We start from the raw sequence: 144179 nt of genomic DNA, 5'->3' as shown, positions 1-144179 counted from the left end.
ACACGTTCACAGATCGCCTCAACATCCAAACTACTGTCTCCTTTTCCATAACAAGGCAATCCATCTCCCGCAATGTCACCCACATCGAGGATTACAACTGCAACCCGTGTGCAGTCCCTTCTCACTGAATTCGAGTCTTTCCCTCTACCACATCTCCTCCGGATCCAATCATGTACACCTCAATGGTGTATACATCGACCAAAGCTTTGTCTCAACCTAGCACAAGTCCCAAAAGACTCAGTTCGTCCTGAAGCCTCCCACCGCCAATATTTTCTATTCCCGGAGAGTTCCAGAGCTGAGAAATAGCCTATACTGGTGGGTCGACTGTCTGTGGTCACGTTACCTTCGCTTATGCTCACGGTGGACTTACAGAATAGCACACCTTGCTGGATGGCTGCGGTGTTTTCGGTGCAGAGTCGGTGGCTCCTGAAACTCAACCCTTCCAAGACCCAGGCCATCATCGTAGGTCGTACCATTCGCTCCTTCCGGCTCCCGGATTTCTCCCTTACTGTCTGCGCCCGTCCTGTCTGCCTTACCCCCACCCTCACCTACCTTGGCCTCACCATTGACCGTCAACTCACTTGGATCCCTCATCTCCGCTCCATCCAATCCAAAGCCCACAACTGCCTCCAACTCCTCAAACTCCTCTCTGGGCAGACATGGGGGTTGCACCCCTCACCATCCTCCACACCTACAAATCCTTAATCCATCCCATCCTATGTTATGCCAGTCCTGCCTGGATATCTGCCCCCCCTCCAAATTCTATAAGTCCCTCCAGATCCTTGAGCGTCATGCACTCCGCCTCGTCTTCTGTATTCGCCTCCCGTCCGCCACGCGGATCCTCTATGATCTCATTCCTTTCTCCCATCTGCTCCTATTCCTCAAACATATCCAAATTCTCTACACCTCCCACCATCTTGAAACCCTTCCGCCTAGTTGCTCCTCTCCTCTCTGATCCCCACCCCCTGCCACGTCTTCACCGTTGTGTCCCCCCTACCCTCCATCTCTACACCCTACATCTCCTTTCCCAATGTGGCTTCCATCAACTCCCCCTCCCAGATGATGCCCCCTCTCCCTCCATTTATCCCTCATATCAACTCTGATCCTCACTCCCCCTCCTTTCCTCTGTCCTTTTCCCAGGCTCCCTCTCCCCCCCTTCCATCCTCTTTCTTCCACACCTCCCCTGTCTTTGCCCCCTTCTCTCCCCCGAGTCCTTTTACATTTCCCTCCTCTGCCTCCTCTCACTCCATCTCGCATCTGCCCTTCTCCCTGTTTACTAGTCCTCTCCCTCCCTGGTTCCCCCCCTTTTCGTTTTTTCCTCTTCTCCCTCCTTGTTTTTCCCCCTACTCCAGGTCCCCCCCTCCCCCCCAGCCTTCGATTGGGAGTGCCAGCTTTGTGCCGCCTTTTTGGTGCAGTGTTTTACAGTGTGTTTTTCCAGTGCATGCTCCGTGTTGTGTCTTTTGGGAAGAGTAGCGAACAGCCATCATACTGTCGCTGGGTGTGATTTTTTTTTTATCACTTGCGAACAGAAACCAGACTGTCGCCATGTTTTTTAATTGTGTGTCTACTATGTTACTTGTCTGATTCTACATCTACATCTACATCTACACTGATACTCCGCAAGCCACCCAACGGTGTGTGGCGGAGGGCACTTTACGTGCCACTGTCATTACCTCCCTTTCCTGTTCCAGTCGCGTATGGTTCGCGGGAAGAACGACTGTCTGAAAGCCTCCGTGCGCGCTCTAATCTCTCTAATTTTACATTCGTGATCTCCTCGGGAAGTATAAGTAGGGGGAAGCAATATATTCGATACCTCATCCAGAAACGCACCCTCTCGAAACCTGGCGAGCAAGCTACACCGCGATGCAGAGCGCCTCTCTTGCAGAGTCTGCCACTTGAGTTTATTAAACATCTCCGTAACGCTATCACGGTTACCAAATAACCCAGTGACGAAACGCGCCGCTCTTCTTTGGATCTTCTCTATCTCCTCCGTCAACCCGACCTGGTACGGATCCCACACTGATGAGCAATACTCAAGTATAGGTCGAACGAGTGTTTTGTAAGCCACCTCCTTTGTTGATGGACTACATTTTCTAAGCACTCTCCCAATGAATCTCAACCTGGTACCCGCCTTACCAACAATTAATTTTATATGATCATTCCACTTCAAATCGTTCCGTACGCATACTCCCAGATATTTTACAGAAGTAACTGCTACCAGTGTTTGTTCCGCTATCATATAATCATACAATAAAGGATCCTTCTTTCTATGTATTCGCAATACATTACATTTGTCTATGTTAAGGGTCAGTTGCCACTCCCTGCACCAAGTGCCTATCCGCTGCAGATCTTCCTGTATTTCGCTACAATTTTCTAATGCAGCAACTTCTCTGTATACTACAGCATCATCCGCGAAAAGCCGCATGGAACTTCCGACACTATCTACTAAGTCATTTATATATATTGTGAAAAGCAATGGTCCCATAACACTCCCCTGTGGCACGCCAGAGGTTACTTTAACGTCTGTAGACGTCTCTCCATTGATAACAACATGCTGTGTTCTGTTTGCTAAAAACTCTTCAATCCAGCCACACAGCTGGTCTGATATTCCGTAGGCTCTTACTTTGTTTATCAGGCGGCAGTGCGGAACTGTATCGAACGCCTTCCGGAAGTCAAGAAAAATAGCATCTACCTGGGAGCCTGTATCTAATATTTTCTGGGTCTCATGAACAAATAAAGCGAGTTGGGTCTCACACGATCGCTGTTTCCGGAATCCATGTTGATTCCTACATAGTAGATTCTGGGTTTCCAGAAATGACATGATACGCGAGCAAAAAACATGTTCTAAAATTCTAGAAGAGATCGACGTAAGAGATATAGGTCTATAGTTTTGCGCATCTGCTCAACTACCCTTCTTGAAGACTGGGACTATCTGTGCTCTTTTCCAATCATTTGGAACCCTCCGTTCCTCTAGAGACTTGCGGTATACGGCTGTTAGAAGGGGGGCAAGTTCTTTCGCGTACTCTGTGTAGAATCGAATTGGTATCCCGTCAGGTCCAGTGGACTTTCCTCTATTGAGTGATTCCAGTTGCTTTTCTATTCCTTGGACACTTATTTCGATGTCAGCCATTTTTTCGTTTGTGCGAGGATTTAGAGAAGGAACTGCAGTGCGGTCTTCCTCTGTGAAACAGCTTTGGAAAAAGGTGTTTAGTATTTCAGCTTTACGCGTGTCATCCTCTGTTTCAATGCCATCATCATCCCGTAGTGTCTGGATATGCTGTTTCGAGCCACTTACAGATTTAACGTAAGACCAGAACTTCCTAGGATTTTCTGTCAAGTCGGTACATAGAATTTGACTTTCGAATTCAATGAACGCTTCACGCATAGCCCTCCTTACGCTAACTTTGACATCGCTTAGCTTCTGTTTGTCTGAGAGGTTTTGGCTGCGTTTAAACTTGGAGTGGAGCTCTCTTTGCTTTCGCAGTAGTTTCCTAACTTTGTTGTTGTACCACGGTGGGTTTTTCCCGTCCCTCACAGTTTTACTCGGAACGTACCTGTCTAAAACGCATTTTACGATTGCCTTGAACTTTTTCCATAAACACTCAACATTGTCAGTGTCGGAACAGAAATTCTCGTTTTGATCTGTTAGGTAGTCTGAAATCTGCCTTCTATTACTCTTGCTAAACAGATAAACCTTCCTCCCTTTTTTTTTATATTCCTATTAACTTCCATATTCAGGGATGCTGCAACGGCCTTATGATCACTGATTCCCTGTTCTGTACATACAGAGTCGAAAAGTTCGGGTCTGTTTGTTATCAGTAGGTCCAATATGTTATCTCCACGAGTCGGTTCTCTGTTTAATTGCTCGAGGTAATTTTCGGATAGTGCACTCAGTATAATGTCACTCGATGCTCTGTCCCTACCACCCGTCCTAAACATCTGAGTGTCCCAGTCTATATCTGGTAAATTGAAATCTCCACCTAAGACTATAACATGCTGAGAAAATTTATGTGAAATGTATTCCAAATTTTCTCTCAGGTGTTCCGCCACTAATGCTGCTGAGTCGGGAGGTCGGTAAAAGGAGCCAATTATTAACCTAGTTCGGTTGTTTAGTGTAACCTCCACCCATAATAATTCACAGGAACTATCCACTTCTACTTCACTACAGGATAAACTACTACTAACAGCGATGAACACTCCACCACCGGTTGCATGCAATCTATCCTTTCTAAACACCGTCTGTACCTTTGTAAAAATTTCGGTAGAATTTATCTCTGGCTTAAGCCAGCTTTCTGTACCTATAACGATTTCAGCTTCGGTGCTTTCTATCAGCGCTTGAAGTTCCGGTACTTTACCAACGCAGCTTCGACAGTTGACAATTACAATACCGATTGCTGCTTGGTCCCCGCATGTCCTGACTTTGCCCCGCACCCGTTGAGGCTGTTGCCCTTTCTGTACTTGCCCAAGGCCATCTAACCTAAAAAACCGCCCAGCCCACGCCACACAACCCCTGCTACCCGTGTAGCCGCTTGTTGCGTGTAGTGGACTCCTGACCTATCCAGCGGAACCCGAAACCCCACCACCCTATGGCGCAAGTCGAGGAATCTGCAGCCCACACGGTCGCAGAACCGTCTCAGCCTCTGATTCAGACCCTCCACTCGGCTCTGTACCAAAGGTCCGCAGTCAGTCCTGTCGACGATGCTGCAGATGGTGAGCTCTGCTTTCATCCCGCTATCGAGACTGGCAGTCTTCACCAAATCAGATAGCCGCCGGAAGCCAGAGAGGATTTCCTCCGATCCATAGCGACACACATCATTGGTGCCGACATGAGCGACCACCTGCAGATGGGTGCACCCTGTACCCTTCATGGCATCCGGAAGGACCCTTTCCACATCTGGAATGACTCCCCCCGGTATGCACACGGAGTGCACATTGGTTTTCTTCCCCTCTCTTGCTGCCATTTCCCTAAGGGGCCCCATTACGCGCCTGACGTTGGAGCTCCCAACTACCAGTAAGCCCACCCTCTGCGACTGCCCGGATCTTGCAAACTGAGGGGCAACCTCTGGAACAGGACAAGCAGCCATGTCAGGCCGAAGATCAGTATCAGCCTGAGACAGAGCCTGAAACCGGTTCGTCAGACAAACTGGAGAGGCTTTCCGTTCAGCCCTCCGGAATGTCTTTCGCCCCCTGCCACACCTTGAAACGACCTCCCACTCTACCACAGGTGAGGGATCAGCCTCAATGCGGGCAGTATCCCGGGCAACCACAGTCGTAGTCCGATCAGGGGATGCGTGGGACGAGCTGGCCGTCCCCGACAAACCCCCATCCCGACCCCCACAGTGATGCCCATTGGCAACAGCCTCAAGCTGTGTGACCGAAGCCAACACTGCCTGAAGCTGGGAGCGAAGGGATGCCAACTCAGCCTGCATCCGAACACAACAGTTGCAGTCCCTATCCATGCTAAAAACTGTTTTGCAAAGAACGTCTGAACTAATCTACAGAGAGCGCAAACAAATCGACGAAATTTAAACGGTTATTAAAATACAAGATTGCCTAGTAAATGCAGTAATGCTGCTACTTGCGCACTGCTGACACTGCTCGGCGGCGGAAGGAGACTAAGCGAAATTACATTATTCAGGTACTAAAACACGATGCTACACTCTCAAATACTATAATACGCCCGAAATTTATGAATTAAACAATGCAAGAACCAAAAACACGCAAAGAAATTAAGAATTAAACTATGTAACAAACGAGTGAGCTAGGAGTATACGACTTGCTGCTGCAGCTGCTTATCCAACGGCGGCAGGGAGCACACTGACTGCGACCAACCGACACTGGCCGTTCAAGACAAAACAGTAGACAAACGACTACGCGAATTTACACTATTCAGGTACTAAAACGCGATGCTACAACTCTCAAATACTATAATACGCCCGAAATTTATGAATTAAACAATGCAAGAACCAAAAGCACGCAAAGAAATTAAGAATTAAACTATGTAACAAACGAGTGAGCTAGGAGTATACGACTTGCTGCTCAGCTGCTTATCCAACGGCGGCAGGGAGCACACTGACTGCGACCAACCGACACTGGCCGTTCAAAACAAAACAGTAGACAAACGACTACGCGAATTTACACTATTCAGGTACTAAAACGCGATGCTACAACTCTCAATTACTATAATACGCCCGAAAATTTATGAATTAAACAATGCAAGAACCAAAAGCACGCAAAGAAATTAAGAATTAAACTATGTAACAAACGAGTGAGCTAGGAGTATACGACTTGCTGCTGCAGCTGCTTATCCAACGGCGGCAGGGAGCACACTGTGTATTTTATCAACACTGCCATCCCCTTTTGTTTTCTGTCTTAACTCTCCGCATTCTTACACCATTTTCCACTTTAAATCACCATTTTATCGCCTGTTTTTCTTGTTTCTTTCTTCTTCCTTTTTTTTAAAAAAAGTCTGTAGGCTGTAGAGCAGCGTTGTAAGCTGCTGCCAGCCCGCCCCCTTCGGGGGGAAATGAAAATCAATAAAGAAAAACAAAAAAAAAAACTGGACCGGCACTCTTGCGACTCACTCTGAAGATCGCTGGATGGTATACAGCCGAAATATTAGAAGAAGAAGGAGATTTCTTGCGGCTGCACACCCGGAACTTAATGGAACAGTCTTTGGGCCGCCAAAACCCGAAGATTCACATTTATCAGCCTATCAATCGACCATCTGGCTGCTTATGAATTTGGCCATTAAATGGAAAAAATTGTAACTTTAGGTTAGCTGAAGAGTTCCAGAAATCTCTGCATAAGTAAGTTTCTTAGGTTTCATGAGGCTCTTGTAGGAAACTGTTACGGCTTCTAGGACACGTATGGTTGAGTAAACCTACAACCTGTTGTCATGAGGAAAGTTTCCAACCGATTTCTCATACACAGACAGCAGTTGACCGGCGTTGCCTGGTGAAACGTTGTCGTGATGTCTCGTGCAAGGAGGAGAAATGAGTACCATCACGTTTCCGACTGTGATAGAGGTCGGATTGTAGCCTATCGCGATTGATGTTAATTGTATCGCGACATTGGTGCTCGCGTTGGTCGAGATCCAATAACTGTTAGCAAAATATGGAATCAGTGGGTTCAGGAGGGTAATACGGAACGCCGTGCTGGATCTCAACGGTCTCGTATTACTAGCAGTCTGGCTGACAGGCATCTTATCTGCATGGCTGTAACGGATCGTGCAGCCACGTCTCGATCCTTGAGTCAACAGATGGGGACGTTTGCAAGACAACAACCATATGCACGAACAGTTCGACGACGTTTGCAGCAGCATGGACTATCAGCTCGGATATCATGGCTGCGGTTACCCTTGACGCTGCATCACAGACAGGAGCGCCTGCGATGGTGTACTCAACGACGAACGTGGGTGCACGAAAGGCAAAACGTAATTTTTTTAGGTAAACGCATATTCTGTTTGCAGCATCATGATGGTCGCATCCGTGTTTGGCGACATCGCGGTGAACGCACATTGGAAGCGTGTATACGTCATCGCTATACTGGCGTATCACCCGGCGTGATGGTATGGGTTGCCATTGGTTACACGTCTCGGTCACCTCTTGTTCGCATTGACGGAACGTTGAACAGTGGACGTTACTTTTCAGATATGTTACGATCCGTGGCTCTACCCTTCATTCGATCCCTGCGAAACCCTACATTTCAACAGGGTAATGCACGACCGCATGTTGCAGGTCCTGTACGGTGCTTTCTGGATACAGAAAATGTTCGACTGCTGCCCAGGCCAGCACATTCTCCAGATCTCTCACTAACTGGGAACGTCTGGTCAATTGGGACCGAGCAGCTGGCTCGTCACAATACGCCAGTCACTACTCTTGATGAACTGTGGTATCGTGTTGAAGCTGCATGGGCAGCTGTACCTGTACACCCTATCGAAGCTCTGTTTGATTTAATACCCAGGCGTTTCAAGGCCATTATTACGGCCGGAGGTGGTTGTTATGGGTACTGATTTCTCAGGATCTATGCACCGAAGTTGCATGAGAATGTGATCACATGTAAGTTCTAATATAATATATTTGTCCAATGGATTTATCCTCTGCATTTCATCTTGGTGTAGCCACCTTGATGGCCAGTAGTGTAACACTGATGAAGAAGTAGAGATACGAAAAAATTCCATAAATACAGCAAGATTCCAGCTGAACATCTAAAAGCCAAAGAAACTCTTTCCATATGCTCAGTTTTTGTCACTAGACATTGCAAGCCTTTACTCAAACATGTATGTACAGGAAGCTACAGCAACAGTCCAAATAAACCTAATGAAACATAAGGAACTTGCATACACAGATTGTTTCGAACTCAGAGCTGTTCTAAGCTATGCAACAGAGGACACCCATTTGTAAAAGTAGAGAAAAATGTCCTTCTACTCCAACGACTAAATAAAGTTCATGAAACGAATCTGTTAGAAGAACTGGAGACCTATTCATATTACAGCAAATATAAAGATATAATATCAAATGAAAAACTTGAATGCGATTCATTGGATTTCGTCAGATGCGTAAACAGGGTTCTTTATTGAAAATAGTGACACATAGTAATAGGTACCACTGTAAATATTTATTACCAAATAATATCACCGTGTGTACGAAAGTGTGTAATATTCTGTGGACGATTTACAGCCTTCTCTCTGTTGAGAACACTTAAAAACGTATTTGTAAATATTTGTTTATGTTCGTCTGCTATTTTCAATGGGTACTCTGCAGAGACCAATTGTGAGTAAAACTCTGCACAAGTGACACAAGAAATCTGTCAAGTTAAACTTCCTGCAAATTTCGCTACTAAATCTATATCAAGATCAGTTACCAGTTAAGAATTTCACTGATTTCATCTACAGTGAAGACAACAGGACAATGCACCGCCTGACACATTGAAAACACGAAGATTAAATGTCATGGCGCACAGAAAACGCACTTGAAAATGGTAATCGTGTCCCGAATCGCGTTGTGCAGAACACAAATAAAAGAAACTCTTGACCGGTAGCAGAAGTTATCTATAAAGAAGCTCTCTCTGTTTGGTTAATGTAACATAGTTTCATCAGTAGAACTGGACCAATTTAAATGCAGTATGCGATAAACCTCTTTCTTTTCGTTTTCTTCTGGGGGTGGTGGAGGGGGTGTCAGAGACAAATTTTTTTTTTTTTTTTTTTTTTTTTTTTTTTGTCATCAGTCTACTGACTTGTTTGATGCGGTTCGCCACGAATTCCTTTCCTGTACTAACCTCTTCATCTCAGAGTACCACTTGCAACCTACGTCCTCATTTATTTGCTTGACGTATTCCAATCTCTGTCTTCCTCTACAGTTTTTGCCCTCTACAGCTCCCTCTAGTACCATGGAAGTCATTCCCTCATGTCTTAGCAGATGTCCTATCATCCTGTCACTTCTCCTTATCAGTGTTTTCCACATATTCCTTTCCTCTCCGATTCTGCGTGGAACCTTCTCATTCCTTACCTTATCAGTGCACCTAATTTTCAACATTCGTCTATAGCGCCACATCTCAAGTGCTTCGATTCTCTTCTGTTCCGGTATTCCCACAGTCCATGTTTCACTACCATACAATGCTGTACTCCAGACGTACATCCTCAGAAATTTCTTCCTCAAATGAAGGCCGGTATATGATATTAGTAGACTTCTCTTGGCCACATATGCCTTTTTTGCCATAGCGAGTCTGCTTTTGATGTCCTCCTTGCTCCGTCCATCATTGGTTATTTTACTGCCTAGGTAGCAGAATTCCTTAACTTCATTGACTTTGTGACCATCAATCCTGATGTTAAGTTTTTTGCTCTTCTCATTTCTACTACTTCTCATTACCTTCGTCTTTGTCCGATTTACTCTCAAACCATACTGTGTACTCATTACACTGTTCATTCCGTTCAGCAGATCATATAATTCTTCTTCACTTTCACTCAGGATAGCAATGTCATCAGCGAATCGTATCATTGATATCCTTTCACCATGTATTTGAATTCCACTCCTGAACCTTTCCTTTATTTCCATCATTGCTTCCTCGATGTACAAATTGAAGAGTAGGGGCGAAAGGCTGCAGCCTTGTCTTACACCCTTCTTAATACGAGCATTTCGTTCTTGATCGTCCACTCTTATTATTCCCTCTTGGTTGTTGTACATATTGTATATGACCCGTCTCTCCCTATAGCTTACCCCTACTTTTTTCAGAATCTCGAACAGCTTGCACCATTTTATTTCTCGAACGCTTTTTCCAGGTCGACAAGTCCTATGAATGTGTCTTGATTTTTCTTTAGCCTTGCTTCCATTATTCCATTATTGCTCGTCCCTTTACTTTTCCTAAAGCCAAACTGATCGTCACCTAGCGCATTCTCAATTTTCTTTTCCATTCTTCTGTATATTATTCTTGTAAGCAGCTTCGATGCATGAGCTGTTAAGCTGATTGTGCGATAATTCTCGCACCTGTCATCTCTTGCCGTCTTCGGGATTGTGTGGCTGAAGCTTTTCCGAAAGTCAGATGGTATGTCGTCAGACTCATATATTCTACACACCAACGTGAATAGTCGTTTTGTTGCTACTTCCCCCAATGATTTTAGAAATTCTGATGGAATGTTATCTATCCCTTCTGCCTTATTTGACCGTAAGTCCTCCAAAGCTCTTTTAAATTCCGATTCTAATACTGGATCCCCTATCTCTTCTAAATCGACTCCTGTTTCTTCTTCTATCACATCAGACAAATCTTCACCCTCATAGAGGCTTTCAATGTATTCTTTCCACCTATCTGCTCTCTCCTCTGCCTTTAACAGTGGAATTCCCGTTGCACTCTTAATGTTACCACCGTCACTTTTAATGTCACCAAAGGTTGTTTTGACTTTCCTGTATGCTGAGTCTGTCCTTCCGACGTTCATAACTTTTTCAATGTCTTCACATTTTTCCTGCAGCCATTTCGTCTTAGCTTCCCTGCACTTCCTATTTATTTCATTCCTCAGCGACTTGTATATCTGTATTCCTGATTTTCCCGGAACATGTTTGTACTTCCTCCTTTCATCAATCAACTGAAGTATTTCATCTGTTACCCATGGTTTCTTCGCAGCTACCTTCTTTGTATCTATGTTTTCCTTCCGGTATGGCCCTTTTTAGAGATGTCCATTCCTCTTCAACTGTACTGCCTACTGCGCTATTCCTTATTGCTGTATCTATAGCGTTAGAGAACTTCAAACGTATCTCGTCATTCCTTAGTATTTCCGTATCCCACTTCTTTGCGTATTGATTCTTCCTGACTAATGTCTTGAACTTCAGCCTCCTCTTCATCACTACTATATTGTGATCTGAGTCTATATCTGCTCATGGGTACGCCTTACAATCCAGTATCTGATTTCGGAATCTCTGTCTGACCATGATGTAATCTAATTGAAATCTTCCCGTATCTCCCGGCCTTTTCCCAGTATACCTCCTCCTCTTGTGATTCTTGAACAGGGTATTAGCTATTACTAGCTGAAACTTGTTACAGAACTCAATTAGTCTTTCTCCTCTTTCACTCCTTGTCCCAAGCACATATTCTCCTATAACCTTTTCTTCTACTCCTTCCCCTACAACTGCATTCCAGTCGCCCATGACTATTAGATTTTCGTCCCCCTTTACATACTGCATTACCCTTTCAATATCCTCATACACTTTCTCTATGTGTTCTTCTTCAGCTTGCGACGTCGGCATGTATACCTGAACTATCGTTGTCGATGTTGGTCTGCTGTCGCCTCCGATTAGAACAACCCGGTCACTGAACTGTTCACAGTAACACACCCTCTGCCCTACCTTCCTATTCATAACGAATCCTACACCTGTTATACCAGTTTCTGCTGCTGTTAGTATTACCCGATACTCATCTGACCAGAAATCCTTGTCTTCTTTCCACTTTACTTCTCTGACCCCTACTATATCTAGATTGAGCCTTTGCATTTCCCTTTTCAGATTTTCTAGTTTCCCTACCACGTTCAAGCTTCTGACATTCCACGCCCCGACTCGTAGAACGTTATCCTTTCGTTGATTATTCAATCTTTTTCTCATGGTAACCTCCCCCTTGGCAGTGCCCTCCCGGAGATCCGAATGGGGGCCTATTCCGGAATCTTTTGCCAATGGAGAGATCATCATGACACTTCTTCAATTACAGGCCTGTCCTGTGGATACACGTTACGTGTCTTTAATGCAGTGGTTTCCATTGCCTTCTGCATCCTCATGTCGTTGATCATTGCTGATTCTTCCACCTTTGAGGGCAATTTCCTACCCCTAGGACAAGAGAGTGCCCTGAACCTCTATCCGCTCCTCCGCCCTCTTTGAGAAGGCCGTTGGCAGAATGAGGCTGACTTCTTATGCCGGAAGTCTTTGGCCGCCAATGCTGATTATTTATCAAAATTTAGGCAGTGGCGGAGATCGAACCCAGGACCGACGACGATTTTGATTATGAATCAAAGACGCTACCCCTAGACCACGGGTACGTACCCATAGAAAGTTATGTCTAAATTTTGTTGGAAATCACTAAGTGCTCTCATTCTAAAACACTGTATGAATATATCTAGGTAATTTGAGCCACCTGAGTTACACTGTGTCATGTCATACACATACTTCCTAACTACAATACTTCACTTATTGTGCTATAGTTATGGCATGGGTTATACCCCGTATTGAGTAGATAATCGAAACACTTTAAAATTTAGATAGGCAATCTGCAACGGAAATTGATCCGTGAGTGACCTTTTCAGCCGTTAGTACTGTAGAAGGCGCTAACAAATGGAAGCTACGCACATGGAAGAAAAGTAAGTAAACTGTTAATTATTTCAAAAGTAATTGCCATAACTGTTACAACATTTATCAGTGTGACAAAGCGGTTAATGTCTTCATGGCAAAATGGTTGCGGTTGCCGACGGAACCATTATTGTACCCATGCGTGCAGCTCATAGTCCAAAGCAAATAGACAGCCACGAGTGTCTTTTTGGTGGCTTCAAAAACATGGAAATCGTATTGAGAGGGTTCGGGGGAGAGTGGGGGATGTGTAGGGGCTACACAGCTAACTTCGGTAGCGTAGTCGAAACATGTGGGCCCGGTAACATTTTTCCATGAAGTCACTGACTGTCTTGTCTCACCGTGGGGTAAATGTGTCAACAGTTACGGCCATTATCTTTGAAATAATATACAATTTACTTACTTTTGTTTTACTTGTCTCGTTTTCATTTTACTGCCCTTCTACTATATATCTCATTGTACATGCCCATTCTCCCATTTTTCGCTCTTCTCTGGGACGAGTTGCTTCCTGGTAGCAATTGCCTTGCTTACATAACACATTTTATGTTACTGGAATTAGACCAATTAGAAGTCTTGGTTCGAGGCAAAAGTGTGCTTCCGTACGCGACGGTGCCCAAGGGAAGTGCGTGAGACAACCATTTAATTACAATTTTACCAGAAGCATGGTAAGCACGAGTTTAAATATACAGGTATACTAATCTTAATTAATGAGATATTTGATGATAGTGGTATGGCAGGTAAATCTTTATTTAATGCATGACGAGCATTTAGTGACTCGGTTGTCCACCGTAAACGTGACGGAAAACATTTATTGTGGTTTCTGAAATTAATTAGCCGTTGTAATAGAATAAAGCTGTAACGAAGTACAAAGAAAAGAGGAATCTTACTATTCAAGCTAACCTGGCAAGTACTTTTAAACAGTTTAGCACCATCCTCATGATTTAATCTCCAGTCTTTGATTGAAAATCTATCTCAAAACTCATTTGACTATGCCTAATTAGCATGTACAACCGTCTAAGCAATGTTGATCGAATTAGTCCTGCATTCTCAGAGCAGGTTAGCAAATCGCACCGTCACAAGAAGCTCTATTCGATCTGTCAGCTTGTCTCGAAGGCTAAATTCAAGCTCAGATAGAAGGTGCGTTGTCACTTCACAGCGTAAATATCTAACTTACTCACCCATATTCACATTTTGTAATGGTTCCTGTCATAAAGGTGAAATGGACTAATACATAGACTCTATGAGAAAAAACTCTCTGCAGTGGCGGGTAGCTACACTGTAGCCACACACAATCACACTATGACAAGTACACTAATTTGGTTCGAGGAGTGAAACGTTGATGAGACTGCAGCCTATTAAACGTCCCTGCTTCTCTTTCACCGCATAATTTCTGACGATATGCTGCTTTGGTGGCGCAAATTTAGGTTCGTCTGCCTCCGGCGACATGATTTGCTTTCGGTCAGTACTCAACACAATCTCCCCGAAAGAAGTGGTTGCTATCCCTGATTCTTTCCCCACATGTGACATCAGATATGTCTGATTTCATGACAAACATAATGAAAATGTAAACGTACGATTCTGCAGCCATTGTCCATTCAATAAAATTTTTCTGGGCTTGTGAGCGCATTGTCAATATATGTAAAACTACCTGCGTTTCGGTCCTTGATGCAATCTACCATGGTGGCCGTTGTGGCCCGTGCGGTTCTAGGAGCTTCAGTCCGGAACTGCGCAACTGCTACGGTCGCAGGTTCGAATACTGCCTAAGGCATGGATGTGTGTGATGTCCTTAGGTAGGTTAGGTTTAAATAGTTCTAAGTCTAGGGGACTGATGAGCTCAGATGTTGTCCCATGCTGCTCAGAGCCTTTTGAACCATTAAAATTTTTGTAAGCCACCTTCTTCAGGGTGCTTTCGTTTACTCAAACAAAAACACCCTGAAGAAGGTCGCTTGCAACAGGGACCGAAACGTCGGCAGTTCTATATATATTGACAATGCGGTTACTGTAAGTAGGCTGTTAGGCTGTTTAGGTTTTTTTATTGGTAACGCCACCTCTGTATGAAAATCACTGGCTGTGCTGTGTGCAGTCTGTGGCTGCTTTGCATTGTTGTAATACTCGCCATTGTAGTGTTAGGCAGCTGAATGTGAACAGCGCGTAGCGTTGCGCAGTTGGAGGTGAGCCGCCAGCAGTGGTGGATATGGGGAGAGAGATGGCGGAGTTTTGTAATTTGTCATGAACTGCTATATTTATATATGATGATATCAAGGTAAATACATTGTTTGTTCTCTATTAATATCTTTCATTTGCTAACTATCCCTATCAGTAGTTAGTGCCTTCCAAAGTTTGAATCTTTTATTTAGCTGGCAGTAGTGGCGCTCGCTGTATTGCAGTAGCTTGAGCAGCGAAGATTTTTGTGAGGTAAGTGATTTGTGAAAGGTATAGTTTAATGTTAGTCAGGGCCATTCTTTTGTAGGGAATTTTGAAAGTCAGATTGCGTTGCGCTAACAAAATATTGTGTGTCAGTTTAAGCACAGCCATATATAAATTGTTCAAAGAGATCTTTTATTTAGCTGGCAGTAGTGGCGCTCGCTGTATTGCAGTAGCTTGAGCAGCGAAGATTTTTGTGAGGTAAGTGATTTGTGAAAGGTATAGTTTAATGTTAGTCAGGGCCATTCTTTTGTAGGGAATTTTGAAGGTCAGATTGCGTTGCGCTAACAAAATATTGTGTGTCAGTTTAAGCACAGTCATATATAAATTGTTCAAAGGGGACGTTTCATATGTCGACCCTTAGCCTAGGATACCTCACTGGAATCTTCTGATTTTTCTTGTAGTTTGTGTAATTAGTGTAGATGTTGTTTATTGCTAGCGCGTAATTGTAGAGAGAATCTCCTTTGTAGTTGTAGCCTTTCATTGTTGTACAGTAAAACAGTTGTGTCATGCATGTAGATTTGCACCAAGTATTTCGCAGCTGCGCTGGCAATTAAGTAGGCATTATTTCCATTGCTATGTTATTTTATTTTGCTCTTCAAATTGTGCTTTTCTGTGTAATCGTGTGAAATATTGTGACAATTATGGCGTGTGAAAAACGTAATACTAGGCTCCAAAGTAAACTGAGAAATGACAGTGAAGACGAAGGCAGTGTGTTAGCGCCGCAGAGTCATGAATTAACTAATGTTCAAAGTAGTAATTTGATAATTGCGCATAGGGAAATGGAGCGGGCAGCAAACAATGGTGTAGACAGTGAAACAGGTAGTGAACAGGGAAGCGTTATCGATCGATTGGTCGGCAACAGCTCGCCTCAGGAATCGGGAATGACAGAATACAATATCGCAAATACTGTAGATTCAGGTATTGGGTCATCACCGTTTTCTCATATAAGTGAAGACACATTTTCTGCTTGTCAAAATGTGAATGTTGCCGGTGCAAATGCACTGCCGAAAAGCGTAGAGAAACAGATTCCAGACACTAATACATTATTATTGCAATTAATGCAACAAATGGAACAAAATCAGAGACAAATGGGACAAAATCTTAAAAAGTTAGACAAAGTGGAACAAAATCTTAAAAAGTTAGACACAATGGAACAACACCAGAGACAAACACAGCAACAGTTAGACGCAATGGAACAAAATCTTCACACCACGCTTGAACAAACATGTGAAGATTTAACTACTGAGTTACATAACATTGAATCGAAACGTCAAAAAGTCTGTAATGACGTAAAAACACAAATTTGAGAGCATTTTCAACCTATTTTTTCGCGGCATGAAAATGCATTGCAGAATCACGAAGCAGCCATAAAAGAACTGCAAGCCATTGTTCATGAAAATCATGAGACCTTGTGGGCTAAAATTGACTCAGTTGCATCTACCGATTCGGTTACGCAACTTGCAATAACTCAGGGAAACTTAAAGGACACAGTAGATTCGATTTCAACACAAATGGACACTCTGAAACTTGGTTCAGAAAAACACACTGAGGAAATGTGTTCACTATCGGAGAAAGTAGCCGAACTTTCGGATCAGGTCACTAACTTATCTACAAAGGTAGATGATGATCTGAATGACACTAGACCTGTAGCCTTCACTGACACTGAAGAGTGTGAACAAATTAGGAAATTCAAACAAAATCAGAATCAGATTAATACGCAACACCAAAGAGAAATCCGGGAAGTACAAGATCAGCTGACACAGTTAATACAAGAATTACGTATTTCAGAGGATACTCGCGCCCCAGTACGGGAAGAGGGACACAGAAATACGGAACAGCCACAAAATAATAACACAGGGCATTTCGGAAGTTATGAAAGAAATTGGCAATGTGCACCGAATTTTGAGATTGAACAGCCGACACGACGTAACAATGACCGATATGCGACTCGCCAACATGATGATTTTGACTATAAGCTGTTCATTACTACACGTAAATTCAAAACATTTAAGAATTCCTGCAACGACATTCATCCACAAGCATGGCTCCATCAATTCTCGCATTGTTTTCCTCCCAACCGGTCATTAGAACACAGATTAGAATTTATGTGTGGCTACTTGGAGAATGAACCAGCTGTAAGAATGCGATCGGTAATTTACGATTGCCACAGTGAAGGAGAGTTTTACCATGCCTTCCTCTCAGCATATTGGTCTCAAGCCACACAAGACCGAGTAAAACATGGTATCATAATGATGAAACATTTCGAACAATCTGAATTCTCCAGTCTTGTGAAATATTTTGTAGACATGTTGCACAAGAATCAGTACCTGTCAAACCCATTCAGCCCCTCAGAACTCATCCGCATTTGCTTAATCAAATTACCTGAACATTTACGACATATTATTTTGGCAGGACGTTGCAAAGACGACATTGAAGCTTTTCAGGGACTGTTACAAGAACTGGAAAGTGACACTGACAATCGCGGAACGCAGGAGCACAACAATTACAGATCACATCTGTCGCAAGTCCGCGATGAAAGAAATAATAACTGGACGCGACAAGGCTATTCTCACAACACAAATCGTGACCGAAACAGACACCACCCGTATTACAACCGTTGACAGAGTAGTAATAATTACAGGGAAAGATCACCTCTCTGTGGTAGTGACTATCACAGAGACAATCAGAGAAACAGGCAATATGGGAACCAAAATAATTATTATCAAGGGACACACAATAACTTCAGATGCAACGGTCCAGCGCGCAGTTACGATTCAGGGAGAAATTCTGCACCACTTAACCGACAAGAAAGAAACTATAGGAACTACCGACATGACGACAGACGATATATTCGTAACGACAGACCTGAATTGCATCAGAACTGGCGGGATTCAAACAGGGCAGGGCCTTCTCGTCAGAGTGAATTTGTAGAAGTTAGGTCTTCTAATCCCAATAACGGCGCGCGCCAACAAAGAGACAGACAATGACTCGCACAGCAGGCAGCCGCGTGCGCCCGCTGGCTCCGAGAAAAATAACATAAGACGCTAGCCTGGAGAAAATTTTAGCATTCTTTACCGATGTACACAACATGATAATTGCTTTGAAGTTGAAACTCTGTGCACTAGGAAGAGTAAAGGTTTACACCACATTTCACATGTAAAACCGTTTATTGAAAGATAATCTGCTTTTTAACTTAGTCTTTGTCATAAAATTTTTCGCTTCACATTACTAATATGCTTTGTCAGATTTAGAATCTGTTAACATGTAACAATGTTTGAAGTGAAATATCCAGTCAAGAACCAAGAGAACTTATTTAAACAGTAATGACGAATGCACTGTTATAGTGAACAGACGTCACAGTGTTATTGTGTGTGTACATTCTTGCTTGTTTGTTGCACGATTACGTACGGACTATAAGGCTCACATACTTAGAACATTTACCAGTACTGCTAATGAGGTTTTAATGCAACATTTTGGTTTATTTGAAAATACATTCTGAATTTAAAGTGCTTTCTGAGAGATACCAGATGACACAGAGGTTAGTTTATGTGACAGCTACACGATTTTTATCACGACGCTACTAATGAGTGACAATTTACAATGTTGCTTTTGCGGTGTATCTGTTTTATATCTGCACAGTTTTCTGAATTCTTCTGGAAAGAAAAACATGTTTTAGTAGTAACTTTTGTGGTATAGCAACAATGAGACAGCCTTTTTCGTGGCACAACATTACGTTACTGTACAGTACTTTCTTCATCACACCAATAAGCATAATAACTACGACATCTATACGTAAAGCATTTCACTTTTGTTTATCATGTGGTAAGTACATTGACTTCTGCAGAACTTAGCTTTCGGAGGACGATAACTACGACACTTCCACAGAGATTATGTTGCGACAAGATGCACAGTGTAGCGCTACAGTACACGCATTTGAGTGATTAATCTTATACTTAAAACACTTATTTTTAAAGATTTTTTTAATTACAAAGAAAGTTTTCCGTGATACATTTCATTCCATTGCGGTAATTTGTAACACCTGGGAGTATAATTACATTTATCCTCAGGGGGGTACACGCTTACTTTGTGTACCATGTGTGTGGCAACCACAAGGAACCCTAGCTAATATGGTATTTGCTTATACAACTTTACACATCGTTACCATATTTCTCTAACACACAAATTAGACAGCTATCTGATCATGTAACTGAGAGATAAACTTTTTTTATTACATCAGTGACAGATGTTTACGCAATTACACAGTTGGATAACTTCACACTTATGAAATTGTATTTTGTCTGTACTTTGTGAAATGCTCATATTTTTTCGGAACCATTGTGATACTATGATAGCTTTGAATGATATATTTGGTAAGGGAGCATGATTTTAAAGTACGTTTGAGGTAGATGACACTATTGAAATGAGCAGAGAAGTTTTTTAGGTTTTGAAATTATTGCAGAAAGCTACGACGTTTTGGAGATTTGACTGAAGTGTTATGATGTTATTATTACGACGACGATGTGTACTATGCTGTTGAGATACGTTTATGATCAATAAGATGATGCTACCGTATATGAGGAATAAGAAGTATGTTGGAAACCAAGAATCGTACTTTAAGAGTTATGAAATGTGCGTAAACTCGTGACTATATCACAATGCTGACGAATATTTTATTTGGACACTTATATTTATAGGATTTTCTTTCTACAGAATTGCAACGCTAATTCTTGACCTGTGAAATATTTTTATGTGAGACTGTCACTGTAGCGGAAACTGCTGTCGTAAACATTTCCGTAAGAAAGTTAAGTGACCACCTGCACGTAATGCGTCGCGGGCACCCACCTGGGCGACAGCCGCCCGAAAAAAAGCCATTAGCCTTACAGCGGCACAGGTAAAAAAAAAAAAAACAAATGGGGGGGCCATTATACTCGCAATTGACATTTCCTTGTCGAAAGCATACTGTGGGGCTCGTAATTTATGATATTTACTGAAATGCTTATAAACTGATGGGAAATATTCTTACATCTGCAAACCTGATTATGACAAGTGTCTTTCTACGAGAGTTGAGAGCTACTGACTTACGAAATGCCACATGACTATTGAATGATATTTTTATGCTTTGGTTTGCGTAATTGCTTATTTCATTTGACATCTGTTTTCCAGCTGTGTTGCAGCATTGGTTTCATAAAATAAAATTAAATGCATTTGCTAATGTGAACACTTTCTGTCAACAGATCTATTAAATAATTATTTTATGATCCACATTCTTTAAAAAAGGAGCACTTGGAAAGGAAAGAACAATAAGAAGGAACTAGTAACAGTAACACATAATTTTCTTTTCAAGTACATGGTAATATTTTTTTTACAATAAGTTGTTGTGGTGCACCACTTTAATTACTTAGACATTAAGATGTGATTATACATTTGCCTTATCTGCATTGTTATCTTTAGTGTACTATTTTTTCTGCTTGAGCTATGTCATGTTTCGATATAAGCTGCTGTTTGCCAGGCATAGTGCTACTGAACTTTAATTTGTGTTACTCTGCTAAGCCAGATTAATTTTTTTTTTTTTTGCTGCACAGTGCCCTATATTAGTTGTAATATTGCAATTGCTTTGGCATTTGTATTTTTGTCATTGATGTTTGTGTTAATTGTTTTGTGCTGCTGCATTGCCTCGTCCCTTAGTTTAGCATCTGAGCTCAGTAGATTTAAGTTAGATTAAGAGGGGGTAGACTATAGAAGAGAATGAGTTGCGATGAATTGGAAGAAATGCATTGAAAAGTTATACAAAAAAAGGTACAGAAAACAGGTTTAGGTAGGATTTTCTTGGAAATAAATGTTGAGGTAAGAAATGTGTGAACATATAAATACAGAAAGCATGCTTAGATAGAATTTTTTTGGTGGAAACAAAGGATGAAATAAGAGGTAAAGATATATGAAGTTTTGGGTTGGACTGCAGTACCAAATGTTACACTGAAAACAAACCCTGTCCTTTCCTATTGGTGTTATCCCACTATGTGTTTGTGTACCCTTGTGTATTTGTTTTCTTCCTGTCTCTGTGTAGTTTCATAGAATTTTTTTCTTCTTCTAATACTATGTTACATTCACTATGATGAGGAATACTGTTATCCTCGAATACAATTGGCATTAATAATGTGTTATTTACTTTGTAAAGATGTTTAGGCATTACTTATTCTGTTTTGTGTTAATGCTCATGTGTGAAGTTGATGTTTCGAAAGTTACTCTGATCTTTTATGTATGTACTTATGTCATAATTCCTGTAACACTGATGTATATGTTATTTCGATTCTTTTGTAAAGCCCATATTACTACAAATGTTATCTGTATTATTATGTTTTTAATGATGTATTTTGTACCTTTGTAATTGTATTCTTATGTTATAAATTTGTAATTGTCACCAGTTCATGATATTATTAACTTGTAAGTTACATTTCACTGCACACGTTTCTGTTGGTCATAGTATATGGACAATATGTGAGAAGTAGGGACTGTTAGTGTTTGCACGTGTGTTAATAATTCAGCAAGGGACTGGATAACAGCATTGCTGGTTCTAAGGACAATTCCAAAAACTTTGTGAGTGCACAAGTGGTGGTTTATGGACTTGCTATATTCTCCGCAAAACTCTTTGATGGTGAATGTGCACCTGCACAATCGCAACAGATGGCTGCTGGCCATCTCTACAAGGACTACAGTGGGTCTGCATCTTTGATGACCCACCATTACCATTATCTCTACAAGGACTACAGTGGGTCTGCACCTCTGGTGGTCCACCAATACCGTAATCTCTACCAGGACTACAGTGGGTCTGATCTGTGATGACCTACCTACCAATATTCTTCCAAACTTCGAATTACTCTGCTGTGGGTTTGCTCTGTTGTGGCCCATTACCTGTATGCATGTCAAGAGTCAGCACTGTCTTTCCGTTGGAAGGACAACACTACTTCTTCAAGACTGCATGGAAATCCACTACTTCTGTGTGCAATTTCATTTACTAATGAGACTTTGTGAAAAAAAACCTGTAATTACTGTTATGATGAATGATCAGGACTATCTTTATGGGCTGTGAGAAAATTTTAGCTTTTGACCAACATTGTATCAATAAGTGTGTGCATTTGATTTCTTTGTTATTGTAATTATCAAAAATTTTATCAAATCATTATTGGCCACTACCCAAAAAAAAAATTTGTAAAATTTTTTGTGGGGAGCATGGGGGCTATGTAAGTAGGCTGTTAGGCTGTTTAGGTTTTTTTATTGATAACGCCACCTCTGTATGAAAATCACTGGCTGTGCTGTGTGCAGTCTGTGGCTGCTTTGCATTGTTGTAATACTCGCCATTGTAGTGTTAGGCAGCTGAATATGAACAGCGCGTAGCGTTGCGCAGTTGGAGGTGAGCCGCCAGCAGTGGTGGATGTGGGGAGAGAGATGGCGGAGTTTTGTAATTTGTCATGAACTGCTATATTTATATATGATGATATCAAGGTAAATACATTGTTTGTTCTCTATTAATATCTTTCATTTGCTAACTATCCCTATCAGTAGTTAGTGCCTTCCATAGTTTGAATCTTTTATTTAGCTGGCAGTAGTGGCGCTCGCTGTATTGCAGTAGCTTGAGCAGCGAAGATTTTTGTGAGGTAAGTGATTTGTGAAAGGTATAGTTTAATGTTAGTCAGGGCCATTCTTTTGTAGGGAATTTTGAAGGTCAGATTGCGTTGCGCTAACAAAATATTGTGTGTCAGTTTAAGCACAGTCATATATAAATTGTTCAAAGGGGACGTTTCATTACAAACACAGAAAAATTTTATTTAATGTAATAAAAATACTTTTGGTATCACTAGCTGTGACAAACGATTATACCCACTGGCATCAAGTGTTATGAGAATAGTAGTATGTATATTTACTGTCCAGAGAGTAGGTTGGCTGCCATACTGTCACGTGTCTCCTCCCATTTCTGGGAGACAGACCATCTCCATTGAAACTGCGTATTATGTTTATTTTCGTTGCAAGTGTATCCATTCACCAACATTCTATAATGTTCGAGGAAATCATTATAGCCGTTACACATGATACAGTTCCGATCCACTCCAGCGTAGCCGCAGCTTGCTCGTCCGTTTTCCATTTCGCCTTCTGGAGTGTCACAAACATGGCTACCCTGCCACCCTTTTGAATTCTTCTCTTTCGGTATCTTCAAAATAGGATACACATCAAGTCATATGTCTCATATTTTCTTCGGATCACATAATTAATCGAATATTTCCCATTGTATATTTTATTAAGTATTAAACCATAATTTACCTTTACCTTAAATCACGTTTATGGTTGATCTTATATTCGGTAATGAGCAACTGAGGTAAGTTAAATACCATCACCACATCACATAGGGCTGACAGCATGATGGCGAGGCGACCATCGAATAAACACACAACACAGCAATGTTATTCGAAAATTCAACTGCTTCCCTCAGACGCAAAGCACTAGAGAACGGTCTCGTAAGCAGTGCAGTTTAACAGATTGTGGCACACATTTAATATCAAATTCATATGCTAATTAATTTAACTGGTCAATTAAATCACCCTCCTCCCTCCCTTAACCAATAGTTTTGCTAATTCATTTATAACTCCCTGGGGAGACCTATTGTTAAGCTGTCTTAATTATGACCCCCTGGGGATAATCTGACCTACTGAGAATCCCCTATCTCTCTCCTTCCTCCTCCCCCACCCGCTGGCAAAGGAAAATATCTCAATTCTTAGCCACTACTCCCCATCCTGAGAACAGCCGCGCACCTAACCTCACCTCCTCCAGTTAACCATTCTGAAAGGAAGAAGACTCAGTTTGTGCTAGAGGATATCATGATACGATATTCAAATAAATCTCAATAATATAGTGTTGAATTCAGTCTACAAACGCTTTATTCAGTCCGTTGCCGGAAAGACAGTCATCACTTGGGCAGAGCTCAAGTCTGCACCCTCCACCCACACTTCCCACGATGTAATAACTGTAAGCACCAAGGAACGGAATCATGTTCGGTACGTTAGCTACAGTTTTCGGTACTTAATACCGTGGACTGGACTGAAAGGCAGCATCCGTTGATATTCGTTAGCCAGGAAACCACTTCCGTTCTCTCTCAACTGGCTATTTCCTATTGTAACAAATATGTGTCAGCCCTGTAGACCAATGTGCTACACCTACCCACCCGAGGGACCCGTGGCCTGTGAGTTGATCATCAGGTGGTGGCATTCCTCTGATCAAGAAATTCCAGACTCGTTCCCTGTCTCTTTCTCTCTCACGTGGTTACTTCCTGTTTGTGTCAACACATGCATGAACCAATGTGTCCAAACAAAAAGACACGAGTTTCATCTTTCCTCAGAATACTGGGTTCCTGCTGGCTAATGCTGTGCAATCGCAATATCAAAAATAATGGGATATACTCCATTTGCACTATTCTACCAAATTAATTGTTACCAATTTACTCGAATCAACCAGATTATATTAAACGCTCACCACCAGATTATGATGATTCTTCTTCGTAATAATGTATATTTTTAGTGTTGGAGAATCATACGCAATCACTTCTGTCGCTGCTCAACCAGCGTACTGGTTACTTCACTATTCAGCTACTCACAAGGGGAGGCCGCCAATCGTGAAATTCATATTCGATTCATACTGCGCACAATTAAAGCTCATGGCCAGAGGTGTAATGTGGTAAGGCACCAAGATGCACTTCTCAGCCGTTGTCAAGAAAATCGACAGTTAAAAAAACCGTTGCGGTGAAATATTCTCTACTATTAATAATTTTCTACAGCGTCGTGGCGCAGCGGTAAGCGCTCGGGTTCGTGATCCGAAGGTTGCCGGATCGAATCTCGCGCTATGCAACCTTCTTTTTTTTTTAGTATCTGCTTTTTGTAATTCAAATGTACACACACACACACACACACACACACACACACACACACACACACACATATATATATATATATATATATATATATATATATATATATATATATATATATAATTCCCGGCAATCAGTTGCAACAATTATGCGTATAATACGTTGTTGAAAGTCGTTTGTCGTGGAAAAACTGGCGACTTCGAACATCATTATGTTTTCCGCAAACAAAGTTGTATTTCACAAATGTTAATAATTATCTTCATAAAGTTTACCACGTATAATTAACGGAAGACGTAGAAACGATATTCCGAAACGAATACGTATAGTGTAAGTTAAACGTTGGAATTAGAATAGAGACCCCACGAACACAAATTTGCTGTGGGAGGTATGAAATATAAACTCCGTTACTCGCTCGTTACACTTGAAGCCGAAACGAGCCGCCGCATAACAGATTAGTTGCCTGCTAACTTCGATAGAAGGTAGATGCGGTCCCTAGCGCAACTTATAACATCGTCGAAAATCAGTGCGTACGTGAGAGCTTTGGTACACCCTGTTAAACAAACGGATAACTGGAGGCGGTACAATTGGAGAGCGATCCGGGCCCTTCGCATGAAAGTGATGTGATCGAAGAAGATTGTATACACAGTGAAATGGCGAAACAACAATTGAACGATGCGTTGGTGTATTTTGAAAGCCTCCTTCGTAACAGTAACCGCATCGCAGCAGAACCGTCATCATCAATCAACGAAGAAGCCATGGTAATTGGGGAAGAAATGTTCCAGAATACGCTGCAAATGCTCGCCGAAAAAAACCCTCGTTCATGATGAGGAACTGATAGACATTAATGAAATCGACGATAGTAATGCCTACGAAGACGTTGAAACGAGTCCCATTGCCAACGAATCATCAGACGAATACGAGACGGACGAGAAGAAACAAAAGGGTACGACTATATTTCTCTGGATTACAAAATTAGTGCTGTCAATCTGGCCAAAGAACATCCAGGCTGGAGTCTCAAAACTCTACAAAAAATGGGGTGCTCTCTTTTGTCAAATATGGGCTATTTGTCCAGGTGGGAAGAGCAAATGAAACGTGGCGGTAGCACATTTGATAAATATTGTACCATCGATTCACGGGTACATGATCGCTTCGTAGAATCTTTACAAAACTTCCAACAAGTTACTACCAGAAACCTGCAGCAGTGGGCCTTGGACGCTGCAAGTCAATTCCCAGATTTCAACCTCAAACCTTCAAAAAGATGGTCACCGAAGCATGGGATTCGGCAACGGGAAATAACAAAATTTGTTTCCTGGAAAGAGACGGCTACCCAAGACGAAATTTTGGCCGCAGCGGACACATTTCGCATCCAGATGTGAACGTTGATAACTAACTTCGACAAAGATTTCACAATTAATACTGATCAAACAGGTACGTAAAGAGCTGTTCACAAATGTCATATGACATGATGATAGAATATGATAATCTGATATATGGTAGACAACACAGATTTCGCATACTTCTTATATAAACGGTAATTTTATATTTTGTTTGTCAGGGTGCCAGTGCCAGTCCACGTTCAACAGAACTCTCGCCGAAAAAGGGTAGGAGGCTGTCCTGGTAACCCAACACGATACGCACAAGGTGGCGCATTCGTATACGGCACAATATTCAATCACGATGTGAGTCCACAGGTACGTTTGGACCCAGAGTACAGAAGACAGTCGACGAGTACGCCAAGAAGTATACCAACGTTGCTATTACATCGTCCAAATCCGGTGAACTAACAACGGGTTTGTTCATGGACTTCTTGCGTGATGCTTTGCAACAATACGTACAAAAGAAAGAATTTCTCCTTCTGGTCGACTCTTGGGGTGGGCAAACGAAGCCGGCGTTATACGATGAGATGTTCCAGGACGATAAGAAGTTACCATCGTGCACTATAAAAGTTATTCCTCCAAAGTGCTGTCCACTCGTCCAACCGCGTGACGTGTATCTTTACCAGCAGGTAAAAAATTTGATCTAACGCCTTCAAAATTGTGCTTTTTTAATCGAGCGAGACCATGACATCAACTCCAGAGACGATTGTATAAAAATCCAATCCACCGTCCACCACTAATTGTCTTCTCCGGTTTTTGCCGATAAGATACGATACGCGTGGTATGCAACAAACCTGACGAACAACAGAACAATTTTTCTGCATGTCAATCAGGTGTGGTTCCTAACAGATAATTTGAAAAACATTTGTTCCTGTAAAAACGCATCGTTTATCAGATGTGCCCGATGTCGTGCTGTTTTCTGCTTTCCATGTTTCTATGATAACTGTCACTCTGGTTCTTGCGATACTCCAGCTACTTCTGGTCACTAATTGTTAATTATGTGCGAGTGTATACCGAACTTTTCAATAAATTGTATCCACTAGAATATTATTTGTGATATTGTGTTTTATTTCAAGTATTATTTTTCCACGACAACAAACTTATTATTATATGCATAATTGTTGCAACAGTTTGCCGGGAACTGTGTGTGTGTATACATTTGAATTACAAAAAACAAATAATAAATAAAAGTTGCATGGCGCGAGATTCGATTCGGCGACCTTCGGACTACGAACCCGAGCGCTTACCGCTGCGCCACGACACTGTAGAAAGTTATTAATCGTAGAGAGTATTTCACGGCAACGGTTTCTTTTACCTGTCGATTTTCTCGACAACGGCTGAGAAGTTCATCTTGGTGCTTTGCCACATTACACCTCTGGCCATGAGCTTTTATTATGCGCAGTATGAATCGAATCTGAATTTCACAATTGGCGGCCTCCCCTTGTCCGAGGTCGCCGCCACCGTAATATGTCTAACGCCTGTGGGCCAGAGCTGACAGGTTCAAATGTTCAAATGTGTTTGACTTCCTAAGGGACCAAAGTGCTATAGTCATCGGTCCCTAGACTTACACACTTACACACTGCTAAGAACAACACACACACGCACCCATGCCGGAGGGAGGACCCGAACCTAAGTCGGGAGGGGCCACGTAGACCGTGACATGGCGCCTCCGGCCGCACGGCCACTCCGCTCGGCGGCTGAAGGGTCGGAGCATTCCGTGCAGGTAAACAGTCATCACATGCTACGCCACAGCTTTCAGTCAAACAAGATCTCCGTGACGACCCCTGCTGCTGGCTGCAGGTGTAACTTGGATGTACACATCTAGGCCCCAACATAATCTCTCCAGTTTAGAAAATCCACTTCATACAATCCAAGATAGGGATGCCGTTCTCCATACACGTAGAATTTCTCATGCAGAATGTAGATTCCTCCCTTTTATACAAGTTATTTTAAAAGACAGAGGAAATGGGTCCATACACGCGTTTTCGCATCGTTGAAGTATAGCTACTTTTGTCAAAATCGTTAACAGCAGTATGGCATAGGCCATATTACCGCTAAGTATTCTCTCATCAGTTAAAAAAAATCAGCTCATTTCAGTCCAATATTTGTTATGTCCTGCATCACAGGACACAAATATTATATACTAATATTTGCCTCTTGCCGGAGTGCTAAGAGCATATTCTACCTCTGTCACAGGATGCCTCCTCACATTCAGACTCTCTTAAAGCACCCAAATGATCTGTCACCTACAAGATCTCTTAAGGTAGTAGCACAGAGAATCTATAAATATCACGTTAATACTAAGTTTGACTTTATAAATGGGGTATTATAGCTGATTTTATTTGGAAGTCCATCCCTTCCTGTGTAGGTGGGATATGAAAATCTCGTTAAAATATTTCGCCACAACGAATAAACGCCTTATTACCGCTCTAACTCGAGAATCATGTCTGTGGTACTCTCGCCCTTGCTTTCACCCACCTGTCGGCATGACATTGATATTAAACTGATTAGCTTATTGATGAAATTGATCGTGGGAGACCCTTTGTATGGTGAATAACTTTTTTCGCGCAGTCGGGTTACACTCGCTCAGTAACCTTTATACAAGCTTCGGTGATGGAACTAATATTACTGAGACCATACGATGTATTGGGGCAACAGGCCGCCCACTCTCCTCACCACCCCCAGCGACGAGCACTCCACCGCCACCCACGCCACCACTGGTCCGCATGGGAACTGCAGCCACAGCCGCCACTGCCAAATGCGTATGAGACTGCAACAATCTGCTTCCCACGGAATAGAACCCTGCAAAAGCATTCTCGTTGGATCCCGCCAAATTAGTAGGAGAATGCTTCACTAACTCATATGGGAATCCCTGGAGGAAACGCGATGTTATTTTCGGAGAACACTGTTGAGAAACGACATGTAAAGTTGACCGCAGAAGCTTTTTACTGCCGTGCACATACGTTTCACGTAAGGACCATGAAGATAACATGAAATGGTCCTGTTGTGTAACTAACCTGTTTCTACGGGTTATTACGTTAAGAGTGGGTATGGAAATGCTTATTGATTGTGAAATTAACGTGAGAAGATTAGGATCGCCACCGAATTGAACCATACAACTAATCAAAGGTTTGGCCGAGTCGGAAAATAAATTAATTTGATCACAGACCAAAAACTCATAAAAATATGTACGTCTTGATATCGCTCATAGGGGATGCGATGTAATTAATAGTACTTCCCGTGCGCTGTCCACGAGAATCCACCATTTAAAGTAAAATAGTACATTCATGAACACTGTGCAGAAGATCAGCTCCCAGCACCACTACTGAAAATAAGACTTAATGTAAAGCATTTGTTTTTAAATAAAAGGGGAAACTAATCACTGGACCTGTGCGTAAGGAAACGCGTTGGATGTGCTAACAGGAAAGCTACGAAGTGAGTGGCTTAGGTGCCAAAACGTAACCTCGGAATGCAAGAGAAAATTGTGTATAAAATCATTTATCCCTAAGATATGGATGTGAGGCATGTACACAATTCCTGATAACATGAATTCCTAAAACATTAAAGAAAAGCTCAGATACATACACCGTTATAATCTACACCTAAAATCATAGGTGTGAATCATTCATACAACTGCTGTTGCCTGATATCTGATCGCAATAACTCGTGTAACGGTACGCGTTTCGCAGTACGCCCGCGTGCCCACGTGGTTTGTGGAGACGCAATTTCTAGGTATCGTGGCCAAGTTGCAACAATATCACATCACACAGTCATGAACAGTTAACATTCTTTAAGACAACCATGAGACCGGACAGTTAGTGATGACGGTAGCCCAACAACCTCTAATGTTCAACCGCGTGGTCGGTACCCCACGGACGAAAGTTACATAAAGCAAGGAAAATTTACGAGAAGGCAAAGCTATTAATATTTAGAAAAATGAAAGCTTATACAGGCACAGCTGAAGGCAAACAGACATTCATACAGAAGCGAGTGATCACTTCTTATCGACACCTTTGTGTGGCTCTCTTCCGGTGGATCCAAGTTTGCTATAGAAGTTTACTAAAAGAAAATCTGCCAAGTTTTGCATTCCTTGTTGCTACAAGGCAAAGCAAACTTTCAGAGTTGCAAAGCGAGACCAAAAGCTAACAGCTCTCCCCTCGCCAAGTAACAGCGCGCCACGCGGTCAGTCTAGCTCACCCTTTTTCGACTGGAGCACAGCTGCGGACGCTTCCCGTACCGGCGGCAGACGGCCTCCCCGCTTCTTCTCCAGCCTCTTCCACGCTCTGCGTGGCCCGGAAAACCCCAAAGATCCCATTTCCGCCCCCAACCTAACGCAGACGGATTTCTCACCAGTAGCGCAAACCTCTTTGCCTACTTGACCACTACGAGAGTTTGCTATTCTGTACAATTGCTGCTGAATCCGTATCACTATCGCAGACTTTTTGCAGCAGACTATGCCACCGTCTAGCAGCGTGACGCACAACCACATTCATTCAATCAATCACACCACTATGAGTTATGAGAAAAGATAAACAAGGAAAAAAAGGAGAAATGCTTGTGAAAATGAGCTACCGGACTAATGAAAGGTAGCTACAGGACCCTTTCAAACGTACAATAAATTAGCGGTTATGCGGAGTCATACAGACTGTCCGCATCTCCCTCGCTCTATTTGCGAGTTAAATTGGAAAGGAAATGACTAGTTTTGGTACACGGTACGCTCCGTCACACACTGCCCGATGGCTTGCGAAGTAAACATATAAATGTAAATATAAAGTTAGTCTACCTATTGTGATGTCACCACATTCACTCATAGGCGCACAAAACACAAGGTAGTTCGTAGACTCCTATCCATCGAAAAAACAAAAGAAGGTGATTCTCGCTATGCAAAACAATTCGTATTGTTGTTGTTGTTGTTGTGGTCCTCAGTCCTGAGACTGGTTTGATGCAGCTCTCCATGCTACTCTATCCTGTGCAAGCTTTTTCATCTCCCAGTACCTACTGCAACCTACATCCTTCTGAATCTGCTCAGTGTATTCATCTCTTGGTCTCCCTCTACGACTTTTACCCTCCATGCTGCCCTCCAATACTAAATTGGTGATCCCTTGATGCCTCAGAACATGTCCTACCAACCGATCCCTTCTTCTGGTCAAGTTATGCCACAAACTTCTCTTCTCCCCAATCCTATTCAATACTTCCTCATTAGTTATGTGATCTACCCATCTAATCTTCAGCATTCTTCTGTAGCACCACATTTCGAAAGCTTCTATTCTCTTCTTGTCCAAACTATTTATCGTCCATGTTTCACTTCCATACATGGCTACACTCCATACGAATACTTTCAGAAATGACTTCCTGACACTTAAATCAATACTGGATGTTAACAAATTTCTCTTCTTCAGAAACGTTTTCCTTGCCATTGCCAGCCTACATTTTATATCCTCTCTACTTCGACCATCATCAGTTATTTTGCTCCCCAAATAGCAAAACTCCTTTACTACTTTAAGTGCCTCATTTCCTAATGTAATTCCCTCAGAATCACCCGACTTAATTAGACTACATTCCATTATCCTTGTTTTGCTTTTGTTGATGTTCATCTTATATCCTCCTTTCAAGACACTGTCCATTCCATTCAACTGCTCTTCCAAGTCCTTTGCTGTCTCTGACAGAATTACAATGTCATCGGCGAACCTCAAAGTATTTATTTCTTCTCCATGAATTTTAATACCTACTCCGAATTTTTCTTTTGTTTCCTTTACTGCTTGCTCAATATACAGATTGAACAACATCGGGGGGAGGCTACAACCCTGTCTTACTCCCTTCCCAACCACTGCTTCCCTTTCATGTCCCTCGACTCTTATAACTGCCATCTGGTTTCTGTACAAATTGTAAATAGCCTTTCGCTCCCTGTATTTTACCCCTGCCACCTTTAGAATTTGAAAGAGAGTATTCCAGTCAGCATTGTCAATTGCTTTCTCTAAGTCTACAAATGCTAGAAACGTAGGTTTGCCTTTCCTTAATCTTTCTTCTAAGATAAGTCGTAACGTCAGTATTGCCTCACGTGTTCCAGTGTTTCTACGGAATCCAAACTGATCTTCCCCGAGGTTGGCTTCTACTAGTTTTTCCATTCGTCTGTAAAGAATTCGTGTTAGTATTTTGCAGCTGTGACTTATTAAGCTGATAGTTCGGTAATTTTCACATCTGTCAACACCTGCTTTCTTTGGGATTGGAATTATAATATTCTTCTTGAAGTCTAAGGGTATTTCGCCTGTTTCATACATCTTGCTCACCAGATGGTAGAGTTTTGTCAGGACTGGCTCTCCCACGGCCGTCAGTAGTTCCAATGGAATATTGTCTACTCCGGGGGCTTGTTTCGACTCAGGTCTTTCAGTGCTCTGTCAAACTCTTCACGCAGTATCATATCTCCCATTTCATCTTCATCTACATCCTCTTCCATTTCCATAATATTGTCCTCAAGTACATTGCCCTTGTATAGACCCTCTATATACTCCTTCCACCTTTCTGCTTTCCCTTCTTTGCTTAGAACTGGGTTTCCATCTGAGCTCTTGATATTCATACAAGTCGTTCTCTTATCTCCAAAGGTCTCTTTAATTTTCCTGTAGGCGGTATCTATCTTACCCCTAGTGAGATAGGCCTCTACATCCTTACATTTGTCCTCTAGCCATCCCTGCTTAGCCATTTTGCAATTCCTGTCGATCTCATTTTTGAGACGTTTGTATTCCTTTTTGCCTGTTTCACTTACTGCATTTTTATATTTTCTCCTTTCATCAATTAAATTCAATATTTCTTCTGTTACCCAAGGATTTCTACTAGCCCTCGTCTTTTTACCTACTTGATCCTCTGCTGCCTTCACTACTTCATCCCTCAAAGCTACCCATTCTTCTTCTACTGTATTTCTTTCCCCCATTCCTGTCAATTGCTCCCTTTTGCTCTCCCTGAATCTCTGTACAACCTCTGGTTCTTTTACTTTATCCAGGTCCCATCTCCTTAAATTCCCACCTTTTTGCAGTTTCTTCAGTTTTAATCTACAGGTCATAACCAAATAGATTGTGGTCAGGGTCCACATCTGCCCCTGGAAATGTCTCACAATTTAAAACTTGGTTCCTAAATCTCTGTCTTACCATTATATAATCTATCTGATACCTTTTAGTATCTCCAGGGTTCTTCCATGTATACAACCTTCTTTCATGATTCTTAAACCAAGTGTTAGTTATGATTATGTTGTGCTCTGTGCAAAATTCTACCAGGCGGCTTCCTCTTTCATTTCTGTCCCCCAATCCATATTCACCTGCTATGTTTCCATCTCTCCCTTTTCCTACACTCGAATTCCAGTCACCCATGACCATTAAATTTTCGTCTCCCTTCACAATCTGAATAATTTCTTTTATTTCATCATACATTTCTTCAATTTCTTCGTCATCTGCAGAGCTAGTTGGCATATAAACTTGTACTACTGTAGTAGGTGTGGGCTTCGTATCTATCTTGGCCACAATAATGCGTTCACTATGCTGTTTGTAGTAGCTTACCCGCATTCCTATTTTCCTATTCATTATTAAACCTACTCCTGCATTACCCCTATTTGATTTTGTGTTTATAACCCTGTAGTCACCTGACCAGAAGTCCTGTTCCTCCTGCCACCGAACTTCACTAATTCCGACTATATCTAACTTCAACCTATCCATTTCCCTTTTTAAATTTTCTAACCTACCTGCCCGATTAAGGGATCTGACATTCCACGCTTTGACCCGTAGAACGCCAGTTTTCTTTCTCCTGATAACGACATCCTCTTGAGTAGTCCCCGCCCGGAGATCCGAATGGGGGACTATTTTACCTCCGGAATATTTTACCCAAGAGGACGCCATCATCATGTAATCATACAGTAAAGCTGCATGCCCTCGGGAAAAATTACGGCTGTAGTTTCCCCTTGCTTTCAGCCGTTCGCAGTACCAGCACAGCAAGGCCGTTTTGGTTATTGTTATAAGGCCAGATCAGTCAATCATCCAGACTGTTGCTCTTGCAACTACTGAAAAGGCTGCTGCCCCTCTTCAGGAACCACACGTTTGTCTGGCCTCTCAACAGATACCCCTCCGTTGTGGTTGCACCTACGGTACGGCTATCTGTATCGCTGAGGCACGCAAGCCTCCCCACCAACGGCAAGGTCCATGGTTCATGGGGGGACAATTCGTATTAAAGAGTAGTTTTCACATTAAAATCACTTCGCGAGGTGTATGTGAGGGGTTATATGTTTGCGCACAGTACTAGTAAAAAGTGGTATAGAGCTCACTTCTCAATTGGAGTATCGCTTAATTGTCATTTCCTCACGAATCCCGGATGTGAACTTGTCGAATCAGTTAACGTAGAGAAGCTAGCAGTGATAATAAGGCTCTGATAGCACCTATGACAACGGGTATGACAAAGAATATTAAGAAAGATAGGAAGACATTTTTGCTTAGCTATGATAGAAATTTCAGAGTATCAGAGCAGTCAGCATCAAATGTTCAGTGATGAGGATGAAGATGTAGAAAACAAATGGAAAAAATTCAAAGGAATCATGCATCATTTCCTAGACAAGTATGTTCTAAGTAAGGTCTTCAGGGATGGGAAACACCCACCATGGTTTACTAGGCGTGTTAGAAATCTGTTTCGTAAGCAAAGAATTTTATCTCAGATTCAGGAGAAGTATAAACATAACTGACATTCAAAAGCCAAACGAAGCGGGAACGAGCGTAAGGAGAGGAATGGGAGAAGCGTTCAGTGACTTTCAAAGTAAAACTTTGTCTACGAATCTGAGTAAAAACCCTAATTCGTTTAGGTCATATGTAAAATCAGTAAGTGGGGTCAAATTCATCCATTCATTCACTCAGCGACCATACTGGCATCGAAACGGAAGATAACGGAGAGAAGGCCGAAATACTTAATTCTGTCTTCCGAAACTGTTTCACGGAGAGGAAGATCGTAGCACCGCCCTTCCTTTCAATCGTCACGCAAACGTCTAAATGACAGACATTGAGATAATCGATTGCGGAACAGAAATAACTACAATCGCTTAGTAGTGGAAAGGCGTTAAGATCAGAGGCACCTATAAGATTCTACAAAGATCATGCGAAAGAACTTGCTCCACATCTAGCACTAATTTAACGTAGATCGTTCCTAGCAACTGGAAGAAATCACAGATCATTCTCGTTTTTAATTAGGGCCGTAGGACAGATGCACACAATGGTAGACCTACACAGTTACGCCAATCAGTTGTAGAAATATGGTACATCTCAAGAATTATGACTTTTTCTCCATGAGATCTGCAGCGCCGTAGACATTGGCGTTCAGGTTGACGCCGTGTTCCTTGACATCAGAAACGCATTTGACACCGTCCCCTGTTGCCGATTAGTGAAAAAAATACGAGCTTATTAAGTATTGGAGCAGATTTGAGACTGGATTCATGATTTACTTGCAGACAGAACTGAACGCGTCGCTCTTCAGCGAACAAAATCGACAGATGTAAAGGTACTCTCCGGAGAACCCCAAGGAAGTGTGATCTAGTAGAAAGCGTCGGATGCTCTCATGCTTTCAAAGGTTGTTCGCAGATGATGCGGTTATCTATAACAAACCAGCAACGCCAGAAGATTGTATCGATATTCAGAGTGACCTCCAGAGAAATTATGAATGGAGCAGGCTCACGCAGTTGACTCTGAACGTAACCAAATATAACATGGTGTACATACATAAGAAAAGAAAAACACTGCTCTGCAGCTACATTACTGATGAAAAACCGTTGGAAACAGTATCTGCCGGAAAATGTCTAGAAGAAGGGTCACCTAAATTGGAATAACCACGTAAAACAGAAAGTCGGAAAAGCAGATGTCAGTCTCAGATTCACGAGAAGAATTTTAAAGAGATTAACTCGTCTACAGAGGAAGTGACTTTTAAGGCGCATGTTCGATCAATTCATGAGTACTGTTCATCTATCTGGGCTCTCTGTGGTATAGGTCTGGTGCAAACGTAGAATATCCATCAATGACCTGCACGTTTCGTCACATTATCATTTAGTCGGCATGAGAGCTTTACGGCGATATTCATCGAACTCCATTTGCAGACGTTGCAAGAAAGACGTTATGCATCACAGAGAGATTTACTATTGAAAATTCAAGAGAAAATTCTCTAGGAAGAGTTGAACAACTTATTACTTCCTGCCATATACGTCTCGTGTAATGACCGTGAGGAAAAAAGTGCAGTAATTAGAACCAATACAGAGGATAATCGACTATCATTCTTCCGAAGGGCTATTCGCGGGGCAACAGTGTTGGAGGGCTCAGTTAGTGGTATACAAAATAACCTCCGTCACTAGCTTGTGGAGTGTGATGTAAATGCAGATGAATCTTCCAGTCTTCGATATATAGTTTGAATGCCCCTGACTTCGACTAATAAGATATGTTCCCTTCCAAGTCAAGGATCGTAACTAAATCTATCGCATTCCGATAATGTTCCGACAGCACTACAGTAGTTAGAAGGCTATCTCGTATCCCCATCCATTACTGACTAGGTAAAGAGGTTTCACAATGAGAGAAGTAGCACACTAAAGTAAAGGAGGAAATTCTCATTTATACAGAGTATAAATGGACTGCACAGAGAAATTCATTGACATCGACTGACTGTCTATAATATCCCACTGTACATGCCCAAATCTCTTGTATCGAACTCCGGTGATTACTACGCTAGAAATACAATAGTCTAACCATTACACAGTCTTCATGCACAGCACAGTATCTCTGTCACACTCCCTCCCTCCCTCTCTCTCTCTCTCTCTCTCTCTCTCTCTCTCTCTCTCTCTCACTCTCACCCTCGCTCTCTCTCTCTCTCTTCTCCCCTCGTTTATATCATCCCATGGAGGAAAACTACGAAGTACAGAAACTTCGCTAACATTACCCAGTGGAGAACTAGATAAGATATGTCTTCGGATATACTGAAATCATACATCGTCTGCATATTAACATTGAGCATATGTGATGGTCTCATTAAATAAGTATGTATTGGTACAATACAGTAGTTGGCCACTGATCTAAAACGCTGCCATGGACTTGTGTACAATTTTCTCACCTGTACTGTGGGAAAACCATACCTCCCAGCCTATCAGTCACAATAGATGGTTCCTGTGTTGTTGTTTCATAAGCAACTTGATACGATGTTTTCTATGCTGAAACACATTCAAGCAGCGTATCACCATGCCTTTGTACGCTGCCATAAACTTTGTTTTTCTGCCACGATTTGGAGGTGCCAAACTTACATTGACATATTTCGATCCATCAGCTCTCACAGAAAGCTGGACATCACATAGTGTATTTTAAGGTGGTAGCACAACATACTGGATGGTTGAAGTATGACAGAGGCGATGTCTCGTATTGACAAAAATATAGGACACATCACAACATATGGAAATTGCTACAGTATGCATCTTTGTGGAGCATTTGATGCAGCTTCCCAAAAGTGAGTAGTTCTAAATTTAATTTCATGTTCCACAGTGACAGGGCGCCAGAGGTCTCTGAGCTTTGGTTTTGATGGAACCAAGAGCATTGGTTCCTGAAACTGGTGCGCATACTGCACACAGGTACGTGATTACTGTTTTGGTGCCCCAGATAGTGGTCTCATGACCTCTAAACCTTGGGACACTGCATCTTTCACTTCTGTGCCTATCGATGAATAGCTGAATGTGGAACAAAGGGGTACTCTACAGGACATAGAGCATGGATGGTGTGTGCCCTCTGTTGTCAGTAACATCGGTGGGGAAATGAAATGATTTTCATAGACACAGGCGAGAATGTAAACATGTAACCCTCATTCATCCTCATGTTGTCGCATTTTCGTCAGACCTATGTATGTTCCATCAATTTTCCTCATTTTACCATATATTCCATAATTTAACCCATTTTAACCAATTACTCGAGTTCCAGACTCCCGCTCTCGACTACTTTTCACGTCAACAAAACGTCCGATCGCTTCGGTCCCGTGATGCTATAAGCCAGTGTCATTGCAGCATGTTTCTCAATTTCTGTATCACTGCTAAATCATCCCCGCAAGTACTCTACGAGTGCTGTTTACACATGGACATATCACAAACCCTGGTACACTGCCTACAACACAAAACACAAATTGTATTCTGTCTTGGTGTGAGAAATAACGGCCAGCAGTGAGGAGGTGGAAAAAGTATGATCCTTAGCCGAAACAGTTTACAAATTCCGTAAGTTCGTTATGTGTATCGCTCACAAATTATTTTTACATTCCTAAGATTAAGACTGAAAAATCTCATCTACACCTTTTTGATTACCAGCCCAATAAACGAACCATGTCGATAGCAGCATTCTGCCCTCTATTTCGAAGCGAGCTGCCCATTCGTTGAACCTTTCCGGCTAACGATCCTGAATAAACCTCTAGAGGGTCTCGCTATGCCACTTGTAACTTTAATTTTCAATTGACCTGTGGTAGGAGGGCCACTATACATGTTGTAATCGACTTCTCGTGAGGAACAGAACGAGCTGATTTCCACGCAATCAATATACATCAATCTTTTGCTTTTGGAAGGGGGATATTATGTGTTCCAAATGGGCACACATGACCGACGCTGATGGTATAGACTGGCATTCTTATTCCATTACTGCAACTGCTATTCTGCAAAGACCGTTCCCTACCAATCTTACTCATGTCATTCGTCCATTTACACAAGATCCCTCTAGATGCATCCATTCTGAGGATGCTAGCTCTCCTTGCCGATGAATAGTAGATACGTGCTTGATACATCCTATTACCTCAGTGCGCCCACTGCAGCATGTATTTAATAACCATACTGCAACCGTTCTGTGGGGTCGCAGATAACGCTTGGTTATGATTGGCTGAGAGTATAGCGAAGCAGATAGTAAATACTGTTCATTAGAGTTAAAAACTTGCAGAGGGTCAAACACAAGATCCATTCCTCTCTTTTACACAGACAGGCAAAACATTATGACCACCTACTGGACAACTTATTGGCCCATATATGGAATGCAATATGTCACCGATTCTGCACAACATGGATCCGATAGTTCATTGGTAGGTTTGTGGAGGTATGTCACACCTGACGTCCGTGCACAAGCCATGCAATTCCCTTAAAGAGTGGGCTGCTGATTTGTGTATGCGGTGATGGCGCCTGACAACAACCCACATCCGTAGCTTTGGATTCACATGAATCCATTTTCGCCGCCATGACATCAATATAAGTACACTATTCTGCTGCTCAAACAACCATAGTACGATTTTGGCTTTGAGACATGGACCGTTATCCCGCTGGAAAATAACATCACTGGCAGGGAAGACATCAAGTATGAAGGTTTGCAGATAAAAGTGTCTTCGATTACTACCGCAGATGCCATGCAAGCGCAGCAGAACAGCTCCCACAGCGTAATACTGCTTGTAAGAGGTCCGATCAGATGTAATTTCGATGTATTGCTCACGCGCTGCCTGCGATATGTAAGGTATAACAGAATCTCAGACCAGAGTGCAGTGTTGACTGCAGTAGGAACTGTGTACCTGTAGCAGTAAGTTGTTGCTTGCAGTCTGGTCTGGTGTATCGTGTTGACTGGGCCGTTCTTGGTGCAGCGATGTCGGAGCCTGAGCATTATTGTATAAGGTAAAAATCAGCCTCGCGCATATGTAGTATTGCTATCTCATGTCCTATGTAAATGTTTTAAAAACTCTCCTAATAATAATCTTTCTCATAAAAAGTTACTTTTAACAACCATTCATTTCAATTTAAAGAATTTACTAATTTCTCCAATCCATGATCACCCCGATTATTGAAAATGAAAAATCAGTTGATTCCTTTCATAAATGACAAATCTATCGGCCAGCATTGCACAGGGCTGTGCGAGAAAAATTTATTGTAAGAGCAGATATATATGCGTTATCCGGCGACTTCATTGAGGTAATTCTTCTTTTTTATTCAGAATGATCTTTCAGGGCCATGACGCTGCATTGCTGACGTCCAAAATTTACCAGGTTAAATTCACAGTGAATTATTGAAAAGTTTTCAGTGAGCGACAATTTAATTGAGAGGTTAGTTACATTGTATTATTACCAGGTTACTGAATTTATTTTTTTTGTTGGGACTTTATACTGAATGTGAACGACATAATTATAATTTTTACTGTTTAGGAATTTTTCTGTTTTGAGATTACAATAAAATGTGAATAAATTTTGTGGGGAGGTCACATGCTCCCACCGTCCTGCGTACTTGGCAAGGTGCACATTGCGAACAGCTGTCCGCTTGGATGATGGCGTCTGTGGAGACGATTATCGATCTGATGTAGCAGAAACGTGAATCAGCCAACGAGGCGACACGTTTCCGTTGGTTCACGGTTCAGTCTCGACCTTCCTGCGGCCACTGCATTCGTTATTGACCATGCTGTTGAGCCACCATGTGAACAGTAGGGTCGTCTGCAACGTTGATCCATGTTCAGCAATATATGATGAACGGTGTGCTTTTAAACACTTACGGGTGGTCCATCGTCATGCAGTTTCGGCACAGATACCACAGATGTCCATTAATCCCTGCTTACAAAGCAGAAAAGCCTCAAAATCCTATGTCCTGTGAAGAGTCGTGGACGTACAATCACTTATCACCCATTAGTGGTTTCACAGTCGTTCTACCACTTCCCATACATGCCCACCACAGTAGCACGTGAACATTCGAACCGGTGGCTTGTCTTTAGGATAATCGATTCCAGTCTCTGGGTTATAATAATATCACCATTGTCAAAATCGATTATATCAGAAAATGTCATCATTTGTGGCCGTGTCTTGGCTAGATGATTCCCCATCCGTCTTTGAACCTCTTATATGTTGTCCTTACCTTGTCACTTCCGTGCTGCGCCATCAGGCGACGTCCAGCCACGCGGTGGGCTGTGATTATATCGTTCTGGCCTATCAGTGTGTACTGCCGTCCCCAAGCTTGCAATACAATGCTTTTAGTTTAGGCAGATGTAACGTTTGTCGTAATCACATGTCCAAACAAAAAATCTATAAGATGTTTGCCGATATCTTTGGCTTCACACCTGGGCATGTGATCCGACATATATAAATTCATTGTTTTGCGTTTGGTGGTCATCCACGTTAAACAATCTATTCCAGTCGCTGTTCACGGAAAACTAATGTTTCCCTAGACCCCAGTGCTTCCGTGTCGACATTTTCTTGTATTCCTCTTGCTGTCATACATTCGTTCCCATGTGCAATAATTTACCTCGCTCAATTTACCTGCATTTCTTGTATTCACTCTTGATTTATATGTATTTTCCGTCAATTATAGTAATTTTACTGATTTTATGTCCCTTCTGCCTCACTTGTGGTCACACATTCTAAAATTGCTTAAAAATGTAGTACAGTTGTCAACACGTAGCGCAACTGCGCTATTTCCCTGTATGTGTATGTATGTATTTATGTGTGTGTGTGTGAATTCCACAGGCGGGGGGGGGGGGGGGGGGGGGGCTCCAGACTTATAGAAAGTGGTTTTACTTTCGAACACTATCCAGGACATAACGCATGCTGGACCCACCTTCGAACCATATTCATGGTGGGTCCACTTATGAGCTCTATTCTCGTCATATTGCGAATATACCTTGTGCCATGGTGCCCCCCACCTGGAACTGATATGCAGACTCTTTTATCGCAAAATGACGCAATTCTGCTAGGTATTCATGAGTGTACTACATTTACGAGTAATTTCAGAATATTTGACCAAAAGCGACGTCGTAGCCACGTGAGCAGAAGTGATATAGAAGTGATATAATATTGGTAAATTTACAAAAGTTGACGGAAAATAAGTTTAAATTGAGGGAAAATACACCAAATTTCGGGAAAATGGAAGGAGAGTGTAGGAATACTAACACGTCTGCTTAGTAGCGGAAAAGTGTTGTACATCGAAAAGAATGTCTGACAGCAGGAGGAATACAAGAAAATTTAGACATGGAAACACTGGGATCCAGTGATACAGTAAATTTTCGTGGACAGCAATAAGACGGCTTGAATAGATGGTAGAGTAATAAATTTATGTACCGGGTGATCAAAAAGTCAATATAAATTTGAAAACTTAATAAACCACGGAATAATGTAGATAGAGAGGAAAAATTGACACACATGCTTGGAATGACATGGAGTTTTATTAGAACCAACCCATATTGCTAGATGCGTGGAAGATCTCTTGCGCGCGTCATTTGGTGATGATCGTGTGCTCAGCCGCCACTTTCGTCATGCTTGGCATCCCAGGTCCCCAGACCTCATTCCGTGCGATTACTGGCTTTGGGGTTACCTGAAGTCGCAAGTGTATCGTGATCGACCGACATCTCTAGGGATGCTGAAAGACAACATCCGACGTCAATGCCTCACCATAACTCCGGACATGCTTTACAGTGCTGTTCAGTGCTACAGCTACTGTTGAGGGATAATTGTGGACATATTGAACATTTCCTGTAAAGAACGTCATCTTTGGTTTGTCTTACTTTGTTATGCTAATTATTGCTATTCTCATCAGATGAAGCGCCATGTGTCGGACATTTTTTGAACTTTAGTATTTTTTTTGTTCTAATAAAACCCCACGTCATTCCAAGGATGTTTGTTAGTTTGTACCTCTCTATCTACATTATTCCGTGATTTATTCACTTTTCAAATTTATACTGACTTTCCGATCACCCGGTATGTGTGGTGACAAGGCCACGAGCGACTGAAAGTTCTCAGCAACCCTCATAGATTTTTATACGCTATCCGGGCATGTGACTACAATAAACTCTACGCCCTCCTTAGCTAAGGAGCATGTAATACCAGTTTGGTAACAGCAATATACATCTACCGAATGGATCGCGTGTTTCACACTGTGTAGGATCTACTCTACATCAAATACAATCATGCCATGTCAGCAATCTTACATAACAGTTGCCACATGGTTTTTATCAATATTATGCAGTATGTATACTGACGTAATAGGAATATGTGCAGGTTGACTGCTCTCTTGGACGCTTTCCTAGATAAGAGAACCATTTGGCTCTTAATTAACATGGATCAGCGTTAAAGGATGACAGAAAGTAGATGGAGGAATCGGGTGAGAGGGGTTACAAAGACATAAGGTTTAATGTTAGACTGATGATGTATTCTAGAGCTAGAGAGATGCTGTGGCAGATCATTTATCGCACATTTATCATTTTTGTTTCGTTGTTGTCACGGGCTGTATCAGCTGCGTGGTATAAACCGGAGTTCTACTCGTATGAAATTTTGTGTCTTGTGTGTGGCTTAGAGCGCTATCTATCTGCAGCTATTAGAAGCAAACTTCCCCATACCACAATCAGCAGAGGACTTATAACGAAAGTCTGATGAATCACGTCCATCAAACCGATGTAAAACCTGCCACGTCTTGGGAAAAAATCGAGTCCACTCTCATAAATGTAGTGATTCTTACTTCTAATCCTCCACTGCTTAAATGCAGATTAATAAGCAGTATTAGCGGCCGAAGACTTCCGGCATAAAAAGGCACCCTCATTCTGCCAACGGCCTTGTCAAGAGGTCGGAGGAACGACTGAAGTTCAGGGTGCTCTCAAGTCCTAGGGGTGGGTAACTGCCCCTAAAGGCAGAGGCATCAGAAATTATCAACGGCATGAGGATGCAGAATTGAAACCAATGCATTGATGACACGTAACGTGTACCCACAGAAAATGTGGCCTGTAATAGAAAAGGTGTCATGATGATCTCTCCATTTGCAAAAGATTCTGGAATTGTCTCCCATTCGGATCACTGGGAGGCGATTACGAAGGGGGTGGTGACCATGAGAAAAGGATTGAATAATTAGCTAAAGGATAACGTTCTACGATTCGGGGCGTGGAATGTCAGAAGTTTGAACGTAGCAGGGAAACTACAAAATCAGTAATGGGAAATGCAAAGGCTCAGTCTAGATATAGTAGGGGTCAATGAAGTGAAAGAAGAGAAGGATTTCTGGTCAGATGAGTATAGGGGTAATATCAATAGCAACAGAAAATGGTGTAACGCGAGTAGGATTCGTTTTGAATAGGAAGGTAGGGCAAAGAGTGTGTTACTGCGAACAGTTCCGTAGTAGGGTTGCTCTTGTCAGAATCGACAGCAAACCAAAACCGACTAAGCCGGCCGGGGTGGCCGAGTGATTCTAGGCACTACAGTCTGGAACCGCGCGACAGCTACGGTAGCAGGTTCCAATCCTGCCTCGGGCATGGATGTGTGTGATGTCCTTAGTTTAGGTAGGTTTAAGTAGTTCTAAGTTCTAGGGGACTGATGACCTCAGATGTTAAGTCCCATAGTGCTCAGAGTCATTTGAACCAAAACCGACTACGATTGTTGGTATACATGTCGACGTCGCAAGCTAGAGATGAAGAGATAGACGAAGTATATGGGGATATTGAAGGGGCAGTACAGTTCATAAAGAGAAATGAAAATCTAATAGTCATGGGGGACTGGAATGCAGTTGCAGGGGAAGGAGTAGAAAAAAACGTTACAGGAGAAATGGGCTTGGGACTAGGAACGAGAGAGAGGAAAGGCTAATTGTGTTCTGTAATAAATTTCAGCTAGTAATAACAAATAATCTGTTTAAGAATCACAAGAGGAGGAGGTATACTGGAAAAAGGCCAGGTGAAATGGGAAGATTTCAGTTAGATTACATCATGGTCAGACAGAGATTCCGAAATTAGATATTGGATATAGGGTATAGACTCAGATCACAATATAGCACTGATGAAGTGTAGACTGAAGTTAAGATATTAGTGAGGAATAATCAATATGTAAAGAACTGGGACACGGAAGCACTAAGAAATGATGAGATACGCTTCAAGTTCTGTAAGCCTATAGGTACAGCAATAAGATATAGCTTAGTATGCTGTATAGTTGAAGACGAATGGACATCTCTAAAAAAGACAATCGCAGAAGTTGGAAAGAAAATCTTATATGCAAAGAACTGCGAAGCAACCATGGGTAACAGAGGAATAATTTCAGTTGATCAATTAAACGAGGAAGTACAATAATGCTCCGGGAAACTCAGGAATGCGAAAATACAAATCCCTGAAGATTGAAGTAAATAAGAAATGCTGGGAAGCTAAGGCGAAATGGGTACATGGAAAATGAGAAAAAATTGGAAAAAAAATGATTATCGGAAGGAATGACTGAGAATTTTGGGAAGTAAAAACAACCTTCGGTGACATTAAAAGCAAGGGTGGTAACATTAAGAGTGCAACGGAAATTCCACTATTTAATACAGAGGAGAGTGAGTGGATGGTTCAAATGGTTCAAATGGCTCTGAGCACTATGTGACTTAACATCTGTGGTCATCAGTCCCCTAGAACTTAGAACTACTTAAACCTACCTAAACTAAGTACATCACACACATCCATGCCCGAGGCAGGATTCGAACCTGCGACCGTAGCGGTCACGCGGTTCCAGACTGAAGCGTCTAGAACCGCACAGCGAGCGGATGTCTGGAAAGAATTCGCTGAAAGCATGTACGAGGGAAGATTTGTCTGACGTGATAGAAGATGAAACATGAGTCGATTGAAAAGAGATGGGGGATCCACTATTAGAATCAGATTTTAAAAGAGCTTTGGAGGGCTTAAGATCAAATAAGTCAAAAGGGATAGATGATATTCCATCAGAATTTCTAAAATCATTTGGGGAAGCGGCAACAAAACGACTATTCACGTTGGTGTGTAAAATGCATGGGTCTGGCAACATAGCATCTGACTTTCGGAAGTCCGACTTTCCGAAATGTGTAAGAGCTGACAAGTGACAGAGGATCTCCTTTTTTCCCTTTGGTGTAGAGGGTAATAGTTTTATCGTTTTGAAGTTTCTCACCTTAGTGAGTGGGATAGAAAACTAGCAGAGTGAATGTACGTCAGGTATTGGAAATATGTTTCCTGCGTTGGAGTATTGCATTTCACGTACTAATATATTTGAAACAACACTGCTTTAACATTGTAGCACGATAAAATTTAGAATCATGTAGCCTTAGAAGTGTATGTTTATCTTCTATAAGCATTTCTCTTTTTCCAGGCCTTCTTGGTATGGAATCCTAACACTACAACAATAATACAGTACTGATAGAAGAAGATATTTACGATAAATGTTTGAAACCCTTCCTTCTAAAACTCCATTGTGCATAAACCACACGTTTCTTCTTATCATTAAGCTTCAGTTATCTCACTACAAAGCTCTCAAACGTATTATGCTCACCTCTACTAAACACCAATCAGGAATGCTTATCTCCTCGCCATGGATATATCTAGGGTGATCATAATGAATCGGATGGATGAGGCGATTAAGTTTTACATAACAGTCTTCGCAGAATGGTAGTTACAGTAGGTCTACTGGAATCAGAACTACAGTCTATATCACTAGCATCGGTCAGTTGTGTCTCTTTGGAGCACATGTTCTCTTATTTCCAAAAGCAAGAGATCGGTGTTTATTGATTACATGTAACTCAGCTCGATCTGTTTTTTCATGAGGTGTTAAATGTAGCACGTATAGTGCCCTCCTGCATCTGGCCAGTTCCATACAAATCGGACACAATGTTACACGGATAATTCGTTAAAGACAAAGGAACAGTTACAAGATGCATAGCTAGACCATCTAGACTTTCTCTCAGGATCCTTAGCAGATAGGTTCAATGAGCGGCCTGCTCGTTTCGAAATACAGGGCAGAGTGATGCTATCGAAATAATTCTTTTGTTGGGATGGTAATCACCTAAGGTGTTGGTGAGATCATTCAAACTCAGACTTAATCCTGCCATTGCAAGAACACTGTCTGACTCATTTACATTGCGATTGGAATTTATAAAGTGTTTCAGCTAAGGAACATACTTTTCCCAGCTCCCATGTGTTGATAGCTATTTCTTATACCAGGATACAATAATTCTGTAGTGTGATGTAGGCAGTGTAACGGGGTTTGGGATATATCTAATTGTATATAGCTCTCGTACAGTAATGGAAGGGGTCGTTAAGCAGTGATACAGAAATTGAGAACCATGCTGCAATGGCATTGGCTGATAGCATCACGAGACTGACGCGATCGTATGTTTTGTTGACGTGGCAGGTCGTTGAGGGCGGCGGTCTGAAACTCGAGTAATAGCGTTTAAATTATGGAACACCAGGTAAAATTACGAAAAGTGGTGGAACATACGTCGGACTAAGGAAAATGCGACAAAGTGTGGGTGAATGAGGGTTATATGCTTACACACTCACATGGGTCTTTGAAAATCATTTCATTCCTCCATCGGTGGAACGGAAAACTAATGGTGCACACCATGGGTTTAAGTCCTACAGTATACCCCCTTGTTCCTCATTCAGATGTTCGTTGTAAGCCACAAAAATGAAAGACACAGTGTCCAAAGATCTGTAGGTCATCAACCCAGCATTCCCACATTAATCTCACACCCTCTGATGCAAATGATAAAACAACAGTTCTCAATAAAAGTAGTCTTCGCTACCACCATTAATAAAGCACAAAAACAAACGCTTTGAAGGACAGAATTGTAATTATTAATTTTCTTCCACATCTACGTTACACGTGGATTTTTCACCAGTTCGTACGTTCACTGATGATTCGTTGAATGGTTCACACGCTGCATTGAAATCTGAAGCAATTAGCGGAAGGGTTGCCATTCTGCCACTTTGGACGATTCTCTTCAGTCGTCGTCGGCCCCGTTCTTGCAAGATCTTTATCCGCCCGCAGCGATGTCGGAGATTTGATGTTTTACCGGATTCTTGATATTCACGGCACACTCGTGAAACAGGCGTACGAGAAAACCGCAAGTGCATCGCTTCCTCGGGGATGCCGCAACCCATACTGTAGCACCACCTCCAAACTCACTCAAATATTGATGACCTGTCATTGTAGCAGTAGTAACAGATCTAATAACTGCGCCATTTTTTTTCTGGCAGTTTACTATTACACAGCGTCACCGGTTCAGATCTGGTCGAACTGTCTCGATAGACAAGTGAGGGGAACTCAAAGCAATGGTTGAATAACAGCCGAGCATAGCAGTTTGAAGATGTGGCGGTGGAACTTTAAGTTCCATGCCACCCTCCGACGGTGGAAGTACAGAAACTGTTACCTTACATAGGCATAGCCGCATTCAGCCTGTTTACACATTTCCGTATTTGAGTCCGCATGCTTATACAATATTCTTTCACGCTTCAGTGTATTTCTTACTAATAACAAAGAAATAATCGAAATATCAATTAGCCAAAGCCGCAGTCCTAAATTTTTTATGGTTTTTAAATGAATCTTTTTTAGAGGAGTAATTTTTATTAGCAAAATTTGTATTTGTTTAAAATACTGCATGTCACAGAAAATACGAAAGCTCTCAATGCTGTTTCAATAAGAATCTCCACAGCAACGATTAATGAACATATGGCATGAGAATAATTACAGCACTGCTGAGACAATAACGTTCCTATTGCCGTCTGCTATGGCATAACCTAAGCGTGTACTGGCTGCGTGCGAGACCTGCCCCCACATGATAAATGCGGAAGTTTGTCGCTGTCGTCGACGGACGTCCGTTGTACTGCGGAATGGCACCGACACTATTCGGGAAATATTTTTAAGAAGTGGCGTAGCAACGATATAGAATGTTTCACTTGTTTTAATTGGTAATAGAGTTGTCTGTCATTTGTATGAAATAATAAAAGAGGAAGTAACAGAAATAAAACGAAAACTTAACAACATTGGTAGTATACAAAAAAAAACAGAAAGTAGCTGATCTGGTGCCTGTACCTACATAATATGCCTATATCCGCTTGTAGTCCTTGAAGACGGACAAAAAACTAGAGTTCTTCAACCTCAGTTTTTTGCCTCAAGCACTGATTAACCTTAAAATGGGCATCATCAGCACTAAACTATTGGGTGGGGGATGGACGATGGGAGGAGTAGGAGGGGGGGGGGGATGAGGAACTTAACAGAACGGGTGCAGATCACAAGGTGGTCTAAACGGGAGATCTCTTTGAAAAAAGCTGAAAAAATTAGGACCTAAAACTACTTTCTGGAGCATTTTGGATCCGTCACACCGTATGCTTCAATAGCAATTAAATCTCCCAAATAGTACAACTTCAAGCAAGGATTAAAACGTACTTTGTTATTACCGAGCATAAAAAAGTTGAATAAATTAACATTCACTTTTATCGACCCTTTTTGTATAATACTGTGTATGTCATAATCATGGAAACTATTTCAGCGTGAATATACACTGCTGGAAATTGAAATAAGAACACCGTGAATTCATTGTCCCAGGAAGGGGAAACTTTATTGACACATTCCTGGGGTCAGATACATCACATGATCACACTGACAGAACCACAGGCACATAGACACAGGCAACAGAGCATGCACAATGTCGGCACTAATACAGTGTATATCCACCTTTCGCAGCAATGCAGGCTGCTATTCTCCCATGGAGACGATCGTAGAGATGCTGGATGTAGTCCTGTGGAACGGCTTGCCATGCCATTTCCACCTGGCGCCTCAGTTGGACCAGCGTTCGTGCTGGACGTGCAGACCGCGTGAGACGACGCTTCATCCAGTCCCAAACATGCTCAATGGGGGACAGATCCGGAGATCTTGCTGGCCAGGGTAGTTGACTTATACCTTCTAGAGCACGTTGGGTGGCACGGGATACATGCGGACGTGCATTGTCCTGTTGGAACAGCAAGTTCCCTTGCCGGTCTAGGAATGGTAGAACGATGGGTTCGATGACGGTTTGGATGTACCGTGCACTATTCAGTGTCCCCTCGACGATCACCAGTGGTGTACGGCCAGTGTAGGAGATCGCTCCCCACACCATGATGCCGGGTGTTGGCCCTGTGTGCCTCGGTCGTATGCAGTCCTGATTGTGGCGCTCACCTGCACGGCGCCAAACACGCATACGACCATCATTGGCACCAAGGCAGAAGCGACTCTCATCGCTGAAGACGACACGTCTCCATTCGTCCCTCCATTCACGCCTGTCGCGACACCACTGGAGGCGGGCTGCACGATGTTGGGGCGTGAGCGGAAGACGGCCTAACGGTGTGCGGGACCGTAGCCCAGCTTCATGTAGACGGTTGCGAATGGTGCTCGCCGATACCCCAGGAGCAACAGTGTCCCTAATTTGCTGGGAAGTGGCGGTGTGGTCCCCTACGGCACTGCGTAGGATCCTACGGTCTTGGCGTGCATCCGTGCGTCGCTGCGGTCCGGTCCGAGGTCGACGGGCACGTGCACCTTCCGCCGACCACTGGCGACAACATCGATGTACTGTGGAGACCTCACGCCCCACGTGTTGAGCAATTCGGCGGTACGTCCACCCGGCCTCCCGCATGCCCACTATACGCCCTCGCTCAAAGTCCGTCAACTGCACATATGGTTCACGTCCACGCTGTTGCGGCATGCTACCAGTGTGAAAGACTGCGATGGAGCTCCGTATGCCACGGCAAACTGGCTGACACTGACGGCGGCGGTGCACAAATGCTGCGCAGCTAGCGCCATTCGACGGCCAACACCGCGGTTCCTGGTGTGTCCGCTGTGCCGTGCGTGTGATCATTGCTTGTACAGCCCTCTCGCAGTGTCCGGAGCAAGTATGGTGGGTCTGACACACCGGTGTCAGTGTGTTCTTTTTTCCATTTCCAGGAGTGTATTTCAAAATTAATTCCGTATGACATTTATTGGAATAGTAAATAAATAGGCCGTTACATATAAAATTTTATTTGGTTTATTTTTCTAGGCTGAAAAACACGATTATATTTAAAAACACAAACGAAAACTACGAGAAAATGAAAACGTGAGTATTATGAAAGGACAGGAACGATAATTACATTACGCCTCTGCTGTGTCATGATGAACTCAAATAATTCTTCAGTCATCGTAAAGCATTAAAACTGTGTTCTGATTTGGATCTTGAAACTGGTCACATAAACGTAAGTCTCACCACTGCTTAAGCATTAGCAAATAATATTTATAGAACACAGTAAGCTATATGCAGTATTTACGCATGTTTCTGAAATAGTCGATAAATTCCCATAAATTAGACGTTTTGTTACACTGCAGTGGTAAATTTGAGTAAACTGAAATACATCTTGCAATATATATTTATTTACCGACATTCTTTGGCTTGAAAAAAAAAGATAGTATTGATGAGCAGCCTTCAGTTATCTTCATAACAATACTGCTTGACACAAGCACTGACGATAATTCTATTATTATGTCAAAACCAGGCTGAGAGATTATTGTGTGGCATTCGACTGTTAACCGTCTGTCTCCTTGCCACCCCTCCTACAAACGTGCAGCAGAACCAATCAGATGCATGCTTATCTACTTGTTTTCACAAATATGTAAAAGTTTAAACCCCCAAGGAGTTTGTCATTATTTTGGTTAATATTATTATTGTTTCACAGTAGTGTAATATATTCTTTTCTTCCGTAAAGCTTATTCTTATATTTCCTGGTCCGCTTTAATATAAATCCTCACACGATCGTAGTTGAGAATTTGCTGCAAAACTTTTTCGGCAGTTTTTAAGCATACAAAAATTAACTTAAAACTCCATTCCATTCCATTCAGTTATAAACAGGACTGCGTTTCGAGTGTAAGGATCACTTCTATACTATACCACATTGTGTTCGGTGAGAATGGATAGCAGCGAAACTAGCCAAAAGCTGTACAGCGATACGGCGGTGGAAGAAAGTCGGTAACGTTCTGGCTCAGGGGAAACAGAGGAACTTTATTGCCACCGTTAGCTTCCATCGGCGCAGACAAGAAGTCGTTACTGTCTTCTCTGGGATCGACGTCTGCGCACGTTCACGGGTGTAGCTGCAACTTCAGATTAACAGTTAAGAAGTTTCTCCCACCGTAATTTCTCAGTTTACGAGGAAATGTTTCCGGTCAGCTGGTCAACCAAACTATTTATTTCCCAGAGAAAACTAGAGAGTCCACATTTTGACATTGAACGATCACTGTTAAAATACGGCAAGTGCACAACTTCTGAAAGATTGGCGTATTGCATTGTGTGCAGAAAGAACACAATGAATGGTGGTTCAATGAATTTGATTTTCTGTCTCGTATGCATATATTCAGATGTGAAAATTACCGAACTATCAGTTTAATAAGTCACAGCTACAAAGTACCAACGCGAATTCTTTACAGACGAATGGAAAAACTGGTAGAAGCCGACCTCGGAGACGATCAGTTTGGATTCCGTAGAAATGTTGGAACACGTGAGGCAATATTGACCTTGCGACTTATCTTAGAAGAAAGATTAAGGAAAGGCAAATCTACGTTTCTAGAATTTGTAGACTTAGAGAAAGCTTTTGACAATGTTGACTGGAATACTCTCTTTCAAATTCTAAAGGTGGCAGGGACAAATACAGGGAGCGAAAGGCTATTTACAGTTTGTACAGAAACCAGATGGCAGTTATAAGAGTCGCGGGGCAGGAAAGGGAAGCAGTGGTTGGGAAGGGAGAGAGACAGTATTGTAGCCTTTCCCCGATGTTATTCAATCTATATATTGAACAAGGAGTAAAGGAAACAAACGAAAAATCGGAGTAGGTATTAAAATCCATGGAGAAGAAACAAAAACTTTGAGGTTCGCCGATGTCATTGTAATTCTGTCAGAGACAGCAAAGGACTTGGAAGAGCAGTTGAACGGAATGGACACTGTCTTGAAAGAAGGATATAAGATGAACATCAACAAAAGCAAAACGAGGATGATGAATTGTAGTCGAATTAAGTCGGGTGATGCGGAGGGTATTAGATTAGGAAATGAGACACTTAAAGTAGTAAACGAGCTTTGCTATTTGGTGAGCAAAATAACTGATGATGGTCGAAGTAGAGAGATATAAAATGTAGACTGGCAATGGCAAGGAAAGCGTTTCGGAAGAAGAGAAATTTGTTAACATCGAGTATAGATTTAAGTGTCAGGAAGTCGTTTCTGAAAAGTATTTGTATGTAGTGTAGCAATGTATGGAAGTGAAACGTGGACGATAAATAGTTTGGACCAGAAGAGAATAGAAGGTTTCGAAATGTGGTGCTACAGAAGAATGCTGAGGACTAGATGGGTAGATCACATAACTAATGAGGGGGTATTGAATAGAATTGGGGAGAAGAGAAGTTTGTGGCACAACTTGACAAGAAGAAGGACCGTTTGGTAGGACATGTTCTGAGGCATCAAGGGATCATAAATTTAGCATTGGAGGGCAGCGTGGAGGGTAAAAATCGTAGAGGGAGACCAAGAGATGAATACACTAAGCAGACTCAGAAGGATGTAGGTTCCAGTAACTACTGGGAGATGAAGAAGCTTCCACAGGATGGAGTAGCATGGATAGCTGCATCAAACCAGTCTCAGGACTGAAGACCACAACAACAACAACAACATACATATATTAACCAAATTTTGAATAGTTTCGGTTTAATGAAACCATCCTCGAATCTGTGTACGACAGCTCCAAAATATTTATAACATGGCAGCACGTCAGCAACTTTGCGTGTAAGAGTTGCACTGGATTAGAAATAACACTCATTAAAGTGGCTCCGTTTATTTATTATTTTACTGGGTATTTTATAGCACCTCCCTTTTTCATACAGCGTGCTTTATCCTTACGATGAATTGCTTCAACATGATACTTTACAAATGATGATCCACCCCCTTCTACCCCTCTTCCCTTTCGGCAATTTGCATTTCTCTTTTAATATGTGGAGTTTCTCCGTCACAATGTGTACTTTTACAATATTTCTTCAAGAAAAAATTTCAACTTAATAGGTCAGTATTGGGCCTCTTATATAACTGATAATATTTCTTGGTACTATGACCAATTTCCTGGATACAACGACATATACCACCAGCTGGTAGCAAGGGAGGCTGTGAAAAAGTGTATACAATAGAGGTTTATGCCGTACTGCTGATCGCACATCGAATGAAATCTTATCCCATATTTTCCGCAACCGAACTGGTTCAATGGAAGACCTAGTGATTCACGGCGTACAAAGCTGATACACATGGGCCCACGGTCTTGCGACGTCATACTGTTCTGCACACAGAAACCCAAATATGAGGATCCCCAGGTACGGATGACGAGTTAATCGAAATATTGCCTAATGGTAGGCTCTAAGTGGAAGACCCAGTAATTACCACCTGTACATGTTATGGCCAGGGGTACTGCATGGACACACACAATTTAGAGCTACAAGGACAAACTCTAATACTGATTGGCATTGGTTACAATATTACTATTCATTCTTTTCAATCACCTTAGACAATTACCGGAACCATATCCTTGAATACGATTCATTCACTACTCTCCCTATCTGACTAAATTCATCCAAGGGAAAAACCTTACTTACCTGAACGCAACCCCAGTGTTAGCACTTCTACATCTACATCTGTCTCTACATACATATGAGGCAAGGCACAGTGCAGTTCGTTGCATGAGGTGGGGGGGGGGGGGAATGTGAGGGAGGGTACGTAACGTTACTACTATTCTATATGCAGTGTCCTTTAAGATATGAATCACACTTTCCGAAAACTATCCCAATAAATCGAAATCGACCATTCGTCTTCTTCACAGCAATCCTCACGTACCTGTTACAGTTTCAAATCACTTCGCACTAAGATTTTATTTTATTTTATTTCTTTTTTTTTTTTTTTTTTTTTTTTTTGCCCTGACTGTGTAAAGTTCACACTATTAGTGCCGTTTTCGAACACTGCAGGATTGTTTATTCTACTTATCTGCATTAATTTACATTTTTACTTATTTAGAGCTAGCTGCCATTCATCACACTGATAGAAAGTTTGTCTAAGCTCTGTAGTATTCTCCTGCAGTCACTCAACGACAACATCTCCCGTACACCGCAGCATAATCAGCGCACAACCACAGATTGCTGTTTGCCCTTTCCGTCAGATCATTTATATATGTAGAAAATAATAGCGGTCCTGTCACACTAGGCCACTGCTGATGATATCCTTGTCTCTATGACACTCGCTGTCGAGAACAACGTACTGGATCCTATTACTTAAGAGATCGTCGAGAAATTCAGATATGTGAAAACTAAATCCATAAGCTCGGTCCTTCGTTAACAGACTGCAGTGGGGCACTGTGTCAAACGGTTTCGGGAAATCTAGGGTTATGGAATCTTCCTGTTGACCTTCAGCTACATTTCGATGGGTATTATGTGAGAAAAGGGAAACATCGGTGATGCTTTCTAAAACCGTGCTGATTTGCTGATTTGCCAGCAGAAGCTTTTCCGCTTGAGGAAATTTATTATATCCGAACTGAGAATTCTGCAGCAAACCCATGTTAATGGTATTGGTCTGTAATTTTGCGGGGTCCATTCTTTTAGACTTCTTGCATGTACTAGTCACCTGCTATTTTTTCCACTCACTTAGGACTATGCGCTGTGGAAGAGATTGAAGATAAATGCAAGGTTAGTAAGAGTCCAATGGCGTAAAGTACGCTTTGTAAAATGAACTAGGTTTCAATCCTGTCTTGGCGACGTACTTGTTTTCAACTCTTAGAGTTGCTACTCTGCGGTAGCGTTGCCTATTTCTACGTTCTGCATACGGTAGTCAGCGCGATGTTCAAACGACTATATCTTTGCACTGTTCTTCTGCCTGCACGACTTCTTAAAAGCGAAATTAAAAACTCTAGCTTTCCTTTTGCTGTGTTCCACTGCCACACTGGGTAGGTCAACCAGTTGTCGGATAGAATGAGACCTACATAGCGATACTGCGTGGAATTAGACTTCTCTCGGCTACATCTTTTGATAACGTATGAAGGTGGTAGTTGTTGACAGGTTGCGCATCGATCTTTTTACAGACTCACTATCGCCTGTCGTCACTTGCGCGTTTCCTTTCGAATCTATAGTGCGACAGACTCTGATTCCTCAGGATTGTCCGAATTTTTTTATTAAACCACGATGGATCTTTTCCATTTTTAATCCACTTACTTCGCACTGCTTCTCCAGAGCCCAAATTACAGCCTGGTCAAACTTCGTTTACAGTTTCTACTTCCTTGATACAGGATCTAGATGATATCTATTCAGTGTTTATGTGGAACAGTAGCGCCAGCTTTTCCGCTATTTTCAGCGAAACCACTCTCGTAGCCTTCTGATATGGTTTGTTAATTTTGGTAACCATCGCCGCAATGATGAAATCATGATCACCAATCCGTATCCATATAATCATAACATAGACGAGGTCAGGCTTGTTTGTGGCTACAATGTCTAAAATATTTGCGTTGTGTGTGTTCTGTCGAACTAGCTGCTCGAGACGGTTTTCAGAGATAGTGTTCAGATGCACTTCGCAACCTCTGCAGTGAATCCAAGGATATCCCTATCCACACTGTTCTGATATTTACGCGCTACTGACCGTAGACTTTCTTTGAATGACTCTGAAACTGTCGCGGTGGAATAGGATGGTCGGTAAATCCATCCAACAATTATTTTGATTATACGTAGACTTTTTACAATCATCCAGACAATTTCACAGTCCCTTTGAAAATCGATCTGCTTAGAGACAATATTTCTGTTGGCTCCAATGAACATAAGCAATCCTGGGCCGTATACTCTGTCTTTGGACCACGTGACTGTCGCCTGGAGTAGCAAAATCTAGTTGGAACAACTGTTTGGTCATATAAGACAGTACCATACAGAAGATCAACATAGGCTCATGGCATTAGGAACTTCGACGTCAGTCACATTCTTTACCTTGTTGATAATAGCAACCATCAATTTTCACCTCGACGATAAATTCCCACAAACTGCGTCCTCACCATTCTTGCAGCTACATGCCTATTCAAACTACCACGGCATTTACGAGAAATTAGCGTACCTGGTGAATGGTTGTGGGTGACTCCTGAAAATGATGTGATCCATACAATAAATTTAGTGATTCTAGAATAATCTGCGACAAAAGTTCGAGCAGAGTAAAGAAAGACAGGGCCAAATTCTCCTAAGAAGGATAGAGTGGAGCAGCAACAAACATGAGAAAGGCGACTGCCGTTATGATACTACTAACCGCAAGGCGATGTCACCACCTAGATGCCACGACAAGACTACCTGGTCAATAGCCAATAAAGCTACTCTAAACTGGAACGGTTTGATAGTGTTTAGGAGATGCCAAGTGCAATACGAGACACCTGGGGCGAGTACTGACACACAAGTCCATCTGGTCGCGTATAAATACTGCATGGTTAGACTGTGCATGAAACAGGTAGGTCACTGGGACCGTGTGCTCTGCAGTGTCGACCTCCGCCATCAGGCTGCTGTCACTCTACCATCATACTAAGAGGACCATATGCTTGTAGGCTCTGCCGCTACACTGATGGTTAGCGAGTTAAACAGAGGCCCTCCGAGGCATCGAATCTCTGGGCGCCCAACAGCTCCAGATGCCGCTAGCCAGATGCAAGTCCAGGGTTTGTAAACGGATGCCTCAGCCGCCAACAAGAGGGACAATCCTCTAGCAAGATTCGGCTATGACCTAGCTTGGAAGAGCTATTTTGCTCACAGCTGAGCCAACACAGTTGGCTGACCTGGAATGCGAGAAACACAAGGTCGTGTCCCTGCCATGCTGAGCCGGATGTAGCGACTACCAGCTTCGCCTCCCTCACACATCGTGCGCCATGGATGTATGTTCGCTATCGACAATGCATCGCCTGCTGACATGGACAGGAGTCTGCTATAGTAAACTATTGGGACATAAATTAATGTTTCAACTTCCTTTCAGCTGCTCGTGACATATCTTCCTCACCTATCTTCAGCATGAAATCCTGACGCCACTACTGAGTTTTCCTGAAGACTTCGTTCATTATTCATTAGGGTATATCATGGGCAACGATATTAATTATCTGCTGAATATTTCATCCAATCATTATCTCCAAGTCCACGAAGGAGTTCTGTTTCACAGAACCCAAGGTTCTAATAATGTCGATAAACTGTTGCGGTTTTCCTTCCAATAAGAAGAGTTACTAGGCCTAATGTGCAGTGAACAGGAGCGTTACGTGTTATGAACTCAAACCAGTCATATGCAAGTGTCGCAATATAAGTTTTCATATTTGACCACTAAATGGCATTACTGAGTCGCAACACAACTGTATTTTTAAGTGTATAATTTTTTAGTGTCGAAACGTTGGTAAACTAGAAGTTGATCAGATATTTGTTTTAGAGTAATTGCTTCAAGAAACTGTGTTCAATAGAACTGAATATTTCACGACAAGATTTTCGTTGGATGAATATTTTTACAATTTCAGTAAAATCCTTACTAAACAACACACCATCGAATCAATTTGTTCAACTGGAATTAATGATTTGCCTTCAGAACATAGTGTATACAACTGGTTTCCTGATCTTAGGTGTTGTAGTGATTCTACCAACGATAAATTTCATGACGGTCGACCACATGCAATTGTTCTTGAAAATCACATCGATGTTGTACGCTAAATGAATGCCCGAGGATCGCCATGGGCCTCACTATGGTACAGAGGAGACCTTAGCCATGTCAATTTCTTAATTACATTCAACTTTGGGTGAACATTTACCTGGGGAACTGGGTATTCCCGGTGGATTCCACAAAGTTTGTCTAAATCTGAACAACGGCGCCTTGTGAACTGGTGTAAGTAAATTCTGTCGAAGAAAAGCACAATTAGTATCGAACATCGCAATGCAAGAAAAATTTGAGATTTTCTCTGGAAATACGAGGGCAGTTCAATAAGTAATGCAACACATTTTTTATCTCGGCCAATTTTGGTTGAAAAAACCTGAAATTTCTTGTGGAATATTTTCAAACATTTCCGCTTCGTCTCGTATTGTTTCATTGACTTCCGACAGGTGGCAGCGCTGTACGGAGCTGTTAAAATGGCATCTGTAACGGATGTGCGTTGCAAACAACGGGCAGTGATCGAGTTTCTTTTGGCGGAAAACCAGGGCATCTCAGATATTCATAGGCGCTTGCAGAATGTCTACGGTGATCTGGCAGTGGACAAAAGTACGGTGAGTCGTTGGGCAAAGCGTGTGTCATCATCGCCGCAAAGTCAAGCAAGACTGTCTGATCTCCCGCGTGCGGGCCGGCCGTGCACAGCTGTGACTCCTGCAATGGCGGAGCGTGCGAACACACTCGTTCGAGATGATCGACGGATCACCATCAAACAACTCAGTGCTCAACTTGACATCTCTGTTGGTAGTGCTGTCACAATTGTTCACCAGTTGGGATATTCAAAGGTTTGTTCCCGCTGGGTCCCTCGTTGTCTAACCGAACACCATAAAGAGCAAAGGAGAACCATCTGTGCGGAATTGCTTGCTCGTCATGTGGCTGAGGGTGACAATTTAATGTCAAAGATTGTTACAGGCGATGAAACATGGGTTCATCACTTCGAACCTGAAACAAAATGGCAATCAATGGAGTGGCGCCACACCCACTCCCCTACCAAGAAAAAGTTTAAAGCCATACCCTCAGCCGGTAAAGTCATGGTTACAGTCTTCTGGGACGCTGAAGGGGTTATTCTGTTCGATGTCCTTCCCCATGGTCAAACGATAAACTCTGAAGTGTATTGTGCTACTCTTCAGAAATTGAAGAAACGACTTCAGCGTGTTCGTAGGCACAAAAATCTGAACGAACTTCTCCTTCTTCATGACAACGCAAGACCTCATACAAGTCTTCGCACCCGAGAGGAGCTCACAAAACTTCAGTGGACTGTTCTTCCTCATGCACCCTACAGCCCCGATCTCGCACCGTCGGATTTCCATATGTTTGGCCCAATGAAGGACGCAATCCGTGGGAGGCACTACGCGGATGATGAAGAAGTTATTGATGCAGTACGACGTTGGCTCCGACATCGACCAGTGGAATGGTACCGTGCAGGCATACAGGCCCTCATTTCAAGGTGGCGTAAGGCCGTAGCATTGAATGGAGATTACGTTGAAAAATAGTGTTGTGTAGCTAAAAGATTGGGGAATAGCCTGGTGTATTTCAATGCTGAATAAAACAACCCCTGTTTCAGAAAACAAATGTGTTGCATTACTTATTGAACTGCCCTCGTAGAATGTTCGAATGTTCCAAAGTAACCAACATGAATTCAGCTGGATAACCTACGAGCGAGTGACTGAACAGTAACCATCTATTTCAGTGTTCGAAGTAGAACTGTAGATGAAAAAAATGGTTTGTTCACGAAGCCCATGAATGGCGTACAATAATTCATTTCACACATGAGTAGAGGATCACTGGATATATGGCAGAAAAAAGTGCTGACGTGAGCATCAGCACTTTCTCATCTGTGGCGTCATATTACACCTGAGACAACTGCACATATTATATACCGCTGACATTAGCATCATCATTCCAGCCACATGCCAAAGCCATGGAGGAGGAAGGTGAGGCGCTCTCCCTGCCTGCTGTATGACTGTCCCAACGCTTCCACACCCCACGCCACCTTCTCCCACCGTCGGCAACCAATGGTATTCAGATATTTTTAATATGAATGTGTGTTTTATTAGCTGTCCAGCATTAAGCGCAGTGGAGGAGTAGCTGCTGTGTTCGCGCTTTCATGTGAGAAAGAATAAGATGTACTTCGCGTTCCTGCACGTATTGCTACGTTTGTGCATTTGCGGGAGCGAGAGTCGCAAGTGTTGCACACATGTGCATATACTGCTACATTCGTGATTTTCATGGTAGCGAGAGCCGACTGTAATTCGCACGACGCAAGCACACATTTAATGTTGAATACTCATAATCTGACATGCCTTTGCACTCGCCTGAACATACTGTGGTGTACCTGGAAACCGTTGCACGCCTGTCCCTGGGCCTATGCTCGGCAACCAGTTGTAAAGACTCTGTGATATCACGGTAGTGTAACTGATGTGTGTGAACATATTATTTATTTTTGAAACAATCTGACGACGACACATTCATAACATCATGATTTTATCGCTGCCTATACGACATGTGTTTAACTCACGAGATATCTGCGTTGCGCAAAGAAAAATTTGATAAGTTTATTTGCTCTAAACATCTGACAGAAATGTACTCACGGGTTTCCGGATCAAGAATGGAGAAACGTGACACCAGACGACTTTAAGGCTTTAGACAAGTGGGCTATTGTTCAACAAATAACGGCTATGCTGCACAATTGCAGGAACATACATCATATGATGTACATCGTGCTTAAAACGCCTGTCTAGTCATCCACCACGCAAAAAGCGTAAGTGATTTGGCTATAATTGTTATCATGTTTTTATGGAGTTATACTTACGTATATTTCTTGTTGTCTCTATTACAGCGTTAGCGGAGGGACTCTCAGCAGCAGCAGCAGCAGCAGCAGCAGGTCGTTGGTTCTAATATGTTCGTACAGCCCTCTTTCACTGAATTTACGTCTTAACGATGACGACTATTATTGAAGACGTGGGCTGTAAGTATTTGAAAAATAAAAGTCCTCCATTCACTCTTAACGCTGCTAAGCATTACGTTTTCTGTGTTTCCTTAGTTTTTACACAGTACAACGTGATGGGAACACTGACGATGTTGGGGATGCAAAATCTATTTACAGTGGTGACGATGTGATTGAAAAGTCTTGCTGCTACTGTGGTATTCTAGAAACTATAAGGTGGATAATTTCGGCAGTTAGGTAATAAATAATTACAGCTTCAATTATTGAGTGCAATTTCAAAGTCAGGGGGAATATTTTAAATAAATATGTACTACAGTCAATCAATCACACATAGATAAAGTTTTCTTTAAAAAATAAATGTACAGTGGGAAACATGGCGTTCCACCTCTGGCCACGAGGTGTTTATCTGCCACGAAGTGTGATATTCAGCAGGTCATCACTGCAGCCGCGACTTCAGCAGGCTACCTAGGATACATTGCTACGTGTTTTAACCACAAGAGTACAGACGTAGTACATCTACATCTACATGGTTACTCTGCAATTCACACTTAAGTGCCTGGCAGAGGGTTTATCGAACTTTTTTCATACTACTACTCTACCATTCCACTCTCGAATGGTGCACGGGAAAAAGGAAGACTTAAATTTTTCCGTTCGAGCTCTGATTTCTCTTATTTTATTATGATGATCATTTCTCCCTACGTAAGTGGGTTTCAACAAAATATTTAAGTATTCGGAAGAGAAAGTTTGTGACTGAAATTTCGTAAATAGATCCAGCCGCAAAGAAAACCGCCTTTATTAGAGTGACTGCCACCGCAACTCTCGTATCATATCAATGACACTCTCACCCATATTGCGCGATAACACGAAACGGACTGCCCTTCTTTGGACTTTTTCGATGTCCTCCGTCAATCCTACTTGGTAAGGATCCCACACCACGAAGCAATATTCCAGCAGAGGATGGACAAGTGTAATGTAGGCTGTCTCCTTAGTGGGTATGTCGAATCTTCTTTCTCCCAAGAAAGGGCATTCTTTCTTTCGCCTTCCCCACAATGTTATCTATGTGGTCTTTCCAATTTAAGTTACTTGTAACTGTAATTCCTAGGTATTTAGTCGTATTTACAGCCCTTAGATTTGTGCGATTTATTGCATACCCACAATTTATCGGATTTATTTTAGTACCCATGTGGATGACCTCGCACTTTTCTTTGTTTAGCGTCAACAGCCATTTTTCACCCCATACAGAAATTCTCTGTAGATCATTTTGTAATTGGAACTGATCGTCTGATGATTTTACTAGACTGTTAATTACAGCGTCATCTGAAGACAATCTAAGGGGTATGCTCAGATTGTCACGAAGATCATTTATATAAATCAGGAACAGCCTAGTCGAACGCCAGATATCACTTCTGTTCTACTCGATGATTTACCATCTGTCACTACGAACTGTGACCTCCCTGAGAGGAAATCACGAATCCAGTCACACAACTGAGACGATACTCCACATGCACGCAATTTGATTAATAGTTGCTTGTGAGGATCGGTTTCAAAAGCCTTCTGGAAATCCAAGAATATGGAATCGATCTGAGAACCCTTGTCGACAGCACTCATTACTTCATGGGAACAGAGAGCTAACTATGTAGCACAAGAACGACATTTTCTGAATCCGTGTTGGTTATGTATCAGTAAGTCATTTTCTTCAAGGTGATTCATAATAAACGAGTACAGTATGTGCTCCAAATACCTACTGCAAATTGAGTTCAGTGATATGGGTCTTTAATTCAATGGGTTACTACTATTTCCCTCCCTTGAATATTGGTGTGACCTGTACTGCTTTCCAGCCCTTAGGAACAGACCTTTCGTCAAGTGAGCGATTGTATATGATTGCTAAGAAAGGCACTATTGTGTCAGCATACCCTGAGAGGAACCTGAATAGCATACCAACTGGACCGGAAGTCTTGCCTTTCTTAAGTGATTTTTCGCCACACCTAAGATATCTACTTTTATGTCACTCATGCTAACAGCTATTTTGGTTTCGAGTTATGGAATATTTACTTCGTCTTATTTTGTGAAGGAATTACGGAAAACTGTATTTGATAACTCCGCTTTAGTGGCATCATCATCGGTAATATCTCCATTGCTATCGCGCAGTGACTGTTTTTTGCGACTGGTGTACTTTACGGTGACCAGAATCTCTTTGGGTTTCCTAGCATATTTTGAGACAATATTTCATTGTGGAAACTATTAAAAACATCTCGCATTAACGTCCGCACTAAATTTCGAGCTTGACTGAAACTTAGCCAGTCTTGGGGATTTTGTGTTCTTCTGAATGTGGCATGCTTTTTTCGTTGCTTCTGCAACAGTGTTCTGACGTGTTTTGTGTACCATGGTGGATCAGTCCCGTCTCTTATTAACTTATGCGGTATGAATCTATCTATTGCTGATGATACTGTATCTTTAAATTTTAGCCATATCTGGTCTTCTCTTACATAATTATCTTGGAAGGAATGGAAACTCTCTCTTAAGAAGGCATCAAGCCAATCTATATCTGCTGTTTTAAGTAGATATATTTTGCGTTTACTTTTAGTGGTTTTGGTTGATATGGGTTTGAGCCTCGCTACAATGATCTTGTGTTTACTAATCCCTGTATCCGTAATGACGCTCTCTATTAGACCAGGATTATTTGTGGCTAAGAGGTCAAGTGTGTTTTCGTAACCATCTGCAATTCGTGTGGGCTCATGAACTAATTGTTTAAAGTAATTCTCAGGGAAAGCATTTAGGACAATTTCGGAAGATGTTTTCTGTGTACCACCTGCTTTGAACATGTATCTTTACCAACAAGTCGAGGATAGATTGAAGTCTCCACAAATTATAACTGTATGAGTGGGGTACATATTTGTAATGAGAATCAAGTTTTCTTCGAAGCGTTCAGCTATTATATCATCTGAGTCAGGAGGGGGGGGGGGGGGGGATCGGTAGAAGAAGCCAATTATTATTTTGGTACGGCTGTTGATTATAACCTCTACCCATAGTAATTCGCAGGAATTATCTATTTCAACTTCACTACAAGATAAACTACTACCAACGGACACAAACACACCACCACCTACTTTATTTAATCTATTCTTTCTGAACACGGTTTGCACCTCTGTAAAAATTTCGGCAGAATTAATCTCCCATTTAGCCAGCTTTCTGTTCCTATAACGATTTGAGCTTCAGTGATTTCTATCAGTGCTTGAAGCTGTGATACTTTTCCTACACAGGTACGACAATTTACAACTACTATACCGACAGTTTCTAGGTCGGTTCTCGTTGTTTCTTTGCTCTGTATCCTTTGAGACTGTAGCCCTTTTTGATCTTTCCCAAAACTGTCTAACCTAAAGCTGTAAATTAATATCAAAGATTATAATTAGAAGTCTCGAATAATTTACAGTGATCGACAAATAGATCACCTACTTGTGAGACAAACGTTCTAAAGGTTACGATGTAAAGACTTATATGAACAATCCCCGCTGCGAGGGAGAGTGTTACCGCTGATGGTGCGGATAGGGATAAAAGTAAATATGCTTAACTGACAATTCTCTGTATGCCCGTCTTTTCAGAGAGGTAGCCGGACTCGGCTTTTCGATACAGGATGTCAAAGTAAACACCTTTGAGTCGTATAGTTTCCGAACTTATTTTATTTGGCTACCAGTTTCGGCGATTTACTACGCCATCTTCAGGATCCGGCGGCCAGGGAAGATTCCACCTCGGTTCTGATCAAAACAGGGACCATCAACACTGGTATTAGTAGATTTCTGCTTTGTCTGGCGATCACTTCAATCACCACCATGAAGCTAGTTGAAGTGATTGCTAGAGCAAGCAGAAAGCTACTAACACCAGTATTGCTGGCCCCTGTTTTGATCAGAACCGAGGTCGTAGCTTCCTACACATCGGTCAGGGGCTTGAAGATAGCGTAGTAAATAGCCGAAACTGGTAACCAGATAAAATAGTTTGGAAACTAGATGGCTGAAAGATGTTTAATTTGACATCCTGTAATTAACAATATGTGTTTCCTTGTAAGTGATGGGAAGTCTTTCCAGCCCCAAACACCTGTTGCAGAAATATTGCTGACCAATCAAACGTGCTGTCGCGACACCAGTGGGTGTAAGTGTGTCATGTCGAACTGAGAGTTCTGCCCAATGGTAGTGTTTGATAACCTTCCAACTAACGATATCAAAGTAAAATTACCCCTGGACGAATGACGTCATCTATTGGATAGGTCAATAAAGATTTCTGCCCTCTTCCAAGGAAATGTCGACTCCCTTCGGTGGTAATGTGCGATCACACAATCTCTTCAGGAAATTTCATGAAAACAGCTAAATTATTTAACAACAGAGGTGACATACAACTATAGGAGCAAACATTGAAGAGTATAAAGACAGCCAGCTATGGAGTACGGTATGAACCAGAGTGTCAACAAAGGTGACAGTCATATGCCTACCGATTCTATCAGATATTGTGAAGTCATATGCAGGAGTTAGTTCACCAAAGTCTATCACACATGCTGGTAGTCGATGGAGGTGGGAATCCATGATTCAGCTTCATCAGATGTGGGGACAGAACTACGACCTTATTTAACATTGTTTGTAAAGTCACCAATAGTAAAGAGTTCATAAAGCTTAAGAACCATACGTGAGATATTTTATTTCCCTGTAAGGCCCCCTGTATCCCAATGTAAAAGACCTGTTGCCACCACGAGTGAGTGAACGAAACAACCTCACCACAAGGGTCAAGTAGTAAGTGAGAGGTCCTGGATGGTGATGCTCGAAACCAGAAAAAAATGGCGAATGGACCATTACTTCTAATTGGCATATATGCTTTGGTTATCAGGCATTCAGGGTATGAGAAGACAAAACTTGTTCTAACAATGTTGACACATTCTGAGGGACTCCACTTCAAGCAGCTATATATCTACACTTTTTCGGCTATAATATCAGCTAATGTAGGAGATTTAGCTCGACAATAGGAAGTAACGTACTAGATGTTCTGCGAAAACAGCGATATTACACCGTCTGAAAAAGTAAAGCAAAATGGAGTATTCATAACTAACAATGTAGCAGTGGAAAATCAGAGTGAGATCCAGAGATATTTCTGCTTTGACCGCCTTACAATATTATGTTTGAGACTGCCATACTCAAGGTACGAACATTATCACCGCTGTCAAACACGAAAAACTCAATTAGAATCTTGTTTGTCCAGCACGTGTAGGAACCGACATGCCACTAAATGAACTCGATACCATAAGCAGGGATTCCTGAAATAACTCGTTCTATGGATTCCTGGCTTCAAGTAAAACTGGGATAGTGAATGAGGGCCGATGTATACGAAACTTCGTTGCGATTCTGCATAAAACGGAGTTTGTCAAACTGTACACTGTAAACTACGGAAAAATTTCCACGTGTGTATCACATTCATTCAGAGGTTGTAAAGCACATGTGTCTATACGTATGTTGACAGAAAAATCGAAGCAATCAATGCGTGGTCCATATATGATGAGGTGTAGACTGTTAGAATAGAGCAATGTGAAGTATTAGTCAATGATAAAATCGAAGAAGTGAGCACAAAACAAACATATACTCGAGGATATATGAAGGCTACAGGGAACGCTCTAGACTTCCATCGTCACCAGTAGTCTCAGTGTATATTTACGTTGTAATCTATCTCATAGACCAGCATATCATCAACAAAGCGTGAAATTACTGAGATGCAGAAGGCTATTCGATGGAAGTTACAATTGTTAAAGTTATGTCATTTGCAACTTCTGAACCAGTGACCGAGAGTCTGAAGAAACTGTCACACGCTACGAAGGAGGCAGAAAAGAAGAATAAGAATTAGAAGATGGCGGAGTATGTGCTATTACTGACTACATCAATCATTGCGGTAATGCTGAAGTTGACAGAACATAAAGGATCAGCAAGATGAATCCATATATTCAATACGATTAACTAATACTGCAGTTCGAGTTGGCGATAAGAAATATGAAATATCTCCTCGTTTTTTAGAGCAAATATTCTTCAAAACTTCAAACGTCAGGAAGTGTATATCGAAAGAGATAGAAGTGTATGCCGAAATATTACACAATATTAAATTAAATAAGAAGTATAACACCTCAAAGGGCTGAATAGAAGCCTAAAAGAGTTATAAACAGAAGAATGCAATTTAAGCACTGTTAGCAGCTGCACATAGTGGAGACGAAGGGTTTGAAGATCAATATGAAAGTTGAACAATCTATCTCTAGGATGTATATATTACAAATACCCAACTGCAATCATAGACTTGTTATGACCACTTACAGCACGAACTGCCACAGGTAATACACGCCATATGAAAGACATAAATAATACCAGACGCTAAGAAAAACACAACAATGGCTAATTATGGTGGCCAATAATCACCACCTTCGCAGACCAACAGATACTACATTCCCACAGAGATATATGACAATACAAAGATAGGATGATCTACGGCATGCTGACCTCACAGATATGCGAAGATAACCACATTCGACTGAGGGTTTCAAGTATGTTTTCTAAATTTACTTAGGCTCTACCTGTGAAGATAAGAACTGAGAAGAAGGTTGTGGAGATATTTCAACAATGGAACGAATCGGTGTCGTGACATCCCTCAAACAGGTCCCATAGGGGAATTTTACAAAAGACATTTCAGAACGATAATGGAACAACTTCTCTGCTAGTCATTTGACGCTGCAAATATAGTCGAGATGATTAGTTGCTCTTCTGTAAATCAATTTATTCTCCAATTATATAATCTTGATTACTTTATGAAACATAAATTCATTGTTTCTAACAATAAACCATGAGTTAATCTGATGTATGAGTGTTATTATTTGATCCTTTCATCATTAAAGTTATTGTGGCGCGGAAGAAAAATACGGATAGTCTACTTTACAGATTTTTATTTTACTTATATGTATTACATAATCATTTATTTTTGTCGATATGTCCCAATAATTGTTTCTAAAAGGCTTGTAATTCAGCCTGAATCGTATTCAAGCCTACAAGTACAATTACATGCCTGAGAATTCATTCAATAAATTCAGTCTCCACTGATTGTATTCCTATGGAGTTTTCACTTGCATATTTTGGTGCTGCGTGAACCTATGTTTTTATATACTGTCCTATTTGATCTGTATTCACACTGTGCTCATACAATAGTCAAAAAAATCATAGTACGCAACTCCAATATATGGGGCACCATTGGCACATTTTGTCTGCAACAGATCAATTGCATTTCCTTCTTTAGAATGTTTAACTTATATGCTGGCACTCACAGATTTTAACTTAAAAACTGGCTCCCCATACATATCGACAATTGATTTCTCACGTGCTAATCTTCATAGCTGTATGTGATTTACAGTATTCTACTTCCATCTATACCTCTACAAACTCCATCATTCTATACAGACGTCGCCCTTTTGCGCCGACAAGTCCGTTTTATACCGCTGTAAATATTGGGTGGTTGTATTTAAGGGGCTGCTACTCATGGAGATCCAATGTGGGCTCTAATTATTGACTGACGTCGAAACTTGGAAGACATACTAACGTGTTAAAGCAGAAACGATTTATTCTGGAAAAAATTGGTTCCGATTTTGGCCACCATATGCGTATCTAGCATTGTTCAACGCCTCGTAGACGTCTCCAGTGTTCAAATTGAAGAAAAAGTGTAATCCCTTGTTAATAATAAGACGAGTATTTTTTTTTTTTCATCAGTCTACTGACTGGTTTGATGCGGCCCGCCACGAATTCCTTTCCCGTGCTAACCTCTTCATCTCAGAGTAGCACTTGCAACCTACGTCCTCAATTATTTACTTGACCTATTCCAACCTCTGTCTTCCTCTACAGTTGATGCCCTCTACAGCTCCTTCTAGTACCATGGAAGTCATTCCCTCATGTCTTAGCAGATGTCCTATCATCCTGTCCCTTCTCCTTATCAGTGTTTTCCACATATTCCTTTCCTCTCCGATTCTGCGTAGAACCTCCTCATTCCTTACCTTATCAGTCCACCTAATTTTCAACATTCGTCCATAGCACCACATCTCAAATGCTTCGATTCTCTTCTGTTCTGGTTTTCCCACAGTCCATGTTTCACTACCATAGAATGCTGAACTCCAGATGTACATCCTCAGAAATTTCTTCCTCAAATTAAGGCCGGTATTTGATATTAGTAGACTTTTCTTGGCCAGAAATGCCTTTTTTACCATAGTGAGTAAGCTTTTGATGTCCTCCTTGCTCCGTCCGTCATTGGTTATTTTACTTCCTAGGTAGCAGAATTCCTTACCTTCATTGACTTCGTGACCATGAATCATAATGTTAAGTTTCTCGCTGGTCTGATTTCTACTACTTCTCATTACCTTCGTCTTTCTCCGATTTACTCTCAAACCATACTGTGTATTATTTATTTCTAATTTGTTTGACCTTTCCTGCGCACATCCGACTCCCAGTCATTACATATGGGAATATTTCTATACGTCTTTCTCGCAGTGACAGTGCGGGATTTGTACCTAGTGGCCAAAATTTGAACTAATTATTTCAAAGGTAAATTATCCTGCATTAACGCACTAGAATTCTATCAAATTTCGCTGCCACACCGTAAGTGGAACCCACACTGGACCACTGTGAGTAGCTACACTTTGACTATAATGAGCAAGTACTTAAAAGTTTATGTTGGGTTCTCGAATTACACATACAGTTTCAGAACCACTGACATTTACATCGTATATGTTACAAGTAACAGTAATATTGTGGAAGTTCGATGCTGTAGCACTGTGATGACATAGTCCATGACACCGGGTCCGAGAATAGTGGCGGGAACATCTGAGTGTCCTCTTTAAGCACTGCATCAGGCATTCGTTGCTGCTGCTCTGCTCATGCTATGGCATAGTCCAACAACCCTAGGCTGGGAAGACATCCTGAGGGATGTGGTTGTTGCCGTGCAACTGTTACAACAAGAGCAAAAAGTATAATGAATCATACAGACATATATACTGAAATAGTCAGCAAGCAACTGCATAAAAGACATTTAATTTCTTCATCGCCCGAAATCGCTTGTGAAATTAAATTTCTTTCAAGCAGCTGGTTGCTGATTATTTCAATATAGACAACTACAGTTGCTGAAGTTGATAAAACACATGAAAGCTTGATAATAATTAGTGCTCAATGGGCTAAGTACCTACCATACGTCTTATTCTTCCTGGCTTATCGCTGCTGCTGGCAGCACTTCATGGTGGGCACCAAACGGTGAAGCGAACGCTCGTTAGTATGGGAGGTGCTTCATGCTGGGCAGCATATAACAACATGCAGGGAAATTAAGAAAATCGAACGCCATTGGCGGCCGAGCGCGGGCGTCAGGGATAGAGTTTCTGCAGGTGTGGCAGGTGGTGCACAAGGGATGCAGCGCGGACGTTTCCTTCTCCCACCATAGTCTTGGCATGTGGCAATATGTGATGGTGCTGATATCAGCAGAATATGACACGTGCAAATGTCTCGGCTGTAGCATCAAACCACAGAGGAGACAGCACATTCTCTGCCTGTATGCCCAATGATACAGATCCACAACTTACTCGTCACCGATGAAATGAGAAAACCACACGTCGCGTTTCATCATAATACTCCCATCCGTCACAGTGCACGTTAAAAATTGGTGTATTTGATAAAGAAAATCAAACAGTTAATGTCTTATTGACCATATTCAAATAACTTGTAGTGTTTCTTTCAGTTAAACACGCAATGTATAGACAACTATTTTTACCACTTCAAGAAGTTTTTTAGTCCATCTAAAACCAATTTTAGGTAACAATCTCAGAGGGATAAAAGAGATTATAGAAGAGTTTGAAAGCAAATGGAAGTGTGTAATTATTAAAACTGAGTATTTCTAGAAACAATAAAATAACTGGAAAAAGAAGATATTTGGTAATTGACTATTGTTGTAAGAAATTATGGCCATCATAGACACTAAACTCTGCCATCCAATGATCAGAGGGGTGTGGGCTCTGGGGTTTGAGCATCCACATCGGCAGTGTGAAAAGGTACTTCTTGATTGTCCACCATCGTTGATGTTTCCTTTTGTCTGAAACGTGTGTAGCATTCCCGCTCTTTAACGTTATCCTATATAATGCATGCTGTTTCGCCAGTGAGTGATGTATCTATATACTTTCTCACGATCACCTGTCATATCATAATTATACTCCCACAGTGTGGAGCTAATCAGGTATGTCCATTCTATATCCCTATACTACCTCTCCAAAGCATTCAGCTTATGCAGTCTGCTGTTCTCGTAACAAACGGTAGCCGTACAGAATTTTATTATTGATATTGCTTTGTCCGAAGGTGCTTTAATGGAAGGTCAATGTACCCTACGGTCATCAAGGATCCACGAAAATATCTGACTTCCACCGCAATTTCTTACTGTTAATGATTCAGAATAAACATCATGACTGAGTGCTACGCAAGCTTGCTTTTGGGATGAGTGATAGAATAAAGCGGCATTTAGATACCTGCTTATGCCAGTAGGTTTCCAATAGCCTAAGTGCTCCAGAATATTGTCAGACCTCGTATTGACCAACCCATCTAAAGATAGGTGCTCGATTTCCTTTCGTATCTCCATGGTGAAAGTGATTTACGAATGAATTTTCTTCAGAATTCCAAGACAGCTCAGAATGTCTCGAGGCCATAGAACAAATGGGCCGCTCTTACGGCGGAGTCAATAAAATGCTTTCAGTTACATATTATTTAATGCTTTCTGTTCGAATTGCACTACAAAAATGATAACTACTTCAAGTGACACTGCTGTGCCCACGGGAATCCTCTCTCATTGTCTGGTGGAATTCTTCCTTATGTTTAATACACTCGGCTACAACCATGAATCGAAAAGTTCAAACAAAACGGGATCAATTTTATTCCCACGATCTGCACGGTATGTATTACTAGGAAGCCACTAAATGAGGATTTGACCTCGAGATTCACTAGTATGTTAGTTGCACACACTTCTTTATGCATAATACTGCCAGAAAAATGTTTTCCATCGTTCGCAAAACTTTGTATGACAATACGCTTCTCTTTCCTTCATAAATATTTTGTGGAAAAGTGCACTGGAGAATTAATACCATTCAGTAAGAGTGTCAGTGGACATTCTTCTATATCAGCATTCGGTACATTGCATATTCTGGGTAAAGCATATGAAGGTTGCGTCATTCTCGGTAATAGAGCTTCCCATTCTGCAGTCTGTTAACAGATTCATCAAGTTCTTTTATGGTCTTGTCTGTCAGATCATATTTGTGCTTGCAGTAAACTGGCTCAGGAAATGGTAGTTCCATCTCATCCTGATATTCAACTGTATCCAAAATAACACCGGCATTTTCTTTGTCCATTCTGGTTGAAACGATGCGATTCATTTCTCTCGAGTTAACTGAGAACTATTCTTTCCTTCACTAATATGTTGTCCTTGTGTAGTTTTCCTTTAGGTATAGTTCTTGATCGATCCTTTCTTACGTCTTCCGCCTTAACCTCCAAAAGAGGAAATACAGATGCCCTAGAGGCACTAATATTCTGTGGCTATTCATTTCAATGTAGTTGCGAAAATAAGTCCTTAGCTCAGCTCTGAGTTAGTTTTTTTCATCGAGTTCCTTAGACGAGAGGTTTAATAACACTAATATATTGTAAATGGTGTCGTTCCCGAAGACCTTAGTTACCTATTTCTTGTGATGTACCCACGTCTGATATACATTGGGCAGCTTTAGATACCAATGGGTATCGATAATTTCATACAACACCATATCTATTAAAATTTATTTTACATTCATAACAAATTATATTTTATATGATTATAGTAATTTTAAAATTTTCCTTGATGATCTGTAGATTTACTAATTTCACTGAGTTTTGCTATATTATGTGTCAGTCACTTCGAAAATAATATCTTTGACGACGATATAAATCTTCTAAAGACCTTTCGCCCAAATGTAATTTTATTCTTCTTGTTGGGACTTTGCTGGAATTTACGTCTAAAGGAGTCAGCTCACGTTTTGTAATGTTGCAGAACAGATACATGTTTGTTCGAAATTAACGGCTAGAGGTACTGATTGGGTGTTAAATGTAAACAGTCTGATACCCGAGGAATCGAAATTACGAAAGGCAGACATTGGGAACATTATATTTAAATTCCTATGTAGCGAGTCATTCAAACCATCAATCAGTATACTTTCTTCATACAGTCAAGACCTGTAGGCATAATCGTATTGTGAGAAAAAAAACGGAAGAAAGACCAAAACAATCGGATAAGCAAAAAGTTATATTCATGTAAAATGAAGGTGTCATTTACTGACATTTTCTTCATAACGAAGATAAAAATTCGTTCAGAGGACAAGTCATCGCACAGACGTTACTGCAGCAGCGTGCTACATGCTTTATTTTGTTGATAACTTATGCCATCGTACCATGATTAAACATTATCCTGCCCACTTTGTCCCAGTCAAGAGGTCAGTGAAAAGTGAAACTGAATTAGATCTGACGTAATTTCAATCACTCCGTGTTCGTTGATTTCTTTCAAAGACAAGATGTTGGCTTCCCCGACTCCTTAGAAGGTTTCATCATCAGTGACGATGGGCACTGGAGGTTGCAGACTTATATTTTCTACAGAATCCTTTCAGCCACTCAAAGCAGCTACAAATTTTACGACAGTAAAGTACAAACTGTTTTCCTGTACTTTTCATTCTTTACTTTTACGGAAACCGAGTAGAAATGCTCGGCTGCAGATAGAATGAAACTTAAGAAGGGCTGCTGAAGAACATTCTGCGCAGGACATCCCACCGAACTGGGATGTGTACACGTTGTAAGTATCTTCTCCCTTGTAACAGCAGTGTTGAGAATTGAAGTTAAATGAAAACGTGTATACGTATGACTTAGAGTCCATAAGATCCCACTGAATTGGCAATTAACATATGTAGAACATACGACAGTAATTACTCCTACATCCTGTACTTACAATTAAAGTGAACATTAAATCAACTAAGAAGTGAACCTATAAAACATATGTATGTGATAAAAGCGACTCAGAACTGAGAGTTTTCAGTTAAGCTAATGTTTATTGTTTTAATATTCGTACATTCGTATTTGTGGGTCACTGACGTCATTAAAATAATCAGGCGAAACTATCTGGGAGAGAACAAAAATTAAATTTTTAACCATAAGATTAATACGCGTGACAAAAGTATGAGGGTCATTCAATAATTAAAGAGACAAATTGGTCTGGAAAATAACTGCTTATTTTTACTAAACTACATTTTTTCTATTTTTCAACACAATCCTCTTGAACATTTATGCTCTTGTTCCAACCGGCTACGAGCTTTCTTATTCCGGCTTCAGAGGACTCTATCTTGATGTTTGAACCAATTCCCCACAAACCTTTTCACATCCTCGTTGTCCTGAACTTATTCCCACGTAATGCATCGTTCAGTGCACCAAAGAAATGGAAATCACTAGGTGCTAAATCAGGACTGTAAGGTTTATGAGGCAGTACTGTGCAGCCCATTTTGTCGATGATCTCATGAGTTAGTTGAGCAATATGAGGATGTGCGTTGTATTGCTGAAGAATTACTCCTCTCCTCTAAGATCCACGACGTCTCTCTCTCATGGCTGGCTTCACCCTGTTCAAATACGTGTAGTATTGGATGTTTATTGCGCGCTGCTCTTCGAGATAATCACAAAAACTGGACCTTCAACATCCCAAAACACCGTTAACACGACTTATCTTGCTGATGCTTGTGTTTTGAAATTTTTCTCCACAGGTGAGTTGGTGTGCTTCCGCTCCATGCTTTGTCTTTCTGATTCTGGGTCATAATACTGAACCCAAGTTTCACCACAAGTTAAAATTTTGTTGAGGAAGTGCTCGCTTTCTCTTTCATAATGTTCCTTTAGCTCTGTGCACACTCTCAAACTTATTCCCTTGTGTAGCCGCGTCAACTCATTTCGGACCCATCTTGCAAATTTTTTTCGGTACTGCAACTTCTTAGTGTTATGAACTGCACCAGTTCTAACTTGAACCTTATCAAGTATCATTTCCACAGGCTCATGGCTGTCGGCACGAATAATGTCATCAGTTCGACTTTCAATTGAGGGAGTTGAAACAGCAACTGGTCCACCAGAACGGTGTTCGTCCGCCACTGAGTCGCGACCGTTTTTGAACTGCTCTACCCACTTGCAAAAATTGGGAAGATTTATACAACCTTTAGCATAAACTTTAGACGTTATACATTCAGCAAGTAAAAAACGATTAACCGAACGTTGTTCAACTAAAGGGGACGTTTCAAGCGGACTCATCATCTTGAAATGTAGTTTTGAGCTTATAAACAAAACAATTTTGATACTTCTGCTGATCAAGGCTCATACCATTGATGCCAACTTCAAGCCATGGAAGTAGCAAACTTGCCCTACAAACAGTTTTTTCCCCAAACCAATTTGTCTCTTTAATTATTCAATCACCCTCTTATTAATGGGTCACTTCCTTGAAAGCCCGTAATTTTCCTACTTTGCAAATCAAACGTGTGCACACTGGCTCAAAGGTTCCTAAAACATTCATCTGTAAAGGTGTAGAGATGTGGCATCCTGCGTCGTCATCCTCGTGCTCAGCGACACTTCACACAGCAAGGTGACGATACACGAGGAAAAAACTCCTGTGATCAGAGGTTCATTTGAAGTTTAAAGTGGGTTAATGACCTCGCATTGGCATCAAATTTCACCTCCGTCCCGCCTAACGCCACACTAAACGTCTCACACCACGATGGGAAGATAATGACAACCCTCCTCCCATACCCACATCTCGCCCCTTCGCTTGATGAGTCTGCTGTGAGGGTCAGAACACCTACGCTCAGCGATGAGATCACGTGATTCTGTTACGGGTGCCCTACATAAACATTTCAGACAGACCAACACTACGAAACGACGCGAGAGGGTCACAGGAGGGGGCATATATGGCATCGATGAAGCCACCCCTTCCCTAGGGGCGTAAATTGACGCACATTTGGAGGTCAAAAGAGATGGTTAGGAGTACAATGTGCAATAAAACACAGTTCGTGACAACGTCTGACATTTCTGACTCTCAGGACGATTTATCCTTATTAAGGGCATAATGACTCTGCAACCTTATTTAACATTAGCTAACTGCTTTAGAGTGTAGCGCGACCACAATTTGTGCCGTGATCATGCAGAGGACGGTGCACAGGAGGCCAGGAAAAGCATAGGCATTTCATGCTGCTCGTTCACGTTCGATTTTCGTCGAATGGTTTTTAACGGTTCCCTGTGGTTCCACTCTGCATACCAGAGCATAAATTACTATTTCGTGCCTTCCAAAGAGGTCACATCACGTTCAGTTGGTTTGTAATACAATGATGTCCTTAGAGAAAGTTTTAATCGTCCTGGAGGAGTCAGAACTGTTAAATGTTGCTAACAACGTTTTGCTGTTGCTTGTCGCACTACAAACTGTCGCTTTCTACCTCGAAACGCGTGAGAATCAACACCACTAGGGCAGGAGTGATTTCATTGACGCACTGTATGCCACTCCCTGACGCTTTTTCGTGTCGGCTCGGTGCGAAGGTGTGTGTAGAATGTTATCATCTGCCACCCAAAACAAGACCGCGTAATTTCAACGCCAAGCGTCGCTGTTCTGACCTCTACTGCAGAATCTCAAAAGAAGGGACGACTTGTGGTTAGGAGAGAGTGTGACAACCTTCCTATCGTATAACACGCCGCACCGTGTTGTTGGCTACAGCTGTAGCGAAGTCGAGAGTCAGTTTGGCATCATTAGCCCACCTTAAACCTCATAAGACTTTTTGGTCTTGCTGTTTGAAGCATCGCTGAGCCGGAGTATGACGTTACAGGGAGCCACAAATTTGTACCAGTGCAGAGGAAGGCTGCACGCAACTTTGACTTAACTTTCAACTTCTGAATTGAAACGAGGGAAATTACGGGCTTTGAAAAGAGTGACCCTTTTAGTATTTTTAGTAGAGTAGCAAACACATAGGACTTATTTCGTGAAATTACGAGCAACCGTATTATAGTGCTTTTCAACATATTGCTTTTATTAATGTATCAGTTACTTTTTTCGGTCCTCTTTACTTGAAGTACAGGATCACATTCTCCTGGACAGCCACCAAAACGATAGAGATTTTCAGCTTCTTGTAATGATTCGTTCAGACATCGGGTATATTTTGGCGCAGCAGACTATTTAATTACTAGACTGTACTCTGCCCATGAGACATTTCAATCTCTAGATCTCAACTACTGGGTGACATTAATCCCAATGTCCCAACATTTAGATTATTCTCAAAATTTAGGAATATCCGTAACAACAGTACTTTACAGGATCTTTTTATGACTAAAACCCTCGTGCTTAATTGTACGGTAATGAAACAGATGCTAAGTGGCATTTAGACATGTCAACACGTTAACTTTGAGTAATGTCATACAACAGACTGAAACTCTATCGCATTTTCAAAATAAAGACAGAAGCTATCTTTTATTGTTTAACAACAACTGTAAAGGTTGTTGCTAATTTGTCTTATAACATTGTGTAAATTTATTCCCCAAATCTATTTTTGCCGTACCGACACAGCTTAGACCACCAACGCATGCAAATACAGGTGTAAGTAGAGTAAAACAAAAATAGTGGAGAACAATTATGACTCACTAGACAACTCACGCGACTTTGGACGTAACGCTACTTACACACAGCAAAAAGACTTCTTTCAGGTATTCGAGAATAAAAATACTCATAGAAAATACCTTAAAAATAGCTTACTTTCGTTGTCTACATTTCATTATTGCTTAAAAAGTTGCTAACCCTTTACAATATATAAATGAATGCCCATAGTATAAAATGATAAAATCTTTGCATTTGTTGCTAGTGAAACATATAAGGCGATGTTGGCTCATGATTCCTAAATTTTTCACCTTATATGTCATTTGGATGGTTAAAGTAATCTGTAAAATGTCTTCTCCACCAAGAGTTCATACAATAAGGGCCACTGTGGATTCGTAATTGCATTAGTTAGAGAAATATAGACAATGAATAAAGTAGATACATTAAAGTTGGAAAGTGTAAATATCAAGTTTGCATCATAACAGAGACATTTGTGAATAAAATATATCCAAGCTATCAATGAAGAGATGGGTACCCATATTAAATTTATGGAAATAACATAATTAATCTTCGATTGCGTTAATTGATGACAGAAGGAAAGTGGAAGATACCGATGAGACATCCGCAAGGAAGAGATAAGACTAACATATGGTACATCACATGAAATTATCGTAGGAGACCAAACAGGTGAAATGGTATGTCACTGAACTACAGCAACGTGGAGGCTACAAGTCTATTAATAAGTAACATTCCAATTACTGCCGGCATTCACCGTTCTACTAGCACATTTACTATTCCATTACAGTTTTGGGCAGACTTCCCCACTTCACACGGCGGCACTTTCCATCGGCACGTCTCACTTGATATCTGCGACACACGACGTGCTGTTACGTATTAAAAACCCTTCTAGTATCCCTAGTCCGACTGCACCAATCCCCTCATGGGATGGTTCTTCCTGAAAACAAACATTCGGGAGTAATATGCTCACAATGAAACCTCCTCGTGGGCACTACCCCAGGAAAATAGTGCTCTGAGATATTAAGCAAGAAATAATTGAAATTCATGGACTGAGGATTGGAACTTGGAATGTGAGAACAATAAACGAGAAAGGAAAACCCGGAAACATGAAGAAGGAAATGAAGAGATACAATATTGTCGTCTTAGGACATTGTGAAGTGCGATGCGAAGGAAAAGGAGACTTAGTTCCTCAAGCGTATGGGATGATTTACATGACAGGAGACTCCAAAGAAGGAGTCGCCTTATTGAAGAATCTGGATAAGAACATAATTAAGGTAACATCTGTTAGTGACAGAGTGATAGCAATGAAGATATTGAGTAACCCTGTAAATACCTTATTTCTTCAAACGTACATGCCTACATCGGAAGCAGATGGGGAAAGGATTGACAAGATATATGAACAGATAGAAAAATGAGGTAGGTCCAGAGAGAACATTGATAATGGCTGATTAGAACTATGTGGTGAACAGAAGTAGGCATGGAAATGTTGGAGATTATGGGCTTGGACAACAGATCGAGGAGGACATTAGCTGGTAGGGTTAGTAAGGGTCTTGGCTTTTGATTGTCAACAACTATTTCAAGAATCATAAAAAATACATTGTACCCGGCTTGTTAATTTTGCTTCCAATGCTCGAAACACGATTATAATTTCTGTTTATTTTAGTTTTTCAGTCTTCCACCCATGTCCATAGAAGCTTATTGCACGAATGTTTCTTATCAAATTATGGGATACAAGGGAATTAAATTAATTGTAAAATTATAACTGGATTTCGCAATAAGAGTCACCAAATAATTCTATATATTGCGTTTGTATAGAATGTTGAGGGATTACAACGTTTTTCATTTCTCGTATTCTTATATTTCATTCTCATACTAGTTCTTACATTAATTATTATATTTTATTCATATGTTTATATTTCAGGAAGATTTGGTAGACTGCTTTGGAAGACATTGATCGTAGAAACATGCGAAAAATAGATATCCTAAACACCACAACCATCCCGCGAAGACCGATTTTCCATAGTGACATTTCATCTTACACGTATCACTCAGAAGAGAAATAATGCTGCCACTGGTGAAGATTTGGTGCATTCCAGAATGAGATTTTTCACTCTGCAGCGGAGTGTGCGCTGATATGAAACTTCCTGGCAGATTAAAACTGTGTGGCCGACCGAGACTCGAACTCGCTGCAGAGTGAAAATCTCATTCTGGAAACATCCCCCAGGCTGTGGCTAAGCCATGTCTCCGCTATATCCTTTCTTTCAGGAGTGCTAATTCTGCAAGTTTCGCAGGAGAACTTCTGTAAAGTTTGGAAGGTAGGAGGCGAGATGCTGGCAGAAGTAAAGCTGTGAGTACCGGGCGTGAGTCGTGCTTCGGTAGCTCAGATGGTAGAGCACTTGCCCGCGAAAGGCAAAGGTCCCGAGTTCGAGTCTCGGTCGACCACACAGTTTTAATCTGCCAGGAAGTTTCATTTGGTGCATTGTCTACAATTTCTCGGCAAACCACGCACAACGCATTACTTTTCTGAAAACTGATGTTTGAAATTGCTGATGAGTCAAAATTCACTACAGGAATTTCACCGGGAACAATTTAATGTAATTTTCGCTCTCTTTTTTTAATTTGATTAAGTCACCTGACGTACAATAAGTAGACGAATATGGACAACGTTATATCAGTATACAATGGAAAATTTCTTACTAACATGGGTATATACGCTACTGGCCATTAAATTTGCTTCACCACGAATTAACAAAAACTACGCGATGCGAAATGTAATGTGAGGAGCGTCATGCGAGAGGCGTTCAATGAATTCGAAAGTAAAGTTCTGTGTACTGACTTGGTAGAAAATCGTAAGAAATTTTGGTCTTATGTCAAAGCGGTGCGTGGATCAAAACAAAATGTCCAGACACACTGTGACCAAAATGGTACTGAAACAGAGGATGGCAGATTAAAGGCCGAAATACTAAATGTCTTTCTCCAAAGCTGTATCACAGAGGAAGCTGCGCTGTAGTTCCTTCTTTAGATTGTTTCAAAGATGAAAAAATGGTAGATATCGAAATAGACGACAGAGGGATAGAGAAACAAGAAACAATTAAAATCGCTCAAAAGAGGAAAGGCCGCTGGACCTGATGGGATACCAGTTCAATTTTACACAGAGTACGCGAAGGAACCTGCCCCCTTCTTGCAGCGGTGTACCGTAGGTCTATAGAAGAGCGTAGCGTTCCAAAGGATTGGAAAAGGGCACAGGTCATCCCCGTTTTCAAGAAGGAACGTCGAACTGATGTGCAGAACTATAGACCTATATATCTACGTCGATCAATTGTAGAATTTTGGAACACGTATTATGTTCGATTATAATGACTTTTCTGGAAACTAGAAATCTACTCTGTAGGAATCATCGTGGGTATCGAAAAAGACGATCGTGTGAAACCCGGCTCGCGCTATTCGTCCCCGAGACTCAGAGGGCCATAGACACGAGTTCCCAGGTAGATGCCGTGTTTCTTGACTTCCTCAAGGCATTCGATACAGTTCCCCACAGTCGTTTAATGAACAAAGTAAAAGCATGTGGACTATCAGACCAATTGTGTGATTGGATTGAAGAGTTCCTAGATAACACAACGCAGCATGTCATTCTCAATGGAGAGAAGTCTTCCGAAGAAAGAGTGATTTCAGGTGAGCCGCAGGGGAGTGTCGTAGGACAGTTGCTATTCACAATATACATAAATGACCTTGTGGATGACATCGGAAGTTCACTGAGGCTTTTTGCGGATGATGCTGTGGTATATCGAGAGGTTGTAACAATGGAAAATTGTACTGAAATGATGGAGGATCTGCAGCGAAATGACACATGGTGCAGGGAATTTCAATTGAATCTCAAAGTAGACAAGTGTAATGTGCTGCGAATACATAGAAAGATAGATCCCTTATCATTTAGCTATAACATACCAGGTCAGCAACTGGAAGCAGTTATCTCCATAAATTATCTGGGAGTACGCATTAGGAGTGATTTAAAATGGAATGATCATGTAAAGTTGATCGTCGGTAAAGCAGATGCCAGACTGAGATTCATTGGAAGAATCCCAAGGAAATACAATCCGAAAGTAGGTTACAGTATGATTGTTCGCCCACTTCTTGAATACTGCTCGGCAGTGTGGGATCCGTACCAGATAGGGTTACGGAAGAGATAGAGAAGATCCAATGGAGAGCAGCGCGCTTCGTTACAGGATCATTTAGTAATCGCGAAAGCGTTACGGACATGATAGATAAACTCCAGTGGAAGACTCTGCAGGAGAGACGGTCAGTAGTTCGGTACGGGCTTTTGTTGAAGTTTCGAGAACATACCTTCACCGAGGAGTTAAGCAGTATATTGCTCCCTCCTATGTATATCTCGCGAAGAGACCATGGGGATAAAATCAGAGAGATTAGAGCCCACACAGAGGCATACTGACAATCCTTCTTTCCACGAACAAACCGAGACTGAAATAGAAGGGAGAACCGATAGAGGTACTCAAGGTATCCTCCGCCACACACCGTCAGGTGGATTGCGGAGTATGGATGCAGATGTAGATGTAGAGGACGTGCCACAGATGCGAAATTTAATCGACAGGAAGAATATGCTGTGATATGCAAATGATTAGCTTTTCAGACCATTCACACCAGTGTGGCGCCGGTGGCGACACCCACAACGTGCTGACATAAGGAAAATTTCGAACCGATTTCTCATACACAACCAGCAGTTGACCGCTGTTGCCTGGTGAAGCGTTGTTGTGATGCCTCGTGTAAGGAGGAGAAATGCGTACCATCAAGTTTCCGACTTTGATTAAGGTCGGATTGTAGCCTCTCGCGATTGCGGTTTATCGTATAGCGACATTACTGCTCGCATTGGTCGAGATCCAATGACAGTTAGCAGAATATGGAATCGGTGGGTTCAGGAGGTTAATACGGAACGCCGTGCTAGATCCCAAAGGCCTCGTATCGCTAGCAGTCGAGATGGTTCAAATGGCTCTGAGCAGTATGGGACTTAACTACTGCGGTCATCAGTCCCCTAGAACATAGAAGTACTTAAGCCTAACTAACCTAAAGACATCACACACATCCATGCCCGAGGCAGGATTAGAACCTGCGGCCGTAGCGGTCGTGTGGTTCCTGACTGTAGCGCCTAGAACCTCTCGGCCACCAAGGCTGGCCATCCAGATGACAGGCATCTTATCCGCATGGCTGTAACGGATCGTGCAGTCATGTCTCGATCCCTGAGTCAGCAGCAGGGGACGTTTGCAAGACAACAACCATCTGCACGAACAGTTCGACGAAGTTTGCAGCAGCATGCACTATCAGCTCGGAGACCATGGCTGCGGTTTCCGTTGACGCTGCATCACAGACAGTGGCTCCTGCGATGGTGTACTCAACGACGAACCTGGGTGCACGAATGGCAAAAAGTCATTTCATTTTCGGATGAATCCAGGTTCTGTCTACAGCGTCATGATGGTCGCATCTCTGTTTGGCGACATCGCGGTGAACGCACATTCGGAGCATGTATTCGTCATCGCCATACTGGCGTATCACCCGTCGTGAAGGTATTGGGTGTCATAAGTTACACGTCTCGGTCACCTCTTGTTCGCATTGACGGCACTTTGAACAGCGGTCGTTTCATTTCAGATGTGTTACGACCCGTGGCACTACCCTTCATTCGATCCCTGCGAAACCCTATATTTCAGCAGGATAATGCACGACCGCTGGTTACCGGTCCTGTACGGGAATTTCTGGATACAGAAAATGTTAGACTGCTGCCAGGTCCAGCACATTCTCCAGATCTCTCACCAATTGTAAACGTCTGGTCAATGGTGGCCGAGCAACTGGCTCGTCACAATACGCCAGTCACTACGCTTGATGAACTGTCGTATCGCGTTGAAGCTGCATGGGATGCCGTACCTGTACACTCCACCCGGGCTCTGTTTGACTCAATGCCCAGGCGTATCAAGGCCGTTATTACGGCCAGATGTTGTACTTCTGGGCACTGGTTTCTTAGGATCTACGCAGCCAAATTGCGTGAAAATGTAATTACATGTCAGTTCTAGTATAGTATATTTGTCCAATGAATACCCGTTTATCATCTGCATTTCTTCTTGGTTTAGCAATTTTAATGGCCCGTAGTGTAGATAAGAAATTAAACTAAAAATAATAATCGCGATTCGGGGAGCTAAATTAATACGTCTCGATGTTAACCACTGTGCCACCCTATTACGTCTAACGATAACGCCATGTGAAGTACATATAAGGTATCTGAAAAATACCTGATAAAGTTTGACCCTTGTTTTTTTCAGAAATGCTCGAGTATCTACAGATAAGCCTGTGTTCTCTTATTTCCACCGCTCTTTCTCTGACCGAAGTTTCTAAAAAATGGAGTTATAGATCTCGTCATGTTCGTTTCCTGTGTAGGACAACATAAACAATAGTCCTTAACTTTGAGACGTGCCACTGTGCTGTCACAGCACTACAGATGATTAACTGTTCCAACGATTATGAATGATAATTAACAAATGTAAATAGGTGTAAAAACATTTCATTTGACGCAGGATTTAGTTGTAATTAGACTGGCAAAAATAGCATAATAATCGTAATACATGCAGTAGTGAAATCTAAGTTTTAACTGTCAACCCCATTTAAATTGACGCAGAGTTTCCTGGAGTACGGATAGGCCACATAGTGTGTTCAGGGGGAGTTGCAGACACAGGAGGCGGTGAAGCCAACACGGTCTGGAAACGGGAAGGAGCTGGGGCGGGTATATAAAGAAATGACCCGACGTAAGAGTTAAGATGTAATTCTGAGCGGCTGACATCTATTCACTTTGGTCCCCGTAGATTTTATGTCTGTGTCCGAAAGAGGGCAACTCTTACAGAAGTGCATTCGGTAAAGATGAACAACAGTTTATTTCGTCAGTAACCATGGAAGGTTAACAACAGGAAAATAAGGAGACACTACGTTATGACAGGACCAAAATGAAGTCACATATACACAAAAAGTTAGAAGGCTACACAGTACCCATCAGTCAGAGTCTAGGTTTAATCAATGAAGTAGGATTACATCACAGCGTTCGTAAATCTTGAGCTCTAAGACGCAGTGGTGCCTGGTGGGAAATGGTAGTAGCTGGTGACAGCAGAGCCGGTCAGAGACGTAAGGCAGGCGCCATCAGTCGGGGTCGTGATCGGCTTTCCTTCGACAGCTGCTGGGAGACCGCGTAGCGGCTCGTGTATAGTAAGATTCTGGGCTGACGAATTGTAGTCGTTTGTAGGCAGCGACCACTCGTGGCAGCAGCGAGGAGGTACGCGAGTGTGCTGCGGACGAAGTCCTTCATGAATGCAACTGGCGTTTCCGCTTGCTTCGGTGAAGCCAAAGGAGGAGGCTAGGCTGGACGTGGGTAAAGAGGGCAACCAAGAAAGGGTGTCACCAGGTGGAGACCAGCAGATGGAGGTCGGCATCATGCAGAGTCCACTCCATGAATACAATGAAGGTGCACGAGATGTGAGATGTAAGAGCACAGACAGTGCTGTGCTGTAATAGCCTGGCCAGTGCCGTGATCTCGGGAGAAATATGACCAAAATATGAAAGCAAACGGGAAAGGACTTTGGCAGGTAGTCTCGTATGGACGTAAGGAAGGCCCAGCATGACTGAGAGGGTGACAGTGCCTTTGGAGTGCCAAATGTTGATGGCCTGCACCATCTCGCTAGGCAGGTTGTTAACCCCTCATGAAGGAGGCCAGCCATGGCTGCCCTAGGAGGGGGAAGGAACAACATTAGGCATGGCCAGTGGATGGCCAACATTCATTTGGCAGAAGAGGACTGGGACACAGGAAGTGAAACACAAGTAATGTAATCAGTGGAGGAAGAGGAGATGGTTCAAATGGCTCTGAGCAGTATAGGACTTAATTGCTGCGGTCATCAGTCCCCTAGAACATAGAAGTACTTAAACTTAACTAACCTAAGGACATCACAGACCAGCAATAGTCAGGCCGGCAAAGAGTGCGGTGGCTGCAGGTGGATCATCAAGAAGGACAGCGAGGCCCTGCGGAAGTCCCGCCAGCAGTGCCAGAGGCGGTGCTCTGATAAGAGGCATGCCTTGGCTGTGCAATACTGGGTGCAGAATTGGCTTGGCGAGAGGAGGATGGCCGTCAGACGACAGGTATCTGAAGCTGCCAGTACTGAAGCCCAAAGCTGTTGGTGCCTCAGGGCTATCAGCCATCGGTTGCCAACTGTATCACAGCTTGATCCATGGCGGGGGACAATGTTGCAACGTGAGGTAGCCCAGCGAGGGTGCAACTGGGAGCCAGCTGCCACTGAGATCCTCGAGGAAGAGGTCCACGACAGTGTCCGGTGCTTTACTGGAGTGGAACGGAATGATTATCATACCGTAAGAGCATGTACACGGTCAAAAAATTGAGAAAGATTTCGGGAATGGCAATAGTAATCAATGAGAAATTGGGGAACACGCACAAACAGAACACAAAAGACCGAGAGGTTGACCAGCGCTGGACGAGATTCAATCTTATGGTAGAAGAGGGGTCACGTGCCAAATGGCGTCCAGTAGTGTGCACAATGGCATATGCGGAAGAGCGTTGCTGAGAGATTTAGTACATGGAATAATGTTGACACATATAGAAATGTGCAGAAGAAAACGCGGTAAAGGAAAATAGCAGTATTGGACTTGACAACCGTGACAGATGGGAAAGTGAAAAAGTATGGTGGACACCATTCGAGAGGCCGAAGTTTTACGAATTCGACAACGGGAGGAGGACCAGTGGAAGGCAAAGCCGTTGGCAATGTCGGCCGTGAGAGCAGAAGGTGCCAGAGGAGATGCTGTGACAGAATCAGGTGGCACTGGATGAGCTAGTGGCGCCGAAACACGAGCAAGAAACAGTTTTTGATGTTGGTGAGCAACAATCCACCAATAATTTATTAATGACCTTCATTTGAGCCGGAAAGGTTTGAGGAGCAAGAATTGGAGAGACCCGCAGTGCAATAGCCGGTAGGATCCGAGGTGTAGAGATCTTTTAGAGTGTTCACGGAAAAGGCAGAGAAGACTCCTGCACATACAGTTTGGCCGCATAGCGACTCAACGTCGTGTAGAGATGGGCGTCAGTGCGCTCAAGTTCACAGTGGCAATGACGCCAAAAGGCCAGTGAAGCATGGGCCTGAGGAGCAGATGCTGAGCGCAGGTGGGATGCAGGAATGCTAGCTGGTGACGGGCAGAACCTTGAGTGAGGCAGACGAGCGAAATGTGTGACAAAAGCAGGTGGGCTGCTGGAGTGCACACTTGGAGTGCACAACAACAATGCGCATGCCAGCTGTGGGCGGGACGGTGATGTGCAGACCAGCAATAGTCAGGCCGGCAAAGTGTGCGGTGGCTGCAGGTGGATCATCAAGAAGCACTGCGAGGCCCGGCGGAAGTCCCACCAGCAGTACAAGAGGCGGTGCTCTGATAAGCTGCGTGCTGTCGCTGCAGTGACGGGCAGCGGCAAGAGTGGCGTCGGGGGCTGCCGCGGGAGCTCGCAGAACGAGTCATCTTGGAATCCGCCGAATGACTGACTGATTGTGGGCCGAGCGGCTGGTTCAGCACATGACCCGTGGAAGCCTACACGAACTGTTTCCAGGAGGCAGAAGATTATGGTAGGAAATAGGTCCGTGATTGTGTCACCGTCTCGTTCGATCTTAGCGCTGCAACACTGAGTAGTCCTTTCCGTAAGTCAGCCGGTGCAAATCGTCTTATTTACAGGCAGCGGACATGGTGCCTCTCGTGTGTCTTTCGGAGGCCGGATTTTGGCAGGCTGTAGCTACCGGAACGCTGTATGTGGTGTGGTACAACCAAATTGCGCCAAGGTACCGCACTGGGATACAAAAGTGGACGAGTCCATAAGAAAAGAAAAATATCTCACCATGCATTTTTATTGTCAGACAATAGAAGATTCTCCGTATTTACTAAAGTGGTGTTTTGTTTTTGTTTTCTTGTACGTAAATCTGAGAAATGGATGTAATGCCAAGCAGAGATAATATACTGACAAAAAAAAAAAATCGTAACACCAAGAAGACGTTGGGCGACATAAACGGAAGTTTGTAGCTGTGTTTCTAGGAGTGAAAGATACTGTTAATTCAAATTTCACGCCAGTCGCGTAAGAGAGCACTAGTAGCGCCACTAGGGGGATGCAAATTCAGTTTGCTTTAAGGTCTTGGGGGTAAATTGTCTTTGAGATTGGACGTGTTGAGTTGATGTCAGTCAAGAATGCCTTCAAAGTGACAAAGATGACATTAGTATGACCTAACTTGAATTGGAACGAGGTTGCGAAATAGGGCGATGAGAAGATGGAGGTTCTTTCTGCGGTATTGCAGGAAGTATTGACAGGGATCTAGCAACTGTACGTGAATGCTGGCACCGTCACGATAATTTATGGTCGACAGAGGATCGTGCTCCAGATGGCCAAACGGCACTACCGACAGGGAAGACCATCGCGTTCAGTGAAGGGCTCTGGCACACCATGCTGCACCTGCGGCATCAATTTGAGCAGAAGTTGAACGATAGTTACACACGGAACTGTTACAAACTGTTTGCTTCAAGAACAGCTTCGAGACCGACACCTCGTAGTAAGCATTCCACTGACTCCAAATTACTGCCAATTGCGACTTCAGCCGGCTGTTGTGGTCGAGCAGTTCTAGGCGCTTCAGTCTGGAACCGCGCCACCGCTGTGGTCGCAGGTTCGAATCCTGCCTGCATGGATGTGTGTGATTTCCTTAGGTTAGTTAGGTTTAAGTAGTTCTAAGGGGACTGACGACCTCAGATGTTAAGTCCCATGGTGCTCAGAGCCATTTGAACCATTTTTGCGACTTCAGTGGTGCCAAGCAAGAGCTCACTGGACGGTAGGGTGAGGTGTGTTGTGTTTTCTGATGAAAGCCTGTTGTGCCTCGATACGAGTGATGCCTGTGTGTTGGATAGGAGGAGGTCAGTTGAGAGCCTGCAACCACTCGGTCTGCGTTGTAGACTCGGTGGTCCTACTCCTGCATCTACGGTCTGGGTTGTGATGTCGTACGCCGCGCGAGATTAGCCGAGCGGTGTAAGGCGCTGCAGTCATGGAATGTGTGGCTGGTCCTGGTGGAGGTTCGAGTCCTTCCTCGGGCATGGGTGTGTGTGTTTGTCCTTCGGATAATTTAGGTTACGTAGACTGTAAGCTTAGGAACTGATGACCTTAGCAGTTAAGTCCCATAAGATTTCACACACATTTGAACATTTTTTGATGTCGTACGACGTTAGAGGTAATCTCGTGATTATCTCACGCAGCCTGCCTGCAAATTTGTACCTCAATCTGGTGATTCAGCCTGCTGTGCTGCCATTGATGAAAAGCTCGTCCACATAATGCTGTTGTAGATGAGCATGCTCTACACGGTGACGACATGTTACTTTGGCAGGCTCGATCTCTAGATATGGCCCCGATCGGGCACATATGGGACATCATCGGACGACAACTCCATTGTCATCCACACACAGCATTTAGTGTCACTGTAGTACCGAGCAAGCGCAGCAGGCTTGGAACTCCACCCCACAAACTGTCAGTCATCTGTACAACGCAATGTATGCACATTTCCATGCATGCATTAAGCATTTGGAGGCTACATCGGTTATTGATATGTCAGAATTTCACACTTACAATGGATTAACTGGCGCTTACATTAACTTGTGGTCTTGCAACGTTAATCATTTAAATATGTGTCCTAGACGAATGCCCTCCCAAAATTTCATTACGCTACAGTAGTTAGTTTTGATATTGCAACTTTTTTCCATCATTATATCTGTTGTACGGTGGTGTCTGATGTCACTGCCGTTAAGGATCGTTAGCAGTGTAGCAGTGGGGTGAACAGGACGGATGTGCGCCGAGCGTCGCTCCATCTCGATCGAACAATAAGCTAGAAACGTCATCTAACTGTTGTTACACGGGTAGTGAACTTAAATAAAGTGTTAGAAGCGCAATTCTGTTGGCGAGAAACTGCTGTAATTTAGACGCCATTAGTTAATGAGTGAAACTTATGGCTTGTGTGTCGCATCACTTCCGTGTCTGTCGGTATGTGAGTGAGGCACACTAACGAGCTTTTAACTGCTCAAGTGTTCTGATACTGTCAGCGTGGATGACCCTTATTTTGTAGATCGTAATTTATGACATTTTTTGAATTTCAGATCAACAGATTATTTATTTGGCGCTTTCCCAATTATCCTGGCTAGGTGTGAGTATTCCCGCGTAGCACAGAGCGTTAATTGTATCTTCTCAACGTCGACTAGTTGTGATATTTGTAATACCTAAACTCTTACATGAGTGCAGTTTTCGTGTGACCATTGCGCGCCTCGTAATGTCACACATGCGACTGAACAGGCGTTTTGAGTTTTGATAGGCACCGTTTTTGAATGTGTGTTGATGTAATGACGAAAGTACAACTACTTCTTTTGAGGTCACGTGGCATTCACAATATAGATCAATTTAGCCGGCACCAGTTTCCCTTTATTAGTACTTGTATTCAACATCCCGCCAGTTTGGGTGCTTAATTAAGCAGGTGAGATTCACAGGCTGAAACAGTTCGGCTGGCCATCAAGGACGCAGTACTAGCAATTAGACCGCTACAGACATAGTGCCACAAACCCTTGCGAACTGCCGCCTACTGTAACACTGAGATACGTCCAGTACTACGTTGTAAACTAGGATTTGTCATTCCCTATTACCTCGCAGTCGGCAGGTGTAATTTTGTTGTGTTCGGCACTAACACTATTGTTAGGGTCACAACGTAAATTATTGTGAGTGTGAGAGGACATAGGAAATTTTACAGCTTATATCAATGTTTCCACAGTGGATTAAGTAGTTAACGTACCGACTAATCGCTTCAAAGGTACACACACTGCAATACATTGTTTAACAGTATCTTGCTATGAGGAATTCATAATACATAAACGATCTGGAAGATGTATCGTCATGATGGAAGACAAACAGTTATTCATAATTTGAAATTAATGCATGAAGAAGAAATGCATTGAGGGATTAGCCAGTGATAATACCGTGATAACCATTTCAGAAAACCACTGAATAGAATTTGTTTATTCTAACAGATACAATAATTTTATTCTTGATCGTATTTCGCCAGCGTGCCACTTTAAAAACTTATCTGTGGAAATACTTGTTACTAATATAGGCTCGTTAGCCGGTATATGCATACTAAAGATGAAATTGGTGCGTGAAGTTCAATAATTAAAGCGTGCTGTTGGGCAGTCAATTACAGACTGTTAATATAGTTTACTGTGTTCCTGAGCTATCGTATTCTCAGTAACATTTGTGAGAATAGAAATACTATGAACCATGCATGACATGGTGTCATATGATTCATCATGGTCATCGTCCATTGTTTTTGACGATCTGGCGGATGTCGTGCGTACAAAACACATTTTGCAGCGAACACGTTGTGAGAATTGAGTTCCATAAGTGTTCATACACAATACAACGGTAAAAGAGCAGCGAACGCAAGCAAGGACGGAGGCTTGATGTTTGTGTGCCACAAGTGGTACCAAGGGCCATGACATAGCCGCTTAATGGCCGGAAATGGAAGGAGTGGAGGTGAGTGAGGGATTCTCCTTTTCTTCAAATCTAGTGAAAAAGCTGGAAAAATTGGATTTGTGCTTTATTGATTAGTTCTTTCTTATATAAGCTGACAGCTTCCAAAACTTCAACTCCTGAGCTGGCACTGCATACATACACGAATTGTTCCGAGAACTGATAAGACCAATAGCATAGCGATAGGTCGCATACGAGTTATTAGTAGAGCGCTTACGACACTACTGTTTCTATTTACCGAATGTCTGTACCGAACTGCTCTTTAAAATATATCACACTATGGCCAGAAGGGCGCAACAAATTCACTATAATATGTGCGAAATAACAGTCCCATATTTATGATAGCACGTTATTTTCATTCACCAGCATAGTGATAGAAAGTTAATTACATGAAGTCGATACATCTGAGGTATGGGACATGAAAGTAACGCATTCAGATACCGCAATAAAAATCAGAGGCCAGCTGGAATTTTACTGACCTTAAGCACAGAAGTTTACACGATGAAGGTTACAAAAAGTTTTGAAGATTTTGAACCTATGTTGAATTCGGTTATGGCTTACTGCGACGGTCACTGCGAGAGCGTCGTCTTCTACACTGTGGTCTTCGTACTATTACATACTTCTTTCCTTATCAAACAGGTGTGGTGGTAGATGTATTGCATTTGTAACATTCACGATATTCGAGTTTGTTCACTTTTCTGTACACAAGAAAGTATTCGAAAGCCTCTACATACATCTGCAAACTTACCAAGTTAAGGGTAGGTTTACTAACTTTTGGTTCAAAAAATCGATTTTCTTTTTTAAATTGCACTTTTAGATCCATAAAAGTGCTTAGAATCCACCACTGAAACGGTTTTTCTGAATAAGGAACGGAAATGTTTGTTAAATGGCTCTGAGCACTATGAGACTTACCTTCTGAGGTCATCAGTCCCCTAGAGCTTAGAACTACTTAAACCTAACTAACCTAAGGACAGCACACACATCCATACCCGAGGCAGGATTCGAACCTGCGACCGTAGCGGTCGCGCGGTTCCAGACTGTAGCGCCTAGACCCGCTCGGCCATTCCGGCCGGCTGAATGTTTGTTATTCGCGGTTGAACAAAACAATGCAATAGCCTGAAATCGGCCTTTTTCACGCACCAGTTTTTTTCTTTTGGAGGACGAGTTGTTGTACCGGTGCTTGGATGGAAACACAAAAAATTCAAATGAAAGTTTGAACGCGTGTGTTTGGAAGTTAGCCCCCGAGCATTTGCATTCTCGTGCGAAGAATGTGATGATTGATGATTTAATAGCAGTCAGCGGCTTCAGCTAAGAGTATTCAGCAATTCTGATGACCATGACAACGATGGACGTCACTGAATTCGACGCAGTTCGCCAAGCGTTCGGACGATCATCGGGATGAAGCGGCCGAAAACCGTTTGTCACCGGCCGTACGAGCGGCTCTGGAGCAGCGCAGGATGACCCAGATCGAGCAGAACGCCCGCTATGGGGAAGAGGAAGGACTAGTTTACGGACCACGAATAGCAGAGGGAACGTACGTTGCATAATATTGGATTTATGTGAAGTCAAAACCTCAAAACGCGTCTTTCTCGAAATGACTTTTTTTTTATCGTGGAATATGGTAACTTCAAATCTACTGAAGCGATTGGCAAGATTCTTTGTTTCCGACGAAGCTATCTAAATTGTTTAGGAGTTGTACCACTTTTATTTCGATCTATCAACTGTAAATATTTTTACTTGGCCGACGAATTCGAAAAATCGATTAAAAAAACCTATTTCATTTCAAATGGCAGCCATTTTGTTTTGTAAGGTCCAAATAACTTAAGCGAGGTACAGCTCCTAAAGAATCTTACATACTTCGCTGACGTCAACTCAATTTGGATTTCAGACGAGCCGGCTGACTTGTGACATACCACGCGTGGAGGTCTACATCGAAATTTTGTTTCGTTCCGACGACACGTCCGCCTTTGCTCTTCCACATTTTCGGTCAAAAGAATTCCAGTTTGTAGAGGAAATATCAATAAACATTTTGATCAAATTTGACATTGATATCTATAACACATACCGATAAAAAAATTCTTAAAGAATATGCTGTTTTCGGGCCAAAGATAGTAAACCTCCCCTAAAGCGAAATCCTAATGTTTAACGTGAGTAGACCCCGAAGCGCTATCAACCTCAGAAACAGGAAGCAAGGATCAGAGTCAGGAGGAGTATTTGATTAGAATGGCCCGACGTACGAGGCATTCTCAGCCACAGCAGGGAAACACTGGCAGTACCTCGGCCAGACCTCGGCAGTTAACAGCAACAGTCTACTCCACGAATAATATACGCGTCACTTAGGATAATATTGCCGTGCATAGAAGCTACATCGCAGCAATATCGATGAGACGCTATTGCAGCTGCTTAACGCCGTAAAATATGGCCAAAGTGCATTAAGTTACAGCGCATATTATGAAAGCGAATTATAACTATGGCAAATATGCTACCATTTGTCACTCAGCACGTCGCAGATTTATTTCAGACGTTCGTTTCTCTCCGGGGCATTTATCAACTCATGAAAAATGAACGGATGTAAAGACAAGATTGCCGTAATTCCGATCCGCTGTAGATGTTGTCAGCACCAATAATATCATACGTGTTGTAGCACTCAATGTAATGCTGAAGTCCTATGCTAAGCTACTGGATAATTTCTAAATACGTACGCGAACAGCGCAACTTTGTTGTAAGAATTTCAAATAATCCTGTTTCATATGTTGCGATTTACTATTTTGTCTACAAATGTTTGCATTAAAACGTATAAGGAGGCTCTGTGTGGGTGTCCCCCAACTGGAAAGTATAGTCGTGATATATTTTTGGAAAATACTTCTTTTCCGCTTTATCGAAACTTCGGCCAGTGGCCATGCCGCAGTAGTAACACAGGTTCCCGTAAAATCACCAAGGTTATGCGCTTTCGGGGTTGACTAGCACTTTTATGGGTGACTGGCTGGGTCTGTGGAGTGCTGTTGGCAAGTGGGGTGCCTCCAACATTTGTGAGGCTCATTGAGGAGCTACTTGATTGAGAAGTAGCGACTCCGGCCACGAAAATTGACAACGGCTGGAAGAGCGGTGTGCTGAACTCTAGCCCCTCCGCATCCGCATCTAATGACACCTGTCGACCGAGGATGACACGGCAGTCGGTGGTTATTATTGGGCTCTGCGATGCCTATTGGAACGAAGTGTTTATTGAGATACCGTAACTACTTTTATTGCTGGGCAGCTGCAACTTACCTCACGCTTTCAATGTGGGATGTTGACGGTATATTTTTCACAGTACGGGTGCGAACATAGGAATTTCAGTGAACTTATTCAACCTCGTCGTCCAGTGGCTTTGCGTAAGAGGGTGTGCAAGAGGCAGCGATGACAAGCGGCTCCCTCTTGCTCGATGGCGCTGGCACCGTTAACACGTACCTTTTCCACTCACCCGTGCCACCACCTATACTGTGAGTTTTCTCGGTCGCCTTTCCTCTTCCCTAGGTGCCAATGTATGCCCTTTTTAAGAAATAAACCTCTTCGGTACTGAGATTTTGGCACATAAACTTTTATTTTTCATTCGATCACCTTGGTCCTGAGCCAGGCTGCCTCATCCCTTGTGTCTCCTTACACATTATCCGTGACCGTCTCATGATCCGATCCACATATGGGGAGAGGGGAAGTGGAAGGGGGCTACCCTGCTCTTAGTTGACCTAGTCGAAGATAAACCAAACCAAGTGTTGCCAAACTCTGAACCCATCTATGGAAAGAGCGTTTTGTTCTATGTCTGCCTGGATGTTTTCTCCCTCCCTCCAAGCTTGCTACATGCGCTCTGTCACACCGAGTGTATGTGCATAAATGTTTAGCTCCGTGCACAGTTTATTAGATGGATCTTCGTCCGGGTATCGCATTTGGGACCGATACGTTCTTCTCAGCTATCCTAGTTACGTTATTTCTAGTTCACTTTGATGAAATTCACATCTGTATTTGCAGCGTGTATGGTGTCCTCCTCGTTTTTGATCTGATGAGGCACGTAAGGAAACAATACTCTCCTTACCAGGCTCCGAGTGTAAAATTAGTAACTCCTACGTAAGGGCGCTCACGTGAATGCAAGTGATAAAACCGGTCAACAAGGTCTGAATTAAGATGGCATGCTTCAGAACGATGCATATGCCTGTGCGAAATTAGACAGTTTTTAAGTGGCTCGTACACTTACCGCGAATTGATTTTAGTACAGTTCCCTGGTGAATGCGTCCAGGCTATTGTGATAATTAACAGATGTCACAAAAGTTCTGTACATTTGTTCAGCCCTTCTGGCACTTTCACAATCTATTTGTGGGTTTTCATGCCATCCTACTGACTTATACTTGAAGCCTTCCTCCTGCTTCGCCGGCCGGTATGGACGAGTGGTTCTAGGCGCTTCAGCCTGGAATCGCGCGATCGCTACGGACGAAGGTTTGAATCCTGCCTCGGGCATGGATGTGTGTGATATCCTTAGGTTAGTTAGGTTTAAGTAGTCTTAAGTTCTAGGGGACTGATGACATCGGATGTTAAGTCCCATAGTGCTGAGAGCCATTTGAACCTCCTGTTTCTTGAATCTGCTACAGCTGCCATGAAGTGGGTAGAGCAATGAGTTGAACGTAACAAATACATTCAAACTCTCCCTGAGTTTTTATCCTTAGTGCATCGGTTTGTTGACAAACACTGTATTTTGTTCATGTATACACTCGAATTTTGATCAGCATCTATTATAAAGGGTGGTCCTATGATCGTGACCGGGCCAAATATCTCACGAAGTAAGCGTCAAACTAAAAACTACAAAGAACGGAACTTGTATAGATTGAAGGGGGAAACCGGATGGCGCTATGGTTGGCCCGCTAGATGGCGCTGCCATAGGTCAAACGGATATATTTTAAATATTAACTCCCGTTTGAATTACTTATTCGTGTAGTACATAAAGGAATATGAATGTTTTAGTTAGGCCACTTTTTTCGCTTTGTGATACATGGCGCTGTAATAGTCACAAACAAATGGCTCACAATTTTAGACGAAGAGTTGGTAACAGGTAGATTTTTAAATTAATATTCTGTTCGTAGGTTCGGAACATTTGAACACTTTATTTCGGTTGTTCCAATGTGATACATGTACATTTGTGAACTTATCATTTCTGAGAACGCATGCTGTTACAGCGTGATTACCTGTCAATACCACATTAATGCAATAAATGTTCAAAAAGATGTCCGTCAACCTCAATGCATTTGGCAATACGTGTAACGACATTCCTCTCAACAGCGGGTAGTTCGCCTTCCGTAATGTTCGCACATGCATTGAAAATGCGCTCACACATGTTGTCAGGCGTTCTCGGTGGATCACGATAGCAAGTATCCCTCAAATTTCCCCACAGAAGGAAATCCGGTGAACGTGCGGGCCATGGTATGGTGCTTCGACGACCAATCCACCTGCCATCAAATATGCTAATCAATACCGCTTCAGCTGCACGCGAGCTAACTGCCGGACATCCATCATGTTGGAAGTACATTGCCATTCTGTCATGCAGTGAAACATTGGTAGAACATCGGTAGGACATTATGTAGGAAACCAGTATACATTGCAACTTTTAGATTGCTATCGATAAAAGGGGGGCCAATTATCCTTCCTCCCTCAATGCCACACCATACATTAACGCGCCAAGGTCGCTGATGTTCCACTTGTTGCAGCCATCGTGGATTTTCCGTTGCCCAATAGTACATATTATGCCAGTTTACGTTACCGCTGTGGTGAATGACGCTTCCTCGCTAAATAGAACGCGTGCAAAATATCTGTCATTGTCCCGTAATTTCTCTTGTGCCCAGTGGCAGAACTGTACACGACGTTCAAAGTCGTCGCCATGCAATTCCTGGTGCATAGAAATATGGTGCGGGTGCTATCGATGTTGATGTAGCATTCTCAACACCGACGTTTTTTAGATTCCCGATTCTCACGCAATTTGCCTGCTATTGATGTGCGAATTAGCCGCGACACCAGCTAAAACACCTACTTGTGCATCGTCATTTGTTGCAGGTCGTGTTTGACGTTTGACATGTGGCTGAACACTTCCTGTTTCCTTAAATAACATAACTATCCGGTAAACGGTCTGGACACTTGGATGGTGTCGTCCTGGATACCGAGCAGCATACATAGCACAAGCCCGTTGGGAATTTTGATCACAATAGCCATACATCAACACGATATCGACCTTTTCCGCAATTGGTAAACGGTCCATTTTAACACGCGTAAAGTGTCACGAAGCAAATACCGTCCACACTGGAGGAATGTTACGTGATACCACGTACTTATACGTTTGTGACTATTATAGCGCCATCTATGACAAAGCGAAAAAAGGGTCAAACTGAAACATTCATATTTCTTTACATACTACACGAATATGTAATAAAAAATGGGGGTTCCTATTTAAGAAAACGCAGTTGATATCCGTTTGACCTATGGCTGCGCCATCTAGCGGGCCAACCATAGCGCCATCTGGTTTCCCCCTTCAAGCTAGACGAGTTTCGTTCTCTGTAGTTTATTCGTTTGATGCTTATTTCGTGAGATATTTAGCTCGGTCACTATCAATGGACCACTCCGTATAAACTCGAAGAGAAAAAAAGATGCAACACGAGGGCATCATCCGACTGGGACGGAAATCGGTAGATCCTATTGTATGTACCAACAAACAATTTCGGAAAAATTTTATGATTTATTCAAGAGAAAGAGGTTCACAAACTGAGCAAGTCAATAACGCGCTGTCCACCTGTGGTCCTATGCGAGCGGTTTTTCGGCTTGACATTTATTGACGTAGTTGTTTGATGTTCTTCTGAGATATATCTGGGAATCTGTGTTCAGCTGGATCATTAGATCCTAAAATCACCGAGCAGGTTGGAGGATCCTGCCCACCATGCTGCTAATGCTCTCAACTGGGGGAAGATCCGGGGACTTCGCTGGGAAATGTAGTGTCTGACAAGTATGAGGGCAAACATTAAGAAACTCTCGCAGTGTGCGGGCTGGTCGACCTCGCTGAAAGGTAATCCCACGTTAGCTCGCCACGATCGACACCAGATCGACGGCTAGAATATCGCCGACCTACAGCTGTGCTGTAAGGGTATTTCTGATGACGAAAGGTCCCATGGCCGTCCGGGGCATCTCCAGACACCTGTTCGGCCTAGAATCTTGTTGACAGGAGCAGAATTGTCTTCAGTGGTGAGTCCCACTTAGAATTGGGCCTCAATGACCAGCGAAGACTTGTCTGGACACACGCTGGATAGCAGTGACATACCAACGCAACAGTCGATGCCTTACGGCCAGTCTCAATTCTGTGGTGCCATTTTTTTCATATTGCTCGAATTTTGAAGCTTTTTCTTTTGCATAAATCATTCAGTTTTCCTGAAACTGTGATTATTTGTTGTTTTGTACATGTACATAGCATCTGCCAACTTCCGTCTCATTCGGATAATTCCTTCGTGTTGCATCTTTTCTTCTTCGTTTATTATTTTTTTGTTTTTTTGTTTTTTGTCTTAGAGTGTATTTTACACAACCAAGATACAAAGCCACTGCGGTGACACGCGCAACACTGTAGACCAATTCCCTGTTCTTCTATTCCTTTCACATTAAATGGTGGGTTAGAGACTCGGATAGACTCGGATATATCGCTCTTTCTACGACCGAAACAACTACACCACTAGTACTCTATACTCCGGCTGGAATCTGTTCACTCAGCAACCGAGCCCGGCTTGACTGCAGTTAATGCCAGCCACTCGCCTTGCTCCTTAGTATTTAGTGCAGATTTTTATGATAACCTTTTTTAAATCTGTTCTGAATTCTGACTACAGGTGACCTCGGCTCCTTTTTCAGTTAATTTCTTGGACCACGATCAGTACCGTGGTCTAAGGTAAAAGTGGCTGTTGCTCCCAAATTTACCAGTGGTAGTCGTGCTAATAATTAAAAAAAATTTTGATATGAACCAATACCGATCGAACTTTGTATCACTATGAACGGCTCATCATCAGTTTGGGAGCTGATAATGGTGTGCTGCACGCTTATCACTCGCGCTCGTCATAGCTATTTGTTAGCATAATTCCATTGGGTAGTGACTGAGTGACTAATGAAGTGTATCCGTACCCAGTGCCTTATGCATGTTAATATGACAGCCTCCCTAGGTGTCTTTTACTTCACACCATAATGAATGGTGACTTACACAGTATTTAAGTCCTTGTTGTAATCATCACAACTCAATGCACCCATGTTAGAGTAAAATTATCACCCTTGATGAAACTGTTCTCTCGTCTACTGTAGATTCAGCACCAACACAAACGAGGAAGGAGTGAAGCAGCCATGGACGGTAGTAGGAATCCAAAGTGATTGTACGAAACACTTTTAGATTAATAGAAAACTTTGGCTCTGTTGAGGAAGTCAACATAATTTAATTTCTCGTTATGACGTGGCTTGATGTCCTTCCTGTGCTTCCTACGTACAAGTACTCTACACAGAACGCAGGCTAGGTGTCGTCTTCCTGTTATTCAATACTGATGCACACGAAGTCTATGACCGAACTCGATACACCAGTGTTGGGTGGCTCATTAATTTAGCGTTGACGGTGGGGGGAGGGGGTTTGAAGTAAGGGGTTGTGGTGGAAATAGGGGGGGGGGGAGGGTGCTGAACTCTGTCTTCGTGTTCGTGGAGATCTTTCCATTGGTGCACCGGTCAGCGTCTTCTTGATGTCGTTCATGTCGTTTAGCGGCGCTGCGCTGGTCGGTGTGCAGTTGATGTTTTAGGGTTGCATACTAGCTAGCGCCGATATCACATCCCATTTGCTCAGATGTTACGCTTACACATGCTACACAAAATATGAACCAAGTTTTAGCAATCAAAATTAGAATTGTATGCCTTACGTCTAGCACGGCCGGCATCTTTCTAACTTTATGTTAATATCAACACTTTTCTAACGTCCCTGACATGGTCGCCCACGTTTACAGCTGACTAAGCTGCTCCTACGCCCTCATGTTCTTACGTATTATTAAACGACCACGTTCACGTTGACTCGGACAGCCACAACCTTTATCATCCGCTTGGTGTGAATGGCCACCTGCCTCCTTGAGAGAACCATTAGTTCAACAGAACATGCCAGTGCTATCCGATGCAATGCCACTTCCTCGGACGAGAAATAAACATAAAAAATTAGCTCCCAATACCCCAAAGATTTCCCCCCAAGTCCCAAATTCCCAGAAAAGTGAATAAGAGAACGAAGTTCCATTTATCACTATTACTAGGACAATAACAATAAATTAAATCAGGAATGTAAGACTTGAAAATTTAGCAATCTACGAAAGAAAGATTAAATTTCAGTAAAATTAAAATCAAAATCATAATAAATCGCAAAATTAGCATAAATTAACATTCGCAAAATAGAACCAACGATCCCAAAGAATACTCCGTGTGAGTAATGATTAAGTATAATTCAATGCATTGTCACTACGTTATGAGAGTTAGCCAAAGCAGGTCATATGTTTGAATGCTCGTACATGTAGGCCCGCTTAGATTGTTTTTGAGATTGAATAATTGCGATCTTTTATGACGCAGTAATACGATCTTATGACTTCAAATATCACGGTATTAGAATTCGAACGGAGGGCTTTTACCTACTAGAATAAAGTGAACTTTTAACCAGATAATTAAACTAAACATTATTTAGGCAGTGATTTAGGTAACGAACACTGATAGACAATTTCATTCATAATAGCCAGTGGTTTATGGAACTTCAGTGATAGGTCCGAAGCATATAATTTAAATCCCCTCAGCCCCTGGGAAAGTTTTGTTCTCGAAGCTCGGTTGGGAAGTGACTGATATTGTGCAATAAAACACCCTCTCGTGCCAAGTCGTTCATTTGTGATTTAAAATTCTATCAAATTATTGACATGAAACTCCCGAGTAATAATTACGCGCAGCGATGATATTTGACTGTAGCGCTTGGCTCTTGTGTAGAATCTTTGACTCAAATAACAGGCCCACTGTTACGATTTCATAGATACTTGAAATTTCGACCAGCTTGTAGGGAATTTGTTGTGGATATGACTGCATTGGATTTATCATTAATATTTCATCGTTAATCAGCTGAACATCGATTACGAAAGATTACTTACGATTCATGGGGAAGTAAATATCTCACGCACGTCGACATTTCGGTTCAGCACTGTTATTTTGTATAAAGTCGTCTTCGTAACTTGATAACGATCTCAACACTCTACCGAATGTCGCCGAGTTTTAGCCGAGGCCAAGCACAAATGAAACCAAATCATCAAGAAGAAGAGGCGTTATACAAAATGGCGCCCTAAACGTGGGGCTCGGACAAGACAACGGACAAGAAGAGCCGTTATAGAAAATCCCGCCCTCAGTGTGGGGCCCGAACAAGACAACGGACAAGAAAAGAAGTTACAAAACGTCGCCCTAAACCAGGGATTCGAACAAGAAGACATATTCAAGTGTCCGGTTATAAAAAAACCTGACGTCCTAAACGAATTATACTACAACGCAAGATCGGCGTAGACGCTTATTTTGCGGCACGTTCTTCACCGACGCAGAACTTCGATCCGACGTCGCCGAATGCAGCCCACACCAACCTACAGCAACGCGCCGACTACGAGAGCGACGACGTGCGACGCCGTGAAGATCGGGGGGCGGTGAGGCTGCCTAAAGCTAACTGCCCGTCCGTCGTCTGGACTCAACCCAGCAACAAACAGTAAAGTACTGTACAACTCAGGTTAGTTAGTAGTAGATGTTATTTCGTGTGTGGTGTAAAATTGGAATCTTTGTACCATTGAATGTTTGTAAGATCTGGTGGGCACCTACATAGACAACTGAATAAGTATTAGTAGATAAATAGCTTTTGTAAACTGGTAGAGTATTAATCAAGATGTCTAGAAGAACCAAGAAAAGTGGATTAGAACCTGCCAAGGAGGTGTTCGATATTAGAGAAGACCCAGTGGAAGAGATAAGTCAAAACGTGCAGAACATTCCTTCTGTTGACCCTGAAATTGAGTCAATAGAACGAATGGATGAACGGAACATGCCACAACATCCGATGACGATATCGAAAAAGTTTCGATGTGGAAGCTCACGTAACAGTAATAAACGAACCAAGAGAAATTTCAAGGGTGGCAGATGCTTCTCCCGCGCAACACTTCGAAATGAACATATTACTCAATTTCATGTCGAAGGTAGAGGAAGATCTAAAACGGAGAGAATTAGAAAGGCATGAAAATTTCAAACTATGAGAATTTATAAAACAGAGAGAATTAGAAAGGGAGGGAGCTCTAAAACGGAGAGACTTAGAAATGGAGGAAAATCTAAAACGGCGCGAATTAGAGAGAGCGGAAGATCTAAAACGGAGAGAATTAGAAAGCGAGGAGAATAGAAAGTTCAGGCAAGAAATGTTAGATTTGCACAAGAATTGGGACCTTAAATATAAACAAAAGATGGAAAGGGTACAGAATAAGGTCACGACATTTCTAGTGCTGTACAAACGCTAGAAGAGAACTTAACAGTAGTAAAGTCTACACAAAATTCATTAGTACATCAAGTTGCGGAACTAAATTCAGTAGTACATCAAGTTGCGGAACTATCAGAAAAGATGAACCAATTAGCTATATCTACTACTATGCAGAATGTTGATTCCTTCTTAGTTAAAAAGTCTAATCAGTGGGAGAAGGAGACGTCCGATTGGTTTGACGGGCAATCTGAAGAGATTAAAAAACGGGTAGATGATACGGTAGAACGTAGATTGACTTCTATCGGTAATTCTAATTTAAATGTCACAAATGTTGATGATTTAGAACAGCTTAGAGAGGAGTTTCGTATTATTAAAAATAGAGTACTCAATGAAATTCGAATAGAAATTGAGAGTACTGGTCGTTTTGGGGCCGTTCTGAATGAAAGTGTAAAGGAGCGGAGCCAAAGCGGTCGGGAATTAGCCAGTAAATGTCAAAACTGTAACGTTTGCCCACGTTACGGATTTAAAGCAGCGGGAATCGATAGTGAGGAACGATCTTTACCAGAATCAGAGTCGTTTACTCAACGAACGGCATTGCCTTTGATTAAAATGGAAAATATTATCGTTGTTGTTGTTGTTGTTGTTGTTGTGGTCTTCAGTCCTGAGACTGATTTGATGCAGCTCTCCATGCTACTCTATCCTGTGCCAGCTTCTTCATCTCCCAGTACCTACTGCAACCTACATCCTTCTGAATCTGCTTAGTGTATTCATCTCTTGTTCTCCCTCTACGATTTTTACCCTCCACGCTGCCCTCCGATACTAAATTGGTGATCCCTTGATGCCTAAGAACATGTCCTACCAACCGATCCCTTCTTCTGGTCATATTGTTCCACAAACTTCTCTTCTCCCACTATTCAATACTTCCTCATTAGTTATGTGATCTACCCATCTAATCTTCAGCATTCATCTGTAGCACCACATTTCGAAAGCTTCTATTCTCTTCTTGCCCAAACTAGGTATCGTCCATGTTTCACTTCCATACATGGCTACACTCCAAATACTTTCAGAAACTACTTCCTGACACTTATATCTATACTCGATGTTAACAAATTTCTCTTCTTCAGAAACGCTTTCCTTCCCATTGCCAGTCTACATTTTATATCCTCTCTTCTTCGACCATCATTAGTTATTTTGCTCCCCAAATAGCAAAACTCCTTTACTACTTTAAGTGTCTCATATCCTAATCTAATTCCCTCAGCATCACCCGACTTAATTCGACTACATTCCATTATCCTCGTTTTGCTTTTGTTGATGTTCATCTTATATCCTCCTTTCAAGACACTATCCATTCCGTTCAGCTACTCTTCCAAGTCCTTTGCTGTCTGTGACAGAATTACGATGTCATCGGCGAACCTCAAAGTTTTTATTTCTTCTCCATGGATTTTAATACCTACTCCGAATTTTTCTTTTGTTTCCTTCACTGCTTGCTCAATATACAGATTGAATAACATCGGGGAGAGAATACAACCCTGTCTCACTCCCTTCCCAACCACTGCTTCCCTTTCATGTCCCTCGACTCTTATAACTGCCATCTGGTTTCTGTACAAATTGTAAATAGCCTTTCGCTCCCTGTATTTTACCCCTGCCACCTTCAGAAATTGAAAGAGAGTATTCCAGTCAACATTGTCAAAAGCTTTCTCTAAGTCTACAAATTCTAGAAACGTAGGTTTGCCCTTCCTTAATCTAGCTTCTAAGATAAGTCATAGGGTCAGTATTGTCTCACGTGTTCCAACATTTCTACGGATTCCTAACTGATGTTCCCCGAGGTCGGCTTCTACTAGTTTTTCCATTCGTCTGTAAAGAATTCGCGTTAGTATTTTGCCGCTGTGACATATTAAACTGATAGTTCGGTAATTTTGCGCATCTGTCTACACCTGCTTTCTTTGGGATTGGAATTATTATATTCTTCTTAAAGTCTGAGGCTATTTTGCCTGTTTCATACATCTGGCTCGCCAGATGGTAGAGTTTTGTCAGGACTGGCTCTCCCAAGGTCGTCAGTAGTTCCAATGGAATGTTGTCTACTCCGGGGGCCTTGTTTCGACTCAGGTCTTTCAGTGCTCTGTCATACTCTTCACGCAGTATCGTATCTCCCATCTCATTTTCATCGACATCCTCTTCCATTTCCATAATATTGTCCTCAAGTACATTGCCCTTGTATAGGCCCTCTATATACTCCTTCCACCTTTCTGCTTTTCCTTCTTTGCTTAAAACTGGGTTTCCATCTGAGCGCTTGATGTTCATACAAGTGGTTCTCTTTTCTCCAGAGGTCTCTTTAATTTTCCTGAAGGCAATATCTATCTTACCCCTAGTGAGGTAAGCCTCTGCATCCTTACATTTGTCCTCTAGCCATCCTTGCTTAGCCACTTTGCACTTCCTGTCGATCTCATTTTTGAGACGTTTGTATTCCTGCTTCATTTACTGCATTTTATATTTTCTCCTTTCATCAATTAAATTCAATATTTCTTCTGTTACCCAAGGATTTCTACTAGTCCTCGTCTTTTTACCTGCTTGATGCTGTGCTGCCTTCACTACTTCATCCCTCAAAGCTACTTATTCTTCTTCTACCGTATTTCTTTCCCCCATTCCTGTCAATTGTTCCCTTATGCTCTCCCTGAAACTCTGTACAACCTCTGGTTTAGTCAGTTTATCCAGGTCCCATCTCCTTAAATTCCCACCTTTTTGCAGTTTGCTCAGATTTAATCTACAGTTCATAACCAATAGATTGTGTTCAGAGTCCACATCTGCCCATGGAAATGTCTTACAATTTAAAACCTGGTTCCTGAATCTGTGTCTTACCATTATATAATCTATCTGAAACTTGTCAGTACCTCCAGGCTTCTTCCATGTATACAGCCTTCTTTTATGATTCTTGAACCAAGTGTTAGCTGTGATTAAATTATGCTCTGTGCAAACTTCTACCAGGTGGCTTCCTCTTTCATCTCTTAGCCCCAATCCATATTCACCAACTACGTTTCCTTCTCTCCCTTTTCCTATTACCGAATTCCAGTCACCCATGACTTTTAAATTTTCGTCACCCTTCACTATCTCAATAATTTCTTTTATTTCATCATATGTTTCTTCAATTTGTTCGTCATCTGCAAAGCTAGTTGGCATATAAACTTGTACTACTGTAGTAGGTGTGGCCTTCGTATCTTTCTTAGCCACAGTAATGCGTTCACTATGCTGTTTGTAGTAGCTTACCCGTATTCCTATTTTTCTATTCATTATTAAACCTACTCCTGCATTACCCCTATTTGATTTTTTGTTTATAACCCTGTAGTCACCTGACCAGAAGTCTTGTTCCTCCTGCCACCGAACTTCACCAATTCCCACTATATCTAACTTCAACCTATCCAGTTCCCTTTTTAAATTTTCTAACCTACCTGCCCGCTTGAGGGATCTGACCTTCCACGCTCCGATCCGTAGAACGCCAGTTTTCTTTCTCATGATAACGACGTCCACGTGAGTAGTCCCCGCCTGGACATCCGAATGGGGGTCTATTTTACCTCCGCAATATTTTACCCAAGAGGAAGCCATCATCATTTAATCATACAGTAAAGCTGCATGCCCTCGGGAAAAATTACGGCCGTAGTTTCCCCTTGCTTTCAGCCGTTCGCAGTACCAGCACAGCAAGGCCGTTTTGGTTATTGTTACAAGGCCAGATCAGTCAATCATCCAGACTGTTGCCCTTGCAACTACTGAAAAGGCTGCTGCCCCTCTTCAGGAACCACACGTTTGTCTGGCCCCTCAACAGATACCCCTCTGTTGTGGTGGCACCTACGGTACGGCCATCTGTATCGCTGAGGCACGCAAGCCTCCCCACCAATGGCAAGGTCCATGGTTCATTGGGGGAGGATAAGCAGACAATTCCCGACATTCTCATCTGAAAAGAATAATGTTCATCCTAAGATCTTTATCAATAGTTTTAAGAGAATATTCCCCAAGGTGTGGACGGAATATGATAAGATTCAGTTCATAGTCTCTAAAATGGTCGGAGAAGTAACACTTGTCAAACCTGTCATTAGTTTGAAAAACTGTATTTAGCTAAGTATTGGTTCACTAGTAAACAGGAACGTTTGCGTAAAGAAGTATACAATCTCGAGTTTTACAATTCAAAAAGAGAAACTCTACGGTCATACTTTGAGAAATATATGAATAAAATTCGGTATTGGATGGAGCCGATATCACATTGAGAGGTTATTCGTATTTTGAAGACCAGACTTCCAATTAATATCTGTGAGATGTTAGTGCATGCTCCGGATGATGACTTTGAACAATTTCTATCTACAATAGACTCAATTGACTTTATACAGGAGGATTTCCGACACTTAAATAACAGAGAAATACGCTATAAGAATGGTGAAGGTAATAATTAGAAACTGATAATAGAGATCTACATTGTAGACCTAAGTTTAACAATCAAAATTTCTATAATCAGCATTATAATAACCAAAACAGTAGGAATATGTATAATCAGGGACCGGTTTCACTGGAAGTTAACAGTCTATGTTTTAACGAATCTAATTCACAGAATCTGAAAAGAAAATTTAATGGGAGTAGACCGTATATCAATCAAGAACCGAATAGTAAAAGAAATCAGAATCAATCATTCCAATGGGTGCCAACACATTCTCGTGGGGTTAACCAAGTGAACTTAGATAATGCAACAAATTCTACGTGTCAGAACGCTTCTGCGGCCATTCCCTTAGGAAATGCTGCGGCAGAGGTCCGAAATCCAGGGTATAATTCCCAAAACCGTAATGTGCACTTTTCAGAGATCGTTGAAGATCCGCGGGGAGAATCTGTGAATCCAACAAACTAGGGCCAGCCAGTCCTAGACTTCCGGGGGTGGCTGGTACGAGCAGTGGAGGTCACGACAATCATTGTGTAGATTTGCTAAGATATAATGCAGGCGTAGATATCAGAAATGAATTGCTGAGTGAGGCAACGACGCACCGTTTGGAACCGAAGGAGCATGTCCAAGCTGTGATAGTTGGGAAGATAAATGAAATACCTGTAAATGTGCTGATAGACACGGGGACTACGACAAATGTGATGTCATTTGATTTATTCAATTTATTAATAAAATAAATAAAGTACCTACTTTTCCAGTTATGGGATGTACTGTTTCCGGTGCTTTTGGCGCTTCTGTTAAACCCATTAAAGTGATGGCGGAACTATGTACGCAGGAGGAAAGACTAATAAGCACCTACCTGATTATTAAGAATTTATCCGTACCATGCATTTGGAGGTGGGATAACTTGGCCGATAACCGGGCAGACTTCGACATAAAAAAGGGAGTATGTATTTTGCACAAACTCAACGGAATTGTTGAACTGTCTCTATTGAAAGAAATGAGGATTCCTGATATTGTCAGAATCTATCAGTAGTATGTAATTATAGTAATGTAATACCGTATGACACCGAGAGCATGTCAGAAGCTGATCCCAATCCAAATCTTCAACAGGTTATACGAGATAAAATAAATGAATCGGAAAGTTTGTCGAGCGTACAGCGACAGGAACTATCAGAGCTATTACATTGTTACTCTCCGGTTTTTGATGGTCACCCTGGTGTGATTAAAGGATTTAAATATAGAATGCGTGTGAGACCTCATGACACCTATTGTAAGGCAACACATTCTATACCCCGGTCAAAACGTGAAGCTGTTAGAAATTCAACGGATGTTGGAATGGGGTTTCATTGAACCATCTAACTCGGAATACAGTAGTCCACTCTTAGTAATAATAAAACCTAATGGAGACGTAAGATTGGTACTTGACGCCAGGAATATTAATAAAATCTTAATATCTGTCCAAACTAGGCCAGAAAATCTAGATGAATGGTTACAGCGTTTATATGGTGTAACGTATCTATCCTCAGTAGACCTCCGTAGTTCCTATTGGCAGGTCTCTTTGGATGAAGAATCTAGAAAGTATACAGGTTTTATATTTATGGGTAAGAATTATCACTTTAAAGTTATGCCCCTTGGTTTGAATATCAGTGGAGGAGTTTTTATTTCCGCAATTGATACTGTGTTGAGCCCGGACTTGGTGAATGAAGTGACATTGTAGGTTGATGATATCCTAGGGGCTACGGATACGTGGGAGCGTCACGTGGAGTTGTTGCGACGAGTGTTTTGTAGGTTTCAAAGTTATGGAGTAACGGTGAACCTTTCCATACCAGAGTTTGGGAAAGAGGGAGTCAAACTTCTTGGTCATATTATCTCTCCTTTGGGAGTTACACCAAATCCTAAGAAATTAAAAGCAATAAGTGAGTGCCCATACCCTGGCAATCGTAAGCAATTAAAATCATTTCTTGGATTAATATCTTTTTTTAGAAAATTTCTGCCAAATCACGTTCTGAACCAGGACGGTTTGTTGACTTTGTTACGGAAAAAGACTTCGTGGCATTGGACACCTGAGTGTTGTGAAGCATTCGAGAAAATACGACACGCGTTATTAAATGCCCAAATACTGCATCATCCTCAGATGGATAAGCAATTTTATATAGCCACTGACGCTTCCGACAAGGGTCTGAGGGCAACATTGTTTCAAATGGATATTCCGAACACATTAATACCATTAAAATTATAAGCTTCGGAAGTCGCACGCTCACCAGTAGTGAAAGAATGTATACTACTACAGAGCGGGAACTTTTAGCCTTAATCTGGTCGTTGAAAAAATTTTGGTATTTTATATATGGTAAACCAATCGTTGCATATTGTGACCACCAAGCAGTAACTTTTTTAATGACTTGTAGGTTATTCCACGCACGATTAACTCGATGGGCTTTGTTATTGCAGGAATATTTATTAGAGATAAGGCACATTCGTAGCAGAGACAATGTAATGGCTCTGAGCACTATGGGACTTAACTTCTGAGGTCATGAGTCCCCTCGAACTTAGAACTACTTAAAACTAACTAACCTAAGGACATCTCACACCTCCATGCCCGAGGCAGGATTCGAACCTGCGACCGCAGCTGTCGCACGGTTCCAGACTGTAGCGCCTAGAACAGCTCGGCCACAACGGCCGGCGATAATGTAATAGCAGACTACCGGTCTAGATTCCCGCGTGGCGTTGCAGGAACGGTTGCAGTCGCGAATAAAACCGATAACTTTCGTGTTATGTTGATTCAACCTACTTTGTATGAAAAAGATGTAAAATTAACGTGTAGGAATATTGATGATTTACACGAACAGGATTCTAAATGGAAATTAATTAGACGATCACTTTATGATGATAAGAAGAGTTTTAAAAATTACAAATTTTGCCTTCATAATGTTTTATTTTATAAAAATAGGGATTTATTTCGTCAATGGAAATTTAGTATTCCTTAGAGTTGTGTGATAAAGTTTCTTTGGCACACACATTTATCATGGGGTCATGCTAGTGCTGGTAAATGTGTTGGGTTAATGGCAGCTTACGCCTATTATCCTAACCTGAAACGAATTGCGCAGAGAGTATTGAGAACTTGTACGATTTGCCAGAAAGCAAAGCCAATCAATTATTCTACTGAAACCGAGTTTAGACCCATAGTAGTGCATAATGTTCGTGACCTAGTGTCATGTGATGTAATGGGTCCTTTACCTATTTCCAAAGGAAACTTCAAATACTTGAAAATATTTTATGATCTAATTGCTCAGTTAGTGAAGGTATACCCACTAAGATCTCTGAGAGTGAGACCCATGGTGAGAATCTTGAAAGAAAAGTAGGTTGTCCGAAATGGAAAGCCGAAAGCCTTACTAACGGACAGTGCCTCCTATTTTTCGTGTAGGGCTTGGAAGAATCGGAGAAGGCATTGCCCAGATCCAGACTGCCAGGTTTAACCCAAAGAGTTCTGCTGTTGAACGAATGTTTCGTGAGTTAAATCGATTTATCAGGACGTATATTTCTCAACAACACTATTGTTGGATTGAGTATTTGCAGATATTTGAAGACCTGTATAATCATTTGCCTCACTCATCCACGGGGTTTCCTCCTGATGATGTTTTCTTTTGGTGTTGTCTGTCTAACCAATAGAATGAAGATTTACCTAAGTTTAATGATACCATACTAACAGATAACACTACAATTCATGATAAATTACGTCTTGCTTTCCAGCACCACGCTCATTTGAGAAAGGTACATTATGATAAGCACCTAACCAAAGCTGTTAAATACCGAGTAGGGGATAACGGTATTCTAAGATCTCATCCAAAGTCATCGGCTGTAAAACGACTGAATTAAAAGTGGCAACTAAAATACGAGGGTCCTTTCAGGATAACAAGAATCCCTCTTCCTGGGAGTTATATTCTGTCGAATAAAAAAGGTATGACCAAAGGAATGTTCAGCAATCAAGACTTAAAACGCTTTTGGTCATAGATATAACTTGAAAAATATATATACCACGCTATTTAGGCGTTGAATTACCAGAATAATATATATGTACTTCATCTATGTACTTGAGGGTGACGAATAGCAAGAGACCCAGGTTTTTTGTTTGATAATTTTATAAATTATGTCAGAAAAGACGTTTATATTAGTTAGTATTTCTACTTTCACATGTCTGTTTGCTTCCAATGATGATATAAATAGCATAAAAAAAGGTTCGTGTTTATTGAAATGAAAATTATTTATACAGTAAATAATAATATATATAATTTTAAGTTTTGTTTTACTTAAAATGATAATAATGATCAGTTAAATCAAGAAATAATTATCAAGTGCATGAGATATGGGTTTATTATTAGATGTTTCTATTTGTTGCACAAGTTTCAGAGTGTACAATAATCTCATAGCGCTTTTTGACCAATCACTTGCTTTATGAACTCAAAGACAGTTCCATAGGTAAGAAAGAGACAAAAAAATGGTTCAAATGGCTCTGAGCACTATGGGACTCAACTGCTGTGGTCATCAGAACTTAGAACTACTTAAACCTAACTAACCTAAGGACATCACACACATCCATGCCCGAGGCAGGATACGAACCTGCGACCGCAGCAGTCGCACGGTTCCGGACTGCGCGCCTAGAACCGCGAGACCTCCGCGGCCGGCAAGAAGGAGACACTCATATATATATATCTTATTTATGACATATGTAAATACTAGTAAACGGAGACTGTATGTAACCTTTCTTGTGGGTATTTAATGGTACAACGATTTCCGTGTTACGATTGGCCATTGAAGAGTCGTAAGATTAGGTGGGTTTTCATTATGGAAAACTAACTAAACTGAGTTGTTACAATCACAGAGGAAAATAATTAAATTGTACTGACGAACACGTGTGAGTGAAAAGTGTCATGTGTTAATTCGTGTGACGTACTGAGATAGGCGAACTGTAAATACAAGTCGCTGACAGACGTCATCCCGTTGAAATGGAGCTCGGTGGTAGGCGAGTCAAAGTTATATCCTCAGAGAAAATTGTGTACATATGAACTCAAGCCAAAGGCTAAGAAATAAGATACCCTTTAATAAACTTATGACTGAATCTCATACAAATGGACCAGTCGAAAATATTATGACTGTTGTGTAATGAATGTGATTGGGTATATCCATGAGGTTTCTGTTCCATGTCAACTTTTCGGGTACGGAAGACAAGTAGCAGTCGTCAGAAGACCGCTGGTGCCTTCACGTCGTGCCAACACTGCCGGTGATGGAGGTAAAACTGCTGGGGGGCGCTCAACTATGCTGACAACCTTCGAGAAGAGAATTAGCTGCCGCTCGCTGCTTCTCGAGCGTGTCCGAGATTTGGAGCCGCTGTCTAACGACCCGTGCTCATTGGAGAGAAGACACTGTGGGCAGAGGAGGCTCGCCTGTTCATTCAAACATTCATAATCTTCTGAACAAGAAGAGGGCGAGGTTGGTTGCTAGCCATTCAAGAGGAAATCAACAAGAAGAACTGTGTCGACTGCTAGCCATTCAAGAGGCAATCGACTAGAAGAACTGTGTCGACTGCTAGCCATTCAAGAGGCAGCCGACAATGAGATATATGTCTGTTGCTAGCCAATCAAGAGGCCGCAGACAAGAAGATCTAGGTCTGCTACTTTACAAAGCAGAAGTAGCAGATATTGAAATGATACGTCGCTTGGGTTTCTGCTGCTGATACAACTGGAACGCAGCAGAGGTAGCCGATGATCAGGCTGTGATCCCTGCCCTCACAGTATGGTCCAACTCTCTTGCGTGCTAAACGTCCTGATGGAGAGCTGATCATCACTTGCATACCATCGTTCCACGCGGCGTGTCTGCACGCTCTCCAGGTGCCGCCACGAAGAAAAAAACAAGACTGTAAATATAAATATTCTGTAATTAATACGCTATAATAAGATTAAGTCTGAGGATGGTTCTAAATTACTTTATGCTTGAAATACTTAAGTGTGAGATTTTTAGACAGGCTATTTCTTTAGGCCATTGTAGTACTAGCAATGAAATATTTGAGTTTTTAGTTTAGAATTGGTGAAACGTTTAGGAGGAGTATTGTTGGGCCCATATTTTAAAATTTTGTTCAAATATTATTCTCCTATGACATATAATGTATTGGGCCATTAGAAGGCAACTAATACGACTGTTTGTCCGATAATCAGAGCATCCTCTTGTGTATGCAAAAGGGAATGCGCTGATAATAGTCTGGGAGGCGGATGTAATGCCACTCGCTCGGACGAGAAATAAACATAAAAAATTAGCTCCCAATACCCCAAAGATTTCCCCCCAAGTTCCAAATTCCCAGAAAAGTGAATAAGCGAAGGAAGTTAAATTTATGACTATTATTAGGACAATAACAAGTAATAAAATCAGGAATCTAAGACTTGAAAATTTAGTAATCAACGAAAGAAAGATTAAATTTCAGTAAAATTAAAATCAAAATCATAATAAATCGCAAAATTATCATAAATTAACATTCGCAAAATAGAACCAACGATCCCAAAGAATACTCCGTGTGAGAACTCTTTGGGAATCGTGAGTAACGACTAAGTATAATTCAATGCATTGACACTACGTTATGAGAGTTAGCCAAAGCAGGTCATATATTTGAATTCTCGTACATGTAGGCCCGCTTAGACTGTTTTTGAGATTGAATAATTGCGATCTTTTATGACGCAGTAATACGATCTTCTGACTTCAAATATCACGGCATTAGAATCCGAACGGAGGGCTTTTACCTACTAGAATAAAGTGAACTTTTAACCAGATAATTAAACTAAACATTATTTAGGCAGTGATTTAGGTAACGAACACTGATAGACAATTTCATTCATAATAGCCAGTGGTTTATGGAACTTCAGTGATAGGTCCGAAGCATATAATTTAAATCCCCTCAGCCCCTGGGAAAGTTTTGTTCTCGAAGCTCGGTTGGGAAGTGACTGATATTGTGCAATAAAACACCCTCTCGTGCCAAGTCGTTCATTTGTGATTTAAAATTCTATCAAATTATTGACATGAAACTCCCGAGTAATAATTACGCGCAGCGATGATATTTGACTGTAGCGCTTGGCTCTTGTGTAGAATCTTTGACTCAAATAACAGGCCCACTGTTACGATTTCATAGATACTTGAAATTACGACCAGCTTGTAGGGAATTTGTTGTGGATATGACTGCATTGGATTTATCATTAATATTTCATCGTTAATCAGCTGAACATCGATTACGAAAGATTACTTACGATTCATGGGGAAGTAAATATCTCACGCACGTCGACATTTCGGTTCAGCACTGTTATTTTGTATAAAGTCGTCTTCGTAACTTGATAACGATCTCAACACTCTACCGACTGTCACCGAGTTTTAGCCGAGGCCAAGTACAAATCAAACCAAATCATCAAGAAGAAGAGGCGTTATAACGACTCCTGTTTGCATTAATAATTTAGGGTACGAATATCTACCATTATTAGCTTATGTCGTCGAGCTTTGCAGTTCCTTTCGATTTTCTTTTTTTTTTTTCGAGATACTTCCTTTTTCGAGGGCCTACGGACACATTCTCTCTGACGCCTATGCAATAATGATAGGAGTGTTCGTTAGCTAGTGAACGTGTTGACTGTCCAATATTATGTTCACGGTTCTGTTGTCTATATCATTTTTATGGCTTGATGTTTCATTGTTTTGTTGTTGTGTCAACGTGTTGTATGATCTATCTTGATACACGATGTTGGACTACCGGGGTAGCTACCGCCCGCCTAAGTACTGAAAATGCTTCCGGACTAAGGGAAAATGTGCACTACTTTTATAGATGCTGACAGTCGTACTGTATTTCGTAGCCACCTACAATTTCCTCACATATCGTGTAAATACACGTGGCTTGACATGGTGCGTGATTAATACGGCATTTCAGCCTGGTGTTCGACCACATAGACATCCTTTGGAATAGTCTTACAACCTGTTTTTCTATTTATTCACAATCTCTCAAAACTACAATAATTTTATAGCTAGGCAGTGTGTCCCATTGTATTTCACATCCACAACTGGTGAACTCAACTGATCATGTTAACATTGTCCTAGGTTACAGGTCAAGCATACCTCGCCTCACCCATTGAACCCAATACCTTGGTGTGAAAAGTTATCATCCTTAGCCGCCAACATTATATCCATGCGCTATACACATTTCTTACGACTGGGCACATAACCTGAGGAATCACCAGACATTTTATGACACATATTCAAAATCCCAATTTTCGATTTGGCACTAATTATGTTATGTTTTGCACTGTCGTATTTCACACATTGACCCGTTGGTGAGGTTACACCTCAACGTAATATGTGATTGAACTACCCTTCACAGATGTTAGACTCGCTCCAAACAAGTGAATTTTCCAACATCGTTCAGAACCGTGCCCAGATTTACTGACTTCTTCTCTGTCTCTCGTCGCCGCCATAGAACTGTCACTGGGCACATTATACTCCCTGACGAGGAGTACACGCCAAGCGCCATAACCTAATTTCCCAGAAACTTCACTCAGCAGTACAGGGGTAAAAATAAGCGAAAATGTGTCTCCACTTATCATTAGGTACTCGATCGTTTCCAAGGAAACGACGGTCTAAGTTTTCTAAGTTTTCCACGGAATCTTATGTGCCTTTTCTTTTTAATCAGTGGTTCAACTGAACTGGTGCCACATCGGATAGCGTAGCAGCTTCAGTGTTTTGCGCCCCGTGTTCGAAACCCGATGATTATTTTTGTTTTTGTTTATCTACCCATGTCGGTAGAAGATTATCACACGAATATTATAATTTCATGTGTGACGAATGAAGTAACAGTAAACGATAAATGAATGAGAATAGTAAGAATGAGATTTTCACTCTGAAGCGGAGTGTGCGCTGATACGTAACTTCCTGGCATATTAAAACGTTGTGCCGGACCGAGAATAATATTTGAAGTTGTCTTCAGTGAAATTCCTGTAGGTTATCTTTAGTCATAGCGAATAGAAAGGGACGGTTTTCGCCAAAGTGATCCGTTATGCTTGGTTTGCCGCGAAATTTACGCATGGAATCTTGAGCAATGTTAACGACTTTTACATCCCGAGTGAGATTCATACGCACGATGATCGTGGTGTTCGAAATTTTTATGTTTCTAGGATCGACATCATCCAAGGGAATGCACCAAACTGTCCTGGAGAATAAACATAAGAATAAAATATAAAAATTAATATAAATATTATATTTCACCTAGTGAGAAATAAAAATATGATATGTTAATAGGAATGTAGCCTGAGGAAATACTGCACACACACATATATATGATAAAGTTATGACATTCATTGTGAAACCCAGTTGTAACTTTACAAATGATAAACGCCCTTATATCTCCTAACTTGATAAGAAAAGTTCTGTAGCAGCTTCCTGTCGCCATAGGCAGACAAAATAAGAAAGAAAGCAAACGAAAACAATAATGGGGCCTCGAACCCATGGCGCAAAAGTGAGATGCTGCCCGCTAACCACTGTGCCGCCTTTTCAGTGGACATTATCGCGCGCTAAGAAGCATCTAAAGTACGTTGAAAACTATGACAGTCGTTTCCTCAGATACGGTCGAGTGTTTACGGATAGGCGACCCACATTTTCTGCGAATTTTGTTTATGGCACTTGCTGTTTTCTCTTCGTGAGTGTCACACCTGACACACCGAGAACTGATTAAAGTTTTTGCATATCCATATTTTACTATGACCTACACGGTTTTCGTCATGAGTCTACTGGTATTACATCTTGTAAATCACTCATGTTGCTACATTAAACCTGTACCACTTTGCGTAATCTCAGTACTGAGGAATGAGCCCTACAGATATCTGCAGCAAATTCATTATCTCACTCAACTACATGGAATCTGTAATTTCACAATGCACAATTCAGTAAAAAGGCTGCGGATTTCTCCCCTGTGTATCTGTATTACATGCCTGACGAATGGACTATCAGAGAAATAGTACTTCGGTCACGACGGATAGTGATCGGTTCCGACATACTTCAGTAGCTTAGTTTTTTCCTCTGCCACAGAATCGTGGTTACAGTCGCCCGTTGTGCCGGATAACGCTTTTGTGACTGTCGCCGGTTGCTACTCCGTTAATTTTGAGTCCAGCCTGCCTGTTTCTTTCTCTACTCTTCAACTAGCCATAATATCTTTTGCTGCTTCTTTTGCTGAAATAGTGTAGGTTCTGGCCAAACTCTCGCAACAATACCATTTTACTGTCTAATTTATTCCAACCGAGATAACTGAGGCATCGCACTTTTCTTCCCACAGCGTTGACCAGCCTCTTGCGACAACATTCGTACATGATGACAAACACCTGCCGTATGCTCCTACTCGATACGCAACTGATGCCAAGTTATGCTGTTAGTTTCACAACTCGTATTTTATTCGATTCTGATCCGCTCAAGATATAGTTTCGTCCTAGGGACACTTGCAAAGATGAAATCAGAATCATTCGTCTTCTCTAAGTCTCTGATTGCTTAAATCCATCCCTAAGACCTGTGCCACATGTGTGGCTGAACTTATGTTGCACTGTAGGACAACTTCCCTTTGCGCAGCCTCGGAAAATTCTGTTCTCCCCTCCCCATCCCCACCCCTCCCCTCCGCACCGACCCACCCGTCTCCCTGCCTGAACCGATGATTTTGGCCCATACACCGTACTGTGTGAATCTGTCACTTGCTTCGGTTGCCAGCCTGATATTGAGAACTTATGCTGTTGCACTCGCGTAACAACACAGAAACTTTAATGCCTCGCTCACTACACGTATTTCTCTATTAGAAATCAGATGTATTTCAGAAGAAGTCGCTGGCCGCCATTTTTGCCTCCTAATATATCTCTTGGCTATGCCACTCCTCTGTGCATCACTGCTAAATATTATATTTCACCTAGCAATACCTGCAGTCGATCGTACGAGTCCCCGTCCATGGTAAATTGTACAATCTCTTCGCTTACTTCGATCACCGACTACATCTTTCGGCTCGATTCTAGCATCGCAATTTTTTTCAAAGTAATCAATAGCGACTCGAACACAGCCACCAGTTCTGTGCAGTACGATTTCCTGTGAAGCTCTGGTTTTGGATAACACGTCACCAGTCCTGACCCTGTTCGAAAATTATCTTTTCCAGTCACTAACGCAAAGCCCACAAAAAACACCTGACCAAACCTATTCATAAGCTTGGTATAAAATAGGATGGCTTAATCCCCAAACCAAGTCATGGTAGCTGTCATATTGATGTTGTTTCTAACTAGTCTATTAGAAATTGGATCCTGCGCTGTGAGCCTCTCGAATTACAAAAGGTGACCCTGATTTGCTGTGAGAACCGGAATGCACCACCGATGCCTGTTGCCAGAAATGTGAAAGAATGTGAGCATTCTTTAGTCTACACTAAGCAACCTGAAACTCTTCGATGACTACGACATGTAATGAAATTGGTAATATCCGTGAACAGTTACGCAGTATTTCCAGTGTCGTTCCATCCCAGCTTGAGCATGATTAACGGAGGATCTGTACTCAATACTGCCTTTGGAAGGCTTGACCACACAGACGCCTACCGATGCAAAACAGCTATACCGAACGCCACAACCCTTTCACATAGTAATCTCGGCATGCTCATACGCCAAAATGTGCAACTTACATACTTTCAAAAGGACCTGTTTGCCACCACTTAAGAGATTCGGACAGTTACCACTTGGTTGACGCGACAGTGTGAGAAAATTACAAACACTATTATCCACGAGGCCTAGTACTCCTGGCGTGGCGTACGATGAGTAACGAGCCATGTGCGCGGATGCGCAAAAGACTGCTCGCAACGCTGTTATGGCTAATAGTACATTTTCCCCCTGTCATAACACCAAAGATTGCTGCCCTAGGGATCAGTGTATAATCTTTTGAAAATAAACATCTTCGGGGATCAGTGTTTGGCAGTCAACCTTTTGTTTTTCATTTCATCACCTTTACCTGGGTGCTTAGTCCTTCGCCTCTCTTGCGTCTTTCCACAGTTCTTTGCATTTTATGTTCCATTACTACCTATTTTTCAAGACCCAGGTGGATTTTTCTGTCCAGTACGTCTACTATTTCGGTCTATTAACGAAGCTGACCTGCTAATATGCATCTGCTTACCAATGATAATTTCCTTGTGATACTCAAATCCTATACTATTCATAATAAAACTTACAAGAAATTCGACAAATATATACATGTGCAAGTGTCTACTTATGAATGGTGCAAATACAGAGTTCTAAGCATGACCTTCATGCAAGCTTGAAGCGCCACAGCGTTTCACTGCCATATAAGGCATTCACTATTTTCTCTTACATACCCTTACGAGATTCATCATCTTATGTGTTACCACAATTTTGTGGATAACTTCCTAGTTACCAGTTGGCATTACGTATCAACAAATGCAGGGTGTAAGAGTGCAGGTGCAGATATTTCTATTGGTGAGTAAGGACGGTGTACTCGACAACAGTACAGCAGTAATGACGTCATTTTCTGACTAATAATTATGGCTTTTAAGAGTCCAATGTTTTTAGGTTGGGTAGTATCTCCAAGTGCATGTGGAAAGAGTAAGCCAGTAATGCTTATTTTGCATTGGGTATTTGGTCGTGTGTTGAAGTGTGGACGCATAATGGCAAAATTTATAGTCTCTACTGACGGGGTAGTCCACTTAGTGGTCCAATTACGACCGTGCCGAAAACATCAAGTGGCAAATTACGTGACGTGTTTGAGGGGATATTGTTTGACGTAGAGACAAAACAACAAACATACTGATGTGTGTACATGTAAAGATTCCTAATATAAATATTTAAAGAGATATACAGTCCATAATGATTCACTATTAATTCATTTTGCACTGTCGTAGAATACAGAGCGGTTTGTGTTGCTGATTTACCTATTCAGAGCTACACACAGTTAGGAGTAACGGAAATCGTATTTGTGAATGCTCAACACATAACATACTGCAAATTGTTAATATCATTCCAGTATAAGACAGTGTAACGTACCAGAACTTTTAATTCAATCGTTATTATGAAGAATGTGGTACACAAGTTATTTCATACAACAAGTATATGTGCATTGGAAATCAACGTGTTAGACCGCTCTGTTTCCTTGTGAGCTGTCGTAAACGAGAGTTTCCAACTCAACAATCAGAGGTCGCGGAGAGTCGTGCTGTTACAAAATAATTAAAAACAAATAGTATTCGAAAGAAAAAAGCACAGAAAATCTCCATATCTAACAGCACCATTTCCAAAATCCCAGTAACCACAAATTATTAAAATATTATGAGCTGTTTCTCATAAAAACTTTAACTGTCCACTGCAATGACTTTCATGGTATGTTCACATGCACGCAAACAGAAAAATTGCCAGGGAGGAGATACAAGCATGGAAATAAATGACACTGAGAAAAGTATTCCACGTTTCGAGAGATGGTAGTATGGATCAAAGCAAGAAAACGAAATCTTCAGGCAAAAACGGGCTCCAAAATGCATACCATAAGTGCTATGAACACTTGTTCATATTCGCTATTGTGTAATACAGCTATACTGGAAGCTCTTTGCTATCACGAACGACCTTCAGAATACAGTAAACGAATGGGGTAACATTCCTCTTTTGTGGTCCACGGGCAGAGCACACAATGAAACATCTCTTAGTGTTGACGAAATACTCTACGACTTCCATCGGCGTGTCCCCGTTGAAATACTGCAAGTATCAAAGGGTTTCGCTCTCATAATCTCTACCAGGAGATGAAGAGAGTGACATTCATGATAAATCGCGGAATTTTACCGCAGCTACCCTGATGGCGGCCTGAGAAGATTTTGTTGGCAGGATACGCTGTAAAAGCCGACATCCTCATACTGGTTTGTCCTGTTACTGTAAACGGTATTCACAATTCTCGGTAGGTGCAACATATACATTAGTTCTAGTGGAACGAGGTTATGTAATGAACCCCACTTTTCAACACGGAAAGTAGCAGACATGGTCTTCTGTTAAGACCTAGCAACTTAAAGAAAACCGTCGATCCCATGTCCTGTATGTTCGAAAGCGTCTAGAATACAGGGTACCATCTCCATAATTATTCAGCCATCTTTTCCAGGGCCTAGCAAACACTGGGTCCATAGTTCCAGCAACGTCTGATTGTGGCAGACATCACAAGAATGATACTACTGTTGTGGAGGAATGAATATTAAAATGAGTGTAAAAGGACTCCGGAACTAAAATACGTAGAATTTCAGCATCTATTAGGATTAGTCACCCTCTAGTCTGAGCTATCCTGCAGGAACAGTTTCGATACCCATATCGTGAACAGCATATCCAAGGCTTTTGGCTGCGAGATCAGCCTACCTTAACGCAGTTCTGTTCCAAAGATGTGTTGAAAGAGTAAAAAGCAGTTTTTCACCACATCTTTGGAATAACCATTGGCAGAAATGCATTGTGGTAGGCTGATCCGCTACAGAACAAAGGTGAGGTTGTAAGCGCGTGAGATGAGATGATCACGTTTCGTGAGCAACATTTGTGGGCTGATGAAGACCATGCGCAGTTGAAGAAGCGAGAGATCAGCTCCTGTTTTCAGTTGACTGTCAAACTTGCCCAAGTGTTCTTCGTTTATATACTCAGCAGAAGGTCACTAAGAATGAAATTATGCTAGTAGTAGTTAACCATCTCTTATTCCTTTTCCTTTGCTTCCTCATACTAGCCTCCTTCTCTGTTCCTTTGGTGATTAGTACGAAGGAACTGAATCAAGGCCCATTAAATAATAATCGGAATAACGACTTATTATCAAGTCGATGTTGGAAAGTGACTTGGCGGAACGCGTACAGCATTCTGATTACCAGCACATAATTTCATTTCGAATTAATTCGACACTGAACGGATTCTCTTACTTTCTCATGATTCAAGCTGTGGTTTTGGTAAAGCCTTGCGAATGATTGGGATTTCTTTGCTCAAATTATAGTGACGCTCTTTTCCTTATAAAGGCAGAGTCATCTGGTTCGATACACATATTTTTACAATCATAAGCAGATGATTAAAAAAACCATGAGTGATAACCTAACAAGTAATAGTTTAGGTTTCAAAGTTGCTCTCATCTCGGGAATTTCTGAGATAATACAACTCTCATGCATTCCACACTGATAAATATGTAAAACATGTATTCCTACTAATTACCTTTCACTACTGTAAAACGTTCGTGTCAGTAGGAAAGTAGCAAAGCCTAATGTTGAACTGAGAGCCTATTAATCTCCTAATAAATCCAAAAAGTACTGTGAAGCGCCGTAACACAACGAAACGCGCCTCTATCACAAATGAACTTGTCGTACTTTCGACGTTTCTATCTGCACAGTGAGTGTACTAATGTGTGCAAACTTAGCTTACCACTTAGCGTGCAAATGGGCAAAATATCTGAACTGTCTTCTCAAGCCAGGCAGACAAAAAAACATTCTAAATAAATAAGACCCTGGCCCTAGAAGGCAGCTAATATCTGGTGCAGATGGTAACAAAAATCATTAGTCATGCTGCTGTCAAGTACCTAGAATGCATGAATTAATAAAAGCGAAGGTTTGAGGTCTATTCTAGAAAGACAAAACAGCAATTCCCTATTTTATACCACATATAATTTGTCAACTGTAGCTTTCAAGTGATAAAAAAGAGTAATGTTCATTTACTTCTGATAAGCAGTAATAAAATATTTAATTCTTCGATACATTGAAATGATGATTATTAAAATAGTTTCCTTTACACACAAAAATTATTTATCATAGGAAATAATATTAAAAATCCTCATCAACTCATTTAAATCTAGGCTTAACATTTACTGTGGCTTAATTCGTGATGGTACTTTACTAAGCGGTACCTGAAATGGCGTTGTCTCCATGCTGGATCTGAAATGCTAATTAACTACTCTGGCCTCGACTGAATTCCTTCTGTCACAACTCTCCTACGTTCCATATAGCGTTAATCTTTCCATAGTCACACTCGCTATTGGTAGGAGCGACGTGCAAAATATCATTCCCCAAAAAACTCCCCCAGGTATATTTCACTACCGCTTTGGTATCTGTCGCCAAGATATGTGAAGCGTATCGTTCTCACTTCACAGAAAGCCAACTCTCAACGCCTTCGCTATTTCCACACATTTGTGGGGTCTGCCACGAGACCAGAGAGAGAGAGAGAGAGAGAGAGAGAGAGAGAGAGAGAGAGAGAGAGAGAGAGAAAGAGAGAGTGAGATAGAGAAAGCCTTAACTGTAGGTCTCAAAATGCTTTTGTACAATTGGTCGTCTCCAAAATGCGTTTGTTTCATGCCATTGTCCATATGTTGGTAGAGATTGTTTTGTTAGTTTTTGGGTACACGAGATTAACTGCAATTGCCTTTTGTTGATATAATGTAATTATTATTTTCTGAGGATCTCATACTGTATCGTAGTGTCGTTGTGGATAAAGTACATGTAAGGTCCATTAAATCCGTACATCTTAGAAACGAAAGTAAATACAAGTCAAAACGATAAATCACAATACTGACATATTCTGATACCTTTTTCAAGGAGCAGACAGAAAAGCCCTGACGAGCACATCTGATAATGTGCACTCCACAGCCACAAGTGTTTTGAAACTGCCACCTTTAGCAAAGAGACTCCATTGTTCTTAAGAGTGAGGTTGGTTACGTTCCAATAGATCCATAGTGAGCAGATCGTCCAAAACGTAGATCATGTCCCCCACCCTCACCCCACAAAAAAGACACATAATAAAATTTACAAAGGAAATATAGTAATTTACGTTCCATAGATCCCAACTGAAACAGTCATCATGGATGTAGACTAAGACAAAAAGATACTGAACATATTTACATTTAAAAGGTAATAAGTAATTTCTCACAAGAAATGTAAGTGCCCAGCACATTGATATGCATGTGATGAATCTTAGGCTATTTCAGACATGCATCATCAAACAGATAACAGTTCGTTGAGTTTAAAAACGACCAAGTAAAATGTTCTTCTCCTGTTCTTGCTCATCCTAGAGAGATCTTTCTACTTCTCCGTCATATCCATACCCACGCTGTGTAGAGAAGGATCCTTCCATTGAAAAAAGTAAGGGTGAGGAAAGAGATTCCTTGATGCTAAAGTAACCAATAACTCTCTTTCGTCAACGTTAGTTTTTTCTCTATCTTGTGCATGAACTGTTCCCTTCTGTGCTGCGTCTAAAACGACATTGGCCGGAGAACGATTTCTCCGTTTAGAGAGGTAAAGGCGGAAAGATTAGTTGAATATATAGTGAACAACAACTATTTCGCTCCATGTTGCTCTTTTGTCTGCCTTGCACGTGATTTCTCTTCTCTGTTGTACTATTTTAACGTTCCAGCCTCGGTTCTTGTTGTTCCCCGTATGCCCACACACCTCCACGTGTGCCCACACACCCACCGTCGTTGCAACTGCATCGATATCGCTTCAACGTTTCCGCCTGGCTACGAAATTGATCTGAAAAGCTTGGGTATATATTGTCCCGGCTAGTTAAGAATCATTTCCTTCAGTGTGCGTCGGGCATAAAGCAACTCTGAATCACGTTGTGAATCTAATTGTGTGAACTAGCAATTGAAAATTGATCTCGTTTTCTATTTCCAGATATATTTCTTACACTTTTAACCATGACGGATGAGAAGAGAGTGATTTTATTTACTACTCGGGAATAACGTAGCAGTCGGCTCTCAGTCTATTTTTTCTAATTTTTGTTTCCCAAATTCGAAGTCAATACGCCTTCGTTAAATCCTTTTATCTGTTTGTAACAGGCTGTTCAGCTTTTCTCAATAACCCTTGAATATTCACAGATATAATTGCGTATGTACTACCTGATTTTTGGGATTTTGGAAACACGGAGAAAGTCTGGTATATAATCTGTTTTATTGACACAATTCACTTCTTAAATTAATGAGAGATGGCACTGGAAAATCAATGAAGAAGTAGTTGATCATAATGTGTATCGTTCCGGTGTAATAACAGTCAGTCCGTGCCACATTCTTTAGCGTTCCTATCACCAAATATATGATTTCCCATCATAGATATGTCTTTGGCTTTACAATGTCTAAGCTTCTTAATTCTCACGACACGATATTAATTATATACTCGAGTTCTATAAAAGTCTGTTCAGCACAAATTTAGTATTTATAAGGTGCAACGATTTTCTGTCCCAGTATCTCAAAATAATCTAGTGTCCATCGCTGCAATGTCTAATACAGAATTTTTTTCTTTTTGGTCATCAGTCTACTGACTGGTTTGATGGAGCCCGCCACGAATTCCTTTCCTGTGCTAACCTCTTCATCTCAGAGTAGCACTTGCAACCTACGTCCTCAATTATTTGTTTGAAGTATTCCAATCTCTGTCTTCCTCTACGGTTTTGCCCTCTACAGCTCCTTCTAGTACCATGGAAATCATTCCCTCACGTCTTAGCAGATGTCCTATCATCCTGTCCCTTCTCCTTATCAGTGTTTTCCACATATTACTTTCCTCTCCGATTCTGCGTAGAACCTCCTCATTCCTTACCTTATCAGTCCACCTAATTTTCAACATTCGTCTATAGCACCACATCTCAAATGCTTCGATTCTCTTCTGTTCCAGTTTTCCCACGGTCCATGTTTCACTACCACACAATGCTGTACCTCAGACGTACATCCTCAGAAATTTCTTCCTCAAATTAAGGCCGGTATTTAATATTAGTAGACTTCTCTTGGCCAGAAATGCCTTTTTTGCCATAGCGATTCTGCTTTTGATGTCCTCGTTGCTCCGTCCGTCATTGGTTATTTTACTGCCTAGGTAGCAGAATTCCTTAACTTCATTGACTTCGTGACCATCAATCCCGATGTTAAGTTTCTCGCTGTTCTCATTTCTACTACTTCTCATTACCTTCGTCTTTCTCCGATTTACTCTCAAACCATACTGTGTACTCATTAGACTGTTCATTCCGTTCAACCAATCATTTAATTCTTCTTCACTTTCTCTCAGGATAGCAATGTCATCAGCGAATCGTATCATGGATATCCTTTCACCTTGTATTTTAATTCCACTCCTGAACCTTTCTTTTATTTCCATCATTGCTTCCTCGATGTACAGATTGAAGAGTAGGGGCGAAAGGCTACAGCCTTGTCTCACACCCTTCTTAATACGAGCACTTCGTTCTTGATCGTCCACTCTTATTATTCCCTCTTGGTTGTTGTACATATTGTATATGACCCGTCTCTCCCTATAGCTTACCCCTACTTTTTTCAGAACCTCGAATAGCATGCACCATTTTATATTGTCGAACGCTTTTTCCAGGTCGACAAATCCTATGAAAGTGTCTTGATTTTTCTTTAGCCTTGCTTCCATTATTAGCCGTAATGTCAGAATTGCCTCTCTCGCCCCTTTACTTTTCCTAAAGCCAAACTGATCGTCACCTAGCGCATTCTCAATTTTCTTTTCCATTCTTCTGTATATTATTCTTGTAAGCAGCTTCGATGCATGAGCTGTTTTTTAGCTGATTGTGCGATAATTCTCGCACTTGTCAGCTCTTGCCGTCTTCGGAATTGTGTGGATGATGCTTTTCCGAAAGTCAGATGGTATATCGCCAGACTCATATATTCTACACATCAACGTGAATAGTCGTTTTGTTGTCACTTCCCCCAATGATTTTAGAAATTCTGATGGAATGTTATCTATCCCTTCTGCCTTATTTGACCGTAAGTCCTCCGAAGCTGTTTTAAATTCCGATTCTAATACTGGATCCCCTATCTCTTCCAAATCTACTCCTGTTTCTTCTTCTATCACACCAGACAAATCTTCACCCTCATAGAGGCTTTCAATGCATTCTCTCCTCCTATCTGCTCTCTCCTCTGCATTTAACAGTGGAATTCCCGATGCACTCTTAATGTTACCACCGTTGCTTTTAATGTCATCAAAGGTTGTTTTGACTTTCCTGTATGCTGAGTCTGTCCTTCCGACAATCATATCTTTTTCGATGTCTTCACATTTTTCCTGCAGTCATTTCGTCTTAGCTTCCATGCGCTTCCTATTTATTTCATTCCTCAGAGACTTGTATTTCCAAATTCCTGATTTTCCCGGAACATGTTTGTACTTCCTCCTTTCATCAATCAACTGAAGTATTTCTTCTGTTACCCATGGTTTCTTCGCAGCTACCTTCTTTGTACCTATGTTATCCTTCCCAGCTTCTGTGATGGCCCTTTTTGGATATGTCCTAATACAGTTATCAGAATGATATTTAATTAGGCCTATAACCCCTAACTTCCCTCTACCACGGAAGACTGAAAACAAAGACTCAAGGGAGCTAACAATGCTGCGCATTGGTTTATATATTATATTCAAAACAAAATGTAGATCTGTTACGTCTTACTTTTATTCCCTTTGTACTACTGTGCGTTACTGTACTTCAAGTATGTACTCTTTGTAAAATTTTAAGTAACTGTTACTTCGAAATACAACTACCATTTTTGCCTTTTGGGTCATTTCCTCTTACAGAATTTAGTCTAATAATCGTTTTTGAATACCCACTCTCTACAGAGAGTTTACAGAGCACCCCAGAATGACAACAAATTACTCTCTTACGTCATCTATTATTATTATACCCATTAACCGCGATTTATAGGATAGGTTGGAGTTAGATATAGTGGGAATTAGTGAAGTTCGGTGGCGGGAGGAGCAAGACTTCTGGTCAGGTGACTACAGGGCTATAAACACAAAATCAAACAGGGGTAATGCAGGAGTAGGTTTAATAATGAATAGGAAAATAGGAATACGGGTAAGCTACTACAAACAGCATAGAGAACGCATTATTGTGGCCAAGATGGATACGAAGCCCATACCTACTAGAGTAGTACAAGTTTATATGCCAACTAGCTCTGCAGCTGACGAAGAAATTGGAGAAATGTATGATGAAATAAAAGAAATTATTCAGATAGGGAAGGGAGACGAAAATTTAATAGTCATGGGTGACTGGAATTCGAGTGTAGGAGAAGGGAGAGAAGGAAACATAGTCCGTGAATATGGATTGGGGCTAAGAAATGAAAGAGGAAGCCGCCTGGTAGAATTTTGCACAGAGCACAACATAATCATAGCTAACACTAGGTTTAAGAATCATGAAAGAAGGTTGTATACATGGAAGAACCCTGGAGATACTAAAAGGTATCAGATAGATTATATTATGGTAAGACACAGATTTAGGAACCAGGTTTTAAATTGTAAGACATTTCCATGGGCAGATGTCGACTCTGACCACAATCTATTGGTTATGAACTGTAGATTAAAACTGAAGAAACTGCAAAAAGGTGGGAATTTAAGGAGATGGGACCTGGATAAACTGAAAAAACCAGAAGTTGTACAGAGTTTCAGGGAGAGCATAAGGGAACAATTGACAGGAATGGGGGAAAGAAATACAGTAGAAGAAGAATGGGTAGCTTTGAGGGATGAAGTAGTGAAGGCAGCAGAGGATCAAGTAGGTAAAAAGACGAGGGCTAGTAGAAATCCTTGGGTAACAGAAGAAATATTGAATTTAATTGATGAAAGGAGAAAATATAAAAATGCAGTAAATGAAGCAGGCAAAAAGGAATACAAACGTCTCAAAAATGAGATCGACAGGAAGTGCAAAATGGCTAAGCAGGGATGGCTAGAGGACAAATGTAAGGATGTAGAGGCTTATCTCATTAGGGGTAAGATAGATACTGCCTACAGGAAAATTAAAGACACCTTTGGAGAAAACAGAACCATTTGCATGAATATTAAGAGCTCAGATGGAAACACAGTTCTAAGCAAAGAAGGGAAAGCAGAAAGGTGGAAGGAGTATATAGAGGCTCTATACAAGGGCGATGTACTTGAGGACAATATTATGGAAATGGAAGAGGATATAGATGAAGATGAAATGGGAGATACGATACTGCGTGAAGAGTTTGACAGAGGACTGAAAGACCTGAGTCGAAACAAGGCCCCCAGAGTAGACAACATTCCATTGGTACTACTGACGGCCTTGGGAGAGCCAGTCCTGACAAAAATCTACCATCTGGTGAGCATGATGTATCAGACAGACGAAATACCTTCAGACTTCAAGAAGAATATATTAATTCCACTCCCAAAGAAAGCAGGTGTTGACAGATGTGAATATTACCGAACTATCAGTTTAATAAGTCAAAGCTGCAAAATACTTACACGAATTCTTTACAGAAGAATGGAAGAACTAGTAGTAGCCCACTTCGGGGAAGATCAGTTTGGATTCCGTAGAATCGGTGTTTGCTAAAGTTATCGAGAAGCTTGTGTATACAAGGTTACTGGAGCAATTAAATTCACATAACTTGCTGTCATTTGTTCAGTTTGGTTTTAGAAATGGTTTAACAACTGAAAATGCTATATTCTCTTTTTTCTGTGAGGTTTTGGACGGATTAAATAAAAAGTGGCGAACGCTAGGTGTTTTCTTTGATTTAACGAAGGCTTTTGACTGTGTTGACCACAAAATATTACTGCAGAAGTTGGACCATTATGGAGTAAGGGGAGTAGCTTACAATTGGTTCGCCTCTTATTTTAAGAACAGAAAGCAGAGGGTAATTCTTCGCAATATTGAGAGTGGTAGTGATGTTCAGTCCCAATGGGGCACTGTTAAGTGGGGCATTCCCCAAGGGTCGGTGCTGGGGCCACTGCTGTTTCTTATTTATATAAATGATATGCCTTCTAGTATTACAGGTGATTCAAAAATATTTCTGTTTGCTTATGACACCAGCTTGATAGTGAAGGATCTTGTGTGTAATATTGAAACAGTAACAAATAATGTAGTTCATGAAATAAGTTCGTGGCTTGTGGAAAATAATTTGATGCTAAATCACACTAAGACTCAGTTTTTACAGTATCTAACTCACAATTCAACAAGAACCGATATTTGGATCAGACAGAACGGGCATAATATAAGCGAGACGGAACAGTTCATGTTCCTAGGCGCTCGGATAGATAGTAAGCTGTTGTGGAAAGCCCATGTCCAGGATCTTGTTCAGAAGCTAAATGCTGCTTTATTTACCATTTGAACAGTATCTGAAATAAGTGACACTTCAACACGAAAAGTAGTCTACTTCGCATATTTTTATACACTTATGTCATATGGTATTATTTTTTGGGGTAATTCTTCTGATTCAAAAAGGGTATTTTTGGCTCAAAAACGGGCTGTTCGATCTATATGTGGTGTAAGTTCGAGAACGTCTTGTTGACCCCTATTCAAAAACCTGGGAATTCTGACATTGCCCTCACGGTATATATTTTCTTTAATGTCGTTTGTTGTTAGCAATATTAGCCTATTCCCAAGAGTTAGCAGCTTTCACTCAGTTAATACTAGGCATAAATCAAATCTGCATGTAGAATGCACTTCCTTGACTCTTGTGCAGAAAGGAGTGCAGTATTCTGCTGCATCCATTTTCAGTAAGCTACCAGAAGAACTCAAAAATCTTAGCAGTAGCCCAAACTCTTTTAAGACTAAACTGACGAGTTTCCTCATGGCTCACTCCTTCTATTCTGTCGAGGAGCTCCTGGAAGAGCTACAAAATTAAGCAAATTGCAGTGTTACATTGTTGATTATCTTCATTTAAACTTACAACTTGTCACCTGAATATGTTTTATTATATTTCATTTTATCTGTTTCTAATATCGTGTTATAAATTCATGTATTGACTCGTTCCATGACCATGGAGACTTCTCCTTAATTTGGTCCCACGGAACAATAAATAAATAAATAAAATGAAAAAATAAACACTGTAACACGTGAGGCAATACTGACCTTACGACTTATCTTAGAAGAAAGATTAAGGAAAGGCAAACCTACGTTTCTAACATTTGTAGACATAGAGAAAGCTTTTGACAATGTTGACTGGAATACTCTCTTTCAAATTCTAAAGGTGGCAGGGGTAAATTACAGGGAGCGAAAGGCTATTTACAATTTGCACAGAAACCAGATGGCAGTTATAAGAGTCGAGGGACATGAAAGGGAAGCAGTGGTTGTGAAGGGAGTAAGACAGGGTGGTAGCCTCTCACCGATGTTGTTGAATCTGTATATTGAGCAAGCAGTAAAGGAAACAAAAGAAAAATTAGGAGTAGGAATTAAAACCCATGGAGAAGAAATAAAAACTTTGAGGTTCGCCGATGACAATGTGATTCTGTCAGAGACAGAAAAGGACTTGGAAGAACAGTTGAATGGAATGGACAGTGTCTTGAAAGGAGGATATAAGATGAACATCAACAAAAGCAAAACGAGGGTAATGAAATGTAGTCGAATTAAGTCGGGTGATGCTGAGGGAATTAGATTAGGAAATGAGACACTTAAAGTAGTAAAGGAGTTTGGCTGTTTGGGGAGCAAAATACCTGATGATGGTCGAAGTAGAGAGGATATAAAATGTAGACTGGCAATGGCAAGGAAAGCGTTTCTGAAGAAGAGATATTTGTTAACATCGAGTATAGATTTAAGTGTCAGGAAGTCATTTCTGAAAGTATTTGTATGGAGTGTAGCCATGTATGGAAGTGAAACATGGACGATAAATAGTTTGGACAAGAAGAGAATAGATGCTTTCGAAATGTGGCGCTACAGAAGAATGCAGAAGATTAGATGGGTAGAGCACATAACTAATGAGGAAGTATTCAACTGGATTGGGGAGAAGAGAAGTTTGTGGCACAACGTGACCAGAAGAGGGGACCGGTAGGTAGGACATGTTCTAAGGCATCAGGGGATCACCAATTTAGTATTGGAGGGCAGCGTGGAGGGTAAAAATCGTAGAGGGAGACCAAGAGCTGAATACACTAAGCAGATTTAGAAGGATGTAGATTGCAGTAGGTACTGGGAGATGAAGAAGCTTGCACAGGGTAGAGTAGCATGGAGAGCTGCATCAAACCAGTCTCAGGACTGAAGACCACAACAACAACATATCTTTTTTTCTGAGTTGACAAGACTTTATCTAGGATTATAGGGCAATGGCTATGTTTCTTTAGGTTTTGTACTGAGGGAACTGTGATGTTTCTGTTGTGGGTTGGCAAGAGAGCCAACACCGTTTTACTAGAGGAAGCCGAAAGGCACGCGTTTTAGCTCACGCAGGCTGGCGTGAGGTCTGGAACAGGACAAGGAAATTAGACTTGAGAAAAAACGAACGTAGCTGGTTGAATACTTAACTTTAATCCATAAATGGTGAACGTCGGTCTTGACGGTACATTATTCATAATATCAATAGTAACTGGTAATGGCGCCTTGCTAGGTCGTAGCAAATGATGTAGCTGTAATCTAGGCTAACTATCGTCTCGGCAAATGAGAGCGTATTTTGTCAGTGAACCATCGCTAGCAAAGTCGGTTGTACAACTGGGGCGAGTGCTAGGAAGTCTCTGTAGATCTGCCGTGTGGCGGCGCTCGGTCTGCAATCTCTGATAGTGGCGACACGCAGGTCCGACGTATACTAACGGACCGCGGCCGATTTGAAGGCTACCATCTAGCAAGTTTGGTGTCTGGCGGTGACACCACATTCCTCCCCCGCAAATCAGTGCACGGTTGTGGCATAAGGATTCCGCCCGCCGTGGGGAGGACCCCATGTTGACGTATGCGACGAGGTGGGGAGCCTAACAACAGGCGAGTCTGTGCCACCAGCACCCTGCCATTCGGACCGCGGGGAGCTAGGAAACGCCTGAAAACCTACTCCAGGGTGCACGCCAACATGCGGTGTATGTGCCCATAGAGAGACAGGCGGGGCCGAAGGGTCGACCTCCATCGGGTTGGGGCACCCGACGGGCGAAGACGACATATGGTCCGGAGCGGGCAAGAGTTCCATGTCGGAGGACAGCTGGTCACGGGAAGCGTCGGCGGCGCGTGACCCTGGGAGGCGCACGGCGGTTGCAGTGACGCGTCCACCGCGGGCGTCGCCGGCGGGAGAACAGGCGGCGGCGGCGGCGCGTCGCCAAGGGGCAAAATGGAAGGCAGCGTCGGTAACACCTGGGGCTGAGGCGAGCCAGTAGATGGGTCCCCAGGGCGCTGACCGGACGGCACCGTCGCTGAAAGCAGACGGCGAGCGGCAGATCCCGTGCGACGACAGAGGCGCAGCTGATTGAGATGCCGACTCACCTCACTAGAGGCCCCCAAAACCAGATACATAGCGCGGCCGAGGCAGCGAAGAATGCGCCCTTCAAGCCAACGCCGTGAACCTCGATAGTGACGATAGTAGACAACGTCGCCTGGAGCAAAAGCAGGTGTCTGCCGCTGCACAGGAACCTGATGCGGCGGATGTAGCAAAGACATTGAGGTTCGATGAGGACGACCATGGAGCAACTCAGCCGGCGAGCGACCATCTCGGTGCTGAGAGCGATACGAGGGCAAAAAGGTCAACAACACGTCCTCCCGAGAATGCGACTCTTGCAGCTTCAACATCTGTGACTTGATAGTCCTGACCAATCGTTCAGCGGCACCGTTTGACTGTGCCGAAAACGGCGCGGACGTCAGATGTTGAATACCATTGGCCTTGCAGAATGACTGAAATTCTGCGGACATGAATTGTGGGCCATTGTCGGAAACAATAGTCTGTGGCAGACCTTCAATGCAAAAGATAGCAGATAAAGCTCGGATGGTGTCAGATGACGTCGTGGAAGACATCCGGATAACAAAAGGAAAATTACTGAATGAGTCAACCAGAACCAACCATCGAGCATTCCAGAATGGACCAGCAAAATCGATGTGTAAGCGTTACCAAGGGGAATTGGCTTTTGGCCATGCAAAGAATTTCCGCGGTGTTGCGGATTGTTGTTCGGCACACGCCGTGCCAGAAGAGCACATATTCGTAATCGCAGCATCGATTCCGAACCAAGTACAGTGCTGATGAGCAAGTTGTTTCGATCTCACTATACCCCAATGTCCTTGGTGGAGAAGCCGTAAGACAGAGGACTGTAACGAACGTGGGACCACGACCCTGGACTGATCATTATCAGAACGCAACAGCAAAACGCCACGTCGTACAAAAAGTCTCTCCTTGTGAGCAAAAAATCGGCGAACCAACGGATCCCCGATCCGTGACTTTGACAAGGGCCATTGCGTAGCAATAAAACGCAGAATGGTAGCAAGGACAGGGTCAGCAGATGTGGCTGTAGCTACACGACGAAAATCAATCGGAAACGATTCGGCACGTCATCGGTTTCCGCATCAATGAACATGCAAGGAAGTTCGGAAGAATCGAATGCTCTATCCTCAGCAACAGGCTAACGGGACAACGCATCGGCGTTTCCGTGCTTAGCAGTGGACCGATACAAGATATCGTAGCGGTACTGCGAGAGGAAAATAGACCAGCGAATGAATTTCTGCTTTGTACGTGGAGGTACAGGCTTGTTCGGATGAAAAAGCGATGTCAAAGGTTTGTGGTCTGTGATGACGGTAAAGTGACGACCATACAAGAAATCATGGAACTTTGTAACACCAAAGACGAGAGTCAATGCTTCTTTCTCGATCTGTGAATAATGTCTTTGCGCAGACGAGAGCAATTTGGACGCAAAGGCAATAGGGCGATCATGCGATCCATTTTTGTGCGCAAGCACAGCACCGATCCCGAAATCCCATGCATCCACCATCAATAAAAGGGGTTTCTGGGGATCGAATGGCGTAAGGCAATTATTGGAAAGCAACGCCGATTTCAACCGGCGAAAGGCGCGTTCGCATTCCGTCGTCCAGACGAACGGAACACCTTTACGGCGTAAGCGATGAAGCGGAGCTGAAATTGAAGAGGCGTGGCGCACATAGCGATGATAATAATAAATTTTTCCCAGCACACTCTGTAGCTGCTTCAATTTCTGCGGCGAAGGCAAGTCTTGTATGGCACGGAGGTGCTCGGGACTGGGGCATTGATTACATGTCCCAGGTAGGGTAAGTCACGAGCAAAAAACACACATTTGTCCTTCCGCAAGCGAAGACCATTTTGTCGCAAGACCTGAAATAATGTTCTGAGATTGGCTAAATGTTCTTCTTCCGTCTTTCCGGAGATCATAATATCGTCCAGATAGTTTGCTGCAGTTGGGACCGATGCACCAACAGTTCGTAGATATTGCTGAAACAATGCAGGGACGGAAGCACACCTGAATGGCAGTCGTTTGAATTGATACAGCCCAAGATGCGTGTTAACTACCAAAACGCGCTGGGATTCGTCCACCGGTTTTCCAAGTACGCATCGGCTAGATCCAACTTCGAGAAATATTTACCCGGGCACAGTTTGGCAAAAAGATCTTCCGGGCGGGGTGAAGGAAAAGTTGCACTCACTAGTTGTGGATTCGCTGTTGCCTTCAAGTCCACACAAAGTCTCAATTTTCCGGAAGGTTTTGGCAAAATTACTAAGGGTGATGCTCAGAGAGAAGCCTGCACACGTTCAATTACAACTTATGATTCCAAATCGCGTAATGTTTTTGCGACCTCATCACGCAATGCGTGGGGAACATTGCGCGCTCTAAAAAATTTCGGTTGCGCATTTACTTTCAGTTCCAAATGTTCTTTATAGTTCTTAGCGCAACCAAGGCCTGGTGCAAAAATGTCTGCTAATTCTTCACAAAGACGAGGCACAGTCTGGTTCACTGATAGGACCTGATTTATTATAGACAAGTTAAACAACTGAAGTAAATCGATATCAAACGAGTTCACTGCAGAAGAAGAACGAAGGACGTAAAATGACACAAGTTTTGTTTGTCCTTTGTATGTTTCAAGAAGGCTGCACTGTCCTAACACATGGATATCTTGACCGGAATAACTACTTAATGTAACATTTGTGGCACGCAACAGAGGTGTGCCCAGCCGTTTGTACGTGTCTTGATTGATCAGTGAAACTGCAGCCCTGGTATCGATCTGGAATGGTATCACTTTGCCATTAAGGTCCAAGTCCACAAAAAGTTTATTGTCCTGCTCACGACAAGAGCGACTGTCTCGTGCAACATGAACTGACACTGGTACATAATCACTTGCGACTTGACAGGATTTCCGGCGATGTCGACGCACACTATTTGTGGGACGAACACAGTCACTGTTAGAAAGAGTGGCACTGGGCGGAGTGGAATTAACTACATGAATTTCCATGGGTGAAGTTTCGCGAGCCTGAGTATCCTTGGTTCGAATCCGATTCCGGCGCGAAGCAGAGGGCCTGGAATGGTTGTGAATTTCTGATTTGAGCTTTGTCTGGCAAACACTCTGAACATGGCCTTTTTTATTACAGAAAAAGCAAATAGCCTGGCGTGACGGGGAATTCTCATGCGAATGTCTAGTAGCACACCGCGGGCATGATTTTAGCACTGTATTTGCGTGCCTGCGTGGCACACGTGGCTGAGAGCCTGTCGGCACGGGCGCGGCCAGGCACGAGGACTGTTTACTGTTCAGTGCAGCTCGCCCGGCAGGCCAGTTTACCTGACACATGGCTGGTGAAGTTTCAAATGATTCCTGAGCAAAGTCAAGTGTGTCCTGCCGATCAAATATGTCCATCACTTGTTGAAGGGAGGGATTGACTAGTTTCAAAATTCGTTCCCTTATATGAACATCAGAAACGTTCTGTGCAATTGCATCACGTACCATAGTATCAGAATAAGGGAGTCCACATTGACACTCTAAAGCACAATCCCTAGTAAAGCCTTGCAAGGTTGCAACCCACTCCCGATTAGTCTGACCTGCCATACTTTGTGTACGAAAGAAGGTATACCTTTTTGCAACTACATTGACTGATTCTTTGAAACATGCATCTAACGCAGACAGAATTTCGTCGTAGGACAGAGTTGCTACGTCGCGTCGGGGATATAATTTGACTATCACACGGTACGTTTTCACCCCTACTGAGGACAACTAAAGCGGCTGCCGCTCGTTACCTTGAATTCTATAGGCGTCGAGATGGAATCCAAATTGACGTGACCACTCTGTCCAGCTTTCCAGTGCAGCATCAAAAGGTCGAAAGGTTGATGCAACTGCGTGTTGTGGCTGCGTGAGCGCTGGAGCGGCGGCTGCCGCATCGTTTTGCATTGCCCGTTGACCCAGGAAGAGCTGTCCAAGAGCATCCAGTAAGGCCTGCATCAGCTGATTCTGTAAGCGATAAAATTCGGACAGTACATCTGGAGATTGTGGCGAAGCCATTACACAAGTAAGTCAGGGCAATATAGTTAAGAACACGGTATTGCCTCGTCGCCAAATGTTGTGGGTTGGCAGGAGAGCCAACACCGTTTTACTAGAGGAAGCCGAAAGGCACGGGTTTTAGCTCACGCAGGCTGGCGTGAGGTCTGGAACAGGACAAGGAAATTAGACTTGAGAAAAAACGAACGTAGCTGGTGGAATACTTAACTTTAATCCATAAATGGTGAACGTCGGTCTTGACGGTACATTATTCATAATATCAATAGTAACTGGTAATGGCGCCTTGCTAGGTCGTAGCAAATGACGTAGCTGAAGGCTATGCTAACTATGGTCGCGGCAAATGAGAGCGTATTTTGTCAGTGAACCATCGCTAGCAAAGTCGGTTGTACAACTGGGGCGAGTGCTAGGAAGTCTCTGTAGACCTGCCATGTGGCGGCGCTCGGTCTGCAATCTCTGATAGTGGCGACACGCGGGTCCGACGTATACTAACGGACCGTGGCAGATTTAAAGGCTACCACCTAGCAAGTGTGGTGTCTGGCGGTGACACCACAGTTTCCTTTTTTGGATTTTTCAAGAGAAATGCTCTTAGGTTTTTTTTATTTTGGATTTTTGTAATGGTAACTGTGAGGTGCGACTACCTCTTACAGTTTTCATTTGGGATTGCTAATGGGTACAGTGAGGTGTGGCTACCTCTTAGGTTTTTCATGCACCGGAGCACAGGGTCAATTTGGATGAAGTATGGAAAACGGAAGATCGATTTTTAAAAATGTATGTCATTTTATATGGTAGAACACATCATATTTTAAAGTCATTAAGTATTTCCCTTTGTACTTTAGAATTCCTTAAATAATTGATAGCTATGCAAATGCAGATTAAGTCCGTGTATCTTAAATAAGATTTCATTACTTCTGAAGTACAGAGTTTCATCAGGTAATTTCATTAAATATTTCTCAATCTTCTTCATTGTTGTCTTCATTGATGTGCAGCTGATCTCCGAATCCGCCGAACAGCGACTCTCCAACTTTGAAGTTTTTCGAGCAGCCTCATTAATAACTAGCGACTCGACTCCTGGTACTCTTTTCGAGGCTCTGCTTCAGTTGTATGCTGCTGACCTTAGCTTTGGCGAGATTGTTGCCCGTTGTTGTACCCGCCTCTTCCTTTTGCTTGCGATGTACCATCATTCGGAAATAACATCACATTATTGCTTGTCATCCGCATGCATTTGATCATAAGTTCAAAATTCAAGTTTTCTCGTCATGGTGCAGGTAAAATGTTGTCCACAGCCCTGCAGCTCTCGTATCCATTCACCATCTTCGTACATCTGGCAGCTAGGAGTTTTGATGATCTGCCGGCTGGTGTTCGGCTCCGTCAGTTGAGGCAACGTCTACTGCATCCCATCACGCTCAGCCAGGGCGTATCTGCAGCGTTCGCATACAGCAGTGGCACCAAGATGATTGCAGAGCCGATGCAATGTGACTGACTACGATGAGATGTTAATATCGTCACTGACGCAGCTTCTCATCCCATCGGGTTGTTTAGGCGGCGACAGCATGTTGCCTCAGGATGTTACACATTGTTTATCACAACTCGTCATGGTGAATATGAAACATAAAGAAGTGCATATAATTTGGCAATGGCTGGGTATCACAACCTCAGGCCCAAGAATAAACAATAATAAACAACAAACACGCACACATACACACACACACACACACACACACACACACACACACACACACATATATATATATATATATATATATATATATATATATATATATATATGAATATAGAATCTTGAAATTATTTTCTGAACATGAAAGCTTATTCATAAAATTTTTTTCAAATCTTTATGAGGAAACAATCCCCTCTTGTTAGCAGTATTATCAATATCTCTTAGCACACAGCTACCAGCATGCAGTATGTCAACAATTTGATAGGGACCCATATCCAAATGTTGCCATTTGTTATTCAATCTTTTGATAGCTCCCATGAAAATTTTGGAACAATTGTTTTAAATTCTCAGATTTTGTACCCACAGGCTTATGATTTTATTTACATCACGCGCGTCTAAAGCTAGGCGTAAACCACCATCTGTGTGAGTGTGTGTGTGTGCTTTGGGAACGTATGGGCGCTCAACGGCGAGGAGATCAGCGCCCTGACATAGATGACAACAAACAAAGGTGGATAAGAACGAAAACTGTCGTACACGCATGCACACTAAACGACCACACAATGACTATCACATAGGCACTCTCACATGCATTAAAACCAATGAGGGGACAAGATAGCTAATCAAGAAAGTAAAAGAGGGAAAACAAATCATAAAAGAGCTAAAAGAATAGCACAGGGAAATGAGACTGGCCGACCACTTACGAAAAAATTTGGGTGAACCAGCCACCCCGTTGACACATTAAAAATATCTCCCCAAATTCTTGTTAAAAGTGTGGGGCAATTCACAGTACTTTAAAACCCGAAACACATTCATTTGAGCATTGCATAAACTACCATCTGCCTTTCCCACTACTACCAAGGGACTACTTAAAGGTGAAGCAGACGGTTCAATTATGTCCCAATCCAACATCTTTTTAATCTCTTTGGCCACTTTTTCCTTATGCGCCCAAGGTATTATGAGCATTTACAACAGGTTTAATGTGGGTAGACATCCATATGATATTGATAATCCTTAATAACGCCTGTCTCAGTATCAAATACGTTAATATACGCATTATGTACAACTGCTAAATTACGTCTCTGTTCGTCCAATAAATATTCGGACTCTAACGTGTTTTGAGACACTAATTCTTTTATTTACGACACAGAATACTCAGTTAATGATCATAGGTGGTAATCATTATTCAAGTAAAGTAATTCCACTCCCTCACTCTGAACTCTTATTCTGTTACATATATTTTGCGCATATTCAAGATTCCGTACTAGATACAACATAACATTTTCCTGATTATTCAGAATACACTTTCCTTTCGTGATGCCGAGCATTATATCTCGTCCACGCATAAAGTCAGTCCCCCAAGTACAAGGAAATGGTAGATGAGGAGTCAACTAGAAGGTACATTCTATTATTTCCCCTTGTGCTTCCACATCCACTAATACTTGGACTTTAATGACGACGGAGTGGTATCCCAACGTTCCAGACAAGGTGCTGTTAGTTACAGGCAATACAGGTAACTTTTGTTTAGTGGCTACCCATTCTTCAGCACACTGAAGGCAGCGCCGGTATCTAACAGAATTTCAACATCTTCGACAATGATTTTGACCTTAACAATAGCTTGCACCACTTCCACGGGACTACAACGTAGTTTTTCGGGGTTGTCTAACAGTTCGTCTCGAATGTCTACTCCCTCATAATACCTTAAAACACAGGTTAATATTGTCATAGCCTCCCAACACTCCACCAGCCACACTGGGAAGGCTCAGAGCAGCTGGTTCTAGTTTTTTGTATTATTTGGCTGTAGGATACCCGTCTCGTCGAGCACCACCATTCGAACTCCCGAACCTTGCCCGTTCCATTCACCGATATTATTGTATTTGTCTCTGGTCTAGGGTGCACCGGTATTGGCACATATTGAGTATTTGCCGTTATCACATTCGTAGGAGCCCCGCACTGTACATTCAGGCTCTTCCCCAATTAATACGCCTATCATTAAATGATCCATGACTTTCCTGCTGCCCATCATAATTCTCTTTTCAATTAATTCCTTCGGAACTGTCTCTGGGAAAATTACTGTTGTTAATTATTTTGACTATAATTATCAGACCAATAATTTCGACTTCCCGGGTAATTTTTTTTATGACCATTGCAGATTTCATTACGATCCCGTCTACCACGATTTCCATTTACCCCAGTTTTCGGTTTCCCGTTGCTACTTTTACCTTTACGCTGTTGCGAATAGCAACTATCATTTGCCTAAAATTAGTTTCTCATGGTTTTTGCGTCTTCCATAATGACATCCAATGAATCAGTTACTGATACAAAGTTATCTACGTCATCTACCGGTACATTTACCAAATTTTCTCTTAAATGTATGGGCAATTTTCCGGTCAGTATTCTAATGACCTCACTATAGCTGATAGGATTATCTCAGTATCTGCTTTTGTTACTGTATTTTCCAAAATATTACCTGAGTGTAAACTTCTTGGGATTAAAAAATTGTGGACTATAAATTTCATTCCTCAGCCTATTTTCCTTGCTTTGCGAGCAATATTTCACTACAAACAACCTCTGAAAATCTTTACACAATTGACATTTCTCAGCAGATTCAGACGCCCACAAAGATACTTCACGACTCGTTTTTCATACAATGAACTGAATTTTACCTCGTTCTCGCCGTGAAATCGGGAATACATTTTTAAAACTTTTTATGAAGACCATTGGGGTGTATGGAATTCCTATCATTAGAAAACTTCTGAAAGTGTCTAGATTTAAATATACTATGTTCAACCTTTGATGACGTAGTAGGCCGCCCGGTAGACATAGCTTTGTTCATCATCATCCATTTCGTCGCTACTACGTTGATTATCATTATATCCTTCCCACCATATATGCTCCTTATAGCTGAATGATCACGATAATTGACATCTGAATATTACTTCATATAACAATGTTTCCCACGCGGAATATCGCTTACATTTAGTTGTCCATCCACACTTTCTTGCTACACAGGCTGTTAAGATATAACTTTTTCCTCTATTAAATTGAATTCTTCTTTACGCTTAGCTACGGTTTCAGATTCATCGTGCTTTGGTGCATCTGGTCTACATTGTTGCATCACATTATTAATCGCGCTATTAACCTGAGTCCGAACACCCACGGATTTTGCTTCCAATCACTCAGATACGTCGTCTTCTAATTTTTTAGCTTGTTCTGTCAGATAGTCAACAATATACTCTGACCGACTACTTGCAACTTTTTAGCCTGATCACAAACCTGTTGGATCTGTGTGGTCATTTTGTCATGTTGTTTTTAATGTTATTTACATTCTCTTGTTGATTAGCTACTGAAGTTTTGAAGGAATTGGTTACACTTTGGGTTGATTCTACAGTCAATGCTAGCTTACTTAAAGTATCTGACAATTGCTTCTCTCTTTCCCAATTGGCATTTTCAAACTAAGTAGAGCATTTCCTTCTTAAAGGCATTCTCCCAATGTTCTTGTTCCCTAGTAATTTCATTATTTCTAAATTATGTTCCCCCAAAGCCTTATGTCTGCGTTCTTGTTCGTTATTAGACTTAACTAAAAATTTAACAACATTTTCATACTTATTGGTGCAGAGGACTCAATGTCTACACCCACAGTTAGATTGTCGCTGGGCACGCCTATAGTATCTAGCTCATCCGGTTCATTCTGAGGGCTAGTCTCTCTTGCACACGCCGAACGTCTATTAATCACTACGGTTTCCTCAATCGCCATGTTATTATGTTTATTCACATTTTCTATCCAGCACTCATCACAATGATCCTCGTCAGATTTGACATATGACGTGTTGATGTCAAGAATGGACCTCAGCTGATATATACGCTTCATTTTGATGGGATATTTTACACCGAAAACAAGTATGAAAATCACTACTACTACATCACTAAGTACACTATTGGTCATTAAAATTGCTACATCACGAAGATGACGTGCTACAGACGCGAAATTTAACCGACAAGAAGAAGAAGCTGTGATATGCAAATGATTAGCTTTTCAGACCATTCACACAAGGTTGGCGCCGGTGGCGACACGTACAACGTGCTGATATGAGGA

Source organism: Schistocerca serialis, chromosome 7 (assembly GCF_023864345.2).
Source record: "Schistocerca serialis cubense isolate TAMUIC-IGC-003099 chromosome 7, iqSchSeri2.2, whole genome shotgun sequence".
NCBI lineage: Eukaryota > Metazoa > Arthropoda > Insecta > Orthoptera > Acrididae > Schistocerca > Schistocerca serialis.
This window is presented reverse-complemented; position numbering follows the sequence as displayed.